This window comes from Vitis riparia, chromosome 15 (genome assembly GCF_004353265.1).
Source record: "Vitis riparia cultivar Riparia Gloire de Montpellier isolate 1030 chromosome 15, EGFV_Vit.rip_1.0, whole genome shotgun sequence".
In the NCBI taxonomy this organism is placed as follows: domain Eukaryota; kingdom Viridiplantae; phylum Streptophyta; class Magnoliopsida; order Vitales; family Vitaceae; genus Vitis; species Vitis riparia.
This window is the reverse complement of record NC_048445.1, coordinates 8,296,619-8,440,169: the sequence shown is the minus strand read 5'-3', so window position 1 is coordinate 8,440,169 and position 143,551 is coordinate 8,296,619. Positions and strand designations below refer to the sequence as shown.

The 143,551-nt window shown below is 32.7% G+C and overlaps 9 protein-coding genes and 1 long non-coding RNA gene across 24 annotated transcripts; 5 read left to right on the top strand and 5 right to left on the bottom strand.

Moving 5' to 3' along the window:
• The first annotated feature begins 22,029 nt into the window (after nt 1-22,029).
• LOC117931623 lies at nt 22,030-22,447 on the top strand. Its single transcript, XR_004654074.1, has 3 exons — nt 22,030-22,091; nt 22,187-22,262; nt 22,356-22,447. It is a non-coding gene; the product is annotated as an uncharacterized LOC117931623 (long non-coding RNA).
• Nucleotides 22,448-36,231: 13,784 nt separating this feature from the next.
• On the top strand, nt 36,232-42,234 carry LOC117932290 (cationic amino acid transporter 9, chloroplastic). The gene is made up of 8 exons (XM_034853473.1): nt 36,232-36,560; nt 37,282-37,694; nt 39,641-39,817; nt 39,953-40,177; nt 40,246-40,422; nt 40,713-40,949; nt 41,702-41,791; nt 41,918-42,234. Exons 1-8 carry the CDS (start codon nt 36,248-36,250, stop codon nt 42,062-42,064), a joined length of 1,779 nt encoding a protein of 592 aa, XP_034709364.1. The 5' UTR covers nt 36,232-36,247; the 3' UTR covers nt 42,065-42,234.
• A 208-nt stretch (nt 42,235-42,442) lies between these two features.
• Nucleotides 42,443-48,844, bottom strand: LOC117932291 (peptidyl-prolyl cis-trans isomerase FKBP20-2, chloroplastic). 2 transcript variants are annotated; one of them, XM_034853475.1, is made up of 7 exons: nt 48,722-48,844; nt 47,324-47,420; nt 47,004-47,218; nt 46,718-46,851; nt 44,046-44,154; nt 43,853-43,929; nt 42,443-42,749 (listed from the first exon to the last, which is right to left on the bottom strand). In XM_034853475.1, the coding sequence occupies exons 1-7, from the start codon at nt 48,768-48,770 to the stop codon at nt 42,630-42,632; spliced, it is 801 nt and encodes a 266-aa protein (XP_034709366.1). In that variant the 5' UTR covers nt 48,771-48,844; the 3' UTR covers nt 42,443-42,629. The 2 variants fall into 2 exon arrangements, with proteins under 2 accessions (XP_034709366.1, XP_034709367.1); XM_034853476.1 differs by having other exon boundaries at nt 46,742-46,851; nt 48,722-48,843.
• Nucleotides 48,845-50,072: 1,228 nt separating this feature from the next.
• LOC117932428 (putative dual specificity protein phosphatase DSP8) lies at nt 50,073-54,600 on the bottom strand. Of its 3 annotated transcripts, none has more exons than XM_034853674.1 (7): nt 53,424-54,600; nt 52,702-52,824; nt 52,426-52,519; nt 51,956-52,038; nt 51,773-51,862; nt 51,211-51,405; nt 50,073-51,078 (listed from the first exon to the last, which is right to left on the bottom strand). In XM_034853674.1, exons 1-7 carry the CDS (start codon nt 53,631-53,633, stop codon nt 50,890-50,892), a joined length of 984 nt encoding a protein of 327 aa, XP_034709565.1. In that variant the 5' UTR covers nt 53,634-54,600; the 3' UTR covers nt 50,073-50,889. The 3 variants fall into 3 exon arrangements, with proteins under 3 accessions (XP_034709565.1, XP_034709566.1, XP_034709567.1); XM_034853675.1 differs by having other exon boundaries at nt 50,931-51,078; nt 51,165-51,405; XM_034853676.1 differs by having other exon boundaries at nt 50,931-51,078; nt 51,174-51,405.
• A 1,924-nt stretch (nt 54,601-56,524) lies between these two features.
• On the bottom strand, nt 56,525-58,288 carry LOC117931931. Its single transcript, XM_034853002.1, has one exon. The coding sequence runs from the start codon at nt 58,286-58,288 to the stop codon at nt 56,525-56,527; it is 1,764 nt and encodes a 587-aa protein (XP_034708893.1).
• Nucleotides 58,289-64,489: 6,201 nt separating this feature from the next.
• LOC117931652 (actin-related protein 2/3 complex subunit 5A) lies at nt 64,490-76,625 on the top strand. 5 transcript variants are annotated; one of them, XR_004654077.1, is made up of 7 exons: nt 64,490-64,666; nt 64,738-64,810; nt 65,134-65,234; nt 74,881-75,063; nt 75,243-75,348; nt 75,542-75,623; nt 76,355-76,625. XR_004654077.1 is itself a non-coding variant. In XM_034852649.1 (5 exons), the coding sequence occupies exons 1-4, from the start codon at nt 64,569-64,571 to the stop codon at nt 75,014-75,016; spliced, it is 408 nt and encodes a 135-aa protein (XP_034708540.1). In that variant the 5' UTR covers nt 64,490-64,568; the 3' UTR covers nt 75,017-75,063; nt 76,355-76,625. The 5 variants fall into 5 exon arrangements, 3 of the variants coding, with proteins under 3 accessions (XP_034708540.1, XP_034708541.1, XP_034708539.1); XR_004654076.1 differs by lacking the exon at nt 75,243-75,348; XM_034852649.1 differs by lacking the exons at nt 75,243-75,348; nt 75,542-75,623.
• A 545-nt stretch (nt 76,626-77,170) lies between these two features.
• LOC117931700 (homeobox-leucine zipper protein HAT3) lies at nt 77,171-78,956 on the bottom strand. The gene is made up of 4 exons (XM_034852715.1): nt 78,687-78,956; nt 78,297-78,580; nt 77,845-77,924; nt 77,171-77,725 (listed from the first exon to the last, which is right to left on the bottom strand). Exons 1-4 carry the CDS (start codon nt 78,811-78,813, stop codon nt 77,359-77,361), a joined length of 858 nt encoding a protein of 285 aa, XP_034708606.1. The 5' UTR covers nt 78,814-78,956; the 3' UTR covers nt 77,171-77,358.
• Nucleotides 78,957-104,237: 25,281 nt separating this feature from the next.
• On the top strand, nt 104,238-112,148 carry LOC117932791 (putative uncharacterized protein DDB_G0270496). Of its 3 annotated transcripts, none has more exons than XM_034854121.1 (14): nt 104,238-104,300; nt 104,640-104,732; nt 104,827-104,957; nt 106,342-106,414; nt 107,402-107,476; nt 107,571-107,681; nt 107,846-107,888; nt 108,672-108,768; nt 109,307-109,409; nt 109,491-109,586; nt 109,708-109,740; nt 111,157-111,256; nt 111,592-111,676; nt 111,778-112,148. In XM_034854121.1, the coding sequence occupies exons 2-14, from the start codon at nt 104,649-104,651 to the stop codon at nt 111,905-111,907; spliced, it is 1,161 nt and encodes a 386-aa protein (XP_034710012.1). In that variant the 5' UTR covers nt 104,238-104,300; nt 104,640-104,648; the 3' UTR covers nt 111,908-112,148. The 3 variants fall into 3 exon arrangements, with proteins under 3 accessions (XP_034710012.1, XP_034710010.1, XP_034710011.1); XM_034854119.1 differs by having other exon boundaries at nt 109,705-109,740; XM_034854120.1 differs by lacking the exon at nt 104,238-104,300 and adding an exon at nt 104,450-104,467 and having other exon boundaries at nt 109,705-109,740.
• A 613-nt stretch (nt 112,149-112,761) lies between these two features.
• LOC117931670 (transcription termination factor MTEF18, mitochondrial) lies at nt 112,762-116,194 on the top strand. The gene is made up of 2 exons (XM_034852670.1): nt 112,762-114,815; nt 115,983-116,194. The coding sequence occupies exon 1, from the start codon at nt 112,856-112,858 to the stop codon at nt 114,539-114,541; it is 1,686 nt and encodes a 561-aa protein (XP_034708561.1). The 5' UTR covers nt 112,762-112,855; the 3' UTR covers nt 114,542-114,815; nt 115,983-116,194.
• Nucleotides 116,195-126,519: 10,325 nt separating this feature from the next.
• LOC117932475 (poly(rC)-binding protein 4-like) lies at nt 126,520-142,899 on the bottom strand. 6 transcript variants are annotated; one of them, XM_034853734.1, is made up of 18 exons: nt 142,555-142,899; nt 141,642-141,743; nt 139,152-139,373; nt 138,897-138,955; nt 138,705-138,796; nt 138,473-138,585; nt 137,149-137,211; nt 136,448-136,524; nt 130,246-130,314; nt 128,951-129,097; nt 128,732-128,857; nt 128,224-128,641; nt 127,995-128,132; nt 127,622-127,671; nt 127,280-127,372; nt 127,018-127,157; nt 126,836-126,936; nt 126,520-126,732 (listed from the first exon to the last, which is right to left on the bottom strand). In XM_034853734.1, the coding sequence occupies exons 1-10, from the start codon at nt 142,852-142,854 to the stop codon at nt 128,992-128,994; spliced, it is 1,203 nt and encodes a 400-aa protein (XP_034709625.1). In that variant the 5' UTR covers nt 142,855-142,899; the 3' UTR covers nt 126,520-126,732; nt 126,836-126,936; nt 127,018-127,157; nt 127,280-127,372; nt 127,622-127,671; nt 127,995-128,132; nt 128,224-128,641; nt 128,732-128,857; nt 128,951-128,991. The 6 variants fall into 6 exon arrangements, with proteins under 6 accessions (XP_034709625.1, XP_034709626.1, XP_034709627.1 ...); XM_034853735.1 differs by lacking the exons at nt 127,622-127,671; nt 130,246-130,314; XM_034853736.1 differs by lacking the exons at nt 126,520-126,732; nt 126,836-126,936; nt 127,018-127,157; ... (3 more) ...; nt 128,224-128,641; nt 128,732-128,857 and adding an exon at nt 129,196-129,248 and having other exon boundaries at nt 129,030-129,097.
• Between the last annotated feature and the right edge of the window lie 652 nt (nt 142,900-143,551).

Below are 143,551 nucleotides of genomic sequence, written 5' to 3'. Positions count from 1 at the left end.
AAATGTAAAGTAAGAAATGGAATGAAGTCAAAGGTCAATAGAGTCCTATAATATATTAAAGTCTAAGAATCAATTTCATACCAAGGGAAAGAATTATAAAAGAAATGGTATGAAAAATAATAATCATAAAAAACCATCACCAAAATAACCAAACTTACCTTTCACCAACCAAACCATAAACCCAATTATGTGAAGTATAGAGATAATAGAAAGAGGGTTTGCTTTGTGTGCAAAAGCACCAATCATATAAATCGTGATTGCTATTATAAAATACCAAGGAATACAATCTTAACAACAACAAACAAGGCCTAAGAGCTTAAATTAATATTTGATGGATGGTGAGAACTCAAGTGAACCTTCTATTAAGTATAATCTTAATCCATCTTTGATTGATTTTGTCTATCATAATAAAGACTAGTAGTTAATTTTGGAGCTAATATCTATGTATGTATTGATCATGCATATTTTAAAGCATACCATATCACCGGTGGAGGAAGTATGACTCTAGGAAATGACTTTATTGCACATGTGCTACAAATTGGACAAGTAAACTTGAAGATAACATGTAGGAAGATCTTGACTTTTATGGAATTGCAACATACTCTTAAAGTGAGAAGGACTTTAATGTATCATTTCTAGTCCAACAAGGCTACAAAGTAGTTATGGAGTTGAATAAGGTTGCAGTAACTAAGAACATTGTTTTTGTTAAAAAGTTTATGTTTGTGAGGGTTTATTCAAATTAAATGTATAATTTGTGGATAAAGTTAATGAAGCTTCTTCCTATGTTGTCAATGTCGAATCTAACAATTAATGGCATAATGGACTAGGAAGTGTAAGCTTTGAAATATTGAAAAGATTGATGAATGCTAATTTAATTTCTAAAATAAAAATAGACTTTAAATTTAAATGTCAAACATGTGTGTAACCAAAACAACCAAGAAAACCTTTCATACTTCTAGTAAGAAATACTAAGTTGCTAGACTAATATATAGTGATGTGTGTGACTCAAACCGACCTTCTACTAGAGTTAGAAATAAATACTTTTAACATTCATAGATGATTATTCTAAGTATCATCATACATATCTCATTAAAATTGAGGATGAAGTATAGGAAAATTTCAAGATATACAAATCGAAAACCAACTATAGAAAAGAAGATTAAAATATTTAGGTATGATAGAGGAGGTGAATTTACTTTAACAAAACTAAACTTATTTTGTGAATAAAATGGAATTATACATGAAAGTACACCCCCTTACTCACCTTAATCAAATGGTGTACTTGAAAGAAAGAACCACACCTTCATATATATAATATAGAGGAAAGTGGGGGAGAAGTGTTGAAATAGAGCCTTTAAAAGCATGACATGATGTAACATTTATTTGGATTTATTATTTTATAATAAGATTTCAATTTCCCTTTTTTTATCCATCTTATTCCATGCATTATATATCTAATGAGTATTTTGGTCTGACATCTTTTGCATTGTTTATAACTTAGGTTCATTAAGAGATGCATAGAAAATCCAAGTTATGGTTTTTTCGCAAGTAGATGATTTCTTTATAGTCGGTTTATAGATTTAGGCAATCCATTTGAGGTAGCTAGTATTTATAAGGTATATATAAGGGAGCTATATATATAATGAGATATTGAGTCAACTTTAAAATTGAATTATAAGGGAACTAGTATTTACTTATAGGTTCATATGGTCCTTGCTTGAGCTTAGTTTCCATTGTGATATTGTATATGACACTTATATATATATATATATATATATATATATATATATATATATATATATATATATATATATATATATATATATATATATATATATATATAAGATACGAAAGTGTAGTTGACTCTTTATAATGGGATATTGAGTCAACTTTCAAATTGAATTATAAGGGAACTAGTATTTACTTATAGGTTCTAGTGATCCTTGATTGAGCTTATTTTCCATGGTGAGATTGTATATGATAGTTAGTTGTGTTCTTAGTTCATTTATGTGCATAAAACATTTTGGTAGATACGTAATGTTACATAAGAGTTAGTGAACGATCTTAGTAGATTGGGTCAATTAATTGATTGGAATCTAATTTGATTAATTAATCAATTAGGACCCATGTAGGCTAGTTTAAGTAATAACACAAACCTAAGATGGGCTTAAGTCACTTAAGCCTCTTAGAAGCCTATAAATATCCCTTTAGGGGGTAGGGTTTTAGTCTTTTTTTCTTGTTCACTTAGAGAAAAAGAGAAGCATAGCCACCAACTCTCCCAAAGGTTTCCACCCCTCTATCTTAAGATTAAAAAAAAAAAAATCATCAGGTAGAAGATTCTGAGTTTATGAGATCTTTTATGAATTTGACACTTTCTACTCCAACAGAAATTGATATAGGATTCTTTGTTGTCCATTTGGGAAGTTAGTTTTCTCAAGTCAATAATAGGTGATTCAAAATTTTAAGAAATTTGAATCGATTTTGAGCTTGTTAGTTCCAATTCGAATTCAATAGTTATTTTACCCAATTAACTTCAATCGGTTATAACTTTCTTATTTCAACTTTGATTCACAAATTGTTTAAAGCATTATACTCGTAGCTTTTGGAGCTTTGAAACGATATTTAGCTTGCTTCAAAATGATCTAAAAAATACTACAAAATTCACTTCAAAGTCAAGGTATGTATTGTTGTCAAATTTTGAATTCCAATTCTCATGTGTAAACTTTAAGTTATGGCTTCCAACCTTCTTTCTTATGTTTTTTTTCTTATCCTTTAACTCTTTCCATAACCTTAATTTCCTACCTTTCATGATATCTATTTCTCTATTTATATTTTCTGAAGATCTTATCATGTTGCACAAGTCTTACAACTCCCTGTAAGCATGTTTATCCTCTTACTCTACCATGGCTAAAAATGACCCTGCCAACTTGCATCTTTTCATCATTTAAACCTGAGATTTAGCTCAAGATATATGTTAGATCATGTTTGAGATTTTAGTAAAAAATTGAGTTGAATGTGGTGAGTTAAACCTTTATATTGTATAATTCATTCCATATATATACCTTTCGAACACATATTTGAGCTCCAATCACTTTCTTAAACTTAGAATTGGGACTGAATATTGAACCTAAAAAAAGTAAAAGAAAAAGACTAGAAAGGAACTTTGGAGAAGACTTTCATACTTCTTAGTAGAAAGGGACCCAATGATTTATCAATATGTTATGACTTCTATAGACGCACCTTTTTGAAAAAAACCAACAATAGTGAATTTGAATCAATAATTTAAAATAACATTTGTTTATTATCTAATTTATTTCCTAGAAGTAAAGTTGTTTTATGGGAGTGAGTATTTAAAAAGAAACTAAAACCTTATAGAAGTATAGATAAATATAAAGTTAGACAAGTAACTAAAGAGCTATTAGAATTTTAACACTCATAGCATTGATTCATAATTTAATAATATATCATATGAATATGAAGACCACTTTTTTGAATGGTGACTTGGTGAAATAAATATACATGGAATAACTTGAAGGTTTTAAGATTAAAAAAAAAATAGAGCATAAAATATGTAAACTAGTAACGTGATTACATAGTCTTAAGCAAGCTTCTAAATAGTAGCATAAAAAGTTTGATAAGGTCATCTTAGATTATGGGTTTAAGATCAATTATCACGATAAATGTGTGTATTACAAAATAGACTTGGAGAAATATATCATACTTTGATTGTATGTGGATGACATTCTAATTTTGAAAGTAACATGGAAATGGCAAAAGACATGAAAGCTTAATTATCTAAGAACTTTGAGACAAAGGATTTAAGGGAGGCACATTTAATATTAAGAATAAGAGTTTCAAGAAAAAATAAGGAGATAATTTTGGATTAATAAAGTATCATTGAAAAGATGTTAAGAAAGTTTAACTATTTTGATGGTAAACAAGTATCCACACCTTATGATTCCAATATGCATCGAAGGAAAAACTTTGAAGAACCAATATCACAAATGAAATACTCTCAAATAATAAGGTTGTCTCTATTGTATATTGCCAATAATGCTAGACCTAATATAGCATATACAGTTAGAAGACTAATTGGACATACTTATAATCATAATAAAGAGCATTGGAATCTTGAGAAATTATCTAAGGGGGTAACAACCTTGTGTCTTCAAGTTCTAGTGCCCAACACTAACTAGTTAAGACTCACTGATATCTTGCTTGTCACATAAGTGGAACTCAGTCTTGAAAAAATTTAAACAATCATGTGTGGAAATTCTACCTTATTCTAACTTAAGTTAGGATGACACTTGAGGGGTTAGTGGCCTGTGAAAGTTCTCAATACCTAGCACATTAGGTGAAAACCCACAAGTTGCCCTATTGAGCGATATAGAAAGAGATTTCCAAAACACATAAAAAAAAATAGTAAGTTTTCTTCTTATTTTGAGTTAAAGATTGATGAAATTTTGGGTTGGAGGAAAAAGTCTCAAGAAGAATACTATGAGGGGACACCAAATTTAAACATATGAGATTTAAGTGGAAATACCCAATAAAGGAGAGTTAAGAGACATTAAGGAATGAATTTAAATTATCTAAGGGGGATGATATGAGCCAAAATTTGTGTTCTAAGGACACATAAAATGAAATGAATTATGCATTATAAAGGCTCAACTTCCTTAACTTAACTTGAATTATTATTAAGACCCTAACCATGGATCTAACATTTTTATTTAGCTAAATCTCATGTTTAAAGGATAAAAAGAATACAATTTGCAAGGGCATTTTTAAGTCATGACAATGAGAGAGTCAAATATACTTGAAAAGGGACTCGAGACTTGAGAAAGATGAGAAGAGCTAAGAAAAGCCAAAAAGGATCAGTCATGAGTTTGATACATAGTGATGGATCCTATGAAGCTATTTAGAGAATATGAAGTTATGCAGAAACTCTAAGCAAGATTTGAGAAAAGTTGTAAGATGGTTGAAGATTTTATAAAGCTCATCCTAATTTTAAAGTGAATTTTGGAGTACTTCTTGAAATCATTTTAGAGCAAATCCACATATCAATTCCAAGCTTAGGAAGTAAAAAATCCAATGCTTTAAAAGATTCATGAATTGTTTGGATAGAGCCCTTAAAAATAAGACATGATGTGATAAAGTTACACTTGAGCTTCCACTTATCCATCCTTTGTATACATTGATATTGGTTTGAGTATTTAGGTTTATATCACTTGCATTCTACATGATTTGGTTGCATTAGGAGTTACACAAAATATATAAGTCATGGGTTCCTTATAAGATGATAAGTAGTTCATAGTTGATTCATGCATTTGGGCAATCTAGTAGAGATGTAGTACACTATCTCCTAATTAAAGGGATGACTTATCTTGGATGTTGGGATCAGTTTCTCATAGTAAGTTCAACATTGTGTATGGTTACACATTGGATAGGACTTATGATAAATCATGACATAAGGTTATTGGGTTGTCATGATTCACCAAGCTACTATATTGCATGTACTCTCAATCTTGAGAGGATATCAAATTTGTATTGAAATCAACTAAAGGCTTTGACTTATGAGTGAGATCTTAATGTAGTCATATATATCTATAGATTAGGTCATTGTTGATGAAAGCTTATGACAATAAGTATTTTCAATAGAAACACCATGATATCTCACGGGATTGAAACAACGTGTCTCTTTAGGTGATCCAAAAGACATGTGATCATGAAATCTATTATTGCAATAATTCCTTTAGTGGAATTTGACATATGCTCCTTAGAGTTACAATATGTCAATTGATCATATGATAAGAGGATCACCCAAAGATTGAAGATATAATCTTAATGAATTGATAGCACTACAAATATAAGATTTTTCAAATTCATGACATATTGTTGATAATACTACATATCTTGATGAATTCTCATTTATTCCTTATATTATTTTATATAAGATTATATATATATATATATAGTTTTGAACTATAAGAATATACAAAAAAAAAAAAAAATCTATTTAGCTTTGGGCTATAAGAATAAGTAAAGTAATTGTTTTATATAACTTTAGACTATAATAGTATACAAATTATTATTATTATGTAGCTCCATGCTACCAAAATTATTATTATTTAGCTTCTAATTATAAAAATATATAGAAATATATACTTTCCTTCTCTGCATAGGTTGATCCAGATAAAAATTATTTTTATATTATCATAAAGTAAAATAATTATTATAAACTCAAGAAATTAACATAACAATTGGACAACATTAAATAAATAATAAAAATAAAAGAATAAATTTGTCATACCTTTTAGCTATGAATATTGTTATTACAATAAAATGAAAATTTTACATACCAGACTATGAAATATTCTCTATATAGCTTTTGGCTATAACATTCTACAAAATTATTAATTAACAATTTAGTTTTGTATAACTTCCAATTATACCACAGATAGAAATTCTCTATATAGTTTCTAGCTATAAAATTGTTGATTAACAATTTTGGTTTGTATAAATTTAGTTAAACAACAAAATTTTAGAAATTGTCTACATAGGTTCTACTATGAAATAATCATCAATAGAAAATTTTCATATCTTTTGCTTATGAGAAATTTTCCATAAAAATTTTGGCTGTATAAAATTAAAATATCAATGTTTTCAAGTTTCTAGTTTGAGCATAGAAAATATAACTCATATAGCTTTTGGCTATGAAAATTTTTTTGATATAATTTCTAGTTATACATTCTATTTTATATATTTTATCATAACAAAAATATGCAAATTTGTATATAGTTTTAGGCTATAAAATATTTATTATATAGTTTTTTGTTATACAAATTTTATAACTTCCAATCATACAATATAATTAAAAGGAATTAAGAATTATATACATAATTTCGGGTTTTTTTTGTAATTTTCTAATTTCCCATTTAACTTCCGAAAATGGAGATTTGACATATTTGACATACTTTTTATAACTTTTGATTATGATATTTTTTTTTTCATAATTTCTTGTTAAAAATATTTTCTACATAATATTTGCACATGTTTTTGTATTTAAATAAGATAAATAAAATAAAAATAAAAATGAAATTTTATCATACACCTTTTAATTGGAGTTTTGGGCCAAAATAGGCTTTTTCACAAACTTAATATTAAAACTGGGCTTTTTCCAAAACTATTGTTCAAAGTAGCCCACATCTGTCCACATAAGTATAAAAACCATTTTTTTATGCTATTTTAGTTTACTTTCCCATTTTCTTCCCATCTTGTTCTCTGTTCAATTTTTCTCTTCAAACACTAGCCCCACCAGTGGGCCACTGTGAGAAAGACATTGTTGGAGCTATAAAGCATCAAGGTCGAGGTTGGTCCCAATCTTCTTTTTGGCTTGTTTTATGTAAAGTTTTTGGCACTTTCCCATTTTTTTTCCTATCTCGTAATCTCGGTTTTCAGAATTTTTTTTTCCCATTGTTTTTGTTTTTCTCTTTTATTTACGTCATTCACTGCTATTTTAGCAAAAATGGTTTGTTATCATCCAAAGATTCAAGCCCTTAAAATGTAGACAAGACCCATAAATCAAGAGTTTGGGTTATAAATAGTTTTCTAAAATGTTTTACTAGCATCCAAGCAAGAGTATTATTTTTTCAGCAATAAGAGATAAGGTTCCTGATGTTTGTTGAAGTTTCATGGAAAATGAAATTTTATGGGGAAAATTAAAATAAGAAAGAATAAGAAAATAGGTTTTTTTCATTTCATTTCTCCATGAAGGTTGGTTGGTCTTCAGGAGGAGGGCGACCATTCTCTTTCACTCCCATCATTCCATCAGTCTCTTTGGTCAATGGTCTTCTCCGTTTTCGTCAGTGCTCCATCACCACTTTTATGAATATCCTCTCAGTAAAAGCAAAAATCCATGCCATTCACTAGGTATCAATATCATACCTAATTGAAGTTTAAATGCTCTTTGAAATCCCAACAATAAAATAATATTTAATTCATCTATCATTTTCATGTGAAATGCAATAAAAAATAGAGACATAAAATTTGGAAATTGGTTTAACACCTAAAAAAGAAAGGTTTGGAAAATGTTGGAAAATAAATAAAAAATAAAATTTGAAAATCCAATTAAAAATTAAGTGAAATCTGGAAGCTTAATCTTGTACTTTGAATTGGGAAAAGAAATAAAGAAGTAATGTAATAAGTCATTAAGTTGTCATAATCTCATGCTTCATTCTATTAATTATGAATTTTGTTTTTAGTTGTAAAAAAATTAACATATTTAACATATATTTATTTTAAATAGAAAAATATTAATTTAATTTTATCAATAAAATATTAAAAATTAATCTCATCCTAATTATCAAATTAGAAAAATAAACTAAATGTGTTTGTAACCCAAACACAAGTAAAATATTTTATTGGACTAAAAAATAAAATAAAATGCGTCAAATTACGCAATAATAAACATGGTAGTAAGCTCAACAGTTTGTCAACATCCAAACAAGAGTATTACCATTAGATAGTTTTCTAAAAATATTTGATAAATTTTTGTATTGTATATAAGTATGTAGTAATTTTACGAAAAATAAGTTGAGCAAATTGTATTTCATATTTCAATTCTCGAACATAAATTTGTTCTTAAAAACAATTGAAAACAATTTTTAAGAACTATAGAATAAAGTTAGTTGACTTGTCTTTTTAAATGTGATATATGTTATTGGAACTCAGGAAACTTCCTTAGTAGCCTTTTATTTTTTATTTTTCATGTGGTTGTACAAATCATCAATGGAGAAACCGTTAGGTAGAAGCTAGTATTTAGGGAATGATGAAATAATTCTTATTCATTTCGAATATGCTACCATTCTAGACAAGGGTCATAATGCCCATATTGATGTTTAGTATTATGACCAATGCTACAATTTATTGCCATTATTTAGGTCATTTAAGACATACTCATGATTTTATTTAAAAATCAATAAAAGAAATTGAACCTAAACCCTATGCTATTTTATTTTATTTTTTGACTATAAAATGAGATGTGAATTTGTTGCCATGAGTTCTTCATCTCTATGAGTTCTTCATTTTGAAATATTTATTAATATTATTATATTAATTCATAATATCATCCTACTCTTTACTTATACACTTATTTGCTTATAAATTGCTTTCATTTGAGTTGAACTTGGTATTTAGACATGAAGCTTTGTTACATTTCAATATTTATTTGGTTTATTCTTGTCTTTTATGAATCATTGACTGTAAAGTATTATTTTTTACTTGAATAAATATTATTTTTTTATATAATAACCATTTGTTATTATCTATATGAAAGCAATTATGATCGATTCCACGGTAGAAGTGTTATGTTATTGGAATGGACCAATTTTGAGGATAGAAACGGATTTGAGATATATTGGAAATAATGTAGAGGTTGAACCTATAGATGTGCCCATTCATACGACCTTTGTGGTGTTGTTGAACATGATATATGATATCATTGGTGTTGACATACACTATTAGTTGGTCTTGAAATGTCGACATCCAACTGAAATGAACAAATTTCAACCATTAGTGGTTAGAAATGATCAGACAGTTGCACGTATGCTAGCAATGTCATCGAAGTATGGAATGTCTTTAGTTCAATTATTCATCGAGCAAACTCCCAATCACTATCATTTGAGTAATGAAATGGGCCATTTGACACGGTTGTCGACAAGTGATACTGATGTTGATAACGAAAATGAAAGAGATAAGGAAGATGACAGAGATGATGCAATCAATATAGATGAGATTCGTTTATCTAATGATGATGAAAATTGTTGTCAAAGAGAAAATATTGATTTGGTGATAGTCCAACAAGTTGTGGAATGTGAAAGCACAAGATATGTGAACCTAGAAATTGGTGATAGGTCTAATAATCCTAAGGTTGAAACAACATCACCAGTTGCCTCTCCACATGACTCCCAAGTTAATATCTCTAATGACAACCTAGAGACAACATTTGCACCCATTTCATACCATATGCCACCTACACAACAATTTTTAAATATGGATGAGGCAATTAATTGTGTTGTAAGTGATTGGACTCCATGGAAAAATCCAACTTTAGGAAATGTTGATGAGGACTTATCAATTGGCCAAATATTTCCCTCAAAATCATATTTGCAACATGTTGTGAAGATGTTTTCCATAAAGTTGTACCAAAATTTTACTGTTTATAAATCAAATGCAAGTGTGTTAGTTCTTAAATGTAAAAAAACACTAGAGTGTCAATGACGACTAAGGGCAATGACGATGAAAGATACGGGTATGTTTAAAATCACAAAGTACAAAGGTCCTCTTAGATGTGTCAATCCATGTATAAATCAGGATCATTCTCAGTTGGATTCTAGCTTTGTATTTGAATATATTGAAACATTGGTGGATGTAGAAATTACCATTACAGTTGCAGCAAGTCAAACTGTTGTTGTCGAAAAATTTGGCTACCAAATTTCTTATAAAAAAAACAATGAAGGCAAAAAGAAAAGCAATGACTCGATTATTTGGTGATTGGTACAAGCCTTATGCAAAGTTGTCTCACTTCTTCCTTGCTTTGGAGCAGTCAAATCCTGGATGTATTGTGTATTCCAAAATGGTTCTTGGAAATAACCCGAATGAAGAAAAATTTTCAATGTGTTTTTTGGGCATTTGCTCCATCTATTAAAGGGTTTACTCACTGTCGACCAATTCTTAGTATTGATAGGACACATTTGTATGGAAAATATAAATGGACTTTATTGATTGCTATGGGTTATGATGGTAATAACCAATTGTTCCCACTTGCATTTGCCATTACAGAAGGAGATAATACAAATAGTTGGAATTGGTTTTTGACATGTATCAGAGTTGGAGTAACATAAAGGAAAGGCTTATGTTTGATCTCTGATCATCATCCCAGTTTTATAGCTACTGTAAATGAAACATATTCGAGATGGGCTAAGCCAAATGCTTATTATAGATTTTGCATACGTTATTTAATGAGTAACTTCAACTCAAAGTTCAAATATAAGACTTTAAAGGATTTCATGTGTAGGGTTCCTATGGAGAGTAAAGTTCAAAAAATTATTTCTCATATGGATACAATTGGTCGGATAAATGTCGAGGCTAGAAATTGGTTGGAGCATATTCCTCTTGAAAAATGGGCACTCTCACATGATGGTGGGTGGAGATATGAAATTATGACAACTAACATGTCTGAAGTTTTTAATGATGTCCTTGAGGATGCTCGTAACTTACCAATAACAACTTTAGTCCAATTAACTTTCTATCAAGTTAACAGTTACTTCACAGTCAGGCAAGAGCATGGTGCCAGTCTGCTCGTTTTAGGTGAAGAATTCACTCTAAATATTAAAGCTAAGATAAAGGCTAAAGTTGTTAAGGTGGGTTCACATGAGGTTGTTTTGTATGATCATGTGGATGGACGTTTTCATGTTAAAACTAGACACTCTGTTGGAACTAGTAATAGGAAACCTCGCACATATCATGTTATCCTTCAAAAGGGGTCTTGCACATGTAACAAAACACTTTTGTTAGGATTCCCATGTTCGCACATTCTTGTTGATTGTCATTGTCGAGCAATTGATTTTCAACAATTTGTACAAGGTTGTTACACCACACGTGCTTACCTATCAACATGGGCTCCCTTGTTTTATCCCATATTTGATGAGTTAGAGTGGCCTCAATATAATGGACCCATAATTGTACCTTCGAACTCAATGGCTAACTTTTGGTCAACCAAAATCAAGTCGTTTGCATAATGAGATGGATGCAAGGAAAACTAGAACTCCACAAACATGTGGACTTTGCAAGAAATCGAGTCACAATCGACATTCTTGTCCTAATAGAGAAACCAATGATAGGAGGAGTTGATATACTTCATGAACATCTTATTGTACTGTTATTTTTTATTTACTAGTATTGACCTTAATCGTTTTAAATATATGTAGAAACTATCTTATTGAACATCTTATTGACTTTTGTTTGTTAGAAATTGTTATTTTTTTTTATCAATTCATTCATATTTTACTTATATCATGTTATATGAAAAAAATCTGAATCTCTATTGTTTAAGAGAGATGCTGCTCAAATTTTTAAAATTTTAATCATGAAATTCATGTTGTTAGAAATTGTTGTCAATTCATTTATATTTTTCCTATATCAGGTTACATGGAAAAAAAATTTGAATTTCTAATGTTTAAGGGAGATGTTGCTCAAATTTTTAAAATTTTAATCATGAAATTCATGTTGTTAGAAATTGTTGTTTTTTGTCAATTCATTCATATTTTGCTTATATCAGGTTACATGGAAAATTTTTGAATCTCTACTGTTTAGGGGAGATGCTGCTTAAATTTTTACAATTTTAATCATGAAATTCATGTTGTTAGAAATTGTTGTTTTTTGTCAATTCATTCATATTTTGCTTATATCAGGTTACATGGAAAATTTTTGAATCTCTACTGTTTAGGGGAGATGCTGCTTAAATTTTTACAATTTTAATCATGAAATTCATGTTGTTAGAAATTGTTGTTTTTTGTCAATTCATTCATATTTTGCTTATATCAGGTTACATGAAAAAAAATCTAAATCTCTACTGTTTAGGGAAGATGTTGCTCAAATTTTTAAAATTTTAATCATGAAATTCATGTTGTTAGAAATTGTTGTTTCTTGTCAAATCACTCATATTTGGTTTATATCATGCATTGATGTACATGCAGACATGAATATTCGATTATTTCCTGCTCGTCCTGACCCTGAGGATTCATTTGTGCTTACTTTTTAGCATCGACATCGATCATCCACCATTTGTGTTGATCCAAATATAGGTCATGTTTTGACTTGTCGACACAAGTTTCATCGAGAGTGGGTTTTGGATGATCGTGTTCGAGCATACATCATACAGTCAGGATTTTATGTCTTTTATCGAGTGGGGCATGTTAAGATTGATTGGCCTTTGATTACTGCACTAGTAGAGAGATGACGCCCAAAGACGCACACATTCCACATGTCAGTTGGTGAGATGACCATCACATTACAGGATATAGCCATCTTATTTGGATTACGTGTACATGGTCATCTTGTCACTGGTTCTACAAATATTGATTGGCATGCACTTTGTGAGGAGTTATTGGGTGTTCGACCGATAAAGATTGATCGTGAAGCATCTCTTAGAGTTCGTTTTATTACTACCCATTTCTTCCACTTACCACCAAGGGTTTTAGATGAGGTCATGTTACAACTCCATGCTAGAGCATATCTTTTGTTGTTAGTTGGTGGTTCATTATTTCCAAATAATAAGGAAACCTACCTCCAATTAGCAATTCTACCCATCTTAAGAGATTTTGGTGAGACTGCACCATATGGTTGGGGGAGTGCAACACTAGCACATCTTTATCGAGTTTTATGTCGAGCTAGCTTAGATAGTGCAAAAACTATTGCAGGACCATTACAATTGTTGCAGGTATAACTACAAGTCTTATTAATTATGTAATTTTGTCATAATTATGTGCATTTAAATATAATTTTGTTTCATTTTTAGTTATGGTCATGGGAGAGATTACATGTGGGTTGTCCTAATAGATTACTTCCCCATGCACCAGTGCCTATAGATGAGAGATTCCCGCCAAATGCATTAGGGAGTAGGTGGAGAGTTCCCTTATCTCATACAGACACTCCTCATCATGTATTGGTCACATACAGAGATAAGTTTGATAGACAGTGATCTGATCAGGTTTGGGCTAAATATTGGTATTTTTTAACAAGATTATTAATATTAATATTATAATTTAAACTTTATTAAATACATATTAAGATTTGAATATATCAGGTATTATGGCAGCCTTACACAGATGATATACTAGCATTGCTTCCAAACATATGTTTAGCTGATCAGGATATTTGGCTGACGATGTCACCACTTATTTATTTATTTTTATTTATTGTTGAGTGGCATCATCCTAAGCGTGTGTTGCAACAGTTTGGACTCATATAGGGTATTCATTTAACATCCTATATACATTCTGACCTTCACTCCATAAATCAACGTGGTCGACTTCAGTTTGATTGGAGGTTGTATCATGAGCGCTACGTGGCATTATGGGAGGCTAGGAGGGACCACATTGTCATTACGGAGCCTATAAAGCCTCATATGGACTACCATGCTCGGTACATGACATGGTATCGTCGTATTACACGTCGTTTTATTACACCTATGGATGATTTTGGACCTATGTGATACCAAGCTACTGTCTTATCTGCCCACTTATTGGTTTGTATCACTTTAATATTATGTACATATTGTGTATAATATTGATTCCAATAAATAATTATATATCATTTTATGTGACATATTGAGACTATGACATCGATCATATATCGAGGAGGTCATGCACTGGAAGACTCTGATAGTGATGCTTGCCGGATTGGTATTGTTAATATTATTCGTATGGCCAATGAAGTTATGTGCATTATTCAGGATGATTATTGTATCCCACATGTAGAGCATGGATGAGGTAGGTCACCAACTTAGTTGATAGTTGCTTGACTACCACTTGTTTGAGGTTGGTCAACATCTCGAAAGATGTAGATATATTAGTTGTCAGCCCATCATTTCATCGATATCGGCATCATTACATCCTCCTACATTTTTATCGTCACGATTAGTACAATCACCCATCTCTTTAGACCTACCATCAGTGCAGCCCCCTACATCTTCAGACCTACCATCAGTGCAACCCCCTACCTCTTCAAACCCACCATCAGTACAACCCCCTACCTCTTCATACCCATTATCAGTGCAAATTGACACATCTATTCAACTAGATTTACCGTCAACCATTCCAAAGGGTAGGTAAGGCCTACGTCGACCTAGATTACTACCTCCACCACCACCTTTATTTCCAGCTCCAACTCCATCACAGACATATGTTCTTCATGTGTCACATGCAGTACCTATTACAGTTAGAGAGGAGCGACCAAAAAAGAAAAGAGTATCAGTTACACATAGGTTCTCTCATTGTGGAGGCATGTGAGATTATATATATATTTTTTTCCACTATATTAATGTTTACTGGGTATTTTTTGTGACTTTGATCAATTAAAAATTACATTTTGTAGTAGACTTTTTCTAATTAATTTCATTAACTAATTTTGTCAAAAAATCTATATATGGCGATTGTGGCTTAAGAGTATACTATTATTTCGATAACAATAAATTTGTCATAATACAAATAATTAAATATCTTAAAAAACAAAAAATTAAATATCTTAAATTAATAAATTATACAATTTTATATATTATTTATATATTATATAAGTTTATTATTTTAAGATTATTAATTTATCAATAAATAAAATATTCATTTATAATATCTTCTATTTATAAATTTATGTTTGTTGAAGTAATACTAAATTCTTAAGTTTAAATATGAATAATTTATTGTTAAAGTATATATTTTTAATTTCAATAATAAATTGTAATTTAATAGTTTTTAATTAAATTTGAAAGTAAAAAAAATACTTGAAATCTTAGTTGGCAACTACGGCTTAAAAGTATACTATTATTTCGAAAAAGATAAATTTGTTATAATACAAATAAATTAATATCTTAAAAAACAAAAAATTAAATATCTTAAATTAATAAATTATACAATTTTATATATTATTTATATGTCATATAAATTTATTATTTTAATATTATTAATTTATTAATAAATAAAATATTTATTTATAATATCTTCTATTTATCAATTTATGTTTGTTGAAGTAATACTAGATTCTTAAGTTTAAATAAAAATAATTTATTATTTAAGTATATTTTTTTTTAATTTTAATAATAAATTATAATTTAATTTAAATTTTAAAAAATTAACTGAAACTTTAATTGGCAATTGCGACTTTAGTTTAAAATGAAACCTCAATTACCAATTGAGGTTTCAGTTTAAAAATGAAGTCTCAGTTGACAATTGCGGTTTCAGTTCAAAAATGAAGTCTCAGTTGCCAATTGAGGTTTCAGTTCAAAAATGAAGTCTCAATTGACAACTGCGGTTTTAGTTCAAAAACTGAAGCCTTAGTTGACAACTACGACTTCAGCTTAAAAATGAAGTCTCAGTTGCCAATTGAGGCTTTAACTAAAATGATGAAAAAAAATATTTTTTTTATGACATGACTCATATGTGGCACGAAAGAGGCTATTTGAATATAAATTTCATAAAGTGGTTAGATATTTTTATTTATTTATTTATTTTAATAAATGGACCATTTTGGCATCTCCGGTTTCAGTTCAAAAATGAAGTCTCAATTACCAATTGAGGCTTTGACTAAAATGATGAAAAAAAATATTTTTTTTATGACATGACTCCTATGTGGCGCCAAATAGGCAAATTTGAATATAAGTTTGGTAAAGTGGTTGGATGTATATATTTTTTTTTAATAAATGGACCATTTTGACTCAAAACTCCTTTAATTGAGAAAGAAGAGAATTTTTAATAACAGGAATATATCCTTTCATTGTTTCAATCTTCTAAGAATATTCTTGGAAGGTTTTCTTTTGTAGATCCTCATCGTGCTAATTACACGTTAGAAAATAAAAGAAATAACGATAAAAAAAAAAGTTTGTACCATATATATATTAGGGGAATTTATGTAACCATACACCAAAGGACAAAATTTTGTAGGGGAATTTATGTAACCATACACCAAGGGGCAAAATTTTGCCTTTTGGAAACTTTACTTTTTACTTTTCAAATTCAATGGATTTTGTGGAAAATAAACCACCTTTCATACACTATAATAGTGATATCGAGGGCCCTTCCAAAAATACCCTCATGCACTTTGACATAATCAATTGCTCAGAAAAGCCATGTTCCACTTAAGCCAATGACATGGCTCATATGACATGTAGACACTGCACGTGGCAATATTTTTTAAAAAATATTTACTAAAATATAATAGTGAGATTTACCCGAAATCTTTTCTTCTGTGTTGATCAAAACCCTAAATCTCTTCTTCTCTCTTTGAACCAAACCCCCCAAATCCCTTCTTCTCTCTTGAACCAAACCTTAAATCCCTTCTTCTCTCTTTGAACCAAACCCCCCAAATCCCTTTTTCTCTCTTGAACCAAACCCTAACTCCAAAAACCCATATTTTTTAATTTCTTTCACAACCACAATTCGCGAGGGGAGCTTGCAGTGAAAACAAAGAGAGGTGGTCCGAGCTGAGATGAGCTTTCCCAGGTACGAATGTAATGGATTTATGAGTTAATGTGGGTTGTTATTGTTGCTTGTTGAGATCTTTGACAGAAAATTAGGAAATTTTTTAAAAATATCGTCGAGATTTTGGTATTAATGGGTATTTTTACCCATTTTTCAGAAAAAAATAAATAAATACGGGAAATCTCACTGAAACTAGTGAGGTTGTAAGTTTGTAACTGTCAAAAAATAAAAATAAAATTCTAGGCTTTAAGTTGTAGGTCTTAAAAAGAGGCTTTGATGGAAATAAAAGGAAAAATTGATTAATTAAAGAAATAGTGTATTTGAAGTTTAGGCGTGGTTCAGTGGTTGGCAAAGGTATCCTCATTACCCGTACTCTACCTACCAGTCCAGCCCGCACACAGATCCAGAATTTGTGGGCAAAGGTTGTGGTTTTCAGCCTGGCTCAAAAATCGTGGATTTAGGATTTGTAAAATTTAAATCCAATGGCACAAAAGCAAATAGAACCCTAGAACAGATTCAGAAAACACAGGGAGCAACAAAAATAAAAGCATTTTTTTTTTTTGGTTTTCCTTGGGAGTTTTGATGGATTTCTCTCGGAAATCAAACGAAAATGAATTTTCCCGGAAATCGAATGGGAAATGGATTTTCTTGGGAAGCAAACGGGGGCTGAAAAGAAATATTAATAACATCATTAGGTTAGTACATACGAGGATTGAGAGTGACAGAGGAAAATATGGCATGATGCTCGCTTGGAGAGGAAATTCAACAAAAGGGTTTCTTGATGCCTCACTCGAGTGGCCATTTTGTTTTTTAGATCTAGTAGAGAAATAAAAAGGAAACAAATCATAAGAACAATATTATAAATCAAAACTATTAATTATTAATTATAAATAATTATTAATTATCCATCTTTATTTTGGTTAAATCAAAATTTCAGTTTTTATCAGTAATATTTTATAAATTAAAATTAATTCGATAAGATAAATTATTGATAATATTAATTATTTAAATAAATTAATGTTAATAGAAAATTTTGTTACCACATATTTTTAATACAAATGTAGAAATTTTTTACACATTTAAAACAATATGGCTTTTATTTATCAATATAAAAAAATATTATATTTTAATTTACAAAAAAATCAAAATTTACATGAACTGTTATATATATACATTATATATATATATATACAAAAACTAACCTCCTCAATTCTAGAGCTTATCCGTTACAAGAATTTATTTTCTCAAAACTGATTGGTTGACAAAGAAAATTCCAATATTATCTTCATTTATTTAAAAATAATTTAAAATGCATGCACTTTTTAATTTATGATTTAATTATTCCCAAAAATAGCCCTTTACTTGTCATGTCATCCTAATCCATTGACAATTAAAATCCTTCGTATAAATATTTCCATTCTTTTTAGATATTTTATTATTATTATTATTATTATTATTATTATTATTATTTTATTATTTGGGAATTTTTTTTCTCTAGAAACATTATAAAGTAAGAATTTGAAAAAAAAACAGAATTTATTATTGTATTAATAAGTTAAAAATAGATTCATATTCTTGATAATAAATAAACCAATAATAAATTTCCTTTTATTATATAATATTAATAATTGTTTAATATAATAATGAATAAAATTTGTTATTAGAGTTTTTTAATAATAAATTTGTTATAATATTAAAATAATTATATATTACGAAGTTTATTATTTATTATTTAATAAAAAATCTTATTACTTTTTGAATTGGTAATTATGATTAAATATGATTTGTGTGACAATATTTCCTAAACTTTTAGAAAACTAAAATAAGAATCCTATAAGGTGTTTGTTTCTAGAGGAAAAAAAATCTTAATAATAAAATAATAAAAAAACAAAAAAAAAACTAAAATAATAAGGAAACATTTATATGGAGGAGTGTAGTTGTCAATTGATTTGATTAACATGACAAATAAAATGACATTTTTTGGAATAATTGGATAACTCAGTGCATGTATTTCAAATTATTTTTAAATAGATGAAGATAATACTAATTTAAAATATTTGAGATTCTTTTTACCATATATTTTCTTATTAGTGAATCAAATCCCACTTTTCCCTAAACTATATTGATTTGGTTAGATGAGTATGTAACTTTGAGGCATACCATTTGTTTAATTGGCTGACCCACTAAAATGCACATTGTCTGTTTTTTTCTTTTTTTTTTTTTTTGCAGTGGGTATCATAGTGGGTGACCCTATATATAACAATTTCACCCTTATTGATAACCATATTATTGAAAGGCTAGGGGAAATCAATCTCAATGATTTTCATTTACATGATGTAACAAAATGTTTCCCATTTCTTTGTTAATATATGTTATATTTGTGTAATAATTATGATGAATGTATATAGGAACACTATATTCACGTTCACATGTCTTTAACATTTGATTAATTTATTAATGAATTATGGTTGTTTAATGTAGTGATAATATGAACATACGGTGTCGTTGTTCTGACTGTAGATTCCTCTCTGGAATCCATTTGCTCTCAGAAGTGAAGAATGATGTAATAAGAGAACTTGGTTTTGGTGGGCTATTACAATTAGGTTGTAAGGAGGTTAATTAGATTTATGTTTTTGGTTGATAAAAAACACAAACATAGCTTATTCCCAACTCGAGTTATTTGGAAGGTAGTCACTCGTTATAGTATACACCCCGAGAGTAGTTACTTGGGAACATAAATTAGGGAGAACATGTCTTAGAATTTTTTATTCAAGCTATACATGAACATAGAAGGAAGGAAAGTGTTTGGATTAAAGGGTGTTTGATGTTTCTACAGGTAACTTTTTATCTTATTTATAAGTATATGTTCATGTATTAGATATTTAATAATGATTATACACTATGTTGGCCATGATGTTACCACTAATTATGTCTTATATAATGCAACAGATATTCTATTTTTCAATATCTAATTTTTCAGCCATGTATGTGGAACTTACCACTCCTCGCATTACTGCATGGAACGATTTTTTGGTCAAGCAACACATCAAGTTGGAGTTGGAAATGCTTGGAGGATTTGGCAAAGTTGAGGTATAATTAGCTTTTAGTTATATGATTAACATTGTAATTAGATTATTGGGATGATAATTTACATGTTTTGCAATGATAGTTGGTTAGCACATCGGCGGAGTAAGATGAAACAGAAAAAAATAAGGCTCTTGCAGTTGATGACCCAGTTGACCCAGATGAGAATGAAGACTTTGATGTAATCTTTCATACCTAATGGCTATGAATAGTAACTTATATTAAGGCTTAGTTTAAATATATGTCATTTAATGTTCCTTCATTATGTTTGACTTAGGTTATTTGTGCTCGCATGGAGGCAACACAACGTCAAATCATCGATGCACAAAGTCATCTTAATAGTCTTATTGCATCATACAACCGTGATGTGAAAGTGTTGAGGACTCGTTTCACCTCTTCACACTATCGCACAGATGAAGGCCAACCGTCAAATTGTCATGAACATGTTAATGAAAGTGGTGCACCATTTTATACAAATAATCCACAACATTCACTTGTTCATTCTAGTGGTCAAAGAAGATCTTCTGAAGATGACCTTGGATGTACAAATGAAGGGGTGTCAAAAAGACCCAACGTAGAAGATGGTGTGTTCTTTGCAAACGAGGATCCCCTTCACCTTGGGCCACACAATATGTTGGTGTTAGTGCAATCATGCATGGACAAGAATGTGAATGTAGCACCACAAGCCTCAGAAAAAATACAACCACGAAGAGTAAAAATTAAAGTACGTCGTCATAGGCAACGAGCAACTGCGTGCAAGTCACATTTTGTACAATTATGTGTATCAAAATACAAAAGGTTGACGGAGGAAGAGACACATGTTGTCGACTATGTGTTTGACGAGTCAAAAGATCCTAGGTTAGTCCCAAATCACACGTTTAACAAGTATTGTTCTTAAAAGACTATGATTATGGATTTGTCTAGAAAAACAAAAAAAATTACTCACGTCTTGTGTTTCATGTGATTAATAGTGAGATGTTTTGTGCATATGGTGGCTATAGCATGACACGAGAACAACTTCAATGCTTAGTAGAAGAGAGCTTCATTGATATTCCGGTAAGGTTTATGATAAAGAAGAAAAAATCCCTTCATTTTTCCATTGATCATTTTAACTAATGAAGAGGCATTATGTAGGTGATTTCCATGTTCTGCCGATACATGAATGCAAAAGAAGATAATCCTTCTCACATACACTTTTTTAATCCATACTTTGGGGTGAGGTTTTTCCTCGAGTACACCAAATCTTGTCCCTAATATAAGATGCATGTATAGTTTTAGTCTACATTGTTACTATGATCTCAACAATTTTTTACAGGAAATATGTGGTTCAATGAGTAAGTCTACCTCAAAATCAACACTCAAGAAAATATTAGGTAGCTATTGTGTTAATCTTGAATGTTGCAACCAGGTAATGCTTGACTATTGTATTGATTACATAGATTGATGACAATTTTTTAGTAATTTCGAATTTATATTTTAAATATTTAAGCCTTCATTGTTGTTATGATGATTGTCTGTTTTGTAGTTTTGTATCCTCTTATTCCAATTTAATGAATGGGTCATCATGGTAATCAATTTGGAGGCTAAAAGGGTGGATCTACTTTCATCATATCATAGCATTCAACGGATTCACTTTGTTAATGAAGCTTTCAAAGTAGTTGGATTTATGTCATAGTTATTAAAAAATTCCTTCAAACGAAATGATGTGAATATAAATAATTTACATCCACAGTATGCAGATATCGTTGGCGATCCAAAATTGTTAGTTACATATATTTTTTTTTTCATGTATTCATTTTCAATCCTAATTGGGTCCTATGTTAATAACATGTCACAAATCATACTTGTTATTGTAGATGTCATACTGGGATGTATGCTATTCTCTATATGCAACATTGGGATGGAAGTGGTCTTAATAGAACCATTAATTCTGTAAGTTGTTAAATATGATGTTATGTTTTTATTTTCAAATGTACATGTTAAATGTTACCGGGATGTAGAGTCTAACATAAGTTTAATGTGTAGGAACGCATGAGCCTTGAAAGATTGAAATTTGCAACTCATATGGTTCTTGATAGCGAAAACGAAATTGGTGAAATGGTTACAACTAATATTTGGTCAACCAACGATGCAGAATAGTATTGGGTAACCTTCACAATTAATTTCTTTTGTTTTATTTCATTCAATTTTTTAACTATACATTCTAATTTAAACTCTAACTTGGTCATCAATAGTGAATAATAGATTTTGAGGCTATGTCATGTCTTCTTTATGGTACAATAGAAGGGATAAGTTATCAATACTGCTTCCAATGCATGCATGGTTCATTTGACTACCAGGTTAGGTGTTATCTCCTCTCTCTATATATAAAACTATAGTAAATGACATTTTTATTTTTTAAGGTTATATTATTGAAAATTTCTTTATGCTTCCATAAATCGTTTGTGTTCTTCCATATAACCTGTTTAAATCAGTTGATAATATTATAATGACATGGTCTGGTTGCTTAAACTTATCCCCAATTTTCTATGTTAATGTATAATCATGAGCCAATTATTAGATAATTCAACAACCCTGTAAACCAATTTGGTTAAATGGTTGTATTTTTTGTTTAGTTGAAAGAATCCTTGTTACCATCTGATTGTGGGTTTGACTGTCTCGCATCTATAAAGCAATTGACACTAAACTTAGTTTAGAGTGATTTTTGATGGTTGGACATTTAATAAGACAAAAGATGACTTGTTCCTACATTAATATTTCCTAGGGGAGTGTTGTGGAAGGAACCCTCTAAAGGAATAAGTTCCTTCATTACTCATAAGCTTTATAGGTTTTTATTATGTTTTATTTACATCTTGTGGTTAACTGTACTTCTCTTATCTTTAGGAGTTCACTGATAAGCTGATTGAGGAGGATGAATTTGATGCAGATCAAAAGGATGCATTTAAGGTGGTCTGTAATTGATGATATGCATGTAACTGATTGCTCTTTCATGTAATTAACCATACCATGAACTTAAATTGTTTTGGCTGCTCAGAATTTTGTCAAAGACAATGTCCGAGAGGCAAAAAAAGCCAATAGACAGGTATTTTATAGTAGATACCAATCGTTGCAATAGTTTTGGTCTTGCACATAAATTTCAAATATGATGAGTACTTGTCAATTCCTTTTCTTGTAGGCTAGAGAAGCCTGAAAAAAGGCCTTGCAGAAATGAGTTAGTAGACTAAAGCAACATTTGAAAACATGAAGTTTAACAAGTTCTACTCAGTCCAGACCGATGATACTCCTGACATATCAAATGTTCAGGTACAATTTTTTTTTTACAAAAGCTAATATTAGTAACACCGCCTAATTAAAAGAAGGTGCACAAATGTACACAAGAAGTTTAGAAATGAGACATAAAGGCAATTAGATTGAGAGATTAACAAAAGCACCTCTCTATAATCATCAAGAGCCCAACCAATCAACACAATCTAATATGGACAGTCATGTTAAAAGCCAGAGAAAGCATAAGAAAGAATTTGTTAGAGTTTGTTCTGATTATTCTTCATTGAAAAAAACTTTAAAATGTTAAGGCACAATTTTGAACATCTCTTCTATTGAAAGAACAGAATATCTTCGACACCACTATTTTTGTTTCTCCATATGAGACTATTGATAGCCTATGAATCTTGTGCATTTTGAAGTTGGCCTTGATGCGATATTCAAGATCATGGTGTATTGCTATAAGTCGTTCCCTATATAAATAGTTAAAAATTAATCTCTTGATGGAATATATGTTTAATTTATTTATCTGTTCCATGCTAACATAACCTGTCTGCTATTTTTAATATCAACTAACTGATCGCCCAAAAGCTTTTTCATTATGTGGCCATTTTTTCCTTGGTATCCAAATGGATCAATATGACACTATTTCTAAATGGTTTGACTTTTACTTAGCTAATTAAGTTGAGTTTTTTCTGTTGAGTCACCTTGTTTTCACTTGGCCATGGTTTATTGAGGGTATGTTTTGTCATCCATTCTGTGAATAAGTACAAAAAATAGTTGATTGGTTGTAGCATATCAATGAATTTGGCCTCTTCTATTAGAGCAGACACTTGCTAATGAATGCTAATTGCATTATCTTATTTGTGCCCTCTCTACATATTTTTCAGGAAATAACTATGACTCATTAATATTTAAATAGTAATTATTGTTGTTTGTAATGCCTTTCAAGCACCGTTTATAAACAGGTATTATGGGAAAGCTCATGAAGTTCTGTGATTGGGCTCATCAACCACCAGTATTTCTACTGCAAAATATGCCAATTGGTTTGCATTGGAGACAATAGCTAGCTATTGATTCTAGGATATGTTTCATGATGAAAGTTCATAATGGAACCCTAAATGTGTGCTAAATCTGGTGGTTCTTTCTTGGTTTCTCAAGTTTGTCTTAGCTTTCCAATTTATGTACTTTGTTAGAAGTTCTAATTTTGTCCCATCAACATTATTTCTTGTATTCCCAAAAGGTTCAATTCTGCCAATGCCATGAAATACAAATAGTTATTGATCATTTATGGCGGTTTAAATGATTGTGGATGATATAAGCATTTACAAAATGAAATTGCATACTTGTGCAGCGTTTGGCATGATGGAAAATATCATAGTGGTAATAAAACTTTGTTTAGCAAGGTGATTAGCTTCTATGTGTAGCTATCAGAATAATAAAGCCATGGAATTTTATATTTACGAATGATTTTTAAAAATAATTATTTTTAATGATATGGGTCATTTTTTTCCAAATTGAATTAAATAAACTTCTACTACTGTTTTTGTGGAAAAAAATTGGAGTCCATGCACATTTTTTGTCAATTGTGAAAGTTTTTTTTAGCATTTTTAATAATTTAATGATACATTTTTTAAAGTATTTAAAATGTCATAAAATATGTTTTAATATACGCATTTTTTAATTTTAAAATAAATCTCTTAAATATATTAAATCAATTAATGCTACTTTTCTTATAAAAATTTAATAAATATTATATTTATTCATACTTATATCAACTATATTACACTTATTTGATAAATATTTGGTCATTTTATGTCGAAGATAACAAAAACTTGGAAAACTGTTGTTGCATTTGATTTGATTGTACCACAGTGGACAATTAATAACTAGAGGTCAACATATTACCAATATTTATGATGCACCTACCACATAATAACTTCACATTCACTCCACATAATGATAGTCTCCAATTGTAGGCTTGTAGAAGACTTCATTCACGTTGTTTCATCCCATCCAGCTTTAGTGACTTGTAACTATGCACTCATTATGGAACATTAAATGCATGTATGTACTAGCTACATCTCTTGCACAGGCGGACCTCCATTCCAAATTCAACCATTTACTTAGTTTGGTTGACATCACATCCTCAACAACTCATATTCATTCCCATTTACACCTCATATTCTACCACCTATTGCACATCACAACCTCCCTCTTCCACCCACCCATTCCTCCATTGTAGTTAACCTACCCTTTCATTCTAAGATTTTCACTGGCATAATCGTCAACAATTTGCTACAATAACAACAACAATAAGGTTTGTTTTTCATTGTTTTCTGCACATATTTTCTCTTGGTTGTGGCAACCACTCTTTTGGGAGTTGCTTGAATTCCTTTTTAAGCTATTTGTGGTTGGCTTGGATGCAATGAATTGAAACTTTTCATCCCTAACTTCCATCACTGAATTTTTAACTATATGTAGTGCCATTACAAGGACCAAACATCATGTCACCTAAAAAGAAGGTTAGACATAGCTCAACGTCAACTATACCTGAGGAAGTCCAACATGACCCTTTCATGCATCGCCACCCACCTGATGAGCATGAATGTGATAAGCTCATAGCAAAACGACCAATTGTCGTTGAGCCTGTCATACTAATTGCTGGGTTTGAAGAACATGGTGTTGCTGAGTTACTAGATTTTTACAAATTGAGACCATTTATACAACTAACGTAAGAATGTTATCCAACTCCTGTGCGAGCATTCTACAACAATATTAGAAATGTTGACGAGGAGAAATATTCGTTTCACACTTCATTCAAGGGAGTTATTGTGCGAGTTTCACCATCCCTTATTGGACGCACCTTCTTTCTGGAAACACCCAAGAAAGCTATTAACTTTTTTATTCCAGAGATTGATATAAAGGCAATGTCAGACACAATAACAAAGGAATTATGCGGCCATTCTTTTCAGTTTGGTACAAGCGTTGAACGTAGATCTCTTCTTCTAAAATACAGGATTCTAAGTCTGATATTGTTTCATACCATCTTGAATAAGAAGGGTCATCTTAATGAGTTTACACTATATGTTCTGCATATTCTATTCCACATGGCACATCGTCGTAAAATTAATTTGCCCGCACTTATTTCCCATAACATGATAGAGGCACGACGTAGTAATGTGAGCACACGTGCATTACCATATGGTTCAACTGTTTGCTTGCTTTTACAAAATGCAGGGTTGGATTTCTAGACACTGCCTTATGAGTCAATCCCGCACATGCAACCTATGCGCATGAAAATGTCAAAAGATAAACAAACATCATCCTCTTCTTCACGTAGGTCAACAAAAAGTTCTCAGCTTGGGGATATTTACGCAATGTGCAAATCAATGAACAATCAATTGAAGATTGTGCGTCAACAATGCGATCGTTCCATTGCAGCATGGAAAGCATTGCACCCTGATGCTCTACCTCATACGCCATCACAAACAAATGACGAGGAAGATGGTGATGATGATGGTGGAGATGAAGAAGACGAAGATGCACCGACTGATGGAGAGGAGTAACCTTGGTTTCTGGCCGTCTTACAACCGAATGCGTATGTGTGCGCACAACATTTTCATGAATTCTGTAATAAGTTCATAAAATCTTGTTCTCAAACAACTTCTTAACTCCTTTTACTTTAACGCTTTCCAATGCTTATCGATATGCATGTTTTCATTAATCATTAGTAAACTTTATACTCTCTTGCACCAATTGTCAACACTCTCTGCAATATTTGTGTAAATGTGATGCTAGTTATGAGGTTGGTTTAAGTTATTTTGAATGTCTTAATGACATTCTGCCCATTTTCCAATCTTAGTATGTATTGACTCTATATTTTAGGCTTCAACACATATGAAGCAATTGTCCATACACTTTATTTCAATGTGAACGTGTAGGGCCAACCCTTCATGCGTTGGGTCTGCCTCCCATGACCATACTGTCCAATCAACAAGTAAGATAAAGTCACTATGAAGGCATGCCGCTTGCACAAGGGGCATGCCTATCTTTTTTATACTGCACAAATAATAACTACGATTAGGTTTTCAACCACTTGCATGCATGTCATATGAAAGGTGTGCCCCTAATTTGGCTATTGCACATGGCATCTTCGACACATAGGCATGCCTGTGAAATAAAGAGTGGACCCTTATTTTGTGTATTGCATATAACATAAGATTCCAAAGTTTATCATACCATTGGGGATGTGTATGACATAAAGGCGGTGGCCGTAATTTTCCTTCATGTTGATTCCTACAAAAAAACGTTGTCATTACCTAATACTTTATTTCAAATTTATATTATCATTTTATTTTATATTACCTTTATTTTTTTAACTATTTTTTTTATTTACTCATTTACTTTTATTTAATTTCAAAATTTTGTATTTTTAAATATTACAAAAATAGTTGTACTCAGAATTTGCTACGATAAAAAAAATGATGAAGTCCTAATATTTTATAACTTAAAATTAATTTGATTAGATAAACGATTAATAATTTTAACTATTTGAATAAATCAATGTTAATAGAAAAATTGTCACCACATATTTGTAATAAATTTTAAAAAATCATATCTCAAATCAAATATTTGATATAAATCAATTTAGTTTTTATTTAAAATGTAATAAAAAATGTTTTAATAAAAGTATTTTTTTAATTTTAAAATAAATCACTTAAATATATTAAATGAATTTATGTTAATTTTTTGATAAAAATTTAATAAATATTATCTTTAATTATACTTATATCAATTACACTTACAAAACATCTTTAATATATATACACAGATATATATATATATATATATATATATATATTACAAATTTTGTGAATGATGGACAAATGTTTCCAAAGCGTGTTTCGAGGTGGGGATCAACCATGAATCCCTTCCTTATGGGTTGCCAAATTAAAATATGGTCCATCCATGGTAAGAAGGGGGTCCCGGAATTACTAGGCTCAAATGTACCAAATTTAATTAAGGATGTACCAAATTTTGTGAATGATATACCAAGGGTCCGAAAATGAGTTCCGAAGTGGGGATCGACCCCCAATCACTTTGTTATGGGTTTCTAAATGAAATTATGGCCCATCCATGGTCAGATGCGGGTCTCAAGACCACTGGGCTCGGATGTACCAAATTTAATGAAGGATGTACCAAGGGTCCGAAAATGTGTCACGAAGTGGGGATCGACCCCCAATCACTTTGTTATGGGTTTATAAAAGAAATTATGGACCATCCATGTTGAAATGGGGGTTTCGGAATCTGTCAGATCGGATGTACCAAATTTAATGAAGGATGTACCAAATTTAAAGAATGATGTACCAAATTTTGTTAAGAATGTACCAAGGGTTCCAAAGTGTGATCTGAAGTGGGGATCGGCCCCAAATCACTTTGTTATGGGTTTCTAAATGAAATAGTAGTTCATCCATGGTCAGAAGGGGGCCCCAGAATCACTAGGTTCGGATGTACCAAGGGTCAAAAAATGCGTTTCAAAGTGGGAATCGACCCCCAATCACTTCGTTATGAGTTTTTAAATGAAATTATGGTTCATCCATGCTCAGATGAGGGTCCCGGAATCATTAGGCTCGGATGTACCAAGGGTCCGAAAATGCGTTCTGAAGTAGGAATTGACCCCCAATCACTTTGTTATGGGTTTCTAAATGAAATTATGGCTCATCCATGGTCAAATGGGGGTCCCGAAATCACTAGGCTCAGATGTACCAAATTTAATGAAGGATGTACCAAGGGTCCGAAAATGCGTCATGAAGTGGGGATCGACCCCCAATCACTTTGTTATAGGTTTCTAAAAGAAATTATGGACCATCCATGTTGAAATGGGGTCTCAAAATCTGTCAGATCGGATGTACCAAATTTAATGAAGGATGTACCAAATTTTGTGAAGGATGTACCAAGGGTCCAAAAATGCATTCCGAAGTGGGGATCGGCCCCAAATCACTTGTTATGGGTTTCTAAATAAAATTATGACTCATCCATGCTTAGATGGGGGTCCCGAAAGCACTAGGCTCGAATGTACCAAATTTTGTTAAGGATGTACCAAGGGTTCCAAAGTGCGATCCGAAGTGGGGATCAGCCCCAAATCACTTTGTTATGGGTTTCTAAATGAAATAGTGGCTCATCCATTGTCCGATGGGGGTCTCAGAATCACTAGGGTCAGATGTACCAAATTTGGTACATCAGATCCGACCGATTCCCGGACCTCCATTTCAATATGGATGGTCCATAATTTCTTTTAAAAACCCATAACAAAGTGATTGGGGGTTGATTCCCACTTCGGAACGCATTTTCGAACCCTTGGTACATCTTTCAAAAATTTTGGTACATCCTTCATTAAATTTGGCACATCTAAGTCTAGTGATTCTGGGACCCCTATCTAAGCATGGATGGGCCATAAGTTCATTTAAAAACTCATAACAAAGTGATTTGGGGCCGATCCCCACTTCGAAACGCATTTTTGGACCCTTGGTACATTCTTCACAAAATTTGGTACATCCTTCATTAAATTTGGTACATCCGATCCGACAGATTCCGAGACCCCCATTTCAATATGGATGGTCCATAATTTCTTTTAGAAACCCATAACAAAGTGATTGGGGGTCGATCCCCACTTCGTGACGCATTTTCGGACCCTTGGTACATCCTTCATTAAATTTTGTACATCCGAGCCTAGTGATTCCGAGACCCCCATCTGACCATGGATGGACCATAATTTCATTTAGAAACCCATAACAAAGTGATTGGGGGTCGATCCCCACTTCGGAACGCATTTTTGGACCTTTGGTACATCCTTCACAAAATTTGGTACATCCTTCATTAAATTTGGTACATCCGAGTCTAGTGATTCTGGGACCCCCATCTAAGCATGGATGGGCCATAATTTCATTTAAAAACCCATAACAAAGTGATTTGGGGCCGATCCCCACTTCGGAACACATTTTTTTACTCTTGGTACATCCTTCACAAAATTTGGTACATCAAACTCGACAGATTCCAAGACCCCCATTTCAACATGGATGGTCCATAATTTCTTTTAGAAACCCATAACAAAGTGATTGGGGGTCGATCCCCACTTCGGAACACATTTTCGGACCCTTGGTACATCTTTCACAAAATTTGGTACATCCGAGCCTAGTGATTCCGGGACCCCCTTCTGACCATGGATGAGTCACTATTTCATTTAGAAACCCATAACAAAGTGATTTGGGGTCAATCCCCACTTCGGATCACACTTTGGAACCCTTGGTACATCCTTAACAAAATTTGGTACATCCTTAATTAAATTTGGTACATCCGATCCAACAAATTCCGAGACCCCCATTTCAACATAGATGACCCATAATTTCATTTAGAAACCCATAACAAAGTGATTGGGGTTTGATCCCCACTTCAGAATGCATTTTCGGACTCTTGGTACATCTTTCATTAAATTTGGTACATCCGATCCGACATATTTCGAGACCCCCATTTCAACATGGATGGTCCATAATTTCTTTTAAAAATCCATAACAAAGTGATTGGGGGTCGATCCCCACTTCGAAACGCATTTTCAGACCCTTGATACATCCTTCACAAAATTTAGTACATCCTTCATTAAATTTGGTACATCCGAGTCTAGTGATTTCGAGACCCCCATCTGAGCATGGATGAGCCATAATTTTATTTAAAAACCCATAACAAAGTGATTTGAGGCCGATCCCCACTTCGTAACTCATTTTTGGACCCTTGGTACACCCTTCACAAAATTTGGTACATTCTTCATTAAATTTGGTACATCCGATCCGACAGATTTCGAGACCCCCATTTCAACATGGATGGTCCATAATTTCTTTTAGAAATACATAACAAAGTGATTGGGGGTCGATCCCTACTTTGGAACGCATTTTCAGACCCTTGGTACATCCTTCACAAAATTTGGTACATCCTTCATTAAATTTGGTACATCCGAGTCTAGTGATTTCGGGACCCCCATCTGAGCATGGATGGGCCATAATTTCATTTAAAAACCCATAACAAAGTGATTTGGGGTCGATCCCCACTTCAGAACGCATTTTTGGACCGTTGGTACATCCTTAACAAAATTTGGAACATCCTTCATTAAATTTGGTACATCCGAGCCTAGTGCTTTCGGGACCCCCATTTAAGCATGGATGGGTCATAATTTCATTTAGAAACCCATAAAAAAGTGATTTGGGGTCGATCCCCACTTCGGATCACACTTTGGAACCCTTGGTACATTCTTCACAAAATTTGATACATCTTTCATTAAATTTGGTACATCCGAGCCGACAAATTTCAGGACCCCCATTTAAACATGGATTGTCCACGATTTCATTTAAAAACTCATAAGTGAATGGAGGTCAATCCCCACTTCAGAACGAACTTTCGGACCCTTGGTACATTCTTCACAAAATTTGATACATTTTGCATTAAATTTGGTACATTCAATCCAACTACTTCCAGGACCCCCATCTGAACATAATTTGTACATTCGCTTTGGAACACGCTTTGGAAACATTTGTACATTCGTCGCAAAATTTGTAATATATATATATATATATATATATATATATATATATATATATATATATTATATATATATATATATATATATAATATATATATATATATATATATATATATATATATATATATATATATATATTAAACATGTTTTTAAGTGTAATTGATATAAGTACGATTAAAGATAATATTTATTAAATTTTTATCAAAAAATTAACATGAATTCATTTAATATATTTAAGTGATTTATTTTAAAATTAAAAAAATACTTTTATTAAAACATATTTTATTACATTTTAAATAAAAACTAAATTGATTTATATCAAATATTTGATTTGAGATATGATTTCTAAAAATTTATTACAAATATGTGGTGACAATTTTTCTATTAACATTAATTTATTTAAATAATTAAAATTATTAATCATTTATTTAATCAAATTAATTTTAAGTTATAAAATATTAGGACTTCATCATTTTTTTTTTATATTGTAGCAAATTCTGAGTACAACTATTTTTGTAATATTTAAAAATACAAAATTTTGAAATTAAATAAAAGTAAACGGATAAATAAATAAAAAATTATTAATGAGCTAAATAAAAAAAGTAGTTAAAAAAATAAAGATAATATAAAATAAAATGATAATATAAATTTGAAATAAAAAATAAATTAAAATTTGAACAATTAAATTTTTTTTTAAAATGATAAATATTTAGAAACAATCTATGATTTTGAATCAACAAGGAATCATTTCCAGCGTTTATTTCATATGAACATCAAGGGCCAACCTTTCAAGCTATCAGTATGCCTCCATTTGCCTTACTGCCCAACGCACACCTCAACTCTAGTCAGCCTAAAGGCATGCCTCTGATAGAGAGTCACATCTTTCTTTTTCCTACTACAAGTAGCTTATCAAAAAGAAGTTTTTCACCCACATTTATGTGTCTTCCATCAAGGTTTTGCTCTTAGGTTGACTACTGCACATAGCCTACCAATATAATGGTTTTAGCAATAGGCATGCCCCTAAAATCAAGGGTGTGCCCCTACTTTGCATACTGCATATAGAATTTCCCAATAAAGTTATCATACCCATGGGCATACCTATGCAACCAAGGGTGCACCCCTGTTTTGCCTTCTGCATGTAGCATAGTTATATAATATCATTAACACATAAGCATGCCTTTCAAATGGAAAGTGCGCCCCTAGATTGCCTTCTGCACATAACATACTAAACTAATGTTCGAATGCCTTCCCATGGTGTTAATGGTTCAACCTCCCTTTTACAGACACCTCACATAACACGAAACCAATTTTAAAGAAGAAAAACGATAGGGTTGCCTATGATCTAACAAGCACAACCTTTTTTTGGCTATTGCCCATTTCACACAAAACTAAACAATATGCTTAAGGGTCATCAACCAAAAAGCGGTAACCCCTACATGTAAAGGTTGGCCACGATTATGCCACTAGTTAACAATCTCTTTTTTTTGCCAAGGACACCATGTGAATCTATGTCACTTCAATGCCATCTTTGAAAAACCATGACCAAGGTACATATTTTGCTATTACAATTACATTATCATGTAACATATCCCATAATATTGAAGAACAACATACAATCACAATATATGTACACCAAACACTTCAAATCCAATAAATTACTCATTGCTTATAATCAAGGAAACAACAACGAAGATTACCAAACTATTTCATACTAATATAAAGTCGATCTTACATTATGAAGTTTAATAAAAAAAACTTACAGCAATGGGTTGTTACATGTCGCACGATTATGCCCAGGCTGATTACAACGAGAATAATGAACCGTTTTTTTTTACATGAATTAAGACTCGATTCAACATTTCCTAGGTCTTCCAGGAGGTCGCTTTGTGGTTGGAGGATTAAGAAAGGGATAAGTATGACCCAAGGCATCACGAACGGTTCCATCTTCATCAATAATTTGCATGTCATGCACTACAAAAGTACGCATGCTTCTAGAGTATATCTTCTCTTGCAAATTGTACTTATACCAGTCATCAACATAATCAGATACATCAAACCCCATTCGCCGTATAGCTGCACAAGCATGATCACATGGGATTCCAGACATTTGCCATGCTTTACATGTTTACAACCAAGGGCTGACCTCCAAAAAAATAGGTCAACCTCTATTTTGCCCACTGTCCATATTAAACCACAACAATGTTTACAATCAAGGGCCGACCTCCAAACAAATGAGTTAGCCTGTATTTTGCCCACTGTCCAGATTAAACCACAACAATGTTTACAACTAAGGGCCTACCTCCAAACAAATGGGTCAGCCTTTAATTCACTTACTACAACCTCTTACGAAAACAATAATTTCATCCAAATGTCATTAACTGAATTACGATCAACCCCTTCATCCAAGTGTAGACCCTTACTATGACCACTACACACATAAACAAAACAAATTTCATATTTGTGGTTGTGACCATCAATTTTGAACCTAAGGTTCCACTACTATTTTCCCTAATTCCCACATAAATTCATGCCCGCTTTACTAAATCTGTTTTATTTTCTTCTTCAATTCAACCCTTATTCATTACAAATTCAAAACTTTTATTAAGAAATTTATTCAAACTTTAATCCCAATCATTTTTAAAATTTATACTCATCTACTCATGACTAAACATGAATTCTTTTCCCATGCATTAGAGTCACCAATTAACAACTATAAAAAATCACTCAAATTACTCATTTTGGAATCCCATATAAACAACATTAAACAACAAAACATCTCAAATCTCATATAAACAACATTAAACAACAAATTGTTTGAACATTCCTAAAAATTGTATTCCCTTCACATGCAATAGTCATATTTTTATTCTCTTTTCCATATTCTTCCCAACAACCACATACAACACAAACACAACAATTCAGAAAATAAAACAAAATCAATAAAGCTTACCACCATCTCATTTTCCCATCATTTATCAAATTTTAAGCCATATTTCATTTCAAATAAACCCTAAATAAATTAAAATATAAATTTAGATACAATATTAATGGACATTGAACATGTAGAAATAAGCAATGTAATCAAGTTTAAATCACAAAATTGCACAAATCACATAACTATGACATTATTCAAATCTCAAAGAATCAAAATGACAAATCAAAATATAAAGTTATTACAAAATTTAATAACATATATAATATCACCTGGAAAAACCCTTGCTTTAAAAGTTAAATGCAACTGCAATATTTTTATTCTTCGTTATCTCGTTCTCTCAATTGCTTTCTTTCTCCTTTTTCGATGTAAAAGCAAAATAGGAAGTACAACCAGGAAAAAAATGACCATCACTCCTGAAATAAGAAGGAAATGGGTTTTTTTTGTCTACCTGGCCTTTGTTAAGGGGTTCGCACTTGGACTTTTGTTTTCAGATTGATGTTTGGTGGGAAAATGAAGATGTCATCTTCCTTATGGTGATGAAGGAGAAACAAAATAAGAGATCAAGTTTGAAGGTTCGTTTGGGGTTGATGGGTTATCGCGATTTAAGAACCTACCAGATTTTTTATGGATCCTTTCGCCTTGTGATGAGTTGTGCCTGTGAACGAACAAGAAAGAACATGGGTTTTTGGTGTTAGGGTTTGGTTGAAGAAAGAAGAAGACATTTGGGGGTAAATATTTTTTAAAACATCAATCCATGTGGAGTGTCTAACTGGTCGATGACATGTAACTGAGCCATGTCATTGACTTAAGTGGACAACAAACAACTTATCCAACTAGGAGAGATGTCAAACTATAGGAAAGTATTTTTGGAAGGGTCTTAACATCATTATTACAGTGTATGAAAGGTTGTTTATTTTCCACAAAATCCATTGAATTTGAAAAGTAAAAAGTAAAGTTTCGAAAAGGCAAAATTTTGCCCCTTGGTATGGTTACATAAATTCCCCTATATATTAATGTTGACTATATCTAATTTTTGTTGGTTTTTTTATTGTAAGATAAATTATATAAGTTTTTTTCTCCAAAAAAAAATAAATCAATGGTGGAAAAATGAGTCCAAGGGGGAATAGTAACATGTTACCCGTATATAAACGGAGACGCACGGAGAATATCCAGGCGGGCAGCGTGATGGGAGAAGGGAAGCCAACTGCCTACTCACCTTCGTCTTCTTCCTCTTCCTCTTATATCTCTCGTTTCTGCTCTTCGGCTCTCAGGACCAAAACCCTAGCCTCCTCTTCGCCCTCTGACAGCTCCATCCGCACGCTTTCCGGCGACGCTCTTGTCCGCCGCCTCGGCCTCTTCGACCTCATTCTTATCGGCGTTGGCGCCTCCATCGGTGCTGGAATCTTCGTCGTCACCGGAACCGTCGCCCGAGATGCCGGACCTGGTGAGTTGGTTTGTTCCGAGCTTTGATTTTGTGGATTTGAATCTCTATTTCCTTCTTGAATTGGATGAAAATTTTTGGATGTTTTGATGAAGATTTTGGTTGTGATCATAAGTACTCGAAGTTTTTATTGTTACTATTATTATTACGTGGTTGTTCAATGAATTTAATTTGATCGAGGCTGTGTTAATTCAAAGGTTTGGACTTCTGTTTTAATTTGGTTTCCTATTTTGTGTCCTTTTTTTCTTTTAGTAATCTCTGTTTGGTTAGTGAGAAAATGGACGAAAGGAAATGAAAAACAAAAAAAAAAAAAAAAGAAGAAGAAGAAAAAAATCAGCTGAGCATAAGAGTCGTATTAGAATCTTTGGTAAAGGTTCAAATTCTTAAATAATGAAAAACATAATAAATATTTTTTGTGTTTAATTTCCTATCTTTTTCCTGCATTTTCTCACGTATTTTGTGCTATTTTACTTACTTTTCTGGTCAAGTGACCCTGGGCACCGAACTTTTGGTCTTGTTCAACAGATAACACATGTGATGAGAAAAATACAAAACCCATAACCTTTGGAGAGTTGATAATTATTATAAAATCTTATGAGAGGAATTCATGAATTGTTAAATCTGTATTTTGGCTATTGTCAAAAGCTGTTAGTGCATTAGGACAGTGCAGGAGTTATTTGATTGTGATCATGTTACTTAACCAATATTTGCTACATCCATGCAGGAGTTACGATTAGCTTTATCCTTGCTGGAGCATCATGTGTACTGAATGCACTATGTTATGCTGAGCTAGCGTCCCGATTTCCTGCTGTTGTTGGGGGAGCGTACCTGTATACTTACACAGCTTTCAATGAGCTGACTGCTTTCCTTGTTTTTGCACAATTGATGCTTGACTATCATATTGGGGCAGCTAGCATAGCTCGAAGTTTAGCCAGCTATGTGGTTGCGGTACTAGAGCTTTTTCCCTTTTTCAAGGAAAACATTCCAAGCTGGATTGGACATGGTGGTGAAGAGTTCCTTGGTGGAGCTCTGTCTATCAACATATTAGCACCAATTCTGCTTGTACTTCTAACAATAATTCTATGCCGAGGTGTTGGAGAATCTTCTGCTGTGAACTGTTTCATGACTGTGACAAAGGTGCCCTTTCTATGCTGCATTTCTTGGATGTGGCTGCTGGCCAAGGGTTTAAGCATCCTTCTCTTTGATTTATTGCATATTCTGGAATGATTAAGGTTTTGAAAGGTGTTTCTTTAGGTTTGTCTTATGCTTTTCCTCTATGCAAGGCTGTCCTAAACAATCATAGGATGAAGAACAACTTTTGCTCCCTTAAGTGTATTGAGACATTATGATGGAGAAAGAGCAATCAGTGCAGTGTAAAATGTATGCTTAATGGGTTTGGAGAGGTTATGATGGAGAAAGAGCAATCAGTGCAGTGTAAAATGCATGCTTAATGGTTTGAGCATGTTCAACCCACATCTAGGCATACATGTTTGACACCTTAACTTCTGATGTGCATACTCGGGTGGGAAGATACCTTCTTTTATAGAAATTTCTTTCTTTTTGCTTTTCAAAGAAATTACTGTGTTAACAAAGATTAATATACTAAATCTACAAAAATTGAAATAGGAAGTCTATTTAAGTTGAGAAGTACTAAATGTGTTAACAAAGATTAAGACAGCAAATCTCACCATTTACTGTTAATAAACCAAATTCTGGCTGTTGTTCCATGTCATAACATCAAGTTCAATGTAGTAAAGGACAATGTGTGGTTTCCTCCTTTCTGTTTGTTGAAAGGGTGTTTGATTTTTATTCAATCTCTTTTCCTGTTATATCTGCTGTTTTCATTGGTTCACTTGTCATATGTACTATACAGTCCTGGATTTGTTTTCATATATGCATGTTATGCTCCATGCGTTTGTAGAAAATTTTCACTCTGTAAACAATCATTAATTATAAAATCTAATAAGTTAAAAATCTTGTATGTCTCGAGGCCTCATACTTAATAGGTGAGAACAGTTCCTTGCACTTCCATTTTTAACAATATATGGCTGACTTTTCATTGGGAATCCCTAGAGCTTAATCATGAATCTTTCCTTCACCTAACTTGTCAACAGCAACTTATCATCTATTTGGTTTGGCTGCATGAATCCTGGTTCCCCAATTTGGCCTGCCAGAAGTTCTATATTCAATTATGGAATGAGACTTAAAAACAATGAAGCTCAGATAAAAGAAAAAAATTTTAAAAATTGAAAATAAAATTTCTATTTTACTAAATTTTTAGACATTGAATGATGTGGGAATAAGGTGGATAGGCAGTTTTTTTCCAAGTACCTCACATTATTTACTCCAGGCTTCAACATCATTATCCTGCTGGATCTGGATCACTGTTCTATGTTGATAAATGCTTCTTTGCTGATGCAAACAGATTTTTTCCACAGGTCCAGTGTGAGTTTTCTCACTAGTTTGTAGAATGGCCCTTAGCTAGTGAAGGATTCTCCATTAGCCAAACAAACTGTTCAAATTTTAATGAATTTTTTCTATGAGAATGCTCTGCTTTTTGCTCATCTATGACATATGTCAGCATCCATCTGTGGTTCTACAAATTTTATGAATGTGCTTCTTTTATTGTCTCATGTTATGTTCCATGAAGCATGATAGCTAATGTATTATAATTCTTTTTTGTTTGTTTGCAATTAATTGCTTTATTACTATTTGACATGCAGATGCATTGATCTCTTTGGAACTATATATGAATAAGTGCACGCATGGTACATTTCAATATGTCAAATCTTCTTTCGGTTTACAAGAGAATTAAAACTAGTTTTTCTACAAGACCAGTATCTTTTTATTGATTGGTTGGCTCAGATGAATGGTTTTTATTTGTGTCACCTGCATCTATAAGGCATCAGGCTAAAGGATTCCCTGTGCTTTTCATATTATGGATTTTCTAATGCTCTTAATATACACCAGTGATCTTTATTTGTATCTAGCATTTATGTCCATGTCAAGGACACAAAATCTATACAAAATACAAATGTTAACTTGCTTTCATTTTAGTTTGACTGACACCCACTTTCCTGCAGGTAGTTATCGTTCTCTTTGTGATCATTGTTGGTGCTTTTAAGGTTGATGTTTCTAACTGGTCTCCTTTTGCTCCAAATGGTTTTGAAGCAATATTGACTGGTGCAACTGTAGTATTCTTCGCATATGTTGGATTTGATGCAGTTGCTAATTCAGCTGAAGAATCTAAAAGACCACAGGTATTTCTTGCTGATATTGGAGGGATTCCTTGTATTACGCGTCACCAGAGTTGATTAGAAGGTTTCCTTTGTGAAATCCTTTTGAATTATTATGTTTTTTAATCCTTCATTTATTTTCTCAACATGACTTTGCAGAGGGATTTGCCAATAGCCATCATGGGGAGCCTTCTTGTCTGTGTCGTGTTATATATTGGTGTTTGCTTAGTAATCACTGGAATGGTACCTTACAAGCTCCTTGGGGAGGATGCTCCTTTGGCTGAAGCTTTTACATCCAAAGGCCTGAAGTATGTTTCCATTTTGATCAGCATAGGTGCTGTTGCTGGACTTACTACAACCCTTCTAGTTGGTCTATATGTTCAGGTAAATATTGAAACGCCCATGTACTTTACATGTGCCAATGTACTAATGACAGTGTTTCTTATGAACAGTCTCGGTTGTATCTTGGGCTTGGAAGGGATGGTTTATTACCTTCATTATTTGCTAGAGTACACCCAAAAGCCCATACCCCTGTTCATTCTCAGATCTGGGTTGGTATTGTCGCTAGCATCTTGGCAGGATTATTTAACATCCATGCCCTCTCACACATTCTTTCAGTTGGCTCATTGGTATGCTGGTGCTTAACTTCTGTCTATAACATTTTGAAATTTTTAATAATCAGTTATCTATCTTTTGCAATAACATCCTTGGGTTCATGCAATTATCAATCACATCATGTGTACTCTTCCCTCGGGTTTAGAGGAAAGAAGGAATTGGCATGTTGACATGCTGTGATGGGCAATTGTAAAATTTTAGAATATTAATTGCAGAGAATTGCCTGCAACAGAACCATTCAAATTCTTGATTATTTTGGTTAGGAATGAGTGTGCACCTTACATGACCATTTGGTTGGTTTCAGACAGGCTATTCTGTTGTTGCAGCATGTGTTGTAACCCTTCGCTGGAATGACAAGACAGCAAGTCAAGTTTCTACAAGGTGGACTTCAACCTGGCAAGAAGGTGTCATTTACCTTCTCATTATTGCTGGTTGTGGTTTCAGTGCTGGACTCTTTTACCGTGTCGGTGCTTCATTCTTTTGTCTGCTTGTAGCTGCAGTCATAGCAGTACTTGCCTCTATTGCTCTTTATAGCAGACAAGTAAGTACTACGCCAGACAATATATTAGAATATCTTTTTGTCTATCTATTATATAAACACTAGGCTATCATAGTGCTCCAAGCTGGAGGAAAATTTTTCATTTTAAAAGGAGCATGCTGAAAGATTTGGAGGTATTTCAAAAACTCAAGTTGGTGGTGATCAACAAATGACTTGTCTCTTGATAGTAAGGGTCTTAGTGAAATTTAAAAAAAATAAAAATAAAATCCCTTACATAATCTCACACATTGACACATAAGTAGAAAGGTTCTAAGGAACCTTTTTTGAATGCAAGACCTCCACTTTGAAGATGAATAGGGGAGGTCTTGCTTTTTTTTTTTTTTTTTCTTTTGTATCTTTTATTTATCTCTTACTCACCTGTAGCAGTAGAATATGAAATCTGCTCAAGAGTTACTTATGCACCTGAACCCGTTGTATGTTCTTGCTTTTTTTTTTTCCTTTGTCTCTTTTATTTGCCTCTAACTCACCTGAAGCAATAGAAATATGAAATCTGTTCATGAGGTACTTTTGCACCCAAACCCATTGTATGTCTATCGCTATCTCTTCTCCTAACACTTTGGGTATCACATTTATTGATGGGGTTTGCAGTACCCAAGCAACATCCATGTTCAGGAAACATGCAGGCAGTGGTTTCCAGCATGTTCCTCTGTTGCTCATATGATCCAAAAAAGACCCGATGCATAAGTTTTGCTCGTATTACACTTTTTTATTCATTAATCCATTCTTTTTTGCAGGTGTACATGAATCCACCAGGGTTTTCTTGTCCAGGAGTTCCAATTGTGCCAGCAGTATGCATCTTCTTCAACATCTTCTTGTTTGCTCAGGTTTGTTCAAGCAGAATCCCCTCAACTATACTCCTAACAGTGGCCATCCCTCAATTCCATATAGAAACTTATCAAAGGAATGAAATTAATATATCAAAGCTGATAACCAACTCTTTTTCTTTGCAGTTACACTATGAAGCATGGGTGAGATTTGTCATCCTCAGCCTTATTTCAATAGGTATTTATGCATTTTATGGGCAGTACCATGCCGACCCTCTGAGTTCAAATGAGACAATTATCTATCATAGAGCACCAATTGAAGAAGGGCAATAATAACTATTTGCTGTGTCCATGCGTATCATTGCTATATGTTGTAATTAAATGTTTAGTATCGGAATAAGAGTAGGTTGCTGTCAACTGTATTACAAAGACATATTTGTCATATATGACCCTAATTGGACTGTATTCCAAAGTTCCTGAAACGATTTGTTATTGTGTGTAGATATCGTTTACTCTAGACCCAATGGATTTTTACAACTTTATAATGCACTTACATGATTAAGAAAAACTCACTAGTTATATAGTATCGAAAACTTCTTTTCTTACCCGATATGGGTTATCATAATTTCCTATCATGAACAGGCAGTCAAATGTCACCCGAGTCACCCGTGCTCGCAATGTTTCTTCTTCCATGGGTTTAGAGATTAGATATACAGTAAGAAGTGAACTTTTTTCATAATAATTGAGGTCATGACTAGGTATGCTAAACACATTCATCATCTCATAAACTAACATTTAGAATGAGAACATAAATATGGTTCATTGTCATTGAGGCTTTGCAGATATGATTTCTTCATTCAACCTGTGTTCAGATGAGCACAAAGTAGAGCCTCACTGATCACTCGCACACAACGTCCGAATAGAAACCTATCGTCCTCCTTTGACAGTCTTTGACGTTGAGCAGTTCCACATCAAACACTTCAAACTGTTTTGAGCTGAAAAATGTGGAAGGCCCCACCTATACAACATGACAATTTCACCGATAAAACAAAATTGAACAAAAAAAAAAAGAAAAAAAGAAAAATATGCATACAAAGAAAAATCATGCAGAATCTCTCTCTTTTGGATGACCAAGGAAGCTTCCATGACTCAGCCCTTGGACTTTCCATGGAGACCTAATCTTGGGGTGCACACCATTCCTGCTGTCACAACCATTGGATAGTATAGGGCATTCAACCAGCCGGGATTGTGCGCCTCTACCACCATCCAGTCACTTTCTTGGAATTTCAATTCCTATCACCATCTTTGCAAGTTTCCTAGCAAGGATGGTGTTTGGTGTTAGGCATTTCAATCCCTAGGAAAGAGCAGTTTGACTTGAGCTACATGGAGAAGCATAGGCAAAGTTTGCTTCAACTGAATTGGGAGCTGATTTGGATGGTGACCATAATTGAAATAAAATATAAAAACTACCACAATTCTTTAAAACTCAATAAAAATGTGTTCTTCTAAACCAAAGAGGCAGTTGGAAAATATTCTCAATTTAGAAAATATCATTCAGGTTAAAAAGAAAAACCGATGACACGAAGTTTGTGAAAGCAACTGCTATTACCATGGGATTAATTTTATCACCATGGGAGGAGCAACACAAGGGTGGATGCAGAAAAGTTTAGGAAGAGATGGAGCTACTATTTCAATTTAGTACCCCAGCTCTCATGCACGACACTGAGACCAAAGGCTCCGGCACTGTTAGAAAAATATCCTGACATCCATGTAGCAATTATGGGCTTTCCTCTGGAGGTTATGAAATTTGTTTGAGAACAAAGAATGATTTTGAGTAAATTTCCAAAACATTTCTGTCAGATTTGTACTGAAGAGGCATGTCCCAGGAAGAAGAAAATGGACATATTCCAAATTCAGTATGTTCTCAATGGTGCATGCTGATGAATTTCCGTATCAGGCACATTATGCTTTACTAGATTTGTGTCTTTTACTTTCTGTATAGGTTTTAGACTAGAACAATTCAAAGACCAAAAATGCAGTCTTCTTTCCTAATAGAGGATTAGATAGATCTGCACAAGAAAAGGGAAGGGAAAAATGAAAACAAAGATTTGATAAACTCACTGGAGGTCCAAGTTCTGGAGGGATAATTATTCTTCTCTTTCCACCAGGTTTCATATCTCGAATTCCTTCCTCAAATCCTGCACAAATTCACCGTTTCAGCTACTAACCCCTTTTACTTTATGTTGGGTTATGGAAAATACTCCTACTACTATTAACAAAGAAAGCACAGACGAATATTGTAATTCATATTTACCAGGAACTAGTGCATTGGTGCCCATCCGGATTTTGGCAGGAGAACCCTGCATATAGCTGCTGTCAATACGGCGACCTGACTCATTATAGCCAACATAGTGAAATGTCACCTGCAGAGGATTCATGGGAACAACTTGAGGTTAAGGAGAAATTTTCACATACCATTATTTTTAAGATAAGATCAGTGCAATATGGGAAAAAAAAAAAAAAAAGAATAATAATAAAAAGTGGCAACATCTTCAATTGTTTTATTGTTTCATTAATTACCTTGTCAATTTTATCAATTTGTGGAAAATTCTTAGCTTCTCCTAATTAAAACAATTATTTGTTGTTTCCTTCAGATGTTTAAACCTTAGATGTAATTTATAACTTAGTTATTATATCTTTTTGAAAGGTTGCTAGACCTTATTGAACACGACTAAAAGAACCTCAATCCCTAATACATGCACATGTTTGAATGCTGAAAATATGTTCTGCACTTTCTTCATTAATCAATAGAAAAAACAAATTAGAAGCAAGACACTCAAAGCTGCTGACCAGGGTAGCTTCTGTTCTTAAGGAAAAACATGGTGCACGAAATGTCAAATCCGCCAATGTTTCAAAAAGCATGCCATGATTTAGTTCTTGCTTTCTTGATTCAATAGAACATGCTAAAGAGTTTCAGATCAATCTGATTGATGGAAACAATGTTGTTAAAATTCTCCGATGAAGGATATATGAAATTCTAGAATTTCATTTCAAACTCCAAAAAGAAGCAGATTCCACCTGCTTCCTTGGAGGAGTTGAAAGGTTATGGAGACAGTAAAATATGCAGTCATTCACCTTCTAATTTCCCCCTGTATGAATGACATCAGCAGTGAGACACTGCAAATCATTTTAAGGATGGTTGCATGAGCCTTCATAAGTTATGGCAGGCCCCTATTTTGGCATATGGTAGAGATCAAGGGAAAGCTGGTTCATAACATTTTTCAATCGATAAAGAGTACATCAAATAGTGAGGGCAAGGATCGTTGGTCCCTGTCATTCCTAGCATCCTAATCAAGTATCTCCAAAAACACCCTTAGTGAAGAGAAAGGCCAAAGGCTAGGGCTAGTAACCTTCACATCTGACATTTATACATGTGTACCAATTTCTTCCTGGAAATATGTTGGAATGACTAGTGGTCATGTGATAAGAGTCATAGAGACAAGCTCGGTTTGTGGTAGCATATCAAAACAGCTCATGGTCAATGGAAAAATTATCCATTTAAAAAAAATCCACTAAATATGACAGGTGATTGGACATAGAAAAATTTCAGTCAAAAAATGGCTGTTCTGTTGTAAGTTGAACCCAAACTGCAGAACTTCACTAATAGGCCAAAAGCCATAGGATTGATGGAACATGTCAAATGAAACCCTGTTACTGTTACGGTCATAGTATATCATTGCTTTTCCACAACCTAAAAATCCTTAGCAACTCTTTTTGTAACGGCCCACTCCCTCTTGAATCGGTATTATCTACCTTGATCTCTTCTCATGTAAATATTGTTTGCTTGACTTCAAAATGCATCTATACCATTTCCACATAAACACAACGTCTTTGTCGTGTCCCATGGGATTGTATTGACAATTAAAATATTCACACAAACTCCCACATTGAGTCAAACATTGACTCTGATACCATTTATAACAATTCACTCCTTCCCGTGTAAATATCATTTACTCTAGCGTCGGGCCACATGACTTGAAAACGAGCCTACATGGTTAAGAGGATTCATCTACATATATAGTGCTAAAAACTTTTCTGCTGAGCTGATGACTGATATGGGATCTCACACTGTCATCAGGTAGCTTTTCAGTCAGACCGTGGATAGCATTTTTTCTCCTTTGGGACAACTCACTCTATAAGCTCTCTCTTCTGGTGGCAAGATACCTTTTTTCTCTATTTTTGTGATGGCCCCGACCTTGCTCCAAGTGATACCATTCATGCCGCAAACCAGAGACATTAAACTTGCTTTTTACCAAATATTAAGAACCTTCACCAAATATCCTATCTTCAATGGGAAGCATCAAATCAAAGCCCTATAAAATGGATTGCAAAAAACTGCTACAAGCAAAACATTGCTCAGGAAATTATTTCCATGTCTATGAACAAGAAGCAATGCCACAGTGGTTATTTTCTCTTTTATTTGTCAGTGTTTTGGCCAGCCAGTTAAAATATTTTACATCTAAAATGTGGACTCACAGATAAATAAGGTGATTGGAACAAGCCATCATAAGACATAAGATCTTCGTAAAGAGATGCACCTCCCTTCTCTCTATCTATCAAGGGTTGAGGCCTTTAGCATGCCCTCCAGTCAAGATTGGGGCCAGTTTGCACAATTTAGATGATGATGTAAAGAAAAATTTTCATTGTCTTTTGCAGCAAATCTAAGTGGTTTTAAGATTTATCAACATCCAATAATAATAATAATAATAATAAAGAGGAACAAAAGACCAAAGTTAAACACCTAAAACATGAATATTACTATTTTTTGTATGTTTTCAAAGAAAAAATAATTTCAATTTTACTACTGCAGGTGCAATGCATAAAGCAACAATTCTAATTCTAACATTCATTTTCCTGGTGTTCCAAGTTTACTTTTGCCAAATCATTAAGATCCCCATGATAAATTTCAAGAAAGGAAACTATTGCCTTCAAAGATATTGAAAGAAAAACCTGTTGACCAGCCTTTGGGCAATCACCTTTACCAACTTCAAAATCTCGATATATAAGCCCTGAGTCACTTGTTATGTAGTTCTCTGGTGTCACCACCTTAACCTCAAAACCTGAATCATTATCCCTACACATTATCATTGGTTTCATGGAGTTGTGATGAAAGTTCATCAAATAGTTTCTAGACCTGCAACTAAGGTCCCCCAGAGAGAGAGGTACTGTGAAGAGTGAACTTTTAGTAAAGTTGCAAAGAGGCAAGACAAACCTTCTCGAACAAAATTTGGGAAGTCTTCAGGTGCATTATTTTCCTTTTGTATTCGCTTGTTTTGCTGTAGTAACCGTTTTTCGTCATATGGGTTCTTACTCTTTGTCTTTGCAGAAGAAGATAAAGTTGGAAAACAGCCTGATGAGACCAAAAAGAAGATGAGAAGCCTCCGCCTCAAATTCTCCTCATAAGGCAATACACATCCTTTCTGTTCTCTACCCATACATGAGAAGATGGTCATAAGCAACAGTATGCAATCTAAAAAATTTGCAGGACATTAAACCGATAAAGACATGTTAATGAATTCATCAAAGTTTTACCTGTAATCTTTCAGGTTGTAGCTTGAGCGGCAATGCAATATAGGCTTCTTCAGAGAAAAAAAGCTTCCAACTGTGGGACAAGCTGAAAGATATCTGTCTGCAAGTAAAAGCATAAATGCATATGTAAAAAAAAAGGGAGTAAAGATCTGAACTAAAAATCATCCCCATTTTGTTTCCTGACTTTTTTTTTCCAATTTTGGGTTAGAAGAAGGGAGAACAATCACCAAGAAGATGAAGGAGACAAGATTCCCATATGGTTTTCTCTTACTCCATCTTCTCAGACACCAAATAGAGCACTGGCGAATGCGTGCAAATAATGCAGGCACATAATAACTCCTAAGGTGTGTTTGGCATGTCAGAATAGGGATAGAATATGATGGGATGGGAGGGGAATCATAAAACAATGTACAAAGAGAGGAATCAAGGAACTAGTGAGAGTAGGATTTGATTTTTACAACAATGAATTTGTTATTCCTATTCCCATTATCAAAAACAATACAAACACGTGAATGAATAACATATGGAATTGATTTTCCACTCTCATTCTCCATTCCAGCATTCCAAACATGACCTTAAGGTAAGTTATCTCCACACAGGATAAACATCACACAGCTCAGAGTACATGATATACATTGTGAATCCAAATCCTATAAGTTTAAGCTTTTAAGGAAATTGATAGTTCAATATGGTATCAGAGCCTTGTTCAGTGTTTGAACCTCACCACCGTATGTTTATTTCCCCAATATATTAAGTCCGCGTGTAAGCCCAAAAATAGAGGGTACACATTAGAGAGACGGTGATAGAATGCATGATATATATTGTAAACCCAAATCAAGAAAATTGGTAGTTCAATAGTTTAATAAAATGAAATCTGGGAAAAGGGCCCTTTGATGAATAATCCATATTGGATTGTATACCTAGTATGCTATATTCCTGAAGTACTTCCACATCAACGATGCACAATAACTGGGATAGATATAAATGAAAAGGTTTTCAATTTTGTATTGTTGCAAACAAGACAGTAGCAGTTCTCTAGAACAATTTCCCAGATTCAATTCTTCCCAATGCTTTGTTTGGATGCCGAGAAAATGGGAGAAAAGAGAAGAAATTGAAAACGTCGAATCATATTCTTCCCTTGGAGCAGTAGAGGACAAAACCCTTCACTCAACTGAGCCCCCAATACAACTGTTTGGCTTAGTAGAGATGAGCTTCACTTCTTTTCGTGTTTTAAAACTGGAACGACTTAAACATAAGATTTCATAATTCTGTTTTCTTCTACATTTTCCTTAGTTTCCAGGCACCCAAACAATACCCAGAACATATTACTGAAAAAAAGAATCCAAAATATATGATAGCATTCTAAAGAGAAAAGAGAGGGAGAGAGAGAGAGAGTTTTACATGGAATATAAGGCTGGGGTAGAAGAGGATGCGTTGACAACCAAAGCATGGTTTCTTCAAACTTTCAGCAAAAAGAAAAAATCCTTCTGTTTTCCTGACAACCAAACTGCTCCTCGCTGCGCTTTTCACTCTCTGTTATCCGCATCGCTGAAGACAGGGGTATTTCTGTCTTTTACTTGGAGATAAAATTTTGAGGGAAAAACAAAATGGAAATACCTATTTTTTAAAACAATTCTAAAAAAATGGTTTTTGAGAATAATTTTTAAAAATTATTCTCTAATATTTTGTAGAATAAAAATTTGTTTGAAAACACAAAACATTTTTAACATATTTTTAATATTTTTAAATATATATATATATTTTTAAAAAAATTATGAATACTATTTTATTTTTAATCATTCTACAAAACAATTAAAAAATATTTTCTAAAAATGTCCGGTCTTTTGTTTAAAAAGAAATAGTCTTCTTATTACCAAATATGGTTTTTGGTTTTTTTATTTTGAAAAATAGAAAATAATTCTTAAAAACAATAGACAAAGAAGACTTATATTTTATACATGCATTCAATTATTTGAGTAGACATGTAATAGAGAAAATATTACTTTTAAATGAAAAATATTTTATAAAAATAACTACATAAACGACATATTTCACAAATTAATTATTGGTTTGGACTAATTAAAAAAATTAAAAGTAATAGGAAAGTACTCACTTAGATAATTTTTTTGATACGTCAATTTTTTTAAATATATTTTAAAATTATTATTTTATTTTAATGATAACCTCTAAGATTTCTTATATCTTATATAATTACTAATAATTTTTATTTTAATAACAGGAAATAAAATATGTATCCAAACAAACACAAAGTTATTAAAAATTGAATACTATTACATCTAATTTTAATTTAGGCATGGATATTGATAAAATACACATCATTCCCTTTGCTATCAAGTTCTTTATGTGATTAATTATGCTATTTTTATTGACATTCTTATAAATTGCCCTCTCCTTTAACACGATGACTCATTAGTCATCATCCCCTTTCTAATTAGTCATGTTGTTTCTTATAGAGGAAGATACACATGCCATCCTACGATGGTTTCCACTTGTCCATAGTGACCAAGGAGATGTAACAAATTGGTAAGAGTCGGTAACCAATTTCAATCGAAGGATTTTTTTTTTCTTTTTTTAATTTATCATTTAGATGACTGAGATGAAATCTTTTCCATCCAACGACTCAAATAAAATGGAGGCATGATACCTCCGGAGGCACCATAAAATTTTCCAAGCCTAAAACATTATTCACATTGCAATATTTGCACAAATTGAAGGCGCCCATAAGATGATGTCATTCAACAACCCATATTGCAACCATCAAGGAGGAGTGTACAATAAAATGAACAATGGGATAAGGAGCAAGACTTAAATAGACACTCTACAGAATAAAAAAGAAAGAGGTACATGGCTAACGCCCATTTCCTACCATGAAGGGAGACTTTTGCGGGAGATAGGGCCTCAATGAAGGAGGTACCACCTTGGCTTTGGGAGGAACCATTGAGCCAACAGCCTTACATGTCATCCACAAGATTATCACGACACCATTTACAGAGAAGATCATTCAAGGAGGAGTAATTAGTGAAAATTTTCTCATTATTATCATATTTAAATCATTCAAGCTCATGACATTGCACGCATGAGACAATCCATTTGTCATGTTTTATTAATGACATGTTTTGATCAGTTTGTGCAAGTTTTGGAACGAAACAAAATAAAAGATGACTTAAACATAACACTTTGGAAGGGTCAAAAACCTTAGAAGGAAAATGACTTGATACTCCTTTGATTCCCCTTCAAAAACTATGAAAAAACAAAAACATGAGAAAAGCTAACTCACTAGGCTGCCCACTAGGCTAGTCAAGCAAACACTAAGTTTGCTAGGCTAAGAGCCTAGCAGTCGAACGACCCAGTTTGCAATTTTTAGCCTTTTGTGCTTTTTCTCACTCTTTCAAGCCTACATAGTCTTTATGCCCTCTCTAAACCTTACTCTCCCCCTCTTCCCATAATAATTGGAGATTTGAACTCCAACTACCAAATCTCACTCACTTCTTTCCATTCTCATCCTTAATATCTCATTCCCCTTCAACAAAGGTCTGCTAGGACCATTATTAGACTCTTGAAATGCCATAACTACTTATTAGACTCTTCTCATGAAACATCATTATTTGCTCTGAAGGCACTTTCAACATCCATTGATGTGAATTCAAATGAAGAACACTCTCAATAGGCATCCAGCTCTCAAAAAACCTCGATTTCAGCCACTGCACTTCCGAGCTTCTTCCTTGCCGTCTCCTGCCCTGCATTGTACCAAAGCCAAGGGTGTTAGTTCCTGGAAGCAACAGCTTCACTCAGAAACATGGAAGTAAGATTTGGGTCACTGTACTGGAGTTACAGCTTGAGTCGTATCCATCAAGCTCTGATTGTGTTACCATGATTATAGAGTCACAGCCTGTGCCATATGACTCATATCCATCAAGATCTGACTCTGTTACTATGTCAATGGAGTCATCATCAAAGGCTGCAGCATATTGTTTTGATGGGAAGAATGGAGACTTTCTGACTCTGTTAATGCAGCCAGAACTTTTAGTTTTCTTCACTTTCTGCAGATAGTAGTCATGAACAGCCTGCATTTTGTAATCAACCAGAAGTGAGCTCGGAAAGAAAAAGTTACCCACTTGGGATTGTATCAGATCGAATTGCAATTCAAGGTAGCACAAGAATGAGAGTGATCCCAGTTAGAAAACATCAAAGGAATCTGGCAATAAACCATCAGTTGCCAAGAAGAAGAAGAAGAAGAAGAAGAAGAAGAAGAAAAAGAAGAAGAAACTGTTCCAGGCATAGATTGTAAATGGATGATATTATTTGCAGGATTGTGTATACCATACTTAGCATCGATAGGTTCTCAAAATCACAAAGGAAAAAGATATATGAATGAGAAAAAAACATGATTAGAAGCAAAAGAACTTCTTGAGGTTGAAAACCAGAAGGCACCTTCCACTGAGCCGAGGCTAAGACCACCCTTGGCCTGATGGATTTCACATAGTTGTATGCAGCATCAGGTGTCATCTGTTTGTGTTCCACCTGTTAAGAATGTGGGGAAAATCTCAGATGAAGGCGGTATCTGTATAAGGTAATAATCAACTTTCAAATAGGGATCACAGCTAGGATGCATACCAGGTAACAGAGAACAATGGTTGTGCTGCGGCCCCGACCAGCCTTGCAATGAACATATGTCGTTCTCCCAAGAGATGCATTACCTTCACAAAGCCCAGTAACAAAAGAAGATAAATTAAAATATTTTTCAAAAATAAACATACTGGAAGACTGAAGATTTAATCCACCACAATGTAGTTGTATGCCCAAGGACTTCATTAACTTCTGATAGAATTCATTGGGCATTTAAAAACGCTGCTCTTTGGACTTTCTGGTGAAATAGAGGCAGAATCTATCTGTAGGTTGATATAGTGAAGATGCAGAGATTGTAGAGGAACTAAAGCGCATGACATATATAATCATGGTCGATGTATACAAGGTCCTAGAGGCTGAAACTCATTTAGGAGGCTATCCTCTATAACCCGAGTCATGCATAGTACTCTAAGAGCAAATATTGACAAGTGAGTAGAAAATTTTCTTAGAATACTCACTATAGATGAAGTCTACAGCTCGGCGAGTATCATTGAGTGATGGAGCAAAGAGATAATCTCTTGTGGGAATCACCAAATGGTCAATGCTGTGAGCCTATACAGATAATAAACAATGGCATTAAAAAATGTAGTACAATTAAATTTTTGTCCTTATTAACTATTCATTTAAACATTTTTGTTGTGACATTGGAAGAAGATAAGGTAACAACAACTATGAATTAATTAATCATATCAGAAAAGATAAAGACTGATGAATGAACAACCAAGCATACTCACATGATAGAGCAATGTCGGGACCAAAGTTTCATAAGACTCGTTTAAAGTTACTACTCCACCAACCCCAAGTTTCTTTAGGCGAGGAACATCAGCAGCAAAAGGCACGGCACCTAACAATATAAACTGTTGACTCACAAGTTAGCATGGTACTGAAGAAATGCTTGACTCAGCATAAGGAAATTTCTTACTTTCACATTATTCCTGAAAAAGATCAAAATACTATAAGAATGAAATGCCTAAGCAACCATGAAGGGCAGATTTGAGTGTGCTTACAATGATTGCCAGAAAATCCAAAAAACTAATAGTTTGAAAGGAAAACTAAAGGTAGGAACATTCAGATGAAGAATAAAACCTACTTGTTATTGTGCTTTTGAATTGGATGGCAGCTTCTAAAACCAAACCTCAAGACAAAATTGGGATTGATTATTGAGGGAAAGAAAAGATAGAGGCTCTTTAATAGTGAAAATGAGAAACATTTTTATTTGAAAACCATTTTCAGAAACGTTAAAGCATTGTTTCTGGTGACCATTAAGAAGGTCCAAACACAAGAAGTTTTCGGTTGTTTTTCTTTCTCAAAAAGAAAGCATTTTTGAAACAGTCAGTTTCGTTTTTCTCTGAAAATCAGCCTCAAACCATTCTCAAATGAATACAGAAACTGGAAAAACAAGAGGAAGAAAGCCAGACAATTCAAGTATAGAAAAAAGGGATTTGTAAGAGTTCACCTCATCAACCCTATCCCACCAATGAAACTCAGGCTGAATCTTGTTCCTAACAACATTATACAGCAATGTCGGGTAAAAAAGAGCGCGAGCTCCTGCTCCTACCAAAGCCCTTTTGGCATTTGAACCGACACCGCTGCTCTGAGAAGGGTCACAACACAATTCCTCATCCCACATTTCCAACTCCCAGTCCTCCAATTTCTCAGCATTCATCTCCCTCCTGTAAATCCACACAAAAGTTTTTCCCTTCCCTCTCCAGTTCCGATACAATACCCCTAAAATAGTGAAAAGGAAACTCACAAAAACCCAAGCAACTTTCAGTGCTATCCAATCCTACCTAACCCTTCAACACAACCCCACCAAACTCCTCAATCCTCTACTCCTCTACACAATCCCACCAATACTGAACCTATCAAACCCTTCAATCGTACACTTCAATGCAATCCCGCCAACCCCTTAATCCAAAATCAAAATTGCAAACCCATTAATGAAATGACTGAAAAATGAAGTTCTGATCTTGAACAAGAGAGTATATATGGAAACAAGGCTGAAGGTGTATCTCAGCTCACTTCCCTCTCTGCTGCTCTCTCTCTCTGTGGCTTTTGTTTTGGCAAATAAGTTTTGTGCCAGATAAGTTTGAATCAATACAAGTGTTGGGCCCCTGTCTCACCTAAAAGTTATGTATTTAGTGGGTTTGAGGGCTTGAAAAAAACTTAGGCTAAATCACACCACCTTACACCACCATTTTGATGATAATTGGTAAGTGTAAACAACATATTTCTCTACGTTTTGTGCTTAGAAATTTCCAAGACTCCTCCCAAATTGTAGTTGGCTTATTGGGTTTGATGTGCTTAGAAGTGGACAAGACAGCTCACAACACACCTCTGATGGGATTGTGTGAAAACTTTAAAAATGGAAGATTTAAACACGTTGCATATCTGCCTCTGGTAATGTATATGATACAGAGCGACTGATATGGAAGGAAGGGAGAAAGAAGCTTCATCTTTCAGATTATCTCCACACACAGGTACTCTCACTCATGACCAAAACTGCATTTTTGTCATCATTTCTTTAATGGGTTTTAAGTTTTATGGTATAGGATTGAAGGGTTTGGAGAGATTGTGTTGAATTGAATTGAAAATTCTCGGGTTTTTGTTTGCCTTTCTATGGTTGGCCATTGTGTTTGAGAATAAGATAGTGGAATTTGTTGTTGCAGTAGTGGAATAAGATGGTGGGTCATTGTCAGAGCAGTGGTGTTGGCTCTGATGCTAAAACAGCAGGGGGTTCAGCTCCTTTTTGGCAACAAGATCAGCCCAAGCTCCATTTTGGGGCTCTTTTCATTTCTACGTTTATTCTCTGTTACCTTGGATCCACCAGATCTTAGAGCCTTGATTCATTTACCAAGCTATTACATTATAAAAAGATTTCTTAGCCTCTGCCCAGAAGCTGGTATGCTTTAATTTTCAACCTGAACAGGTTCTTTTGTGCTTTTCCCCATAGCATGATAGTCTGTCAGTGTAGTTCAATGCAGAATCTGGCTACTCATCTGAATGCCTTCAGGGGTTTTGCTTATACATGTACAGCCACTAGGTTTAACATTTGGGGAAGACAGCCCCTTTATATGTTGCTAATTGATTGATCAACAGATAGAATTAGAGCATCTCCTGCTCGGGTAGATGGGATTATGCTAATTCTCTTTGACAGGTGATGGAGAAGGGCACCCTTGGTTTCTAGATTCAGTTTGATGAGATTTCCAGCTTCAATTATCGTTTCCTGAGTGAGTGTCACTCTTATTCTTGTGCTGCCATGAGTTTGAATGGTACCAATTCAATGAATAGGAATCCAATATAATTCCAGTTCATGAAACTTTCTTTCCTAGCTCACCTCTGGTTGATCACAAAATGCAGGCTATTCATGAAGGCTGACACCACCTTGAGAAAGAGAAGAAAGCTGGGAACAAGAAGCAGTAGCTTTTGATGATGACTCCATAGAGGTGTCAACCGAATGGGATCTTAAAGGATATGCTGAAAGCTCTGACTCAGGTGTCAAGGTTAATTAACTCTGCAGACCTGAATCTGGCTTTCCTGGCGACTCTTGCCAATAACTCCCACGGCTTCAGTACCATGCAGGGACTGTATGGTTGGTAACAGAACATCAGCAGGCTTGAATCAGTAGCGGGTTTTGTTTGTTTTTCAGGCAGCTGTTGCCTGCAATTTGCACCTGTTTCTCTGTTCATGCAAGGGAAGGAGTCGAGGAAAAAGCTTGGAAGCTGTGTGGAATGTGAGGAATTGGGAAGTCTTGGAGCAGACATCAGGATTTATTGAGATGTTGATGCCCATATGTTCATTTTTTCACACAGAAAATATACATAACAATAAAAGAAAAGTATGACCCCTCTTTGGACCATTTTGCCTCTTTCTATTTCCTTTCAAAACCCGTTATTTTCCTTCTTATATGTGTCATTCTAACTATTTCAGAGGCATATGGGACTGATGGACACCACCTGAAAATGAAACCATCCCTTTTCTTCTTTACAACACTTGAAGGCACACATGTATACCATGGAATGTGAGCATAAAAAGGAGGGCATCATCAAATATAACTTTTGAAAAACAACGGTCCATCATGAAATAATTTTGAACACTAATACAGCAGATGCTATTTGACAAAAACAAAAGCTTAAGTCTTCAATGTAATGAGATATTTATGTACTCTCATAAATATCGTGTTTAGCTTATTCGCAAAGAGGAAATCCTTGTATGTTCTGCCAAGTATAAATATGCAAATATAGATCATGCCATGATGAGGGTCACCATGAATTATCTGAAACATAATTCAAATGAATATGCAAGGCAAAATAAATAGAAGCTGTGACAATGCCATCACTAAGAAAATGAAGAGATGGCCACAATGCTTCTCCAATAGTCTTGTTGGATGCACAAACAACAAACCCGCAACACAACTATGGATTCAAAGTTACAAGGAAAAGTAGAAGATAACGCAGAGCGAAAAAAATTTGGTGGAAACATATCTCAACTTCATATCGGTCCTCCTAGGATTCACCAATGGGGCAGCAAAGGGTTGTAATTTACCTAGACGAGTTCCTATAGACGTTTTTCCCATGTGTGCCCTCTAATCGATGCCATTTTCTGAAGCCTAATCTGCTCCTTGAACTTGGCTATAAACTCACCAGCCTTCTTGTCAACCTCATGAGGGACTGGTTCTTCCTCACCAACAATGTTGGATGCAACTTCTTCATCTGAGCTTGTTCGAAAGTTGTGAGCCTCACCCTCCAAATCTTCTGACTCTTGCATTTCTCCCTTTGGATATTTGGAGAATGGCGGCTTTGTTACATAAGATGTATTACCGAGTACTTTTGGTTTCATGTCAGATTTTTCCATGGGTACTTCTTCAGCTTTGATATAAGTCTTCCCAACACTGTCATCTATTCGGTTTCCACCCTTCTCTGCCACTTTCCTTGCTTCTGAGGTAAGTTCACTTGCTCTAAATGTTCTAACTGATCTTCCCCTTGACAAATGTTTATTGGGAGGTCCAGGTTTCATGGCAGACTTCATAGAACCCAGCTGCCACTCTTTACTGTTCACTTGATCCTCTCTTCTGCTCCTACTCAGCTCCTTCCTCTCGTCTTCAAAGCTTCTCTGTGCATTCATCTCAGAAGCAGAGCCATTAAAAAATTGGTGAGATCTTGACATATCCAATGGAGCTTTACCATTCATCTGTCCTGGTGGTGATGGAGAAGTTGCAGTAGATGACCCATAAGGACTCTTCCTTCCCCCCAGTTCTTCCATTTTCGAGTTCCCCAATTCTGAAGAAGCAGAGGAGGAAGGAGAGAGCTTCCTAGGTGAAGAAGAGACAGAACTAGCTTGAGATGAGTACGGAGTTGAGGACCGAAAAGACCGTGATTGCAGCTGTTCAAACTCAGGTTCCTCAAATGAGGGAGGCATAGAATGTGAATGACTATGAAATGAATCTGCTTCTTCTCTCATTTCCATCCTTCCAGATCTTGAACGCCATGGTATAGGTGAAGGTAAGGCGACAGTGTCCTTCAACTGCTCCTCCAATTTCAGAGGGCCCAACTTACCAAATTTCCCATTTCTAACTTTGCCTGAACTCTTAGAAGAACCAGTCTTGGAGCTTGATTTAGACCTACTCCCGCTCACAGATTCAGTAGAATCAGTGTCTTTAATTCTCGATTTCAGGTTCCGAACGGGCAATCCCAGTGGTTTATCATCAACGCTTGATTCAGGTTTGCCCCATTGATCAAGGGCATAGCTTCCTTTAGCAACTACAACCATGGTTTCACCCCTGAAGTACTGAGAATCCCATGTTTGAATCACCTTCTTCCTATCAGACTCAAATAGGTTTTCACACCCATTTTCAAAATTTGAAGATCTGGGTTTGCCCCTTTTATCAAGAACAGAGCTTCCACTGGTAACCACAACCATGGATTCACCTTGAAAGTGCTGAGAATTCCATGTCTGGATCACACTCTTCTCACCAGACCCACATGAATTCTCAAACCCATCTTCAAAAATCGATGAAACATGAAAAAATCTAGACGCATAAGACTCTGAATTATCAACAGTGGAATGACTCTCAATGCCCCTATCCACATTTCTTCTACTGAACACCCCATAAGACACGGCAATGCCAATGAAGAGAAGGTGGAGAAGTTCCCAGAACTTGGTGATGAGAGTGTGGTTAATGTACTCAGGAGCTTGTGAAGGAAACAGTGGAATAACAACTAGAAACAGAGCAAAGATGAGAGATTTACAGAGGAAGTGAGTACAGGACTTACTTGGGGTTCTGTTTGGCCGAACTGGTAGTGAAAGCTCTGAAACAGCCATTGATGAAGATGAGAAGTGCTTCCAAGAATGGGTTTTGGGTGTAGAGAGAATGAGTGGCGAAATAGTCTTATGGAGACGAAGAAAGGAAGACTTTGAAGCCAAGGAAGAGAGGAGAGAGAGAGAGAGGGGGGGACAAAGATGGAGCAGATTTCAAAGGCTGATTTAGTACCGTTTAATAACATGACCAACTTGTCTGCTCTTCAATTTTTTTTCAGGAGTAAATAATTTTTGTTAACATGATAAAATAAATAAATAAATAAATAAATAAAATAAACCTTGAAATGTGAACAAAAGAAATTATTAATTCTCTATTTTTTTTCCAAAAAAGAAAAAAAAATCTCTCTTAAGCCTATACAATTTGTTATAATAATATTAATTATTTTTATCCTAAAATTTAATTCTTTGTCAAATAAAATGAAATATTATTTTTGAATGAAATTCTTAAATTTTCAAATTTTAAACTTAATAAGTATGTGTTTGCGTATTTTTTTAATTTTTAAATAAAAAATCATAAAATATCTTCTACAAAAAGTATAGATATAGTGCAAAAATTTTAAAATTTAAGGTATTAAATTTTTTTAATACCTCAATTTTTTAAACAATTTTTAAAATCATTAAATTTTCAATATAAACCTGTAAAAATTCTTATATGTTATTGTTAGTTTTTTAATTTTGAAAGCAGAAAATAAGAAGTGTATCCAAATGGATATTAAGACTATATTTGGTTCCAAAAAGTAATAGAAAAAATATGTTAAAGAAAATAATTTTATTATATTTGATTTTATCATCAAAAAATACAAAAGAAAATTACAATTATTAATAAATTTTTATATTTTTAAATAAAAGAATTAAATAAGTGAAAAGAGTTTGAAGTAATATAAAAAAATAATTTATTAAATTTAAACCTATTTTTTATTTTCTTTCATTTTTTTTTACTTTTCTTTTTTATTTTCTTTCCCTCGCATTTCCAAAAACCAAACATAGCCTAAATAATTATATTATAATTAAACATGTATAATTTAAGAAAAAAAAACTAAAATTTTATTTCTATATCCTTGATAAAAATAAAAATGGATGGTAATTATTTATAATAATTTACATAATTAAGAAAAATAATTTAAGCCACACTTTTCTTCGTTTCTTACATTTTCTTCTTCTTCCTTTTTCTTTTCTTTTTTTTTTTTTTTTTTTTTTTTTTTTTTTTTTTTTTTTGCATCTTTTACTCTATTCAAATTGAAAAACAATAGGCATATAATCTTCGATCTTATCCCATGACAAAGTTGTTAAACAACTTTAATTGTATCTTCAATCTCACCCCATGACAAAGTTGTTAAACAAACCACTTACCTCCATTCTTTTCTCTTATTTAATGATGTCAAAAGCACTATCACTTGTAAGTTAAGCTTAATTCTTTCTTTCTTCAATCTTAAACTTGCCAAATGCTAAGCACTAAACATTTCATCATTTGGAGAGTTAGCTTTAATAGAAATTGAAACTTAAGTTGAAGCTATGATTAATGTGAAACAATTTTTAAAAATTAAAAAATAATTAATTTTCATAGTAGGTGATGTTATTATTACTCTTTTAAGTACTTGAGGGGTTTTCTTTAATTAAAAGCATTTTTATTAAAATAAAAATTATTGAGCTTTAAAAGAAATTGACTTCTAAAATTGTAATGAAAAGCCTTGTTTGGGTGGGCTTTTCTAGAACTAATTTTTTTTTAAAGATCAATAGTTGTTTCTTATCATGTTTAAGTGATTTTGTTGAAAGAATTTTCATAATATAAAGAGTGCTCCTTTGAAATTGTGACATTTGTTTTTAGTTTCAATTTTACCTTTTAGGTTAAGTCAAGAGTAAAAAGCAATCCTAAACCAAACTTAGGTATAAGTGATTATGACATTTTCTAAGGGAGTGTTTGATTACAAAAAAAAAAAAAAAAAGCAAAGCTAAGGTTGTTTGACAACATTTTTTAAAATAGTTCTAAAAGGATGATTTTTTATAATAATTTCAAGGAATAGTTTTCAATTTTTTTCATAATCAAAATTTTGTTTGGGAACCTAATTATGCAAATATATATATATATATATTTGGCTTATTATCCATGAAAGCATTGTGCACTTAGGTATATGCAAAGTTCCCAAAGCATTCTCTCTCTCTCTCTATATATATATATACCATGACCAAGCCCTTAGGACTCTCTATAAGGATCCTCAAGGTACTCCTGCAATAACCAACATCAAGGTAAATTCAAGATATCATCAATGACAGAATTTAAATTTAGGATCATGTGCCGCTTATTGGGACCACACTTGCTAGTGTTCACCCTGATCAATCGGGCTACCCATAAAGTATTCTCTATATTTTGAATTGTTTCTCAAAATACTCCACAAGAAAAACATAAAAACACCTCAAAATTCTTTTTTAAAAAAAAAAAAAAACAACTTATTTTCAAAACAAATTCTTAAAAAATTATTTTTAGTTAAAAAAAATTGTCAAATATATTTTTTAATTTATAAAACTATATTATGTTATAAAAAGCATAAAATTATTTTTGAGAATAGTTCCAAACATATTTAACAAATTGATGGAGAGCCCCTTTTTAAAATTTATAATTTGGTTTTGAATCTCAATTCAAATAAAAAAAAATGCATATGTATCAATGTGCCTTCAATGATCCATATCTCAGGTCAGCCACTGACAAGTACATTAAACTATTTGTGTGACTAAAAGCCTGCATATCCTAAATAGAACAATAATCCATATCTCAAGAAATGTGCTTAGCCACAAAGCTAGTAGTTGTCATATTGGCCTCTTATTAGGGCCCTTTATGCCAAAAGCAAAAGAAACTCATCCCTCTATTTCCCTTTCCTAGGAGGCATGTGGATGTAACAAGACGATCCTATCAACTTGTTCTAACCTAATGCAAAAATCACAAAAAGTCATTTTAAATAGAAAGTTGGCTACAAGGAAGTCAAATTAACTATATATAATTATGATATTTCCTTAGACTAATTGCATGATTTTTTTTAGAGGTCATCAAGACTGGTAATTAGACAATAAGTTGATATCTTAGAATTAAATCAATGATTTTTTATGATATAGATTCTATATTCTTTTTTAGCTTGAAGATTAGGCATTTAACTACTATGCAATTAGCTTGATGCTCTGTATAATTCATAAAATACTTTATCTTAAGTTGAGAGCTTTGTAGTTTGAGTCTATGTGGTTTAATTTTTATACTTTAATGCAAAAATTGAAAATTTATTTTATTGATTAATTAATTCAATTTAGATGTGTTTTCAAGATTAAAATCAAGTTCAAAAGGTGATTTATGTATATTAGGTTTTAATGCCCTACAAACTCTCAAACATTGCTCATCGAGTGAAGAATTAGAAAGGAGAATGTTGGATAGGATGTCGGAGCACCACATAAGTGGCATCCAGTATCCTATCTAGCTCTTTAGATACTACAATTGTTTGGATAGAGTTCTTAAGAGCATGGCATGATGTAATAGATTTGAAATTCATTATTTATTTAATGATATTCAAGTTTCACTTTTATTTATCCTTATTCTATGTATTACACTTTATGAACATTCTCGCCTTACATCTCTTGGATTGTACACGACTTGGGTTCGTTATAAGTTGCACAAAAATCCAAGTCATAGGTTCTTTACAAGTAAATGACTTGTTCACAGTCAATTCATGAACTTAGGCAATCCATTAGAAGTTGTAGTGCACTATCTCCTAATTTGAGGGATAGTTAGTTTTGGCCAATGAATTTCTCATGGTGAGTGCACTAATGTATATGATTACACATTAAACAAGACTTACAATGAGTCATAACTTAAGGTTATCAAATAGTCATAACCTCACCAAGCTTCTCCATTGTATTGTTTATTAACCATTAGAGAATATTGAGTTTATGTTAAAGTTAGTAGTGATTTTGACTTACAAATGAGATTGTAAGCTAATCATATTTTATCTATGGATTATGTCACTATTGATGAAAATCAATAGCAATAGATATTTTCAATAGAGACACCATGATATCTTATAAGATTAAAACAAAGTGTCTTATTTGGTGATCCTAAAGAGGTGTGTTCATGGTTACTATAGTCATAGTAGTTCCTTAAATAGAACTTGACTTAAGTTTTTTGAGAGATAGGACATATTAGTTAAACACACAATAAGATGATCTATGACTTAAGAATAGTAAAGATAGTTTGGAAAGGTTGATAGTTTTCATATTGTTAAACTACAAACACCAATTCATAGAAAGACTAAACACAATGTATAGTAGGTCATAGACCCAAACACATAGCATTTCATTATTATTTACATAGAATATTAGAATTCAGTCGATTCTCCATAGTGGAATATTGAATCAACTTTAAAATTGGGCTATAAGGAAACCAATACTCTTATGGGTTTCAACGATCCTCATAATTAAAATATTCATTTTTGGAATCAACTTACTTCCTCTAATGGGGAAAAAATTGGCTCGTTAAAATAATAATTTCTAAAACATGTCATACTATCTTAAGGGGTATAAATAAAATATTCATTAGGTACAAACTTATAGTTTTATAATATATATCTACATGATTTGTAATGAGTTCACCATATCGGATTGTTTTGAATCTGATATAATATAAGGTGTCATTTACATGAAATTGTACATCATTAGTGACATAATTTTATCTTTTCTAGAGTTTACAATCAAGTTTACTTGTTATATGTTAACATTAATTATTATGTGTTGTACAATTAACGAGATAAATGTCTTCAAATCAATTTATCAATTATATTTACGCATTTAAAAAATATAACACATGCATGTAATAAATATGTAATTTAATTTTTTCCATAACATGGAATGTACAATTTTATAGATTTCAACCTTCATAACTAGCAAAAAGAATAATGAGGATAAAAGCAAATTGAATTTGAATCGTAGTATATTAAGAATTTCAATAATTCGATTCAAAAATGAAAAACTTCATATAATTCCTTTATAACTTCCGATAATGAAAATATATAAAATTTAAATAGCTTCAAACTATGAGTTCTACGGAAAAAAAAAAAAAAAAAACAAAAGATAAAAAACACACTATAAGTAATTTTTCATATTTTTAGATGTGTTTTCTAAATATTATCATATACCTATATATATATATATATATTTTTTTATCAAAAACACTTTTTAAATTAAAAGCGTTTCATAAAATCATTATCAAATAAACTCTAAACAATCCATTTGATAATAATTTTAGGAAACGTTTTAACCTTTCTAGCACTTGAAATAACTCTTTTAACAAAAAATTTTAAGTATTAAAAATGTTAAAAACATATTTTAAAATAACGTCAAATAAGTTCTAAGTCTTTTATATCCTACTTCAATTATGAAATAATCCATGGAAGTATTTTTCTTCTTCCTTAAAGAATAGCACAAGAGGAAATTAAAAGGGAAGCTTTTTTAACCTTAGGATTATGCTAAATAAAATAGCATATCATGTTGATAATGCATTGTCAAATAAATTAATTTAAAAAATAAACAAAAAAAAAATGAAAACCTTAGAAAAATAGGATATTATTTTATTATCAAGTTTATATATATATATATATATATAAGAGAAAAATATTTACATCAATATTGATTATTATCCATAAGTTTTCACGATAAAACAAATTTTTATATTTATAACATTTTTAAGATTATAAAATAAATTTTCACTTTTTATGTTATTATGTTTTTTTCAAAGAAGTTGGATGTATTTGAGAATTGTTTTTTAAAATAGTTTTCTATTTTTCGGAACAAAAAACATCGTTTCGTAACTAAAAATTATTTTCTATTTTTTGTTTTTAAAAACAAAAAAAATAATGTTTTTAAATAAAATCTTTTAATTGTTTTTTATTATTTTCACTTGTTTTTTAAAAACTATTTTAAAAAATAATTATATAAAATGTAGAATAATTAAAAATAAAAAATTAAATATAAAAATTATTTTTAAAACATATTTTTTTAAAAAAAAAAGATTTTTAAATAGATTTTTATTTTATAAAAATTGGGAATAATTTTCAAAAACTGATTTTTTTTTTTTTTTTTTTTTTTTTTTTAAAAAAAACAGCAGCAAGCAGCCCCTCTATTTCTCAAAATAAAAAATATGATGCGGAATTAAAATTAAAACCACCTCGTTTGAGAAGTTTTGACCTCCACTTGCTAAATAATATTTTCTCAGCATTCTCGCGCGAGAAAATTGTAGTACTTGCCTGAGAAAATGGCAGGAACGAAGGAATTCGTGGAAGCGGACAATGCAGAAGCCATCATAACCAGAATCGAACACAAATCTAGGAAAATCGAGAGCTTACTCAAACAGTAATTAACCCTAATCTCTCTCATTTTTTCGTTTTCTCCCACACTAATTTGATTCACCCCTACTTTTGCAGGCATAAACCTATCGAAGCTCTCAAAACTGCTCTCGAAGGTTCGCCTCCCAATACAAGAGACGAGCGATGCAAGGTATCCGTCTTTTTTTCTTTTTGTGCATTCTGTTTGGTTGCTGAGAAAAGTAGGGAAGAGAAAAAGAAAGTACAATGTGAAATGTTTTTTTTTTTTTTTTTTGTGGTGTTTTGGCTTAATTAACGGGAATAGTTGTATTAAGACTCGGTTGGAGTATTGAGGATTAGTTTTCTCGCGTCCTGAACAATGACAAATCTTGGATTCGGAACTGTGGTTTCTTTGTGCTTCCTGTATTTTCTTTGCGGCCAAACAGAACTATAAATCTCTTTCTCAGATTTGTTTTATTATAGAAATGAAGAGAAATTGATTGAAGGTTATTGTAGTCTGCTAATTGGATAGTGGTGCATAGAGCTATGATGGCTATAAAAGATGTGGATTCATTGTTCTCTTCTTTGGATCCTGAGTACTATGATATCCTCATGAAGTAAGTTAAACCTTTGTATTCGTCACTTCTTTACAATTCTGATTTTTAGGAGAATTATCTTTTTCCTTATCTTGTTCAATCAAGCATGAATATTAATTGATTTTGCTATTAAATTTTCCTTTCTGACCACAAATATATTGAAGTTTTACTACTGTTTGAAAAATTATGATATCTATTGATGTTGTGCTCATCTGTTCATTGCAGTGATTATAGATATATTTCTTTTCTTTTTATTATTTTTTCCCAACATACTTTGAAGTTGCTTCTAAACTTTCCTTTTGAGTAGAAATGATGGTCAATGTTAAATTAATAAATTGTAATGCCATTTGATTTTTTTTTTCCCTGAGGGCATATGCGTGACACCCCTAAAATTAAAAATTTTCAGAGGGTGTGAAGAGTGATAAATAACTAATCAATCTAATTTTTATGTATCCCAGAATTACAAATAATTAGGTGACACATTTGATGCACATAAGTTGTTGACCCCGATAATTATGACATGCTGATAATAATAATTCATAACACGCAACTTAAATCATGTGGATGAAAATTTTGGTAGAGTAGATTAATACAGCACTTGTGGAAAGTTTATAACTTCTTGTCCTTTTTTTTTCTCTTGATATTTTAAAGCACAACATAGATAGTTAAAGTACTGTGCATTTTCTATACTAGATTTAACAAATATAGCTTCCAAAAATTATTAGAATTTCAAAATTCAACATGTGACCTTCCCACACCATTTTAGATACTCAACTCTGAATGCTGTCTACAGATAAAAATCCCAAAATTTAAAGTAAAGTTGTTTTCGGTAATATAATTTGATTCAGGAGAATTGGTGGATGTTTACTTTACTAGAAGCTTGCTGATAAACTTCTTTTGTCTTAGATTAGCGTCAAAATGGAAAAAAATTTATGCTGTCTCTCTCTTTTGTCTAGCTGATCAACTTGTCCATCTAATTTTGTATGTAGCTGGATTTTGAACTTCGTCCAGTTGCCATAGTATGGCTAGAATACTCACAAGCACTTTCAGAGTCCCCATGATCAACCAACCCACAGAAATAGTAGTTTTGACAGCCCATTACAGATTTGCTTCTCCTTTGACGCTTTAACTATGATGTTCTTCAAAAAAGGCTTTTATTTTTGGACCATTCCATGGTGCTCTCCTTAGTCATCTTTTGCTGGAGTTGTCCTGGAGCTAGCTAATTTTACTTCCCTAGATCTCTTCCAAATCTTGAGTTGTAGTAAATAATGTTTTGGTCTAGTCAAAATAAGTTTAATCATAATTTTCAATATTATTTTATGACTTTGGTTTGTTTCTAATGATGATGTAATCTTTCACAAATTTGAATGCCTCCCAATATTCTAGATTGATTAGAAATTTGGATGAAGACATTCTTTGGGATTATCGTTGTGTTAAAGGAATTCTCCAATCTGTTGAGTGTTGATTTTTCCTAAAGGTTGACTATGTGGAGTGATGAGGATGAATCTTCAAGATATATATCAAGAAAGGGAATTAATATTAGTTGTAATTAAAGTAGGATTAATATTAATTAAAATTAAATTAGGATTAATATTTGTTGGAGTCTAATTAGAATTAGCTAGTTGAGTTATAATATAATTAGAATTTGAGCCATGATAGGTTATTAGAGTCCTAGTAGACTTTGTATGTTATAATTATAATTAGAATTATAATAGGTTATTAGAGTCCTAGTAGACTTTGAATTTTTTAGAGAAACCTATAAATAGGCTAATCAATGTAAATCAAAGGGATGAATTGATATGAATAATATTATATTTTCTTTCATTGTAAGGTTGCAACCCTCAATGGTGAGATTCCATTGATTTTCTTCTAGGTGAGACTCCTAGAAGGTCTTAGTGAGACTCTAAGGTTTTCCATCTTTTCTTCATTGTTTTTTCTTTTTCTCTATTTCTTATCTTATAATTTTATCTGCCATAAAATTTATTCTTTGTTCCTCTCCTTACACCCTAAAAAATAAATCCTAGTCCACCCACCCCTGAGTGTAGGCAACCATCTTAGGGTTGTCCTACATCAATTTTGGTATTATAGCGAAAATTCTTGGCATGAAGGCATATGTAATTGAGGAGTGGAGCAACGTATGCAAACATGGTTGAAGGCTACAACTTTTTTATGCAGCCATTGGTGAACATACCAAGGCTAAATGAAGAGGAGGATTGGTGACGTACTAGCATCTTCCAAACTTGTGTTGCTTGTCAAGGGAGACTATGTACTTTGATTATTGATGGAGGTAGTTGTTCCAATCTAGCTTCAGAGGAGCTTGTTGAGAAGCTTAATCTAAAGACAGAAGATCATCCAAATCCCTATCAAATAGCATGGGTAAATGACACATCTATTTTGGTGAGTTCTCGTTGTCTAGTGATGTTTAATTTCAGTAATAATTTTGAGTTATCAGCATGGTGTGATATTTTGCAGATGAAAGTTGCCCATATTATGCTTGGAAGACCATGGTTTTTATGAAAGGGTCCAACATGATGGATATGAGAACACTTACACACTTGTGCGCAATGGGCGTAAGAAGATCCTTTGTCCAATGAAGGAAATTCCACCACATAAGCAACTAGAGGAAAAATTAGCACCCTTGAAACTAGAAGAGCCATCAAATATTCTTACTAAAAAGCAAGTCGAAGTTACTAAAAAGGAGAAAGAAATCATCAATCATGAATCTAGAAAGCAAGAGGTGATGAAACTAATCCTAGATCAACCAATAGAAAAGCTCAAAGAAGTTGAAGAAGTTGAAGAAGAATCGATGTTTGACTTCCCAAGGCTAAACATTATCACGAGTGGTGGCAAACATGAAGAATCTGCTGAAATTTCTTTTGAATATAGGGAATTCAAGAATCTTATTCTTCTACAAAACAATTTACAAGAAGAGTGTGGAAACAACTTTCCACAAGCTTGTTGAAGACATATAATTATTTCAAGAATTATCAACTTGTTGTACAACATCAAAAAGTTTTTTGAAGTCTAGTATTTGTCTGACATGAAATTGAACAAGTTCAAGAGATCTTGAGATCCTGAGATCCTGTCTTACCATGGGAAAGAGACGACGAAGAAAGAAGGGGTGGAAGGCATTGATTAGAATTTCAATTGATCGTGGGAAATCACTAAAACTCAAGATTGAGTTTTTTTCAAGTCAAGGGGAATTGATGAGGATGAATCTTCAAGATATATATCAAGAAAGGGAATTTGTATTAGTTGTAATTAAAGTAGGATTAATATTACTTAGAATTAAATTATGATTAATATTTGTTGGAGTCTAATTAGGAGTAGCTAGTTGAGTTATAATATAATTAGAATTTGAGTCATGATAGGTTATTAGAGTCCTAGTAGACTTTGAATGTTATAATTAAAATTAGAATTATAATAGGTTATTAGAGTCCTAGTAGACTTTGGATTTTTTAGAGAAGCTTATAAATAGGTTAATCAATGTAAATCAAAAGGATGGATTGATATGAATAATATTATATTTTCTTTCATTGCAAGGTTGCAACCCTCAAAGGTGATATTTCATTGATTTTCTTCTAGGTGAGACTCCTAGAAGACCTTAGTGAGACTCTAAGGTTTTCCATCTTTTCTTCATTGTTTCTTCTTTCTCTCTATTTCTTATCTTATAAATTTATCTACTATAAAATTTATTCTTTGTTCCTCTCCTTACACCCTAAAAAATAAACCCTAGTCCACCTACCCTTGAGTGTAAGCAACCATCCTAGGGTTGTCCTACATCATGGAGTTTGTTTTCTAAAAGAGGATATCCAAGGGCATGTGTGACTATTTAATTTTATTACCTTTCTTTTGCCTTTTCATGCCTTGTATACCTCTTGGGCTAGGGTTTTTATTTTTAGGGTATAAGGAAAGGAACAATGAATAAATTTTATAGTAGAGAAAAATAAAATAAAATAAAATAAAAAATAAAGAGAAAGAAGATATGATGAAGAAAAGATGGAAATCTTCAAGTCTCATTAAGGTCTTCTAGGAGTCTCACCTAGAAGAAAATCAATGGAGTCTCACTATTGAGGATTGCAATACTTGCAATAAAAAAAGAAAAAAAACATAATATTATTAACATCAATCAATTCATTCATTTGATTTACATCAATTAGCCTTATTCATAGACTTCTCTAAGAAATCCAAAGTCTATTAGGATTCTAATAACCTATTATGACTCTAATTCTAATTGTCTTATAACCTAATTGGCTATAATTTAACTACAACAAATACTAATCCTACTTTAATTCCAACTAATATTAATCTTACTTAAAATTTATTTATGTCTTTACTTTTCTTTCTTGAATAGACTTTAAAAGGTTTTCCCCTATCAATCTCCCCTGGCTTGAAGGAACTCAACTCCGACGAGTTAAAAGCTTGATACAATTCATAGTGATCGGGGTTAAGCTTTTGAAAATCTGTGGTTATATAATCCATGTATTTTTAGAGTGTGGTTTGCCTCGCCATTTCACCAAAAAAATTTGGTATCCACCTTGTCGAGTAGACATAGTTTGATCTTCAAGAGCATACTCGATCTCAAGACGTGGGCTAAGATTAGGTGGCAACTAAAGATCCAATTCTTCACTTACCTCGCTTTGATGACCATGGTAGACAAACAAATCTTACACATTAAATATTCGACTAAAATGCGATTATGAAGAAAGCTCTGACAAATGCGCATTCTCACCCAATCACTTTAGCACCCAAAATAAACCCATTTTCTTAGTTTGAAGCTTGTGATATGTGCTCGAATGTAATCTTTTTGGACATAGACGAACCATTACTAAATCACCTTCTTGAAATTGGATATATCTTTGATGTGCTTCTATTGCCTCCTAATGGTTCTCATTGCTGATTTTGATTTTTTTTTTTTTGTACCTTTTCAAATTGACACATAGTAAGCACCTTTTTTTGGTTGTCTCCCCTGGCTTCTTCATTGACTAGATTTCTTTCATTAGACAAATGATCTTCTTACACCCCTTATGTATGAGAGTATATGCATTTTCGTAGCCGTCATATTGAACTCTTCTATCAAAAAGCTAAGATCTTCCAAGTAAAATATGATTTACTTTTATTGGTAAGACCTCACACCATATAAGTTCTTGAAAGTCCCTACCAAAAAGGAAAGTGACCAAACAATAGGAACTTACTGAAATAGAGGTGTCATTAACCCATGCTACTCAAAATGGATTTGGATGTTTCTCTATTTTAAGGTTTAGCTTCTCAACAAGCTCTTGCAAAGCTATGTTCATATTGCTACCTCCATTAATAATCATGGTGCATAACTTCCCTTGGCAAGAAATACGTGTCTGGAAAATGCTAGTACATTGCCAATCTTCTTCTCCTTTTACCTTTGGGATAGTTAATAAAGGTTGCACCACAAGACTATAACTTTGCGTCATACTATCATAGTAATTACATTCTTCGCTAAGTTCATCTTCATTGTAGGTCTCTTCTTCCTTTGGATAACTTTCCAATTTAGATTCAGATTTTTCAACACAAATGTGTAAACCTTTTCTTAGGCATACAACAACATAATGACCATGCCCACCACACTTAAAAGCATAAAGGAGTCACGTCTACTTTTCTATCACCAATACTTATTGAAGTTTTACCCTTACATATTTCATAAAAAGCTTACAGCGGCTTGCCAAACAAAGGCTAAAAGAAAAAAGAGCACAAGTATGACCGACATAACATCTACAATTGGATTCAAAAAGGCATAGGCTTCGGGCAATTTGGCGAAGAAAAAATTAATCGAATAAAGGGTAGAATTAAGATAGATACAAATCAAACTAAAGATATTAAGCATAACAAACATTTTTACCATCTTTATTAGCTACATTTGAAGTTTGTTGATTGTTGCCCCCACCATTCACATGATTAGAAGTTTTGAAGCTTGATGTGCTTAAAGGTTTACTTGATGTCCGATTGGAGAAAGTGCTCCTAATTTGTGAACTTTTGGAAACCTGAAACTTGAGGCCTTCTTCTATTTGGAGGGCTAGTTGATAAATATCATTTACGGTATAAGAGTGTGTAGCTATCATCTCAAGTTGAAGTCTAGCTTTATAACGGGCTGCAAGTTGAGCATTACTTTCCCGCACTTGATTTTGAATGCTCAATTCATGGAATTATTTTGTATATTCTTCGATGGACTTAGTGCCTTGTTTATGGGAAAACAATTTTGTGTACATGAGTTGTTCATATTCAATTGGGAGAAAGTGTTTTTTCATCTTCAACTTCATCTCATCTTATATGTCTATAGGTGGTTGACCAATTCTAGGAAGTTGATTCTCAATATTATGTCACCACAAACGTGCTGCTCCTTTCAACTTTGCCTTCACAAAACAAACTTTTTTATTTTCGGGCATTGCATACCAATCAAAGTAATCTTCCACAACATGATCCAATCAAGAAAAGATGTTGGATTTAATTTTCCATAAAATTCAGCAACTTCAATGTGTACCTTTTTTGTCACATCGTCATCTTGTTCAAAGAGTTTGCTCCTTCTATGATTCCCCATCATAAAATTGCCTTCTCTACTTGTCTAAATTGATGCTTATAGTCTCATCTTCATTCTAATAACTTTGTGATCTCATCAAGTTTGCTATTTAGTTGTATTATAGAATCGTGATGAGATTGTTGTGATTGAAATTTCCTCCAAGCATTTGTAGTGGCATCTTGATTGTGAGAAGTATTTTTAGAACTCATGCCTGCATAAGTTACTCCGTTCCTCAATCACATATGCCTTCAATCCAAGAACTTTTGCTCTGATACCAAAACTGATGTAAGACAACCTTAGGATGGTTGTCTACACTCAAATAGGTGGACTAGGGTTTTTATTTTTAGGGTGTAAGGAGAGGAACAAGGAATAAAGTTATGGTAGAGAAAAATAAAATAGAGAGAGAAGATATGATGAAGAAAAGATGGAAACCTTAAAGTCTCATTAAAGCCTTCTAGAAGTCTCACCTAGAAGAAAATCAATGGAATCTCACCATTGAGGATTGCAATACTTGCAATAAAAAATGAAAAAGAAAAAAACATAATATCATTAACATCAATCAATTCATTCCTTTGATTTACCTTGATTAACTTTATTTATAGGTTTCTCTATGAAATCCATAGTCTACTAGGATTCTAATACCCTATTATGGCTCTAATTCTAATTGTCTTATAACCTGATTAGTTAATCCTATTCCAACTAATTCTAATTTAATTCCAAAATTATATTAATCCTACTTAAAGTTTATTTATACCTTTCCTTTTTTTTTCTTGAATAGACTTTAAAAGACTTTCCCCCATCATCTTAATTGCCTCTCATTTCTGTTATACTGTTACAACTTAATGTCATATAATTACTATCCAAACACTAAGAAATGTTGCCCAATAATGCCTTTGAGTTTTTTCTACAAATCCTCTTAGCCTTGAGTGATACGAGCTATTCATCATTGTTAGCTGCCAAGACAAGCTATACTAATTTAAGTGTTTTTTTTTTTTTTGGTAGTCTAGACAAGACACTGTAATTGATGACATGCATTTCAGGCCCCTAATTTCCATTTTCTAGGCCACCATGCACCTACCACTGTAGAGCACCACCTCGTTTCCTTACTTGAAAGTGAAATTCTTTTTTTCTCAATTATCTCAGGTGGAACTAATTTGGGTTCTTATGGCATAACACTATTTCTAATTGGCCTTAACCAGCATTGTTGTGATGATCCTTCCCTTCCTATCACAAACTATACCCTTGATGATCCAGTTAATATATTTGTTGTTGAACCTGGGGACCTCATGGACACATTTGGATCCAATGAAGCTGAATTGCCACCCCACCTTGGTTGGCATGGGATTAACCCAATCATATATGGAGTACTAGCTAACGATTTCTTGAATGGTGAACTGTTGTGCCTGATTGATTGAATTACTAACTGCTTATGAAGTATTTCCCTTCTTCTTACCTATTTGTCTATCAATGCAAGTGGATGTACATTACCATCCCACATTTGGTTAGTGGTAGTTATCATAGCTATCCCCTCCTTGGCTTTATTATCATCTAGGTGGGCATCCATACCCAAGCAATGATAATGATTACTAAAATGAGGGGAGTTTCATTGGCCAACCTTCATATGAGATGGAACATATGGGAAGTTTGATTAATCAACCTTTGTCTAGCAGCTTGCTTCATCAGTCTGACATACACTTTCCTTGTCATACCTTGATCAGCCTTCTAGTTAAGATCAAGTGTTACGTATATTTTAATTTACTTTTCTTGTTGTTCCATGGAAAAGGATTCTTAGTTAAGGTATAACATTGACTAGATAATTGGTTTCATAGGGATTAGTTATATTTGTTTCACATTCTACTTTTTCACACCTAGAATGGATGTGGTTGTTTAACCCTCCTAATATGCCTTTGTGCTTGCACCTTTTGAGCTTTGAGAGGTTGATTCCCAAGTATATAGCCACTGACTCTAAGATTCTTGAAGAATACCGTAGAAATCTGACTCAGCTAATTTGCAAAGTTACCTCAGAAATCATGTGTAATTTGCAATTTTAAGTTGTCAAGTTGTGGCCTTCCTATGACAGCATTGATGCCTTGAAAAAGATCTCTGTATGCTCTTCTTGACATGTTATTTGGAGCATTCACCTTTAGTAGCCAAGGTAAATAAGAATGGGGATAGAAGATCCTTGCCTGAATTCTCAAGAATTTTTTGAAAAGTCCTGAATGATTGTCATTAGTAAACATATGCAGAATGTCGAATTTGTATTTATCACTTCAACCCAAATCGCATCCTGAGAAGTACCAATCATAAGAGTGGTTATAATGCATCCATGGATATCTTTACTTGCCTGTGATTTATCCTCAAATGGTATTGGAATTGTTTTCATCTGAAGCACATCATGTACTAGTGTAATTGTATATTGCAAAATTTGATTGTGTTGAATTCAAAACTTCAATAATCGAACAATCATTTGTGTGATTTTTTGGAGTGGGTTAAATTGTACATAAAAATACATAAATTTTTGTGTATCTTCCATTTTGTGTTGCCTTTAGTGTCTTTATATATCTCATGCATGCTCTTTGTGCACCCTTTTGTTAGGCAATGTTAATATATTGAATCTTTGCCTATCATAAATAAATAAATAAGGCATAATCTTGAAGATTACAATGGAAATCATATATTCATAAATTGCTTTTATATTTCACAATTAATGTTCTTGTTAGTAGGAGGATGCTTGTTTTTGTTTTCCCTTTTGCCTTTGGGCATACTTAGGTTGCACCCCCCCTTTTGTTAGTGCATGGATGCACTTGATTCTGTCTTTTCCTATTTCTGAATTTATAGTTTATCTATTAATTACAACTTAAGCCCATAATTTGACTATTAATAAAGAACAAAAGGCTTGGTGGCCTATAAAAGAATATTATTTCTTTTTACTACAGGACTAAAAACATATTCTGTTTTGTTTTTTTTTGCCTGCCAAAATTTGTAATATATTTTTTGTAATTTTAATATTAGCTATGTCATTTTTTCTTCTTCCTCAAAAATGGAGGTTCTTCTCTTTACTTTGTGTATAGATGGATGGGCAAGCAATTGACAACTTGAGATTGTTATTACAATTTGCAGGTACTTGTATAGAGGATTGTCTACTGGAGATCGTCCCACATGCGACCAATGCCTGAGGATTCATGAAAAGCTGACAGAGAGAGCTGGTTTAGGCTGCATACTGCGTTCCCTTGCAGATACTGTGAATACAGTTTGATTTCTTCTATCCTTGCATCCTAAGAGAAGATCTCTAGATAAGAAATTGTATGTTTGTCATTTTCTGTTATTCTATTACAGATGTATGTCAAAGAAATAATGCACCTTAAAACATTAATCTTTTAAATGAATCTGCAGTAGATATCATATTATTGTTTTAAAAGCTCAATTTTCTTGAAGGATTTCACAGTACAATATGCTTTCCCATGTTTCATATTTTCTTAAAGAATCAATGAAAGCAATAGGAAATTGAAGACAAGTAGATGGGCATCCCCATGGTGTATTTTGATGCATTTGGAAAGAAAGGAAGAGACCTTTTGATTAAAGTCCATGGTAAACAAAGTATTTTTTTTTTCCCTTTAGAATCATGTTGGTAGTGTTGGGGGTGGATTGTTTTTCTTGGATTTTCTGTGCTCTCTTCATCTGTAATTTGAATCTTGTTTATTTTGTCATTTTATACTTTCCGTCTACATTTGGCTCTTACCTTTTTTTTTTCTTTCTTTTTTCTAACAAAATCTTACTTTAGAACCAAAATTCTTTTCCTGAGCACTGTGATATACTCGTCGGGGTCCCCATCAAGAGCAACCACTTGCAGTTCTAATTTTTAGGTTAGTCACCCTCTCATCCACACAGAAGCCTGGACCAGCGTTTAACTTGTTCTTTTCTAAAGAATTGCATGGTGTTATCCATCTGACTGCCTTTATCTTGATTTCGACTCGGATATCAAAAAGTTTATGTGACACTGGGAGGGGGGACCATGAATGGAATTGCTACAGGGTGATATCATTATATTGACAGTTTTGTATGACTTCCTTTTGTTTTGTTTTATTTTGTGTGTGTTTTCATTTTTCTTTCTGGACAACTGGAGAGGGGCCAATTAATTTCTGTTTTATCATGGTAACCCTTTTTTCCTTATATTTTACATCATTCTCTGACCTGAATGTATTTGTTTCAGATTAGTGTTAGTTTAGACAGGATTTTTTCTACACTAATAAATTATAATGTTTGTTTATCTTACATTTAATGCACAAAAACTGGGAGAATTATGGAAAGTTCTAGTTTCTGCTAGTGATTATTCAGCTTTCATACTTGTGCCTTGTTCTTTCTGGAGGAATATACACATATATATATATATGCTTCTTATTAGGGTTTTATTGGTTTAACTTGGATATCAAGTGAGTGGTTCCTTTCTGCATCCTAAACTAAGCTTACATTTGTTTTGTTAAAAAGATATTAGGTGCCATTTGGTTCATAATTTTGTGTAGTGGTGCATGGTCTCGGATTCAAATTCCTACTACCTGTTGAATGGCTTGGATTTACCCAATGTTTGTTGTGGCAGTACGATCAACACTGGAGGTTTGAGTCGCCATGAAAGCTTCAAATGGCTGGACGTTATAAATAAAGAAATTGTGAGATGGAAATGTAGAGAAATTATCTCACCTCCATGTCTTGGGCAAATCATCTGTTGTGTGGTTATGAATGTGGATAATGTATCTATCTTTATGTTATTGCATTGAAGTGACATCAAAGGGGTAGGATGCTTCATTTTCTATGTCGGCAGACTTCCACCTAAGACTCAAATATTCTAGCAATCATGCATTGGTCTATGATGTATAATTGTAGTGGTACCAGGTATCAACAAATTTCATGGACCCTTTAAACACATCCTCATCTTTCCCACCTTAGGAACCACAGACAATGAATAAATGAATGATGTAGAAACCTTTATTCTTAAAGATTTTTCTTTTCGTTTGACAATGATTCTAGGAAGCGTTTTTAACATTGTTAACACTTAAATGATAAAAAATTTTAAGTATTAAAAATATTAAGAACGCTTTCTAGAATTACTCCTAAACGTACTCTAAAACTATATACCCAAGATTTATTTACTTAAAAAATTTACATGTTCCTTTCCTATATGAATATATATTTATTCAAAATCACATTTCTATATTTGATTGAATATGATAAAAAATAAAATAAAACTAAACTTAAAAAGAGGAAAAAGTTAGAACATGTTAACTCTCCTTTTTCTTCACTTGCCAAAAGAAAGTGTTGTAAGGCCTTCAAAATAATTATTGAGTCACCAAATTTCCCCACCTTTTTATCTTTTTTGCTTCGTCCACAAAATTAATCATGGCAACAACAATGGTAGTATAGTATCAAGTAAAATCAGAAAGAGATTCAGATTCCTTTTGTAATCATTTATAAAGACAACTTTCTCTTACAACCTCCCAAAGACAGGGGCGGCCCCACCCCACCCTATATCCTAATGCCCCTCCCCCTCTCCACAAAATCCATTTCTCCCTAATGACCAAAATGACCTTGCTGCGCTCCAACAATTCACGACCTGGTGCCATGGGCATCGAACGGTCTGTGGCGCATTGATGCTGCTCCGGCCCATGGCCCGGCTATGGGCATGGGCCGATGTTGATGCGGGCCCAATGGGAAATGAGGGGCTGCAGCAAGTGGGTTGGAGGCGGGTGATGGAGAGGGTGCTGAGGATGAGGCGGACGCGACGGCCACGCGCTCACACGATGGGCACATGGTGAGAGTGGTGGGAGGGTTCATGTGCATGTAGAGCTGTGGTGAAAGCTTCAGTGTTCTCAGCTCCTGCACCTCCTTCTGCAGCCGTCTGTTCTCCTCGGTTAGATTCTCACAGCACCTCTTCAGATACTCGCAGTCCACCTCCGTCTGCTTCAACTTAGTTCTGCATCGGTACAAAATCCCAATTCAATCCTATTTCCATATTTATAAATTAAAAAAAAAAAAAAAAACCAATTCTACCCCGAAAACACCCATGGGACAGTCGGAAAATATCGGTTATACCTTGCCCTTCTGTTTTGAAACCAAACTTCCACCTGCCTCGGCCTCAGATTCAATTGCTTCGCTAGCGCCAACTTTTGCTTCTGCAAACGCACGCATATAACATCACTCTCATTAGCCCTCAAATCTACCCAAATTAACCAAAATGCCACTCTGCCAAATACAAGTACGTATGTGTATGGAATGTCTTCGATTTGGTAGGACACACTCTAAAATATAATTTTTCCTTGGAAAGTAAAGATTTGAAAGTGTTTTAGAAAGAATGTATTAAATTAATATAAATTTTAATTTTTTAAAATAAGTTAGCGATTATTTAGAAATATTTTGATAATTCCTTTTTGGACATACTTTTAATTTTTATTAATTTCCCTTGTAGAGCTTTTGATAGACTTTCACCGCTTCGGCTTAAAACAGTAGTCCAAGATTCAAGTGAAAATAACGAAAATGCCACTCACCGGGTTGAGAGTGTTGTGTTCTTTGAATGTCTCTTCGAGAATCGCCGACTGTTCTTTCGACAACCGGAGCTTCTTCCTGACGGTGTCCCCGGTGCCTCCGGCGTCTTCCTCCGAACTCTCAATCTCATTCTCGTTCTCATTCTCTTCTTCGTTGGTTTCCCTGTCATTCCTCTTCCCGCTTATGCTGGATATCGTGCTGTTTGGCGACGACACCCCGACATCCTCGCAATCCGCCATCGTCGGTGCCCGATTCACGTCGATGCCTCTCAGGTACGCTCTCGTCTCTGCAAAGCAAACATTCAGATCTCAACTCCTGAACACCAAAAAACCTCATTTCCAGAAGAAAAAAACACACAAACACGCACAGAGAAAGAGAGAGCAAAATCGTACCAGATGCATGAAACGCGTCGCTGCAGAGGGCCTTCTTTTGCATGAAGAGATTGAGAGGCCTCTGAGGCCGCGCTTCTGGGCATTTTAGGGCTAGACTCAAGCCTAAGTCGTCGTCCTTGTCGACCATCTTAGGGTTTGGGTTTTCCAGTGTTTGGCTTCAGAGAAAGTAAAAGGGAAAGAGAGAGAAAAACTCGTGATTTAGGAGTAGAATGAGGAGATTGTGAGTAATCTATTTATATATATATATATATAGATTATATAGAAGTACAGATATAGAGAGAGAGTGTGAAGGAGGGGAGGAGTGGGGGAATTGGAAGGAGGGTATATATTCAATGATGACTTGTGTCAGAGTCCCTATTGGCTCAATGATGATGATGGGATGACTTTCGTTCTGGTTGGAAGACGACTTAACCCCGGTTTGGGCTTCACTTAACCATGGTTAAGTGGGGACCCTCGCCCTTCCTAAGTTCTCAAGTGTAACCGCGTACTTGTTTTAACCTTGGTTCAACTTGAACCCCATATCCTAGTTTTTTCAACTTCTCTTTAAATGCGGCTTTCACTCCCGTTGACCGTTGACTCAATGTTGTTCTCCTGAGAGACATCAACTCCACTCCCACGCGCTCTTCACATCTTTTTCCCTTGCATGAAATTAAAAACAAAATAAATATAATCATATTTAAAATTTATATATTTTTAACCAAAATTTAATTATTTTATCCTTTAAGTAAATATCTAGTTTATTTAAATAATTTTTAAAATTTTAGTAAAATATTTTAATAGGGAGAAAGTAGTGGGCGCGTGGAGCGACATATGTGAAGAGGGCGTGGGAGTTGGGAATTGAAGCAATGAAGGAGGGTCAAAACCATGTTGTTTGAAGTTTGAAGAATAGGTTACAGCAATTTAAGGTATAGGAAACTGCAAAGCTTTACCTCTTTTAAAAACCCTCTTTAAATCTACTTGCTTTCTATGTTTCAAAAATAAATATCTCAAATTAAAATTAATTACCAATTAATTACCAATTAAATTATTTTATTTTATTTTCTTACCATCTTGCTATCATAATCATAAGTCAGTTTCACTTTGACCAACAAATCTATATATATTTATACTGAATTTTACACATTTTGTGGGCCTTAAACTCATTATTGGTCTTATATGTCCCTAAAATATAAATGAAAATTAAAAAAAAAATGATATGACCCATTTAACATTAAGGTGGTGTTTATATATATATATATATATATATATATATATATATTGAATAGAAAACTTAAATATTTAATTTTTTTTTATTTAACTAAAAATAATTTGTTGATATCAATCACCATAATTAAAATAAACTTATTATCGATAGGTTCATTTTAATTATATTAATTGATTACTTTTAGTTAAATAAAAAAAATTAATTTGATTTTTTTTTATTTAGTTAAAAATTAAACACCATCTTAATAAAAAAATTTTTTTTTATTAAATTTAGATACTCAATAATAAAATATGACCAAAGATGAATAATTCAAATAAATTCGTTATCCATCCAATCCTCAAATGATTGACGGACATTGTTACTACTATTACTACGACTACTACAAAAAATTTCAATAATATTTAAAAAATTAAAAATAAAAAGCCAAAAATAATAATTCAAATAAATTTGTTCTCCATTGAATCTCCAAATGATTGAAAAACTCTACTACAACCAAAAGTAAAAAATGATTATTTATTAATTTCAAGAGGTAATATGGGTTGTATAAATGCAAAACAAGTTTGGTATGAGTCAAAAGAATTCCGCAAAAAAATCAACATTCTTATTACTCTTTCCCACCATGAGTAGGAAAGTTAGAAAATCATTATGAAAAGCAAAGACGAAGAAATTTACTCCCAATGCTAATTTATAAATTTTTCTTTAACACGTATGCAATTATTACAATTGAGAATAACAATATGTGGGATATTTAACATGTGCGAAATTCTATTTGTTTGAACTTTAGAAAGATGTGGTCATAAGATATCATTCTCTTAAAAATATTTTTATAATTATCCTAATTTGTGTCAAGTGGAGTCCACGTGAAATCTATCTTTTGAAAAAGATAAATTTGATATTAAAATAATGCATATATCATAACTTTATATTTGAAAAAAAACAATCGGGATTAATTTTTTATTTTCAATTCATTTATTAATTTTTTTTTATTGGTATCACATATTTAAAAATAATATTTAATTTTCAGATATATGAAATATAATCTTGTGACATATGTATATTCTAAAATATTATAAATCATTGAATATGAAATACATATTCTAAGATATGATTTCTAATGAATATGATGTATATGAAATGAAATATGTTATGTTTATATTTAGTTATTGAAATGAATAAAAAATAATATACAATATATATTATTTTTAAATGTTTAAAATAAAAATTATAGTATATATCATTTTTTTATTTAAAAATAAATATTTTTTTTTTATATTTAACCATATTCATGATTAAAATATTTAAATTTTATAAATAAATTTTTTTATATTATGATATTCAATATATAAAAATAATGTACATATATACAATAATATTTAATATTATTTTATAATTTTTTTAGTTCTTCTATTTTTAACCACAAATTTAATTTTATAATAAAAATTTATTTTACAAAATAAGTAATGTAAAAAATTAAAAATTTGATGAAAGAATTATAATGCATAAAATATGCATGTACTATATCTTAACTTAAAATTAACATATCAGACATAACAAAAATGGTGAATAACATATTTCATCAGTTATCCTATCAAATATTTGATTGAAAATAAGATATAATAAATTATAGAATAACTCATTTTATTATTGTATCGATCATATTATAAACTGTCAAGTGAATTGACTCGATTCAATAAATAAGATAAATAAAGGAAGTAGTTTCTAGGTAGTTTTAACTGCTCCTCTTATTTCTCGAGTTTGGTCGGTGAGTCCACTTGGACGTCCAAACCCGATTCCAATGGGTTATATTTATGATATTTAATTATATTTTCAATTATGGGAATTACCATTGGCAAAAATATTTTACATTAAATTTATTAATTTTAATAAATAAAATTATTAAAAGCTGGGAAGAAGAAGGAGGGACAATGTATAAAAAAGGGAAAGGTGAATATTGCAAATAATTGGAGAGGCAGACTTGTGATGTAAGGTCACATCAACACTATTCTCATCGCATAGGAGATGATGATGATGAATCACATCAACTTGATTGTGATGTATATGATTGAAACCCTGTTCCTGTCTTTAATGTTCTCCCCCACTCACTCAATCTTTCAATATCCCCTCCTCATCCCCTTCTCACGTGCCTCTCTTTGTTCCTCTCCCCTTTTTACCCCTTGCCGTCCCTTTCAATTACTCCCCTCTTTATTTATTAATTTTCAATTTTCCCTACTTTTCTCTGGATAAAATTTTAATAAATTCATTTTTTTAATATTTTAATTATTTTTTATTGTTCTAGCTGTTTTAGAATTTTTTTTTTTTTAAAAGGATTGGTAAATTATGATAATTTGGAAAAGAAATTTAGAAATGGGGGAAATGCTGTAGGCGGCTCGGCTCGGCTTACTTAGCGGGGAGGGAGCGGAGCCGGAGAAGGGTAGTAGAGAGTGGGGACAAGAGTGGGGTGACGGTCACGTGGGGAACCTGCAGGGGATCACGTGGACAAACATGTCGTGCTTGCCCACGTGGCAGCACATGGTCCCCCACTCTCCCTGGGTTCTAACTCGTGCGTGTCACGTTGTCTCGTCCTCAACCGGCACGCACTTCTGTACAATCATTGGATACTCTCCCTTCATTTGCCACCACCCCACGCGCCACTGGAACCGCGTGGATCCCACGCCCCTTAAGGTTTAAATTTGAGATATTTAATTAAAAAAAATTGTGATTCCATCCTATATTACAAAAATACCCTCCATGTTCTCAAAAGAAGAAAGTTATTATTATTTTTAATATCAATTATCAACATTTTTACACACATTTCACATCAAAAGCACTTTTTATCAAATAATATAATAATTATTTTAATATTTGTGGGCTATATTTATAATTTTAAAGAGAAATGTTCTATGCATTCACATTTTTTTCCTTCACTTCCAACTTTCTTTGGTTTTTTTTTAAAGGTAGTCAAAATAAGAAATATTTTTTAAAATTTCTTGGACTAATGGGCCCTCTTTTCGAAATTATTAAAATAATTATCTTTTATCATTTCCAAGAAATATCAAATTGTTAAAATAATAATTTTTTTTATCATTTTCATAAAAACCTAAAAATAAATAAAATAATAAATATGCAACAATGGACTCACAATCATTCTTTTTTTTAACTTTTCGATTTCATTCTCAATTTTGGCTTTTTATCTAACATTTTCCTCATTGTATATTCAAATTTAACTTTATTGCCTATCAAATTCAATTATTTTTTCTTTTTGTATTTCCATGCATTATTATGGTCATGTTTAAATTTATATTACCCTTCTACCCATGCTAAATAATATTATAAGATATGACGAGGACATTGTATTTATCCTAAATTAAGGGATGAAGTTTTTTATATTATATATGCGGTAAATGTATATGGTGAACATTTTTTAAACATATGTTGAGAATTATAAAATCGTGAAGACATGGAGGGCAATGGTCATTACAAATATTTGATTAAAAAAAACATGTAATAAGTTTCTCTTAATTGTTTAAATATGTTTTAAAATTGTGTGAACCTTAATCTTGTAACAAACAATATTTACTGAAGAAGGACAAAAATAAAAACAATAGCAAAATAAAATGGATTTTACTAAAATTACATATAACATAATCTTCTTTATTATTAATCTAATGAGTATGATAAATAAAACAAAAGAATAAAAAATAAAAAGGAAAATTGAATATCTTTCGTCAAAGTTACATTGACCCATGGTTGGAATGATAGAAAGTGTACGTTTTATTTTAGAAAATGTAAATAAATGTATAATATAATTTTATTTTATGTTATAAAGACATTTTTTCTATTTGTTTCCTTTTACTTTTTCTTTGAAAGAGATAAACTTGTGTGAATTGAGACAAAAGACAATGGTATATAATTTAAAATATAATTATCTATAATTTAGATTTTAAACCATAGATAATGACATCATAAATTATTAATATTTACTATACAATTATATTTATTTAAAATATTAATATTTTGTCATATATTACCAAAAAGATCGTACATCGATGCATAAAAATTAACCACGTGCAAAAATTCAAACATTAAAAAAGAAAATCCTAAAGCTTAATTATTTTTTATGTTTGGTTATTGAAAAGTATCAAAGAAAGATAATTATTAAAAAATGACTTTTTTTTTTCTTAAATATTGGATGTGAAAAAGTACAAAGGAAAAGAAAGAGGGAAATATTAAAATAATTTTCTTTCTATTTTTCTTTAAAACATGTGATGAAAGTTTGACAAAAATGCATGCTTTGGAAAAAAATAATTATGTCTTTATCTTTTAGCAATAGAAACCTAATTAGTAATTAACAACCTTTTCATTAAAAACATTTCTTTCAAATTGAATTATTAATTTATTGATGACATAAAATCAAAATTATAAAAAATATCTATTTTTACTGATTTATAAGAATCACTTCTAATGAATTCCTTAAAAATTCTATAAATTTTTATTTTATATTAATTATTTTTATTAAATAATTTTATGGTAAAATTTGCCTTCTTTTACATTAATTTTTTTTTTTATCAATAGTTCCTTTAAGTAGTAAAATTAAAATTCTAAATAAAAACTATTTTAATTGATTTATGGAAATTATATTTTTAAAAAAAATATGTTTTTAATTGATTTATGTTGAAATTAAATTTCTTTTAGAATAGATCTTTATTTTTAGTTATTTAATACAATAAAACTAGAATTCTGAATAATCTCTATTTTATTCATTTAGTAAAACTAATTTTTCGTTAAATGGTTACTTAAAAACTAAAAATTATGATTATATTTATTTAAGTGATTCTTATAAAATAAAAATAAAAATTATGGCAAAATTAGGCAATACATTATTATTTTTTTATTATGAACTATTTTTAGATAAAAGATTTATTTCCATTAAAGCAAATAAATTAAAAAATAGAAGAAAAAAGTGAAGTAAAAGTTGATTATTGATAAAAACAATTGAGAGAAATGAAATAAAATTATTAATAAATACACTTTCTTAAACTTTCCTCATTTAGAAAAAGTTAAATTATTTTAAAAAAATTATAATAATTATTTTCTTATTTTTTTCTTCCATCCCATATCATGCAAATAGAGGACAATAATTTTCTTTACTATTTTTTCCCTTTCCCATTCAAAGGGCTCAACATATTCTAAACAGTCTTCATTTGGATAAAAAAAAATATTACAATCAAGAAAATTAAATAATTTATTATTTTGTTTAGTAGATATTTTTAGCATAAAGTTAAATTATTTTTCATCATAAATTTATAGATAATTCATTTATTATTGATAATTAAATTACATTAATTTAGATGAAAAATATAATAATGGAAGTGGTGGATTTATAATAGGAATATTGAATCATTTTTCAAATAAAAAATTGAACTTCTTTATAAAATGAAGTCTTTATTACATAAAATAAAATTAAAATTAGAAAGCAAAACTTTATTTAATTAGTTTTATTTTTATAATTAAAAATTTGAAGTTATGATAGATTATTAGATTAAAATTTGATATCAATTTTTTCTTAGTGGAATACAACAATCTACAAAATTTTTAAACACTCATATTTCAAAATAAATGTTGATTAAAAAATCATTATATTTTTGTAGAACAAAAACTAACATTTTTGTTTGTATAATTATAACATGGAAAATTATATTATTAAATAAAAATTAAATTATTTCACTTAAATAACATACTTTTATCTATAGAATGATTAAATTTTTGACCTTTTTATTTCCATATTACATCTTTATCATATTTGGTCCACTTTTTTTATTCCAACTTTTTATTCAACTTCTTCTTCAACATTATATATTCAAATTTAACTTCCTTGATCACTTATCAAGCTCAACTTTTTTTGCCCTTTTCAAAGTAGAATAATAATAATTAGAATTTTATAGAAGTACAAGTGCAAAATTTAAAAAGTATATAGAATTTTATATGATTAAGCTATAAAGTAAAGTATAAGATAAATTCGATTTTGATATGAATATAAGCATCTATATTACCTACAAAAATATGAAATGTTTTCCACCTTTTTCTATATAAAAAATATCCTCAATTAATATACTAAAAACATCTTTATATATATATATATATATATATATATATTTCCTCTTTTCATAAGGGAAATATACGATTGTGATATTATTGTATAGAAATAGGTATTTTTAATAATTAAATAATTAGTTTCTTATATGAAATATTCTTATGTAACCAGATAACTAACAAAATTTTGAAATATTTTTATATAATAAAATTATTGGTTGAGATTCTTCTCCTTGGCTATTATGGTCTTAAAAGCATATTTTGATCCTAGATTTTAAAATTTTAACATGTTGTGATTCTTTTTTCCAAGAATGTCTCATATATGGTCATTAATAATAATTGGAAATGGTGAACTAATATGTATGCAAACAATGACACATATTAGTGATTTTGAGTTTAAAATTTTAAACATATATAATTTTTTTATATAATTTAAGTTGCAACATAAAATTAATTTTAATATAAATATGTGCAAATTGTGCATGTTCTTTTAATTTGTATAAACACAATTTAAATTCACATTGGTCTTAAATCCGTAGAAAATAATATTATAAGATATGGTGATGATATCGTGCTTACATAAAAGATGACGGTAAGATTGTGATGACTTATATTGGTTAATATAAGAAGTCTTTGATATTGTATTTGCAGTAGACTTATCTAATAAACTTCTTTTAAATATATAAATATATTTTAAAACCATAAAACCTAGAGAAATGAGTTATTACATATATTTGATTAAGAAAAAACAAGTAATGAGTTTTTCTTAATTATATAAATATATTTTAAAATTGTGTGAGCCTTCATCCCAAAGCTAATAATATTTACCTAGGAAGGGTTAGGTTGTTAGGACAAACATTGAATAATGGCAAGATAAAATGGATTTTACTAAAATTTCATATATAAATATATAAAAATGTAATCTTATTTATGATAAATCTAATGAGTATGATAAATAAAACAAAAGAAAAAATAAAAAGGAAAATTGAATATCCTTATTTAAATTTACATTTATCCATAGTTGGAATTAGAGAAATTGTATATAAAAGTATAATATAATTTTATTTTCTATTCTAAAGACATTTTCCCTTTTTGTTTTCTTTCGCTTTTTTTTTTTAAAGAGATAAAATTGTATGGGTCGAGACAAAAGACAATTTTATATAATTTAAAATATAATCATATTAGAATTTAAATTTTAAACCACAAATAATAAAATTGTAAATTATTAATATGTACTATACAATTATATGGATTTGAAATACTAATATTTTGTCATATTCTACCAAAAGGAGTGTATATCTATGCATAAAAATTAACCATATGCAAATACAAAAAAATTCCAAAAATTCAAACATTAAAAGGGATATAATATTCTAAAACTTATTATTATTATTATTTTAATGTTTTGTTCTTAAAAAGTACCAAATAAAGGAAATCATTAAAAAAAAATAGTTTTTTTCAAAATATCTAGATGTCACTGGAAAAAGTATTAAAGAAAAGAAATAAGAAAAATATTAAAATAATTATTTTTTTATTTTTATTAAAAAAAAAATGTGATGAAAGTTTGACAAAAATTCATTTTTTAGTAATTTAATTTTATGTATTTTTTTTTATAATCTAATTTTTCAAGTGGTTTTCCATAAATCAAGTCTTAGATATCATGTTAAACTATTAATTTTTAGTTAAAGGTTATTGACTAAGGGGGTGTTTGATTGAGCATAGATAATCCAAATTGACAATGAATTCCCTAAATCTTTCCTCAGCCAACTATTGGAAAAAAAAAATTGTATCTTAATGTTTTGGTGATAGAGAATTGACTAACAACCTTTTAATAAAAACCTTTCTTTAAATTTAAATATTTTATTATTAATATATTAATAAAATAAAATCAAGATTATAAAAAGTTTTTATGTTTACCTTCTATATAGGATTTATAAACTTAAAGATCTTATAAAACTAAATAGTGCAATGTTCTAGACTTAACCATTTTTTAGATCATATTTAGATTTATATGACCTAGACGTAAATGCTATTAGTATGTTTGATTAGTGCTAGGTACTTTCATCTTTAATGAGATATGATAATTTTCAACACAAGGTAAGAGTGATAACGAAGTTATACTTAAAAAAGACAAACCTCCCACTATTTTGCACAATTAACCTTGCAACTGAAGTTAAGGTAGATACATCCCCACTATGTAACCTTATCTCTTGTTGAATAAGTGTAATTAGGTTATAAAACATGATTCCTATAACAAATAATAAAAGTCCATACATTAATAAAAGAAGCCGAACATTCAAGGCAGGATGGTAAAATTTAGCAAATATTTAATTGATAAAACAAAGGCTATGAATAATTAAGGAAAATACCCAAAAGGGGGAGGGTGAATTGGGTTTTTCAAAATCTTTTTCCACACAATAATATATGCACAAAATAAATAAAGGAAAGAGATAAAGTTAGAGAATTCAAACTCGGGTTTATAGTGGTTCGACACTCCCTTGCCTACGTCCACTCTCCTCAATCTCCTAACCGAGTGAGGGTTCCACTAACTTGAAGCTTCAATCAAGCTTTCAATCTTCTTACACTTGGATTCCGGCTCCAATGGGTTTTTACACAATCTCTTCAAGATTTGAACCACTTGAAGGCTTTCACACTCAGTTTACACAAAGATGAAACTCTCAACCTAGCTTAAGGATGGCTCAAGTACAAGAGAAAGCTAGGATGATTTACAAGAGTGCACTAAGAGTATGCAAGTGATGGTTTGATGCACTAAGAAAGAAATGAGAGCTTTTTGATCAAGAACAGGTAGGTAGGCTTTGAATGCAATTGTTCTCTTAGTCATAAATGAAGTGGAGCTCTCAATTTATAGGTTTCTAAGCTCGGGGGTCAAAAATAGCAAAAGACAACCTCGTCCGGTCGAGCTAGGGGTCGACCGGTTCACTAACTGTTGGAGCATTTAATGCATGACAGGTTACCGTTGCCTCAACCGGACCTCGATCGGTCCTCGACCGGACCTCGACCGGACCTTGACCGATAAAGGAATCACCTCAACCGGGAAGAGAAGGCTACTGGGAGAGAGAGAAGGTTTTTAACCTTCCTCGACCGGTCCTCGACCGAACTACCTCAGCCGGTCGACCGGTTCCTCAACCGGTTGACCGGTTGGCCTTAGCCTCAATCGGTTGAACCTTTTTGGCCCCGAAAAACTTATTTTTTAATTCTTTTCTTTTCTAACACTTAGGCAAGGTCTATAGGTGAGTTAATATGCCAATTTTGAATCAATTTGCTTAAGGTATATTTGATAAAACTCGGGTTTTAAAGAAAATCAAGTTTTAAAGAATAAACCGAGTTTTCTAAGATGCATGAAAAGGTATGAACATCCTAAGTGCACTCATGCTATCATCTTACATTCATTTCCTATGATCTCAAGTCTTCCAAACATCTCGATCTTGTATCCATTTGGTCTTTTGATGAATTTTCGAGTTTATACCTGTGATTCTTAAATATTAAACCAATTAATTACTTAACCATGGTTTGTTATCATCAAAATCCGATTAGGAGAACCCTTGGGCTAACAATCTCCCCCTTTTTGATGATGACAAACCTTGGTTATCTAGGAGAGAAAGAAATCTCCCCCTCAAACCAATCATGGATCAATCAAACGATAAGCAATGTAAAACACGAAAAATCAATGGATAAAAGTATCATATCATATATATGGAAATCTCACATGTACAATAAGATAGATATGACAATGATAACAATGACATGCATGAGAGACTCCTAGATCCTAGATCCTATAAATATCTCCCTCTTTGGCAACATAAAAAAGAAACGAAGGGGGATCCCAAATAAACTCAAGGCTGAGGAGGTGGTGATGGAAACACAGAATGGAGGTAAGCCATCATTTCCTCGTGCTGACTCTCCTGGCGGCTCTCAAGACGCTCAATCCTTTGTACGAGATGCTCAAACTGAGAGGTGAAGTCGGCCTGATACTGATCGAGATGCTCCTCTATAGAGTAGAAGCGAGAGTCATGGACTAGGGCAAGCTCCTCTATACGAGTCCCAAGAGAGCTGATCTGCACGGAGAGATCCATCTAAGGCGTATATCAGGAACATGAGGTGCCTAAGATGGTAGCTCGGTGAATGATGGTTGAGATGAAGGGCTTATTGTGAAGGACGGCTCAGTCATCATAGGCTCGGAGAAGGTAGCCTCAACATGAATGCCCTCTGATTGATGTGGAGGTGGAATGTCAATCTCGGGCTCTCTCTGCTCAAAGTCTCTTTGAGGGTCCAACCCATCCTCCATCTCTCTGATCTCGGCCTTCTTCTCTACTCCGGGGTGTATCTAATCATGTTCCCGAGCTGTCGCTCGGCTTTCCTAAACCAGGAGCCATCGGGTGCTTTCTCGAACTTTATGCGCCCCAGAGACTGCTCATCATACGTGTCATAAGTGGTGGGAGCCTCAAAATCTGTCTCTCTACTCAAGTCGACCCCGACATCCTTGAAAGCACGGGTAAAGAAGCGGTCGTAAGGGAGTACACGTGTCGAGCTCTCAACACAGGAGATCATGTGCAGCATCATAAGGTAGCCAACATGAATCCGTCTCCTGGTGAGGATAGAGTCAACAATGAAAGCCTCAAGGTAGGAGACCTCGTCTCGATGTCCTCCACGTGGCAAGAGAATCGAACAAATCATATGGTGAAGGACTCGGCTAGTCATTGTCAAGCTGTGAGCCGATGGTTTGCCCATCCCCTGAGGATCAGCAAGTCCGCACAACCTCTGAACAACCTCTTTAGGCTCAAATCCCGGCATAGTGGGCCACGCATTGGCCTCATAAACACGGAGTCCAACCGAAGGGATGTCGAGAATGTGGCAGTTGCTCTCGGGACTCAAACGGATCTCAACGCCTCTCACAGTGGATAATACGGGTCCTCCAAGCCCGTAGGTCGCCCGAGAATAAAAAGCCCGTACCAGAGTCGGGAAGACCGACTCAGAGATCGTCACTACGGGCAGCCATCCCATCCGTCCGAACAACCCCTCAAAGCTAAAGTGCTGAAATTGGGAGAAATTGACACTTCTCCCTAGGACGACTTTCCTCTGAGCAAATTTTTGCTTGTAGCGCTGATAGTCCTCATTCGAACTGAAGAGTGCAGTGTCGTACCTCGCCTTTCGACGAGCCTCAGTCTGCTTGGGCTGAGATGGCTCAACAGAGCGCTTGCCCTAAGCCCTGGAAGTACCCGTCTCCTTTCGAGGAGCCATCCAAAATCCCAAAAAAATGGAGATAAACTCGGAGAACTGAAGCGAGCAGGCAAAGAGAGAAGACCAACCCGAATAAGCCCTAGGCGCGCAGGAAAGGAACAAAACCAGAAGATGGCGCGCACTCAGAGAGGAACCTGTCCAGATCCGAAGTCCAAATCCGTCAAGAGATGAAACCCTAACCTCAAAATCGTGTAAAAAATCACTCCAAAGCCTGAAATCGGTCCAAGGAATAGCCCAAACTGGTCTCTGAAGACGGCAAGATGAAGAGTCTTCAAGGAACGATGGAGAACAGTGGAAGAAACTGACACGTGGGGGCCTTTTAAATTCCCAGCCCCGACGAACCGGTCGACCGCTTGGTCAATGGTCAACGGTCAATGGCATGGTCAACGGTCAAATTTTCCAATTTTTCTTGCATTTTCTTGTCTCGTGATCCTTCCTCTACCCTTTTCAGTTGAAATCCCCAATTTTTGATGTCCAATGCCACGGGAATTTTGATTTTTGGTCAAAAATTGACCTATTTCCTAAGGGATTGCTATATGATGCGTATGAGATGAAATTTATGCAATCATAATGCATTTCCAACAAGAATTCATTATACAAACATCAGATCAAAGAGAAATAGCCCCTAGTTGTCTTCTAATATCGGAAAATTGTTCTTCACTTAGAGGTTTTGTAAAAATATCGGCAAGTTGATCTTTTGTGCTACAAATTCAAGTGTAATGTCACCCTTTTGTGCATGATCTCTAAGAAAATGATGTCTGATTTCTATATGCTTGGTCCTAGAGTGTTGCACGAGATTTTTTGAAATATTTATGGCATTAGTATTATCACATTTGATAGGAACATGCTCAAAAGACAAGTTAAAATCACTAAGTGTTTGTTTCATCTAAAGGATTTGTGCACAACACAAATCGGCTGCTATGTATTCGGTTTCCGCCGTTGACAAAGCTACCGAATTTTGCTTCTTACTATGCCATGAGACAAGTGAGTGTCCTAGGAAATGACAAGTGCCACTAGTGCTATTTCTTTCAACTCTACAACCGGCAAAATCGGCATCCGAGAAACCAATCAATTCAAAGTTATCACCCTTAGGATACCACAAACCAATATTCATTGTCCCTTTCAAATATCTAAGAATTATTTTAACGGCACTTAAGTGAGATTCTTTAGGACAAGATTGAAATCTAGCACATAAGCATACACTATACATGATATCGGGTCTACTAGCGGTCAAATAAAGCAAGGATCCTATCATGCCTCTATACATAGTTGAGTCAATAGATTTACCTTTTTCATCCATGTCAAGCTTGATGGATGAGCTCATTGGAGTTTTCATCACCTTGGCTTCTTCCATGTTGAACCTCTTGAGAAGATCCTTTATATACTTTGTTTGATTGATGAAGGTTCCTTCCTTTAGTTGCTTGATTTGAAGTCCAAGGAAGAAATTGAGTTCTCCCATCATGCTCATTTCAAACTCACTATGCATACACTTAGAGAAATCTTCACAAAGAGAGTCATTAGTAGCTCCAAAAATAATATCATCAACATATATTTGAACTAGGAGCATATCATTTTCTTTGGTTTTTATGAAAAGAATTGTATCAATTTTTCCCATTTTAAAACCCTTTTTCAAAAGAAATTTACTTAGTCTTTCATACCAAGCTCTAGGTGCTTGTTTTAAACCATAAAGTGCCTTTTTAAGTTTAAAAACATGGTTTGGAAAGTTAAAGCTTTGAAAATTGGGTGGTTGTTCAACATATACTTCCTCATTTATGAAGCCATTTAGAAAAGCATTTTTCACATCCATTTGATATAGAATAAAATCTTTGAAGCATGCAAAAGCAAGCAACATTCTAATTGCTTCCAATCTAGCTACGGGGGCAAAAGTCTCTTCATAGTCTATTCCTTCTTCTTGATTATATCCTTGGGCTACCAATCTTGCCTTATTTCTTACTATGATGCCATTTTCATCCATTTTGTTTCTAAAAACCCATTTGGTTCCAATAACACTTTGATTTGAAGGTTTTGGTACTAGTTCCCATACTTAACTTCTTTCAAATTGATTTAATTCTTCTTGCATAGCAATCATCCAATTTTCATCAACTATAACATCTTTTATGTTTTTAGGTTCAATTTGAGAGATGAATGCAAGATTATTATAAATATTTCTAAGGGATGATCTAGTTCTTACCCCACTTGATGGATTACCAATGATTTGATCTTGTGGATGGTTGATAACAAACTTCCAATCTTTTGGAAGGTCTTGGCTTGATTCACCTTGCACTTGTTGAGGAGAAGGTAGTGCCAAAGGTGATTCTTCTTTCTTGGGATCCTCTCCACTTTCTTCTTGTTGTCTTTTGTCTTCAATTTGCAATTTTCCCATGGAGGTCTCCAATCCTAAATCATCATCAAAACTTTCTCTTTCTTGAAGAGAATTGTTAGATTCATAAAAAATGACATGGATGGACTCTTCTACAACCATGGTTCTTTTGTTGAAAACTCTAAAAGCTTTACTTGAAGTTGAGTAGCCAAGAAAAATTCCAACATCGGATTTTGCATCAAATTTTCCAAGATTATCTTTGGTGTTTAATATAAAACATTGGCACCCAAAGACTTTGAAATAGCTAATGTTGGGTTTCTTGTTTTTCCAAAGCTCATAGGGAGTTTCTTAAGAATGGGCCTCAACAATATTCTATTTAAAACATAGCAAGAAGTGTTTACCGCTTCGGCCCAAAAATACTTTGGCAAATTGTTTTCATTTAGCATGGTTCTAGCCATTTCTTGAAGAGTTCTATTTTTCCTTTCAACTACCCCATTTTGTTGAGGAGTTCTAGGAGCCGAAAAATTGTGATTGATACCATGCTTATTGCAATATTCCTCAAAGTCAAAATTCTCAAATTCTCTCCCATGATCACTTCTAATGCAAGTGATTGTAAAGCCTTTTTCATTTTGAACCTTGTTACAAAATTTTGAAAACTCATAAAAGGCTTCATTCTTTTGACTTAAAAACAAGACCCATGTGTATCTAGAGAAATCATCCACAATGACATAAGCATAAGATTTTCCTCCTAGACTAAGTGTCCTAGAAGGACCAAATAAATCCATGTGTAGCAATTCAAGAGGTCTAGATGTTGAAATGAAATTTTTGTTTTTAAAAGAGTTTTTGATTTGCTTTCCCATTTGACAAGCTTCACAAACTCTGTCTTTTTGAAAATTAATTTTAGGAAGGCCTCTAACGAGTTCATCTTTGTTGAGTTGGGAAATGAGGTCCATGTTAGCATGTCCCAACCTCCTATGCCACAACCAACTTTGATCATGCATGCTTGAAAAACATCTATCATGACCATCATATTTTGAAATATTTATAGCATATACATTTTCACATCTATGACCCATGAAGATGATTTTGTCATTTTGAATATCCTTGATAATACAATGAGATGCTTCAAAAATTACTTTAAAACCTTTGTCACAAAGTTGACTAATGCTCAAAAGATCGTGTTTTAAACCATCTACTAATAAAACACTTTCAATAAGGGAGGATGTACCATTACCTATGTTACCTTGACCAATGATTCTTCCTTTTGCATTGTTTCCAAAGGTGACATATCCTCCTTTTCTCTTTGTAAGGAAGGCAAACTTGGATTCATCCCCGGTCATGTGTCTTGAGCACCCACTATCCAAGAACCACTTATCCTCCTTTGAGCCCTACAAAATAGAATTCAAGTTGGTTTAGGTACCCATGTCTTTTTGGGTCCTTGAGGGTTAGTGACTTTGGATTTTTCCATCCAAACCTTTTTAACCTTAGCATTTGAATTCTTTTGAGCACCATTTCTTAAGGGACATGTACTACTAATGTGCCCTCCTCTTCCACAAAAGTTACAAATAGTGGAAGGACATTCACTTGAGGATTCTTTTACAAAATAGTTTTTAAAATACTTTTGGTTCTTTGAATATTTGAATCCTAGTCCTTGTTTGTCAAAAACACATTTTTGGCTTGTTAAGATCATTTCAAAGGACTTTTGTCCACAAGAGAAAATTGAAAGAGAGGAGGTCAACCACTCATTTTTCTTTTTCAAAATTTCATTTTCATTTCTTAAAATCTCATTCTCTTTTTCAAGATGAGTTTTAGAGATTTCATCAATTGAAAACTTTTCTCTCACTTTCTCAAGTTCTTTTTCAAGTTCTTGAATTCTTTTTTTAAGAGAATTATTTTTCAAACTAAGTTTTTCAAAATCCTCATATAGTTCTTCAAAAATAACATGCATATCTTCATCACTAGAGTTAGAGTTTACCTCATCAAGATCATCTATTGCCATGAAGCACATGTTTGCCACTTCTTTCTTCTTTTCTTCCTCGGAAGAGTCTTCACTCTCACTCCAAGTGGCCATCATTGCCTTCTTCATTCTTCTCTTGGCTTCAATTTTGTAGAGAGGACAATCATATTTAATGTGCCCCGACTTTTTGCATTTGAATCATATCAAATCTCCTTTTTCTTCCTATTTTTCCTTGTCACCATGTGATGAGGATTCCCTTCTTGAGGGATTTCTTCTAGAGGTAAACTTTTTCCCTCTAAACCTTTCACCTCTCATGTACTTGTTGAGCTTTCTTGTGATGAGAGCTAAATCATCATCTTATTCACTTGGTTTTTCTTCTTCAACATCTTCTTTTTCCTTGGTTGTAGCTTTGAGAGCTATGTTTTTCTTCTTTTTGTCTTCACTCTCTTGTAGTTGCTTTGTCAAACTGATTTCATAAGTCATTAATGACCCTAAGAGTTCTTCCATAGGTAGCTTGGTCAAATCTTTAGCTTCTTGAATAGCGGTGACCTTTGTATGCCACTTTGAGGGGAGAGACCTCAATATCTTCATCACCTTTTCGGATTCATTTATGACCCTTCCAAATCCTTCAAGGCCATTGACAATTTCAGTGAACCTAGTGATCATCTCAACAATAGATTCAGATTCTTTCATTGAAAACAATTCATAGTTATGGACAAGTATATTAATTTTTTACTCTTTCACTTGATTAGTTCCTTCATGAGTTATTTCAAGCAATCTCCAAATTTCCTTAGCAGATTTACATTGGCATATTCTATTATATTCATTCCTATCCATAGCACATTGCAAAGTATAAACGGCTTTAGCATTTAATTGAAAATTTCTTCTATCAAGCTCATTCCATTCTTTCTTGGGTTTTGGAACCAAAACTCCATCAACTATTTTAGTGGGAAAAGTTGGGCCATCTTCAATGACATCCCATACATCTAAATCATTTGATTGTAAGAACCAAGTCATTCTAGCTTTCCAATAGGGATAGTCGATTCCCGTAAAGAATGGAGCTTTATGTTTTGAACAATTTTCAGTTTGAGATGAGCTTGATGGAATAGCCATTTTCCTCTTAGACGATTAAGTCTTAAGCAAGAGGTTTAGCTCTGATATCAATTGATAAAACAAAGGCTATGAATAATTAAGGAAAATACCCAAAGGGGGGGAGGAGGTGAATTGGGTTTTTCAAAATTTTTTTCCACACAATAATATATGCACAAAATAAATAAAGGAAAGAGATAAAGTTAGAGAATTCAAACTCGGGTTTATAGTGGTTTGGCACTCCCTTGCCTACGTCCACTCTCTTCAATCTCCTAACCGAGTGAGGATTCCACTAACTTGAAGTTTCAATCAAGCTTTCAATCTTCTTACACTTGGATTCCGGCTCCAATGGGCTCTTACACAATCTCTTCAAGATTTGAACCACTTGAAGGCTTTCACACTCAATTTACACAAAGATGAAACTCTCAACTTAGCTTAAGGATGGCTCAAGTACAAGAGAAAGCTAGGATGATTTACAAGAGTGCACTAAGAGTATGCAAGTGATGGTTTGATGCACTAAGAAAGAAATGAGAGCTTTTTGATCAAGAACAGGTAGGTAGGCTTTGAATGCAATTGTTCTCTTAGTCATAAATGAAGTGGAACTCTCAATTTATAGGTTTCTAAGTTCGGGAGTTAAAAACAGAAAAAGGCAACCTCGTCCGGTCGAGCTAGGGGTCGACCGGTTCACTAGCCGTTGGAGCATTTAATGCATGACAGGTTACAGTTGCCTCAATCGGACCTCGACCGGACCTCAACCGGGAAGAGAAGGCTACTGGGAGAGAGAGAAGGTTTTTAACCTTCCTCGACCGGTCCTCGACCGGACTACCTCAGCCGGTCGACCGGTTCCTCAACCGGTTGACCGGTTGGCCTTAGCCTCGACCGGTTGAACCTTTTTGGCCCTGAAAAACCTATTTTTTAATTCCTTTCTTTTCTAACACTTAGGCAAGGTCTATAGGTGAGTTAATATGCCAATTTTGAATCAATTTGCCTAAGGTATATTTGATAAAACTCGGGTTTTAAAGAAAATCAAGTTTTAAATAATAAACTGAGTTTTCTAAGATGCATGAAAAGGTATGAACATCCTAAGTGCACTCATGCTATCATCTTACATTCATTTCCTATGATCTCAAGTCTTCCAAGCATCTCGATCTTGTATCCATTTGGTCATTTGATGAATTTTTGAGTTTATACCTGAGATTCTTAAACATTAAACCAATTAGTTACTTAACCATGGTTTGTTATCATCAAAATCCGATTAGGAGAACCCTTGGGCTAACATTTAATGTTATCAAAATACATGTATCTATGCAAGGTATTGTAGTATCATAAGAATCAAGTTTACTTTAGGTAGTTATGATTCTTATTACTAGGTAGAGATGCTTTCTAATTAATCAACCTACTTTAAACCTTAAAGGTTATCCTAAGGTAATGATTATCATATCTTTTAATTTACCTCTCAGACTGTGCAAGTAGGATCACTTCAAGTGATCCTACTTCGTCACATATAAGTTAAGTGTGTAACTAAGATGCTTAACATTAATGTTACCAAGTAAAGAATTTCATCTTCAAGATTGATTAATCCTATTATAAACATATACAGTCTTATCCATTTAGCAAAGTCCATACCCTTGATTTTTTGGGCCACACCATCTTCAAGATGGTGATATGCCTAAAATCAAGATGGGTTTGATCTTGGAACTATGGGTTTGGCTATGAACCTTACTCACTTAATCTTTTAGAATAAAAAGCTTAATGTAATTTTGGTAACATTTCTTAAAATAAATTCTCTATCATGAGACTTTTCAAATTCTTTATTTATTTCCTAAATTGGAACGCTTGTGCTAAAAAAAGAATTGCTTCATCATTCCTTATCCAATATAGTTTTTCTTCTTTTAGGAAAAAGAGTTTGAAGAACATTTGGTGTAATCCTCATTTCTTTAGGGAGAAAAGCCTAGAAGACCACCATAAGTGTTATTCTCCTTCTCTAAAGGAGGAACTTGGAGAACCACCTATCCAAACCATAAGTATTGTTCAAAAGGAATGTCTAGACAGTTAAATTAGTAACTTCCAATTTTAAATAAATAATTTTGGAAAGTAACTTCTCGTGAAAATTTATTTTTCTTAAAAAAAAAAATTCCAAAATTACCTTCTTTTTTTTTTATCCAAAAACATATCTTTCCAAAGTATATGCAAAATATCATATATGCATAAAAAGGAAATATGAAATAAGGAAAAAATAATAAAAAGATTCCCACAACCTTAGGAATCCTGTTCTCATATTTGGTAAGCCTAAATATTTAGATTTTCATAAGCCTCAAAGTCATAGAAGATTGTTGGGATAAAACCCTTAAGAGTAATATATGATGTAACAAAGTTAGACTTGAGCTTCAACTTTATCTATCTTTTATATGCATTAATATTATCTTAAGCATTCGAACACATATCACTTGCATTGTATATGACTTAGGTGCATTAGGACTTGTATAAAGGATACAAGTTATGAGTTCCTTGTAAGATGATAAGTTGTTTACAATTAGTTCATGAATTTGGGCAATCTAGTAGAGACTATAGTGTACTACCTCCTAATTGGAGAGATGACTTGTCTTGACTATTGGGATGAGGTTCGTATGGTGAGTGCACTAGTGTGTATGGTTACACATTGGATAGATCATACAGTGAATCATGACGTAAGGCTACCAAATTGTCATGATTCACCAAGTTACCATATTGTATGGACTCTTAACCTTAAGCGGATATTGAGCTTTTACTGAAATTAATAGGAGATTTTGACCAATGAATGAGATCCCTAAGGTGGTCATATATTCTTTACGGATTGGGTCATTATTGGTAGAGGTAATTAGAAAAATCTTGGATTTCTCTACTTCCTAAGCTCAGATCAGGTTAAGAACATACTTGACTATCCTAGGCTTTTTTAAATTCTATGCACAATGGAAAATTTTCATTTTAAAACTTATTATGGATTTAAAATATGCTATTGAAATACATACCTTTGATTTAGATGTTCTCGAATCGAATCCACATGACGAAAATGAAGAGTGAAGTCATAAGAAGTCTCGTAAACTCAGAGTCTTCCACTAATGACTCGAACCTTAATCTTGATACACTTTCGGTGGAAATAGAAGAGAGAATGGAGGCTATGACTTTATAAAAAAAAATTGTAGAAACCTTAATCCCTAAGGAAGTATTTATAGGGTTCCCCATTGGGTTTAAGTGACTTGAGTTTACTAAGGGGTTTGAGCCTCTTAATCTAACCTAAAATGGGTCTCAATTGATTAATTAACTTAACATGACCTACTGATTAATTAATTAGTCCAATAAAAAAACCTTGTTCGCATATGCTTATGTAACCTTGCGTAATTACCAAAATACTTTTAAGCATAAAAGTGAGCTTAGAGTCATCTGATCCTCACAACCCCATGCCAACAAGGCATATGAGTTCATAGTGGGGACTAGTGAGACCCATAATATTATTGGTTTCCTCAGAATCCAATTTTGAAGTTGATTTAACATCCCATTATCGAAAATCAACTAAATTCCATTATCTTATGTAAAATCTCTTATTTTTTCATTATAGTGATTATTATATTTTGAGATTATCTTGGATTTTGGAAATAAAATTTAATTTTTATTTTATTTTATTTTTACATTGTTACACTTCTAGTTTCTTTTAAAATAATTTATTTTTATGTTAAGTTTTTAGTTGAAAATGGTTATCTCTATTTACACCAATACGTTAATAGTATATATTTATTGTTTATCTAATAAATATGAAAAATAAATATAAGTAAATAAATAAATAATAATAGAAAAGAAAAATAAATTTAAATATGTTTTGTCAAAGTTTTATTGACCAAAACTTAAGAGGATGGAAATCATTTATAGAAATATAATGTAAAATTGTAATTCTATTCTTTTGAAGGCTTTTTCTCTACTTCTTTCTTCCTTTATTTTATTGTCCATTTGCAATATTTACTAAAATATACATTTAATACTATTCCTTTTAAATGAAAACTAAAAAAATTATTATTATAAATATATTTACTTAAATTTAATTAAAATAAACAATTCCTTTTAAAATAGTACCATCGATGTTTGTTTGAAAATAAAATAAATATAGGTCTATTTGGTTGGTGTTTTAGAAAACTATTATGGAAAATAGTTTTTAAAAACAAAATTTAAGAACAGTTTTTGATGTTTTCAAAAACAAAATTGTGTTTTGTAATTGAATTCTAAAAAAATGTTTTTGTTCTAAAAAAAAAAAAGAAAATGTTTGGTTGAGTTACTAAAAAAGATACAATTGAAACTTGAGATCATTGGATCATAACAATGGAAAAAAAAAATACAAACCACAACACAAAGACATTAGGACCCTCATCAAATAACAAAGTTATAACCAAAATTCACCCAAATAAACCGATAATCTCTCTTCCATTTCATGTGTATATTTAGATTATTTAGCATATAAGACCTCATTCTAAATAATGCATACTTTCGCAAACTAAATTAGGGCTTATCACATGTCAAATTAGAAAATATGTAAACCAAAAGCAGGAATTTTTAAGCCAATCTCGAGTATTTGACAGAGTTAAACATATTGATGGGTTTGCGATGGATGGATCTTATAATCCATCCCCTTCGAGTTGTAACCTTACCATCTAAATTATTCTAATTTATTATATAACTCAAAGTTCACCTAATTATATAATACAACAGTATTCAAAATTGATCGACTCCATGAATTCAATTCAAAACCAAACTCTTAATTGATTCCAACAAATTAAATTGAGACTTAAAAATAAAAATAAAAACCATAAAATGGAGGTGTCATGGTGGGGTTGAACCCAATATGGTGTCTCTTTCTTCCGTTCTTCTCGTAACACCATTTTTTAAGTAGAGATGCTCTTTTTGTTTTCTAAATAGTAAACAAAGTAAGCAAAACATGTTTTTCCTTTTTATGTATATATATTATTTGAAAATAGGTATTTTGAGAACACATGGAATACTAAAAACAAAAATCACTCCCTTTGACAAATGTATTTTTAGTATTTTTCTTTCTCAATAATAGAAAACAATTCTTAAAAACACCGATCAAATAGGTCATAAGACTTTTCCATAATCACTGCAACCACAAAAATCAACGTCATGTGTACAATGAAGAGAACACCTACACTCCCAAGTAGTGTATGCTTATGAGTTATGACATGAACGTTTGAACTTCAATTCCACTATTCATCGTACATGTTTTTTTAGTTTTTATTATAAATATCCTCCATTGTGACACATGTGTCTTGTTTTTTTTCAACTTTTTATTATATATATATATATATATATATATATATATATATTAATTTATTAATATAAAATAAAATAATTTTAATTTATTTTATTTATTCTGTTCTTTGTCACAAAATTTTAATATTAAATTAAATATAAAATAAAATTTACATTCACATGCATAATAATATTTTATTATTAAAATTTACATATTTAATCCTAATTTTATAATATTATTTAGATTTATAGCTATTTTTAAATTTTCTTAAAGTTATAATTTAAAATCAAATAAAGTCAACTACTTAGTTTCACAATATTTTATATCTTTGTCATAAAAAAAATCACAACATACTTTTAAATATTATATTTATAATTATTATTGAATATCTCTCTCATATTATTGTAACAAAAAGCGTAATAACCTGAATAATTTAACTCCATTTTATTATTCTATTAAAATAATTTAAGTTACATTCAATGTTATATTTTATTATTCAAATTTAATATTAGCTATGATCCATCAATCTTGTGAGATACCACGGAGGGAGTTGAGCCGAGCCGAGCCATGAGAGGAGACGGTGGGGAAGATAGAAAGGAAGAGGTGGACATCACGTGGGAAAGATGAGAATTTTGTCAGATGTCAGGTGGGCAGACACGTGAAGATCCACGTGTCGATATTTTTTAAGAGAGATTTGACACGTGGTCCCGCCGTTGTCCCTTGTTGACCAGACACCCACTCTTTCTCAATCATTGGATACCCTTCACTCTCATTTGCATTTATTTACAGCATTACCCTCCAAATTTACTAAGTTAACCCTGGCAATCATTGGCCCCTTCCTCAATATTACTTGAAAAGCAAGCCCCCACCCCCACCCCCACCCCCAAGGTTTCCTTTCCACAAAATTTCATAATTTTCATCATTTTTATTTCATATTCTTGTGTCCTCCTTAAATTATTTATTTTAAAATTATATGATATTAAATTTATAAAATCATGTAAGAAAAGAACAAATGACATTTATTATTATTGGTATTTTTTATTATAGCAATTTTAAAAATTCAAAAAAGCTATTCTTATCGGTCGACATCAAAGATGAAATTATCGAAAATTATATTTATAAGAATTTTTAATAGAAATTATGAAAAAAATATCAATAAAATAAAAATTAATTTATAATACCTTATTATTTTTTAAGACTATAATTTATAATAAAAAGAAAAATACTTTCGAAAATAGGTTTTAAGAAAAAAAATTGGATAAAATTATGGTTTTTAAAAAATTACTAATTATACCATCAATTTTTGGATAAAATATTATCAACCACCCAAATGTATTGAAATAGTGAAGTGGGTTCGTACACTTGTGTGTGTGTGTGTGAGAGACACGCGCCTCTATAGAATGTGAAGGTGAGAATATTAATTGGGATGGAGACGGAAGGCATGAACGGTGACGGTTGGAAATGTCGGCTGGTGGCGCGTGTGGATCACGTGTCCGATCCAAACATGGTCCCTCTCCAACCGTACAAATCCGCTAACGTGACCATCACGTGGTGTTGGTCCCTAGATTTCTCAACTTGCTTTTCGCCCTAATGTAACTCTTTTCTTCCATCTTCTGATTCTTAATGATAAGTAATGACTATGGACCTTATTTATTTATTATTTATTATTTATTTAGAGAAAAAAAACCCTTTCATCTAAGCCTCACAATCCCAACCCTACATTTTTTTATTTATTATTTATTATTTATTTATTTATTTATTTATTTTATAATTTTTTATTTGAAATGGAGGCTGAAAAAGCTTAACGGCAAAGTGATAAGAACAAAATTTAAAAGAAAAAAGAAACTGTAATAATTGATAAAGCCCAAAAGGCTTAGATCAAGTGTTAAAAGGGCCTAAGAGCCTAATGGTAGTTGGGCTTGGTTTAGTCAGACCAAGCCCAATATGAAGGAGCCCAATTCCTTAAGGTGATGTGGGCCTGTCTAGAAATCACATTTTTTTTTTCTCATTGTATTTTCAAAAATAAAAAATAGGAATAGTTTTTAAAAAAAATTTAAGTCAATTTTTGCTACCAAAAAAGATCATAATATATTTATTTATTTTTTAATCCAAAATATAAAAATCTTATTATTATTTAGTGAATAAATTAATTTATAAATAATATTTAATTTTTGGATTGTTAGTATTTTTTACCTTTTTTTTTAAATATAAATCTAAATTTTTGAAAACAAAATTAAAATTTTCTATACTGTCGGGTCAACCCGACTATAAACCGGTCAAACCCGACTAGGATCGGGCCAAGGTTTTTATACCCTAGTACGATTACAAGGTTAGGGTTTTTCCGAAAAACCCTAAACTCAACCAACATCAACATAGTTTGCAATTCCTAAAAATCTCCCTCTGTAAGTTAATTGAATTTTCTCAAAATTTCGTTTGGGTAAAAGAGAAGGAATTTATTATTTTTAATTTACTTACCACCTTCTTCAACCTCTCCAAAACCCTAATCCTATTTCTTCTCAAATTTAGGAAGAAGATGAAGGATAGGTGGTGTTGAGAGTTGAAGATTAGGGTATTTTGGATACTTAAATTTTATTTTTCTAAAAAAAGTGTTGGATGCATAGAGAGTTTTGAGTGGATCCATTTAACATTTCTCTTTGTTTATATATTTGTTGTAAGAATGGCTTGATCAGAGCCCTAGAGAATATCAAACATGAAAACATTTATTTGATTGGGTTTTTTAGGGTTTCAAAATGAGGTTGCCTTCGAAACGATTGCAAGACGAAGACTCCTCTTCTGAGGATGACAGGGAGATGGAGCATGAGGAGTTAACTCCTGTGAGTGCAAATTAGGAACGTTTTTTTCGATTTTGGAGTTTGCTTGATGTGTCATAACCGTGTTTACAATGATTTTCAATGAAATGGTGTACAGGAGGTGGAGGAGGAGGAAGAAGAGGAGGAGGAGGAGGAGGAAGAGGAGAATGACTATGAAGATGTTCATGGAAAAGATGCAGAGATGGAGGAGCTTGAAAAGGAGTATATGGAGCTTCAGAATAAGGAGCAGTAAGAATTTTATTTACAACATCAAAGCCATACATGCATGTGCTTGTTTGTAATTGATGATTGATGATGATTTTTTCTTTTGAATTTATTACATTGAGAATTTGCTTGAAAAAGAGAATTACCATAAGCTAAGGAATTTGTACTGGGCAGTGGGTTCAATTTTAATAGTTTAATGAATTATAGTATTAGACTATTTGTTGCATAGGCAGAGGTGAGTTAGAGTGTGAACTGATATCAGCCAACTGATGAGGTTGCAGGCTGGGTATGTTGAAGGGTGGGGTTGAGGACTATAGATGTAGCAAAGAGATGCAATTTTTAGAGCAGGGTATGGGTGGGCAGTGGGGTTACCGTTCTCAGTCTGAGTTAAATTTGACTTCGATGGGTTTTGCAGAGAAGCCTTCTACATGAAGGCTTTGGAGAATGGTGGGATTGCCCATTGGTTGAAGGGAGAGTGATATGGATGGCTTCAGGAGTGAACTTTGTAATGAGGTGTGGCCGTTGACAATGATGGTGATACTGTTTGGTGTTTAATGATTTTGAGAGTTGGGATTTTAGGGTAACATTAAAAATACATCCTATAAAAAAGTTAGCATTCCAAATATAAGAACAAAGTTGGAAGAAAGAAAAAATAGAATGATTTGGGAAACATTTGTAGAAATTCAAAAGTTGATTTTGTGGGTGAAGAAAGTGATCAATGGTGATGAAAAGGATATGCTGTCAAAATATATATTTCTGGAACAGTTTAGGAGTTTTATTGTAATTTAGTACATGGATGTAATGTTCTGGATACTTGAGAATAATTTAGGGGATTATTTTGGGATGGGCTGATGAAAATTTTGGGATATTCGGGAATAGTTTTGCAATTTTTGGCATTATGAATTTTGAGATGTCCATCTTAGTTGGTTCTGATGTATTTGATGTGTGAGCAATATCTGAGATAACCAACTATTTGAGGTCCAATCAGAGTAGATATATATTTTGCTTATAGTGAAGCTATTCTGTGTTTTCCTGGTTCAAAATTTTTTGTACAGATGAATGACATGATACATGAAAAAAGGCACTTTGATCTAGTCTAGCCCCTTGGGATTATAAATCATTCTTTGGTCCATTGGTAGTTTGTTAAGTGTTATAAGCAAACAAGGATGGTCATCACAAGCATGCCTGGTAATTAAACTCATAATGTCCTCATAGTTATACTGTGTTTGGCTAAACTATTCACATACTGCCATACACTTATTATGTATTAGATCATGATAGAAAATGTATACAATAGTTTAAGGTATTGTCTTTGCAATGTTTAATCTTGTAATCTTTCCAACCTTTCTATTTTTTTACCCTTTTCTATATATGAAAATCATTTTTCCCTTCTTTGTTTTTCATTCAGAGATCTTTTGAAGAATTTAAGGTCTCATAAGGATGAAGATCTTCTAAAAGGTCAAGCAGTGAAAAACCAGAAGGTATTGTGCCTTCATTCTTGATACTTGGCATGCAGTCATTCAAATTTTATTTTTAAGGTTCGCTTGGTGCTGTTTTTTTATCACCTAAAAGCTCTTTGACTATCAAAGAGATTTATGGTGCATTTTGGTTACATCCTAGAGTCTCATTTTGTGCAGCTCAACATGTTTAAAGGTTTTTGTTTAGATGTTGAGGAAGTTCACATTGTGTTTGTTTACATAATAAAGCACTTTAAAATAGAGTAGTTTGAAACTTTTTTGGTAAAATCTAAGAGTGAGATGGTTTTTGTAAAAGAGTATTTAGGTTGAACTTTAAAAATATTTTATTTATTTATTTATTTACACATGGGTAGATTTGTTTTTAAAGAATTTCTCATTAGAAGAAACTGCAACAGCGCTGAAAAAACCTGAATCATTTGTAAGGTAAAAGATGCCAGAGGTCAAAAAATTCCTTTTTTAGGAATGTAGATGAGCTTATGGGAATTGGTCACCTATTAACTTGAAGATTCTTCTTTACAAAGATATTTTCAAAGAAAAAACTTCTTCTTTGCCTAGATCTTTTTAAATAAACTCTTCACTACCACAGATGCATCAAACAGGCCAATCTTTATATGATTGAAAACTCTTCCATAATGAACTACTTCTGTTGCACCTTAGTTCCTGACAATAGCTTCACTTTTCAATTGAAAATACTTTGTAGTTTCTGATTGCCTATTTCTTTTCTTCATAATTTTTTGTTATTAACTATAAAACAGGTTTTTGTATATTCAGTGTACACTGGTGGTTCCTTAGTTGTGTCATTTCCTTTTGAAGAATACCTGATGACATTTATATTTTTCTTATTTTCATATTAATATTGATCATTAGATATTGTAATAATTTGATGTATTTTATTGTTGTTTTCCTTCGTTGTGTGATTTGTGTGATTTAGTGAAAATTATATTTCTTTTTCCTTAAAATATTGATACTCCTCCCCACTTTTTCCTGAAGGCTCTCTGGGACAAAACTCTTGAGTTTAGATTCTTACTTCAGAAAGCATTCTCAAGTTCAAATAGACTACCTCAGGTTTGCTCTGGTTACATTTTATTTGCATCTATAGCTAATTGTAGCCCTATTTTACTTTGGAACATTATGGTCAGACATTATGAATTGTCTGCAGGAGCCAGATAGGTCTTCATTCTGTGACTCTGATGAGGGAGTCAATGTAGCATATTCAGATTTGATTACCTCATCTAAGAAGACTTTAGATTCTTTATTGGAGTTACAGGAGGTATGGTTGTTCAAACAATTTATTGTCTATGTCATCTTGCTCAATGTTAGGTTAACTTTCTAATAATTTAACATGAAGATAAAGCATGCTTATTTTTACTGAAATTACATGACTTCCAGTCTCATCTCTTTGCCTTGTGTAATATATATATTTTTTTTTGGCAGGCTTTGCTGGATAAAAATCCATCAATTACTCAAGCCACAAATGGTATGGCTCAGACTTTGCCATAGTTTGTTATTCTGTGATCTGTTTATCAGGCAGTGTTCTCTTTAGCTTTTAGCATATCTCAGTGAATAAAATTATGTTGGGATATCTTTTTCCCTTTTCCTTTTTTCTTCTTTTGTTCTTTTGCCTCCCAATGAAAATTTCAATGTTCTATGGCTATCTGGACTAATTTATTCATGGAAGTTCTTTAGAATATATTCTTTCAAGTAAGCTGATAATAGCTTGGACATATATTTCTACTTTTGTTGGAGACTCTTTTCCTCTCTGATTGGATAGAGCTTTTGTAGTGTGTGTGCATTTTGCTTCTTCTGCCTCTAGTCTGGTGTAGACAGTTTTAATTTTTATAGAGCAATATACATTTCTACTTTTTGATCAGCAATTGTACATCTTGGAGGGATTGCTGGTTCTTCTTTGTATTTATTATTCAATGAAATGAATATGTTTATTTCTGATAAAAAAATAATAGCGTGGAAATGCCTAAAGAAGTAAAAACCTGTGGGTGCACTCTTTTCTTTCTTCTGGAATTCTGCTGCCTTAGTTTCCTTAATCTTGCCTACACAGCTTGTCATTCTTCTTATTCCTAGTGACATTTCAGAATTTTTAACTTCTATTCCAGTGTGATGTTTATCAGTCTTCCAAGTCTAATCCATGATGTACAGTTGGCATGAAGAAGAGAATGAATGGAATTTTAAATTCAGATTTGAACTAGTCAGTGAAATCAGTTTTGATGTGTTTTTTTGTCCTAACATGTTTCCTGCTCTTCAGGTAATCCTGGGCAATCTTCCAAGGGTTTAGAAACTTCTAAGAACTTGGATGTGAAAGGTGATGAGGAATGGCAACAGATTTATCAAATGCATTCCAGGTGAAGTTATCATCCCCGGGAAAATTATATATTCATAAGTTTTTCGCATATTTGTAATCACTTCATTAGAAAAATTACATATGCACTTTGGCATCTCCAAAGAAAATTTCTGGGTCTGAATCTATTAGCTAAAAAGCATTTTCTTGCATATGCAACACATTGGCATTAGAAGTAGGTATTTTCTTGAATCTCCTTACATATTGCCTTCAAGTTTACACTTTGGCACTCTCAATTGGATGCTTTGGTGCATTTTGTTCTGTTTGTTGTCTGAAAATGTTTGACAAACAAAAAAGGGCTTTTACATAGAAACCATACAGAGTGGGCAAGATGAGCTTCTTTGAGATTAATGAATAATAAGTCCACTTGGTCTTGAAATGAATGGTTGGAAAATGCTGCCACCTGAGTTTGTAAAACAATTTCATCTGTATAGCATTTTCTATATTAGAGTTTATGCCTGCATGCATTTTTAGGCTTATGCAATTAACGTTTCTTAATTTTGGCAGTTTGAATTAACTGAGTTGAATGCTGGTATTTGTAGAATAGCTCCTTTCAGGGACAAATCGATAGACAAATGGCAGAGAAAGACAGAGGTGTCAACTGGTGCTGCTGCTATTAAGGGCAAATTGCGTGCTTTTAATCAGGTTTGCCCCTATTACTGAATAGGTGTCCATGCCCTTTGAGCTGTACAACAGGACTCACCTGATTCTCCTTTCCAATCACAGAATATCAGTGAACAAGTTGCTGCTTATATGAGGGATCCCAGTAGAATGATCAAGCAAATGCAACTGAGAAGGTCAACAGTTGGCATATTTGGGGCTGTAAGTTCATATATATCCCAATTTTCTTAATTTGATCAGTAATACAGATGTTCTAACGATTTGAATATGAATGATTTAAAATTTGTGCGTGTGCTTATTGCCATGATTTGTTAATCAGCAGGTCCCTGATGATGTGGGCAGTTCTAGAGAAGAGGTAATTATTCTGTGCCTATGGTTGACTTTATTTGAACTCTGGTTTGTTTTTAAATCCAATACCCCACCTACATCAACCAGAAGAATGGAGAAAAGAAAAATGAGAATGCAACAGTTCACATTACAATGGTCCAGACATGGATTCTCCCTCCTTTGGCAATTTGCATAGCATTTGAAGGCACAAATTCATTATTAATGATCCATCACCATGACTACTCTATTTAAATTGTTAGTATCATTTGCATTGTCAGATCTGTTTTTCTGCAACAATGTTATTTTGGTCAATGGTTTTCTACCTTCTGATGCAATGTGAAACTAGAGTTGCCATGGTGGCAATTCTTGGTGGGCTTGAAGGCCAACCTGAACCCAAGAACTTAAAGGTTTGAACAGGTTTTGCAATTCTACCTCAGGGTGGAGGTGTTGAACCCAAGCTCAGATCGGGTCAGGCTAGGTCATGTTGCCTGAGTTGGGTCCCAGCCTTGGGATGGTGGTGTTCTCAACCAGAGCTCAAGCTAGGTCAGGCTGTGTTAGATTTGTTCAAGTTGGTGATTACCTTTTACATCTTACAATTGTCTGTTGATCAAATATAACCTTAACCTATCGCCATGGTGTCAGTAGATGGAAGGTTGAAATAACCTCTAAAAACAATAAAAAAAACTTGCAACAAGTTATCATGAAGTAGTATAGTTTTATGTAGTAAGTGATCTGAAACCAATTAGAATTAGGAAATACTTTGTTTATAATTTTATATCAGATTTTTTTCCATAATTTTTAAAAATGCCAGATGGTATGGCCAGCAATTTCTCTTGGCTTTACTTAAATAGCTTTTTAACCTTAAAATCTCGTCTACTTTGAAGCATTTTAGTGTATAACGAAACACAATGCAAAGCAGAGCTTTTAAGCAGTCCAGAAGCTGTATCAAACGAGGCCTTAGTAAAGTGTGTTTGGAAGTCCGAAGTCCTATGGAAATTGGATATATGTTAATAAATTTTCTGTACCATTATATTCCTGTGAAAGTCACTTAAGAACCATGATCACATGATGGTAAAAAATTTGAAATTGCAGGATTCCATCAAATCCCAAAAACTGATTGTAGTTCTGGTGATGGCTTCAGTTTTTTTGGATAACCCAATTTTTAATGATGTTTCTTTGCCTTAAAATGCTGTATAAAAGAAAATGAAGCCATTAAATTCCACTGGACTTGGAGATGAGGCTCATAGCTTGGTGCTAAAATGTGATGGCCATTATTAAATATCATGCCATCCCTTAGATCTTTCCTGCTTTTTCAATGAAGTGTGAAAAATGAAAATATGTTATTTACAGAATATGATGTCCATCATCAATTACCAGACAAAATATTGAATTGTTTTTCATCAAGAATACTAGATATTTATTTGATCCTCTTAATCCTGATCAGGAAGTGCATGCTGATGGCGACCCTGAACTGCTGGATGATTCTGAATTTTATCAGCAATTACTGAAGGAATTCTTTGAGACATTTGACCCAAATTCATCTGGTAACATCCTCTGGCATCTTGTATATACACATGATTTGTGCTTTGTGACTTGAATGTGAGAGTACCATAGCTTTCAGAAAGAATCAATTTGGATATCTCTGGATTACATAAGTTTAGCTAGGTATCCTGGTTATCGGGCTTTTATATGGCTAACTGGTTGGATAATGAGAAGGCCATTTTTCACCTTTATTGTCTACATCTATCTGAAGAACAGTGAAGGGTGTTCCTCCACTATACTTTTCTATGGGCTCTCTCAATTTTGGGTTGTTGAGATGTTTTTAACCCTTTACAATGGGTTGTGATTGTTGAATGTTTTCTCATTGCTTCATCTGCAGAGACAGCCTTTTACGCTTTGCAGAGGCTAAAAACCAAGAAAAGGAAGATCGTTGACCGGCGTGCCTCAAAGAGCCGCAAAATAAGGTAATGTTATCTGATAAAGCCCCTCGTCTCTACTTTCCTCATGTTCTAAAACCTAGCATTTTATGATGCAAATGAATGATACATATATATATATTTTGCAGGTACCATGTTCATGAAAAGATAGTAAATTTCATGGCTCCTCAGCCCATGAACCTTCCTCCAATGGCTCCTAAATTATTTGACAACTTGTTTGGCTTGAAGACCACCCATCAGCCTGCTTCTGTGGTCTAGCAGTTGTCCTGCATCAAAAACACATTTGTTTGAAATTTTGTAAGATGTTAGAAGCTGATGTAAACAAACATATATATTTCAATGGTGATTCAACCAAAGATGTACGAGTACAAGACACATCATTCAACATGTTATAGGGATTTTATTCACTCTCCCCTTGGTGTAAGATGGGGGTAATGAATTCCCATTCCCATTCCCATTCCCATTGGCAATGAATTACATGTCTTGACTTTCAATTGAATTCCCATTATTATTTTTATTATTACATGATGGAAGAAATAATTCAAGCAATTTAATTGAAAAACATATATTCATATGAATTAAATTTGGGTACTCACAGCCAAACCGCCATGTTTTTTTATTTTTTTATTTTTTTTTATTTATGGAAAGAAACTATAAAGTACGAGTATTTACACATTTGATCCAAAGAAATACTGTAATAGTGTTTAGAACTTCAAATAAGTAATTTTTTTCTTAAATTATTTTATATTTTACTTTAATCGCATCCCAGTAGTTCATAAAAATGATTCTAAAATTTTTTGATGAGAGTGAGTTAATTTAAAAAAAATGTAAAACATTTTATATTTTCATACTTAAACTTTATTCATATTTTCATTTCTAAAAGTGACGTATTTCATTTTCACTATTAATTGTTACACTCTCATAAAAATAATTGGGAAGGAAAATATGAAAATAAATCGAAAATTTATATTTTTTAATATTCTTTATTATGAAAAATATTCAAAAATAAAAAATAAAAAATTATTATCATATAATGAATGAAATAATTATAGTAATTTAATTGGAAAATAATCTAGAGCTGTGTTCGGGCAATTGATCATGGAGGAACAAGCCTTTTTCACAGAGCCAAACAATCTCCGCCTGGGCTCTGAAATGTCAGTAAAGCCCTGCTAAAACCCTAAACCCCTCCCAGAGCCCTAAGCCGCCATGCCCTTCCTCTCCACCATCACCATCACCTCTCTCTGCACCTACCTCTCCCGCCAACTCAGCTCTCTCCCAAAGAACTCAAACCTCTCTCACATCCCCTCCAAGCACAGATCTCAAGCCGTTCTGCTTGCCCAAAAGGCCCTCACGGACTACTTCCACTCCACCAGGTCCTTACCCTTCCTCTATGCCGAGCACATTGGCAGGAATTCATTCTATTCTTTATACGATCCCATTTCGAAGGTCGAGTTTTCCCTCTCCTCCTTCGCCAAGAGCTTCGAGAGGTTCCTCAGGTACCATCCCATCAACGAATTTGAGTTTTTCTTTGAAAGCATTGGGATAAACCAGAAAGAAATTTCTGGGTTTTTGCCTTCAAACAAATTCTTCTTTGCGGAGGATGGAAGGATCTTGAATGCGGCTGGTGCGCTTTCGGGTTTCGGGTTTCCATGGAACAAGCTCGGGATACTGTACAAGGCGGAGGCGTCGATTTTCGATAAGGATTCGGCTGATTTATCTCGTAGGTTGTGTCGGTTTAAGGATTATGGGCTTAGTAATGTATCTGTTATTGGAATTTGTTTGGCTTTTCCGTTTGTTTTGGGTGGGAAGGGTGATTTAGGTGTTGAAGCTGGTGCATTGTTTGATGATTTGAAAAGGGTTTTTGTGGATTTTGATTTGGGGAGTTTTGTGGAGGAAAATGTGGATGCTTGGTATGAGATTTGCAGGAAAATTAGGCTATTTTATGATCTTGGTTGTGAGAAGGGTAAGATTGGAGAACTAATGGGGAGGAGTAGAAACATTTTTCTCGAGTACTCAGAAGAGGGTTTAGTTAGAAAGACGGATTTCTTTTGTAGGTTGAATGTTAGGAAGGCAGGTATTGGCTTGTTGCTTCTAGAGTGCCCAGAGATTCTGAGTTTTGATTTGGAGGCACCAGTAATTTCAGTGATGGGTTTTTTGAAACATTTTGGATTGGGGTTGCAGAAGTCGAAGTCTGTTGCCCGAATGTATCCATATGTTTTGGGAAGAAATAAAATGGCTAATTTGCCTCATGTGATGAGAGCATTGGATCTTCATGAATGGTTTTTTGGTATGATGAAGAATGGGAATCATCGGCTGCTGGGTAATTATGTTTTGAGTCATCCTGATGAAGACTTGGATGAAGATTATAGAGTTGGCTTAGAGAAAATTCAATCGTCAAGAACCCCAGCTCACACAATTAATAAGCTGAACTTCTTGCATGGAATTGGGTATGGGGAGAATCTTTTGACCATGAAGGTCTTGGAACATGTGCATGGTACTAGCAGTGAGTTACAGGAGCGGTTCAATTGCCTTCTCCATGCAGGACTTGAATTCTCAAAGCTCTGCACAATGATAAGCTTTTCGGCAAAGATCCTAAACCAAAAGCCAGAAATTCTTGAAAGAAAAGTGAATTTTCTCATCCAGGAAATGGGGTTATCTTTGCAGTACCTTGATGTTTTCCCAGCATATTTGTGTTTTAACTTAGATAACAGGATTAAGCCTAGATATAGATGCCATGTGTGGCTTGCAGAAAATGGTTTGTGTACAAAAAATTACTCACTTGCAAGTATGATTGCAACTAGTGAGAAAAGCTTCATAGCTCGCCTTTATGGCATTCATCCAGCTGTTCCCAAACTTTGGTTAGAGTGTTTCTCGCCCCAAAAAGACCAATGATAGTTGGCAAAGGACATTGGCCTTATAATCCTTTTACCAGTTTATTGTGAATGATGAACTTATTATTGGTCCGTATGGTCTAGGAATCTCACTATGACAATTCAGGACCATCATTGTGAAACGATACTGGGAGATAACTTGTTTCAAAATCATTTCATATTTGAGATTATCACAAGATTAAGTGACCTGTCATCGAATATGGTGGATCTATTTCGGATCTCCACCAAGAGTAGCAGCTTTTATTTCCTCTGCTCCTGCTTCTCAGCCAATACGGGTATTGAATTTTAGCATTGTCCTATCTGTTTCATTGAAAACCCCATAAAATAGCTCATTCTTAGTGTAGCATTTGAATGATATAATGACATGTGTTATCAGGACTAGGTTTTGTATATCATCTGTAAGCATTTGTACTTATGACCCCAGCCATCAAATGTAAAAGATGCTTGTTGAACACAGGAGTATGAATTTGTAAATGAATTTTTTTTGTGCATTTATGAGTATCTGCTTGTCAAACTCAGGTAGCAGTAGGTCCTTCACGATGAATTTGTAGAAATTTTAGCGCCATCACAAACATATCCATTTTAGTGTAATGTCCTATTATGTTATTTATTTATTTTGGATTCCTTTTCCAGTAAGTGAAGAGTCAGGGGGTGTTTGAACATAGCATACTAAATAGGATTTGTCCTCTTTCTTTTTTATATGATTTTGAAGGCTGTTCTTGAAGGAGATCCTGAAAAGGATCTAGCTTTCAGGGGCTATATAAGCAGAATGAGATGCTTATTGATTTCATTTCCATGTCAATTCTGATCCTATGATTCCAGAATTCTGAACGGCTTCATAGAAAATTCAAATTTGGTTTATTCACTACCCTGTGTAGCAGTGGATTAGATCAGTGGGCTCTTAAAACTATATATCTGAATACTGGATTATGGACTAGGAAATAATAATGAGAGGAATGTGAAATTGGGTTTTTGTTGCATTTTAACTTTGCTACTGTTGCCTCTATGGTCTGCCATTTCATTATTTGATAGCAAATGGATTGTCAAACTAGGAAAAAAATGTAATTGAAGCAGAAACTACTTCGAAGATTTTCATGCATCTTAGACAACGATAACCCGAGTCTTGATTGTGAGGACTATCTTGAAGATTTATAGGTAGTCTCTCACCATGGAAAACAATGCCTCATTTTCTTCACTCATCACATCCACCTGGCCAGGTCCTCTTGCCAGCAAGGTGAGCCAAGGCCACAAGCTCTCCTCCTTTCTTCATTTCTTCTTTTCCATTTTTTCTTTTTCTTTTAAAGAAACCCAGCCTTGAAAGTCATTACCAGGTATAGTTCAGAAAATGGTAGGTGTTGGCTGATTATTTGTTGTTTAGTTGCCAAAATCTCAATCCTTTTTGTTTTTTGTATGTTTGGTGTGACTTCTTGAGGCATTACCAGGTAGCTTTTGGCAAAGCAGGTGGATGGATACATATATTCTTCAGATGATACAACAAGCTAGTGCTCAACATTCAGTGTAAATTTCCTGCCTTCAAAATGTTTATTTTCCCACATTATGGTTGTTGTGAAGTGTTGCAGCATATAACAGGATTCTGGGGAAGACAGCTCTTTGTTCTAATTATTTTCTAGTTGGAAACATTCTAAGGTTTTTGCAGAAGTGCATATCTTGAATCTTAGCTTTAGTCTGAAGCCATGCATATGGTAGAAAAAGTACACAACCGTGAAAGTGTAGGCACCAGTTTTTTTTATTTTTAAAAAAAATTCATGGTACTGTTTGGCCGTTGTTTCTTGTTTTTCGGCTTTAAAAAATAAAGTAAAATAGAAAATAATTTTTAGAGAACAAATAAAAGTTATTTTCATCGGTTTTTTAAAACTAAAGAACATAAAGATGAAAAAAATTAAATAAAATTCAACATATATCATTCTTTTTCTCCTACGATCCAATGCCGATATTGAAAATCTGTGTTTTTTAAATTTTCTTTTAATTTCTCTAAATTTTTTCATTAAATAAATAAATTCAAAATTAAACTATACTGGATACATCAAGTTTATTAATTGTTAAAAATAAATTGAAACTCAAAAATTGATTTAATTAATAGTAAAAAGTTGTGGAACTAAATTATAAAAGTTAGGGTTATGCTAGGTACCGACAACCACTTTTTGGTACCATGGCCACTTTTTTTGGCTAATAGGATTAAGACACATAGCATGCAAAATAAAAATAAAAAAAATTAAAGAAAACCAATTCTTCAGGTTACCCCATGGTTGCCATGGGAATTAATCCCATGCAACACACATTTTTATACTTATTTCAATGACCAATTATAAAATCATGTTTAATGTAATTATTTTGTTTGGGGAATTTCTTTTATGAAACAGAAAAATAAAGAAAATTTTGGAAAAAGAAATTGCAGTTTATTTATTTTTGTAATATAAAGTGATTAAACCCAAGAGGTAAAGATAAAAATTAAATTTAAAATAAACAAAAAAAATTTCAAAATAATTTGGTGATATAATTTATAAATTAAGGAAAAGTAAATTTAATTTTTTTTAACATCAAATAATTTGTTGACAAAATTTGATGAATAAGTGTGAAAAACAATGTAATTGGTTTATGAAGTGAAAAAAATGGGAAGAAATAGAAAGAAATTTTATAAAATATATATTAATTTAAAATTAAATTAGTTGTGTACTAATTATTAATTGAGAATATATGACTAAATTATTTCTTAGCATTTAAATTGAATTACACATTCCAATTTAAAAAAAAAAAAATCAAAGAAGTGGATAGTAGGGAGGGCACGAAGAATGTGAGATTCCCTCACTAATTTGTTAGTATTTATATATTTTGATTTTTTCGGCCATCATTTAAACACCCACTAAGTGTAATGAATGAATTTAAACAATGTTTAAGCCATACGAAGTCCCTAAACATTTTTAACACATTATATAAGCGGAGAATGGAGAGGGTTTCTCACATTCTTCGTACCCTTACTAATTTTTTAGTATTTTTGGATTTTTATTCTTCTAAAAATCATTTGACCACTTCCTAAGTGTAATGAACCTATTCAAACAGTATTCAAGCCATATGAAGTTCCCAAAATTTTAAAAAAGTTCAAAGAAGTGGAGAATGGAAAGGGTACGAAGAATGTGAGGATAATCCTCACATTCTTCGTACCCTTGCTAATTTTTGAGTATTTTTGGATTTTGATTTTTTCGGGCAACATTTCAACACATCCTTAGTATAATGAACCTATTTAAATAGTATCTAAGCCATATGAAGTCCCCAAAATTTTAAAAAAGTTCAAAGAAGTGGAGAATGGGAAGAGTACGAAGAATGTGAGGATAATCCTCACATTCTTCGTACCCTTGCTAATTTTTGAGTATTTTTGGATTTTGATTTTTTCGGGCAACATTTCAACACCTCCTTAGTGTAATGAACCTATTCAAACAATATCTAAGACATATGAAGTCCAAAAATTTTTGAAAAGTTTAAAGAAGTGGAGAATGAGGAGGGTACAAAGAATGTGAAGATTCCTCACAATCTTCGCACCCTTCCTAATTTTTAAGTATTTTTGAAGTATGATTTTTCTAGGCATCATTTGAACACCCCTTCAGTGTAATGAACTCATTAAAAGAATATCCATGGCATATAGTGTCCGATTTTTTTTTTTTTTAGTATTTTTGGATTTTGATTTTTTCGAAAATCATTTGAGCACCTCCTAAGTGTAATGAACCTATTTAAACAATATCCAAGCCATATGAAGTCCCCAAAATTTTTAAAAAGTTCAAAGAAGTGGAGAATAAGAGAAGTACGAAGAATGTGAGGATTCCTCACATTCTACATACCTTGTCTAAATTTTTAGTATTTTTGAGTTTTGATTTTTTCGGAGATCATTTGACCACCTCCTACATGTAATGAACCTATTTAAACAATATGAAAGCCATATGAAGTCCCCAAAATTTTTAAAAAGTTCAAATAAGTGAAGAAATGAGAGGGTACGAAGAATATGAGGATTCCTCACATTCTTCGTACCTTGTCTAATTTTTTAGTATTTTTGGATTTGGATTTTTTTGGAGATCATTTGACCACCTCCTAAGTGTAATGAACCTATTTAAATAATATGCAAGCCATATGAAGTCACCAAAATTTTTAAAAAGTCCACATAAGAGAAGAAATGAGATGGTACGAAGAAATTGAGGATTCTTCACATTTTTCGTACCTTGTCTAATTTTTTAGTATTTTTTGCGGAAATGATTTGACCACCTCCTAAGTATAATGAACCTATTTAAACAATATCCAAGCCATATGAAGTCCTCAAAATTTTTAAAAAGTTCAAAGAAGTGGAGAATGGGAGTGTACGAAGAATGTGAGGATTCCTCACATTCTTCATGCTTTGTCTAATTTTTTAGTATTTTTGGATTTAGATTTTTTCGAAGATCATTTGGCCACCTCCTAAGTGTAATGAACCTATTTAAACAATATGTGAGCCATATGAAGTCGCCCAAAATTTGTAAAAAGTTCAAAGAAGTGGAGAATGAGGAGGGTATGAAGAATGTGAGTATTTCTCACATTCTTCGTACTTTGTCTAATGTTGAAGTATTTTTGAAGTATGCTTTTTCTGGCAACCATTTGAAGACCCCTTACGTGTAATGGACTCGTTTAAAGAGGTTCCAATCCATATGTAGTGTTACCTAATCACATGCCCAAAAAAAACTACTTTTTAATTAGTCAAGAACAATCTATGCATGAATCCAACACTTTAACATCTTACTTCATTATCTGTTAAGCGATTGACCGGATAAATGCTATTGGTTTACCCATATTCTCAGCCGATAGACACTGCCATTTCTTATGCTGAAGCACCAAAATGGCCAGTTTCTACCAGTTCCAAAACAAATATCAACCGCTTCATATGGTGGTTGACCGGTACACAAATATCCTTTACATGTCATTTTGGTTTTTGATCCGGTGATTCATACTCTCAAATGGTATTACCCAATTAAGACATAGATTTGTCAATTAATGGTAGTGATCCAAACCCCGAGTTTTTTTATATAAGAGCAAAAAAATTATACAAATACATTTTTCTTACCACCATTGCTTTGGCTTTTCATATGTTGTAACATAACCTTATTCATCATTCATGAGATGATATCAGCCCACCTCAGAATGTATAAAAAAACATTACTTTAGCCTATGTACAGTATTTAGTCTAGTGGAGAGAGGGTGATGGGAAAAAATAATGAGACATAGGTGTGACGATGAGCCCAAATATGATATCAGCCCACCTCAGAATGTATAAAAGAACATTACTTTATTTTCTTCATTATATCAACAATTTATGCTACATAAGTAATCCTGTCAGGCCTACATAGTCCTTTCACCTATTTCTCAAAATCATTAGGCTCAAGAGTTAAATTTTTATCATTTAGATCATGAATCAATTATAAGCCTTCTCTTATGCTCCCTGCAATACTCAAGCTCTTCAGAATGCATGAAAAAACATCTTATTCAGCCATTTGAGAACGCCTAATCATGTCATCTATAATACAAAAGCCTTCCCATAATGTAATTGATCATATGAACATATGAACATAACAGGTTGTACCTAATCACATGGCAAAATAAACAACTTTTTAATAACAATAGAACAATCTATGTATGAATCCAAAAATTGAACACCTTCGTACAGTATATATGAATTAGTCGACAAGTTAAATGCTACCAGTTGACTCATTTTCGCTACCGGCAGACACTGCCATTTCCTCTAATGAAGCACCAACAGGGCCAGTGTCTACCAGTAGGAAAAAAATTGCAATCGCTTCATATTTAATAAATTAATGGTTGTAGGATGCGACTCAACACAATCAATGAATGAGAAGTTGGTATACCAGATTTCGGATAACCATATAGCCTCTGTATAGCTTCTGCAGCTTTGAAACCTTCCACCATTGGCCATTTTTTTGCTTCATATAAACAAACCCCTTCATTTGGAATGTCTTAAATTTGACAAAGTTCAACGACATCAAAGTTGATCTGTACACCATTAATGGTTGTACTAATTGGTCCTTCATCTTCAAATTTCATATTGTAGTATAAACATTTCACAACCCTAGGATAAAAAACTCTTTGACGGAGACAATAGGAGTCCAACCCATTCTCGCGAAAAGCATATCAAAATGGAAATAATTGAGCTTTAAAAAATCAATGTTCCTACTTGGGATTACGGTCCGATTGGAAAAATGAAGATGAAATCTTTGTGCTAGCTTTGGGGTTGTGAACGTAGATCGATCAAATGTGGTCTTCTTACGAACCTCAATAGTTTCTTCAACGATCAATTGTTTCCCTTTGTTGTCGGTGCGTGGTGCTCCCTCCGAGGTCTTCTGTTTGCTACCATTGGTCCGTTGTGGGTCGGATCTCTTCCCTTTGGTCTTAGGCATCTTTGCTACCTCTATTATCTTCCCTTTGCTGCCGGTGGAGGTTGGTTTGGCCGATGCTCGTTTTGGAGTAATGGATATTTGGTTTGGGCTTGAGGTATTTCGTGAAGATGAAGAAGAAGGAAGTAGAAGATGGAAGGGTTCAGGGTTAGAAGTTAGTCTCGCACATCGGTCAACCTTTCTATTATATGGAAAAACATATAGTTTATCAACTCATATATTTTAATTAAATTATTGTCTTACATAGATGAAACATTATATTTGCTACAATATTAATTTAATATTTATGGTTGTTTGACAAACATTTTGAATAAGTAGGATATAACATGACAAGTCAAATAAATTAATGAAACTGAATTTATTAAAAATTGTCATAAGTAGGATATCGTAATATAGCTTATTTAAGTAATTAAGTTTAATTAACTAACCTTTCTCATATGTAGGATATATTATGATGCCTTAATTACAAATAAAACACGTTAATTGATGAAAATTTATACTAAGTAGGAAATGGTATGAAAACATAATTATAATAAATAGGGTAAACAACATTAAGAAATGTAAATATTATCAATCAAGTCCATATCTCCACTTTATATTTTGTAAAGTTATACATATATCCATTTGAAATGGGTGTAATAATCCACATTAGGCTGACTTTCCCTCCTGCCTATAAATGTTATATTTAATGTCACCTAAAAAAATGATGCAAAAAAGGTAACTTTCAACCACCATGTGTACCATTGTGGTGGTTGGTTTTCTACATGTGGCAACCTATTAAAATATGTAATAACTTCATGAACCAACCACATAGATATTTTAGTATATATTTGGAAGGGAACATATTCTAAGGAGGCTGGAGAGTGAACGAGGTCTTCTATATGTTGGAGCATAGCTTACAAAAAACATCCAAAAGACAAATCTTCAGGTGAAGCTACATCACACTTGCACTTTCCATTTTCAAGGTATGATCCTTAACTCAATAAAGATTTGCTAAACAAATCCATAATACATTTTTGAAATTGAATGCCCTCAACTTTCAAATAGATGGGGAAAATATTCCCAAAACATAATGCTGATTTTTAAATGATATATAATGATTTTAAAAAGTTTAGATTTTGTTTGTCTATAGCACATTGTTAGTAATATGCATCAATTGAATTTTTAATTTTGAAATCATGGAGAAATACACAGGTGTGTAGTGTATACTGGTTGAATAATTTCTCAACCGCTTGAATTTTTTCTCAATTGGTTTAATTGTTTTTTCAGCCGGTAGACACTGCAAAGTGGAAACATTTTGAAAATAAAGACCAATAGGTTGACTAGATTGAAACCGATCGAATTGCTGATGGCAACTTGTACCAAAAAACTCGAGAATGGATGACTTATACGTTATAGGTTTCTCTTCAAGTATGCAATCAATTGATACGAAAGTGATACGATAATTTGTTAAGGTATTATTGCGACGATTTTTTTTACGTGATTTATAAAATGTAGGTAATGCAATCGGTGATGGAGTAAACAATCAAGCAGGAGTTGGAAGTGAAAGATGAGGATGTCGTCAATAACGATGCATATATTGGTGGCACTTACTAGCTGGGTGGAAACGATTTGAAAGAGAAGGTGTTGAAGGGTATTTTAGTTGAAGAAGTCTACAAATTGCAATTCAATTGCATAGATGAGGCTGAAACATTTTACAACATGTTAGCTAAAGTAATCGGATTTAATATTCGAAAAGATGATTTGAAGCGAGACAAGAATGAAGATATAATATCTCGAAAGTGGGTGTGTTCTAGAGAAGAACATCGAGCAACAAAGTTTATTGAAAATGACGAGCAACAGTGTGAGCCATGATTATTGACTAGAGTTGGATGTGAAACTGCATTTCGTATAGGCTTGAATAGAAAAGATGGAAAATGGATTGTAAAGGAATTTATAGGAGAACATAATCATAATTTGGTCGATGCTATCAGCACACAATTTCTTCGGTCTCATTGAACAGTAAGTAATCCAGATAAGGCACAAGTTGATGTTTTGCGTAAAGTAGGTGTTAAAACCACACAAATTATGGATTATATGGTCAAACAAGCAGGGGGACACCAGCGTGTTGTTTTCACACAAAAATATATATATAATCACGTTGATGCAATGCATAGAATTGAAATTAAAAATGGTGATGCGGAAGTCGCGTTGGCTTACTTGTATGGAAATACAGAAATGGATTCTTCATTTTTTATAAATTCAATGTTGATGAAGAAAGTCGACTAGCAAACTTGTTTTGGGTTGATTCAATAGCTCGAATGGATTATGGGTGTTTTGGAGATGTCCTAATATTTGATACAACCTATATGACAAATGCCTATAAAAAACCCATAGTAGTGTTGGTTGGTGTTAATCATTACCACCAAATTGTGGTATTTGGTTGTGTGTTATTAATGGATGAAAGTATTGGTACATATGAATGGGTGTTGGAGACATTTCTTATTGCAATGACGAATAAGAAACCCATATCTGTAGTAACTGATGGGAATAAAGCTATGCGTAAGAAAATTTAAAAAGTCCTACCCGATGCATGTCATCGCATGTGTTCATGGCATTTGCAATGAAATGCATTCATGAATGTGCATATTAAGGACTTCACAAGCATCTTTGCAAGATGCATGTTCATGCGTGGGAATGCGGAAGAATTCGAAAAGGTTTGACATGAAATGGTTGAAAAGTTGAGTCTTAATGAGAATCGTTAGGTCATCGAGATTTATGGGAAATGTAAAAGATGGGCTACGACGTATTTACGTGGAAATTTCTTTAGAGGGATAAGAAGCACACAAAGGTGTGAGAGTATGAATGCATATCTAAATAGATTCTTAAAAATTTGTTTGCGACTGTATGAGTTTGTACAACAATTTGATAAGGCGATAATGAGAATACGACAAAACGAAGCAAAGGTAGAGTTCGAGTCGAACAATTCTTCACCCGTGCTTTCAACCAAACTATCCATACTTGAAAATCATGTTGCGACGGTATACATGAAAGAATCCTTCTTTAAACTTTGTGAGGAGATGAAAAATGCAGAGTTATTATTTGTGGTAGCCCTTGTAAGTGGTGATTCAACGCGGGCATACACATTCTCTAAGTTTAGACACCCGAACTTAAAATGGGAAGTCCAATTTTGCCCGAATATTGTAACATTAAAATGCTCATGCATGATGTTTGAGTCAATTGACATCCCTTGTTGCCACATGGTTGTTGTTATGAAGGTGAAGCATTTGGAAGAGATTCATTTTTCATGTATTTTGAAGAGGTGGATAAAGTTAGCAAAGGTGCATATAAGATCAGCACTGGTGAATGAGATGGATAACGACATGGATCGCTTTGTACGATATGGTTCATTGAGTTCGATGTGCAACAAGCTCTCCTACTATGCGTCAGATACGCCATCTTCATTTCTAGAAGCAAAAAATGAAATATAAAATTTAACGATGAGAATTGAGGAACTTTATGATAGTAATTTGAAAGGGAAGAAAGTAGCAGCAAATGGAGCCATAAGTCCTAAACAAGTTTGTGATCCAAATATTGTGAAGACTGAAGGAAATCCAGACAAAGTTGCAATAAATTTTCAAAAGGGAAGATGGTGTAGTCATTGTAAAAGAGTGGGTCACACAATTTGAAAGTGTTTAGAAGCTAGAATCCCTCATATTGGTAATCAGCGTGATAAGGTATGTCAGATTGAATAAGAAATTGCCGCTAAGACGAAGTTTTTTAGCTGTACTTACATAAGTAACTAACATAATTATTTTCATTGCATTATGAGTATGTAGCATGAAAGTAATTTGTCTTCTGAATGTGACATTCAAATGGAAATAATGTCTTCAACAAATTCATTAGTTGACATTCAAATGGAAATGATGCATTCAAATGTATGTACAATAGGCTTGTTATATAACAACACAAACTTTGATAACATCTAATTCAACAATAATTGACAACACTTAATCATTGAAAAATGCAGGGAATGCGAGGGGAGCATTTGTCGAATGACCGATCTGACATGTATATAGATTTTGGTGTACTTGGCAATGTAAGCTTGGGAATAAAAAACATTTTTGACATGAATTTGAACTATGTTTTACTTAATGATTTGGCTGAAGTAATTGGAATGGAATTGGATGGCTCAATTTTAACAATGGAATGTGCATGTGCAAATAACAGGATTTCAGCAATATGAACAAACTATGACAACACCATGTCAAGGTGGGGATCTAAACAAATATCCAAATGAAAAGGATATGCAACTTTTTTTTTTTCCTTAATGGAGTAAGGAATGGTAGGTATTAAATCAGTATTTATATTAGTTTATGTTATCACTTTGTCTAATATGTACTTTTAAACTAAGTATTTAATGAAAAGTCTGAATTCCGATCCAGAGTCAAGTTGATTGATAGAATGCAATATCCCCTACATTTATAATTTAATTGATAACAAGTGATAAAATGATTGGTAAAACGGGAAACCGATTCATTTATATCATGTCCAAAAAATAGTTGCGCATACGAATATAATTAAATTCAAATGTGGTTAAAGTTTGACAATTAGGTGGTTATGAGTTAACTATATGAAAGTAATCGATATTATGTAATTCATATGAAATTAGTAAGTGTTGTGATACAACTCAAAATGGGTAAATGTATTTCGGTAATTTGGAATTGCAAACCTTTTAATTGAACTTAATGGCTCAATCACCAGTGTTTACTGAGTGAAAAGCTTTCGGTACCACTTATAGGTATTTATCGGATGGTAGTCGTACTCAGAAATTGCACGATAGCATTCAACAAGTCAATCGGTTGAGAATTTTTCTCTACTGGTAGTCTCCATTCTTCAGCCGGTTGACACTGGAGAAAAAATTTCTCAACCAATCACTTGAACTCCTCGATCGGTAGATACTGCATCCAACTTTTGTTGAACCGATTGTTAAAATTTCTCAGCTGGTCAGGACAAATCCTCAGTCGGTAGACATTGCATCCATAGGGTCATTATTCGATTGAGGAATGTTCTTTATTGGTTGCCATAATTCCATGGCCGGTAGACATTGGACTAATTTGAATTGGTCAACCGGTTCTTACCGGCTTTACGTCATCCCTTAACCAATCTCCACTGCCTTTACAAGTCGTAGCTATAATTCACACCTACTGAAAATATTAGTCGTCTAACCTATACTCTTATCGGTACTCACTATATAATTTTGAGCATAGATAAATGAATATATATATATATATATATATTTGAAAAGCAACCCAAACTATATAGGGACAAAAAAAATCTAAATGCCTAAAAGATCGTACAAAATCAAACATGTCAAAAATGAATGATGCCTATATATTATAATTTCATTTTGCCTACCATATTGAAAGAAGAGTATAGCATATTCAAATAAAACGGACTTGATCATGAACCATGTATGACCATCCAATGTCACAACTTCCCAATAAACATGACGATATGTGAAGATGGAAATGATAAATATTAGAAAAACAATAAATATCACAATAATAATTTTTTCATTGCTCGTGTGGACGTCTTTGTACAAACAATAGCCACGATGGTTTGTTTTTCTCTATTTCCCTCATGTAAATCTAAATCACTTGCTATTTCCCGACGTATTTTAACAGAATTACATAAGTCGGAGGCTGTCATCGAATCACCATTTTTGAATGTCTACATATGTTTAATGACATGCACTCCACAGTCCCACCTAAGAAAAAGATAAGAAAAGAAAAGAAAAATAACTTATTGAATGGTTGTATAATTATAGCTCATATAAACAATATTAATGTTAGTTATGTATTCATACTAACCCATTATCTTGGGTCGGAATCGAAGGAGCCCAATCAATGGAGAATTGGAAGACATCTTTCCCTATGTCATATAGTTTGAAGAACGTTTGACAAAAGTCAACCTAATTTATTTTGAAAGTGTTAATAAATGTGGAAGAGGAAAAAAAACAAATTAAAAGGAAAACAAATAGCTGAAAGCATACCATTGTTTTAACACTCTTAAACCGAAACTTGTCCTGACTCTTCATCGCAATGAATCCAAAATTTGGATATGAGAGTTTTTAAAGTCAATGACGCACAAATACCAATGACCAGAGCAATTGTCATGCATTGGAATAAATAGCTGTAAAGTTAGAAAAACAATATATATGAGTTAGGGCACAAAATATCTACTATATTATAGGTGAAAACAATATCTATTCTAAATTTGATATTTGCAATTAAACATTACAAAGAATTACTAACCTTCTCACAATCATCCAACTCACTAATGTACTTACTCACGATGAATGTTTTTCTATCAAAAAAATGATGAAGACTCCCGCACAAAATCATTTGCTAATAATAAAACATAATATGAACATTAGTATATTGTACTTAATATGTAAGTAAACAACAAGAGAAATATGAGCTTACTGAAAATGTCGTGGGAAAATAACATTTTATACTTCGTATGCCTATGAATTGCCTCTCAAAATAATTTAGCTTTGATGCTTCTAGATTTATTACTTGTTATTAAATAATAACTTCAATAAATTTATTTAATTAATAAAGCACGCATTTGATATAAATGAAGTAGGTACTTACAACATCCATCAAGTTTTGTCTAGGACGTAAACACTCAAAATCTCCACGAACTCCATGTTCATGATCAAAGTTAACAAGAAGCTCATTAAAATAATAATATGTTAAAACATTCTTGACTAAATTGGAACCATATGAATGCTAAAATTGTAACAACACATCTATGAATGTTCTAGACACTACAAACCTTTTTGACAATGCTTTATTGAAAACATAATCAGTAACAAGAGATTGAAGTACATTGAATGATTGAGCATCCACCACGTCTTCATGAATGGACATGGGGATTGACTAAATAAAAAACAAAACATAATTATTAGCTATATATATTGAGTATAAAAAATAAGAACATGATATTAAACTATTTGTATTATACCTCTGATGCTTGACGTTTTCTCATCTTCCTTAAATTGTGTACAAATGGGGAGACCTTGAATTTACTTGGTTTCCTCTCATTTGATGTGCGTGTTTTCATGACATGCTCGGGATAACCACATAGTGCTCGTAATGATTCCTAATATGGAAAATGTCATTAATATACATTTATTTACTATGTAATGGTTAAGTAGTTGTAAAGAAAATAATTTTTTTTATATGATACATACCTTTCCATAATCTCTTCTACTCCTTTTGATTGGAAGTGGTAAAATATCTACATTTTTTCGGAATGATATGCACTTCAATTGATGTAGCACATGCATCTTCATTCTTTCCATTCAAGTCCTCAGTGCATAACTTCTCAATTGACAAAGTGTGAACATAATGTTCATTTCTTTTCTTATTGTCCTTATCTTCCAAACTTCTCTCGCATGAGAGAATGTCGTTCTTCGTTCCCTCCTCGTGCATTATCAAAGGTTTTTCGCTTGACCCAAGGAAGAGACCTTTCAATGTAGTATATTTCTCCTCAAATTCAGTCAAAACTTTTTCACAACTACTACTACTTGCACCATCACACAAATCAATTAGATGTGTCTTTAATTGTTGAAAGGTTTTAACCATCTCCGTTAAGCTCCCACCGTCAACCTAGTGATATATAGGAACTTGATTAATAACATCATAATACAAGGGTTCACTACTAATATTGATACTCACGATGAATATTGTAAAACTTACTCGTTTAATAACATCTTTGTTTGGATTGATTTCAAATTTCTCATCCTCCTCATTCTCTCCCTCCATTGTCATCGCATTTCCATCAACACAATCTCTTATCTCATTTTGTATCACCCATATTTTGACCTACAATATATTCATCAAAATATAACACATATCAGATTAAAAATCACTAAAAACTTAAACCAATATTAAACGACTGTCGAAACTATAACTTACATTGTCATTTGCATATCCACCGAGTTTTTTCAATTTTCATTTCATGTCCAGTACTTCATCATCTCCCCAAACGGTAATCTAAGGAGAAGGTCGAGTATATAGTGGTAGAAATTTCTCTTTGAACGATATATGCTCGTGGTAGAATAACTACGATTATATTTGACATAAATATATAGTTAGTTCACAAATTTTATCATAACAAAATCGAAATTCACTATGATGTAAATAAATTACAAGGACATTACCATTAAAAACAATAAGCAACCGCAAACCCCACTATGTTGTTTCCTCTTAAACTCTTCAATCCCGTGCACAAGATAAGACAACACAAATTCAGTCCAATTCATCTTCTTTATTGAATCGATGTCTTCCACAAGATGTAAGAAAGAACGTTTCAAAAAAAGCTTCATTGTTGGGCACAATAATGCACCCAACACAAATAATACAAAACTAACTTTGAAATCGTTTCCACCTTCTTTATCCTCTCTAATTTGATTTTCTAACATCACTAATGACAATTGCCTCTTTTTATCACAATATTTTTTTACATAAATCATTCTTATGGCTAACATCTTTGTTCATGCCAATCTTCAACCCTCTTGCCCTCAATCCCATAATAAATTCAACATCAATGGAGGATAATTTGATACAAGTATTATACAACTCTAACATATAAGTGTTTGGATTGAAACTATTTATCAACCAAAGACATAACCCATGATCATTTTTCCTACATCGAAGTTGCAAGAGGTTACCAAATCCTATTTCTTCTATGACTGCTCTTTGCTTTGGTTCTAATTATTTAATAACTCTAATCACTTACTCGGGTGAGCATCGAGTCTGAAGATATAACTTAAAAGATACAAAAACATCAAACATGTTTACATTAATCTAATTTGCAACAAATACATAAGTAATGAAATTAAATATTCATTACAAAAAATTTACCTTTGGAACCACACACTTTTGAAGTGAATATTGTTTTGAACTTTCTTTGGACTTTGCCATGAAATCTTCTTTTTCTACTTTTGAAAGTGCATTTCACTTCTTGCCTAATTTTTTCCTCAACTACATTAATTGGTAACATACTTTAAATTTTGATTTTAAAATGTAATTATATTAGACACAACAATATTACTTCTTACATCATCATTTATTTTCATTCCTTTATCATTCTCTTTGATCATGGCCAATTGATCGTTACTACAAAACAATTTCAAACAAATTTAACTATAACAACTACAAAAAACTATATTAAAAAACATATTATTTTACATATTTCTATTTTCCCTTACTAGTAATGTATCCAAGCTCCGATAGACTTCTTTGGATTTCTAACAACTTCAACACCATCGCGTTCACTCCTAAAAATTAAATAAAATCATTTAAGTCAATTTTTATAATATAATTTCAAATATAATAAATCAAACATATTTTCACCACTACTACAAAATCCTCCCTAAATCTCTGTACATTTTAAATGGTCACAAAATTAGCATATAAATTTTTTTCAATCTCCAATTATGGATCTAACCACATTATTTTTCATTAATGTGATCAATCCATAAATCTAACAAAAAACATGAAATATAATGAATACAATATTGTAAAACACATTATCAATACTCACATTTTTTCCTTAATATAGAACTCGACAAATAATTATGACATAACCGCCTTTTGATTAATAAAAAATTGTGTCCTTTTTAGCTTTCTTTCTCTTAATACTACACGTCTTCTTCTTCTTCTTCTTCTCCTAGCTATGTCTTCAATTCGGGTCTTCAAACCACAAAATTTAGAACCCGAAAACACCCCTTACACCTCTTAAACAAAATATAAAATATGAAGAAAATACAAGGGTTATGGAAAGGAGAGGGGGGAGCGGGAATATCGAACTCTTTACTTCAAAACCCGAAAAAATCCCAAATATGAAAATTAAATATGGACATAAACAGAGGGGGATACAGAGAAAATACAGAACTCGAAAAGATGCCACCCGAAACGACTACAATATCTCACCCGAAAACACCCAACAACATGAAAACATCCAACAATACACGAAGACAACTAAAAGCACCTGAAAATAACAACCGATGGAGATGAGTGGAAAACACAAGTACCCGGAGAAGAGTCGAGTATGGAGAAGAGAGGAAAATATGGGGAAACTCGGTAAAAGAGGGAGAAAAAAAAACTACTTGACCCGACTATGGAGGATGAGTGGAGAAGATACCAAATTAGGGGGAAAAAAACGGGAAAAGGGGGAGAAAACAAGAGGAAGAACAACTACCCGAACCGGCTATGGAGGATGACTGGAGAAGAGAGCAAATTAAGCGAGGGGGAAACGGGAAATGGGTGAGAGAATACGATAGGGAACAACAGCTACATGGCCGGTTATGGTGGATGATGAGTGGAGATGAGAGCATGGGATAGGTCGGCTATGGAGGAGAAGAGGGGAAAAACGGGAAAAAAGGCTGAGACGGGGAGAGAACAGGAGGGGAAGGTACCTAGTTTTTTTTTTTTTTCCTTTTTCATTTGGATGACTGAGATTTAATCTTTTTCATCCAACGGCTAAAAAAAAACGAGGCATGCTACTTCCCCCGGCATCATAGAATTTTTCCAAAAATTATAGACTAAAATTCATTTTAAATGACGACGATAGTGTCTTCTTTGTATACGATAATATGTTTGTAAATTTTTTCATTAGATAAACAATCTTCAAATCAAGTAAGATTTAAAGCATTGGATTCATTAGCAAGTATTGTTATTTTTAGAAATGATTTAAAACTCAAATATCAATCCAATTAATATTAGAAATTTATGGGTAAAAATTGGTTTAAAATAATTAATATTTCTCTTTTACAATCTTACTTTTCTGATTATTTTTCATTAGACAAATAAACTTCAAATTAAAATACTTAATATGTTAGATTTAGTAATAAGTTTAGTAATTTTTTTTTTAAAAAAAAAATTGGAACCCAAATAATGACTCAATCAATATAAAAAATTTATGGATCAAAATTAATTTAAAATCACTTTATTATTTATTTATAAATTTTCTCGGAGGAGAAATTAGCTTCAAATCAAATGATATTTGTATAGAATTTATTAATATGTTTAATAATTTTTAAAAATAATTTAAAACTAAAAAAGTAGATCTAATCACTATAAAAAATAATAGATTAAAATCGATATATATTATGAGTTGTGATTTTATTATTTTCTTGTACAAATAACTATTTTTTTTGGAATTTCTTACTAGGTAATTAGTTTTTATATCAAGTGACTAATAATTTATTTATTTATTTTTACATATCTTATAATTTTAAGAATAATTTGAAATTTAAAAAATTGATCAAATTAATTACAAAATAAATCAAAGCATTCCAAAATAATAAAGTACTAAATGTTTGCATGTAATGAAAAACTATAATTTATAATTTTCTTATTATATTACTATTCATATTTTACTAAAAGCTATATATATATATATAATTTTTCTTTAATTCCTTTGCCCATTCCAAGCTAATGGGGGATGGAGAGTGAGTGAAATGAAATGCATATCACATGTTGGGTGATGTTTGGCTTTTTGATTGTTGAAAGTAATTGAAGGAGAATAAAAGAAAAAACACTATTAAGTTAAATTTAGTTCTATTTAAATCTAAATAAAAGAAAAAACAAACACCACCTTATCAAGAGTGATTTCTTTTATCAACTATTATTTTATTTTATCTTTATATAAAAGCATTTACCAAAGAAACACAACTACCAAAAATGGTACACACTAAAACCACCACAGATGAAAAGCACTTTCATCTGTATACTGTTTAGATGATAAGTCCTCTGTTGCCATAGCTAACACTATCTGCAGGACCATGACCATGGAGTCTGGCACTAATACCAAACATCAGCGCCCAGCATTTCTAATTATAAACCAAATGCATCCAAAATTTCAAACCCCTCACCACGTACATTTCCAGTCACCCAAACAAACATGAAGAATTTAGTTAACATAATAACTCTGGTTTTTAAAGGCAAAGACTATGATTCTCTCCCAAAGTATCATTTAGTACCAACCCCTAAATACAAGGTTGCCCTATAAATTTAAAAACCGATATCCCAAATCTGATAGTGATTGTGCAGCCAAGAGCACAGGCTGTTGAACAGGTAACACATTCACTACTATAGAGCAGGGGAAGAGACCTTGGTGATCCTGGAGGATTGATTTTGTTGTGATGGAAATGAAGCTTGGCAAAAAAATGCTCCTAATGTTCATGCATCATCATATCTGCAAACTAGGATATAAGCCATCTGCGTCAGTTTTGAATATATCTCTGAAACATTGCATTTATTATTGACACATCAAGCAAAGCAGTGTGCAAGATTTATAGATCCGAAACATGAGGCACCTGTGAGCAATATTTCTATCTTCCCAAGGTTTATTATGGCTTTCCATGAGAGTCAGGTAGGTAGGTTTAGTTTCCTTTCACAATAACAATGTTGTCCATCATATTTTAGCTTTCGGAAGGTTACCACAAAAAAGCGGGTATCGACATCAACACCAACTACTCCGGTTTGTGTTTTGTTATGTAGTATCTGCGATTTTTTTTGTTGTTTTTGAAACTGGATTGTTAACCGGATGTATCTCCAGTCCAGTTCACTTGTTCTGCCTTTTTCGGCTTTGAACTGGCATTGGACTGGACCGGTGAGTCAGACTGGAGAATCGGCTAACCAGACTGAGGAGGGCTTGAACCTAGGCCTTGTCTAAAAAAGTGGCACTGGGTTACCATCAGCCAAACTTTTCTTCTATCGTGTTGGTGGCTTATAATAAATATAATCAATATTTAGAATAAAGTTATCTTCCACATGCATTTGTAACAAAAACATACTAATATTAAAAAATTATTCTTTTAGGCAAAAGAATAATATTACTATCAATCTTTTTTTTTTTTTTTTTTTTTGATAACTAAGGAACCTTCTATGGTCAAGCCCTTAGGACTCTCCATGAGGACCCAAACCTCGGGGTGCTGACGGCCTCCTACAACAAACATTGGGTAAATTCAAGATGTCATCAATGATAGAATTCGAACCCAAATCATGTGCCACTTACTGGGATCATACTTCCCACTGTTTGCCCTGACCAACTGGGCCACCCTAATGGGTAATAATATTACTACCAATGTCTAAAAATAGGTACACTAAAGTACATTGAGAGTATACAAAGGTGCCAAAAAGGCAAACAAATAAAGAAAAACAAAAATCACCTCTTTAGAAAAAAAAAAAAAAATAGAAGGAAAAAAAAAAATACCACCTTACTCGTATTAATAAGAACCCAACCAATCAACAAAATCTAGAATGAACATAAAGACACCATCTAAAGAATTTCTAACCCAAATCCAGAGAGAGCATATGAAAGAGTTCTTGAGAGCTTGATCTAATTGGTCTTCATTGACAAAAGCTCTATGATTTATCTTCTTTCAAATGGCTCAGAATAAGTGTAAAAGAGTTACTCTCCACACCTTCACATTCACATGCTTCTTCCCTCCCAAAAGTCCCTGCCAACTTAATAACATTCATCTAACCATAGTAGACATCACCAGCTCAACTTTAAACAATGAGAATAAGTGTCATAATATTCTCATTTCAGCATAATGAAGAAGGATCTGATAGACTGACTCCTCATCTACCATACAAAGATTGCATCTATTCGCTAAAGTCTATCCCCTTCTTTTTAATTGATTTATCATTAGAATTCTCCATTATGCTGCTTCCCAAACAAAGAATTCTACTTTCGTTGACACACATGGGTTCCACACTACTTTTACTGGAAAAGTTGCTTCTCTTTCTAGCTGCAGGAAAAGAGTAAAAGTTTTAATTTTCTTCCATATCAATTTGTGTTCCATACTCCTCTTTACCAAATACTTCTGCAGTTTTGCTAAAAAAGCCTCAACAATTTCTAACTCCCAAATCGTTGAACTGTCTTGGGAAGCATAGATTCCATTGCCCTCCCTCACTTATCTCTGCCCAAATATCTCCAATCCACGCATCTTTTAGTTGGCTATGGCAAACAATAACAGGAATGTGATGCTCAATGCTTTGTTGCTACACCAATTATCCATCCAAAACTTCACCATTCGTTCATTTCCCACCTCAAAATAAGTTCTACTTTTAAGATCCTCCCACTCTCTCCTTAATGCTTTTCATATCCCACCAACTCCATATCCATCCCTTACTTACGGGAGCACCCCCCCTTCTGCTTCCCCATACTTTCCCCCAATAACTCATTTCTCTATGGGCTCCATCTCTGAAGTGTCTCCAACTCCCCATCTCAAGCAGCACCTCATTTAGAATAGCTAAATCTCTTATGCCCAAGCCACCTTTCTTATTATTCATACACACAATCGATCATTTCACTAGATTAGGTTTTTTCTCATGGGTTCCCCCTTCCCAAAGGAAATCTATTTGAAGCTTCTAAAGTACCAAACACATCCTCTTTGGAATGACAAACAAGGACATGCAGTGTATTGGCAAACTAAATTGAGTAATTTTAATCAAAGTTAGCCTTTCCTTCTTTGAAAGATATTTCCTCTTCCACACAAGCCTTTTGATGAATCTCTTTTCCACTACTTCCCATACTGCTCACAACTTAACGGAAGCATCTAGAGTAAGACCCAGATATGAAGTAAGGAGTTTCCCCATTCTGCATCCCAATAAAGAAGGGGGTCTCTTCATTAGGGACCCTCCTGATTGGAATAAGCTCACTTTTTGTCATACTAACTTTTAACCCTGAGACCACCTCAAACCGCATAAGGGTCCGACTTAAATATATCATTTGCTCTTCACAAACATCACAAACAATGAGGGTATAAACAAAAGGTGGATCACCTCTACCCTTCACTATCCTTCCTATCTTGCCTTAAAAATTGAAATGAAGCCTCCCTTCCTCCTCATCTTCAAATAACTACTGTGTGTTTCTATCACCAAAAATGGATGCAAAAGCTCTCTTATTTAAAATGGATGCAAAAGCCTCCCTTGCTCTCTTATTTTATATTAATAAAATAAAAAATAACAATACATTTACATTGCATGCTTATCATGATTCGATATGATAATATTAAAGATAAAAGGATGAAATATTTTAAGTTTTTTAATTATTATTTATATATAATTTTAACTTCTTATAATTATTTCTAATTTTAATAATATATAAATTACATATTTATATAGTCATATTACTATCACAATATTATTACCATTCAACCACTGATCCGATAGCTTTTTTGATTCCATGACCAATCTAGTTATGAAAATGTTTACCATATGCATACTTAAGACTAATTTTAAGATTCAAGAAATGCAGTTCTGCAAAAAATTTTGAAAGTCTCGAAGTGGAAAATCAACAAGGAAAAAAACAGTTTTTTCCAAAAACTTGTTATATGCTAGAACACTAATACAACAACCAAAAGGGGGAAAAAGACATTTTGAAGGCAGGAAATTTACACTGAATGCTGAGCACCAGCTTGTTGCATCAGCTGAGTATATATGTATTCATCCACCCTCTGCTTTGCCAAAGCTACCTGGTATGTCTCAAGAGATCAACCACAAAAAAGCGAAAAAAAAAAAAAAAAACCAAAAAAACAAGAATGGGAAAGCAAAAAAAAAAAAGAGATTTTGGCAACTAAATAACAAATAATCAGTCAACATCTAGAATTTTCTGAACTTTAAAATTTATCGCCAACTTTCAGCACAGGATTACTTCTTCCTTTTGAAATCTATTCCAATCCAACTTCTCTGAGTTCTACTAAATTTCAAGAATATTTTTATTTTTAAATGTTTTCTTTTTAGTACATAAGATGCAGACGAACATCATGCTATAGACTTCAGTTTTGACCATGAGCTCTCAACCTTACAACACTAAAACCATGAGAGCAAGTAAATAGTTTCTTAATAAATTAAAATTTTTGAAAGAAATGACCAATTACATTCACCCAAATTTCCCTTCAATTAGATCTCCTCCATGCCATTTTTACCCATTCTTTTTTGGTGAAGTAACAGGCAAAACTTAATCCTCCCCCAAAGGAAAAGGCTGCCCTCACATGAAACCTAATATTCCATCCTATACCTCTGAAAGGCATGCATACCAAGAGTTTAGCTATGTAACAAGGAACTAGTATCACCAATATTTATGAAAATGGATTTACCTGCTGGGCACTGCCACCAAATTGAATTTGCCTATGGTTTTGTTCACCTTTCCCACCGTAAACCTGAAAAAACACAAAATCAAGGAACTTGAAAAGTACTAGCCAGGAAGAGAATTCTACAGAAAAAAAAAAAGGAATTTAATTAAGGAATATAGCTCAATCTCTATCACTAAAATATTTCAGAGCATTTTTTCTGAAACCTGTCATGATTCACTATCCATTAACAAAAAAACAAAAAAGAGCATATTTTTATTGTGCAAAATTGTGGGACATGAGTTTCTTAGAATTGAACAGGCCTGAGGCCAAACAGCCTCGTTTCAATACATTGGTTCCTCCCAAACAAATTCATTATTAGAGAGTGACATTAGTGTGAGCATGTCTCTATCATCCAAGAAATACATGAACTACTATGATGCAAGGAAATACTTCAGGAAGAAACAATAAGTACCACAACATACAAACTAAGTAAGAAACACTTTTGAATGGAAGGCAGAAGCAACGACAACAAGAATTTGCATGTATTTGTGCTGCAGGTTATCTGTTGTTCATTGTACTGAATTCTTCATGCAGTATGGTAATAACAAACATTTATATATAAAAAAAAAATCCTTCCAAAGAACATTTATTAGTAATAATACCAAAAAATCAATGTGATTCCAATGAAGAAGCCAGGATAATTTAAACATTGTTGTGTAGGGATGTACAGAATTAAGACATGGATTCTGATAACAGATCAGAATTATCTATTGATGAGGTACAAATAATTGGATTAGCAACATTTATTTTCTTAATTTCTAGAAGCAATCTGTTGACTTAGAAAGTAATTGTAAATATTTTCAAACAGGTTAATAATTCTAGATCTAAGAAGTTCCTGTACAAGCCAAAGAAAAAAAAGGAAAAATCACTCGTCTGATAAGCTTAAATGTTTCAACATATTTCAATGAGCAAGGATCAAGTGCAACTCCCCATACATTTCAGTTAGTAAAGAAGCTTCCCTTCAGTCCATCATACAATTGGACATGAAAGATCATTGAGATGATCAATTCAAATAGTTCAGATTATTCAACGACTGCAAACTACCGAGCCTTCAAAAGAGACTTGGACCACAGAAAGAAACACAGATACCCTAAGGATTCCAACTTCTTATCAGCCAAGTGTTCTTTCATAGTGGCCTAATGACGATTCTAAAATTAAATCAGAACAGCGAAAGCAAGCAGAAACTTCTTCCCTCATTCAATCCAATTAAACCACTATTCATTAGGAAAGTGCTAAACCTAAAAATCTTAGTTAAATATCCTTGCATAAGAATTATAAATTCACATACCTTGATCATCGCTCCGGACTCATTTCTGATCCTTGATATGTTGGAGCCACATCTGCCGATCAACCCACCAACCAATGTTTCCGGAATCATCATGTTCAAAGTTACATAATCAGCTGCAAGATTGGTTGTCCTAAAGATGATGTGGTTATAAGACAAAATATTAAGATTCATACAGTTGCAAACTGTGGAAGTTGGAAAATACAGTTATTTTGAACAGAAAACACTGAATAACCTGAAGCTGGGTCCAAGTATTGTTGACTCGTTCGATTTGTGTTAGGATTGTATATCGGGCTGATGGAAATCACTTGTCTGGGTGGGTTTTCCCTAAAAAAATATTGAATTGACGTATTTATTAGGATTTTGAAAACCATGCTGAAGAAAACAATGGAAAACCAAGTGCAGTGAATGAAAATTGAAGGAAAACCTTAGCTGACAACCAATCTCCTCCAGAGCCTTCAGTACAACAGGCACATCACCAGATATCTAGTATAACATGAATGTTGAACATAACTCAGCAAAAGAAAGAAGAAAACAGGAATCCTAAGCATAACCTGATTTAGGCAAAAGAACAATTTATTGAAAACCCAAAAATAAAAAAGGTTGAACATAAAAAACTATGGCATAACAGCAAGCTCAAAAACTCAGTTCAATTTAACAATTACAAAGAAAATGAGCTCACCTGTACCATGCGATCAGAGTCATGAGCAGATGCACACAAAGGCAACTGATTTTGAGGTAGAATTGTGATTGTGGCACCAGAGGAATTCCTCAGTTTTTCAATGTTTTGTCCAGACATCCCTATCAAACAACCTGCTTGAGACCCAGCAATCAGAAGTCTTATTGCATTGGCTACCACATGTCCAGCACCAACTTTTAAAGCATCTGTATTGCTATCGTCTTCCTGTATGGTTACAAACAAAACCATTCATTTAATCACTATAACATATAAAGCAATCATTCAACCTTAATAGTTCATTTTTGTCTTGTTTTCTAACAAGTTAAAAGATCCAAACCCCTGGGTCAGTTATGAGATACATCAACATTTAGAAATTTGTATCATGTACATTGTACAAGAAAATAAGAGATGCAGCTGTGATTATAGAAAACAATATAACTTCCAACTACTGTAATTCATCCTCCAACATATAATATAAAGAAATAAGAGATCTTACGTATTAAAAAAAAAAATTTCCAGCTATTTGTCAATATTTCTGTAATCATGGATTTGTAAACCATTCTAAAGAGACAATTGGACTAATTATGAATACATCCTTCTTTTTTTTTTCCCTTTTTTCTTGTCTTTTTCTTTTTGATAGCTAACTTCTTTTTGGGCATGCACAATTAAACATGGCTGCCCATTTATTTCTGTATCATATATTTTATTAAGATTTAAGAAGTTAAAACATGTCCATTCTTAGGGGATTTCAGCTATTTATTTCAGTACATGGAATTTAACCTTTAAACTCAAGATATGACAAGTTCTTGAGCTCACAGATGTGTAGTGCCGACAAAATAAATTTTAATCATTTTTCCTTAAATCTAAGAAAACTTCTCCCCATTATGGATCCATGGAGGAGAATAATAAATTTGACAGCTGCTGACCATGAGTGGATCTATTGGAGCTGGCAAGAATATCTTCAAACAAGGCTATTATGTGTTTGTGTGTGTGTGTGTGTTCTGACAGGTAAATTCTTTATTTTATTCCACAAGGACTTGAACCCCAAACCCTCCACAACCCTATCCCAATCCCTTACCACTTGTGCCAAATATCAAGAGCATCTTTAAATAGGCTGGTTTGTTTGGTCACCTAACAAGTATCATCATATCTTATGATGTTTGTGAAATTCTGAATTGGTTAGGAGATGGCCATGTATCATAAAAATCAAAATTTTTAAACGCAAAAGTATAAAGCGAGACGTAAGCCTTTTGAGACCCTAATTTTTATAATTAATAAGTTTTTTTTTTATTGGTAAAATTATTATTATTATTAATTTTTATAATTAATAAGTATGCAAAAATATAATAAATAAAATGTATAAAAAATAAAAATAAAACATAAAAACTAAAACTTCAATATATAAAGAATTGTAAATAAATTACATAATTATTTTATAACATAAAAGAATTCCAATTATAAAGTTTTCAAAATTAAATATTAGAATAGCTAATTATTAATAATTTAATATAAATATAAAAACCTAATTATTTATATAATTTTTACAATTTTCCATTGGACAAAAAAAAAAAAAAAAAAAAAGAACATGGAAGGTGGGAAAGTGGAAACTGGACATTAAGTGAAAGTTAGTGTAGGAAGTGGTCACAGGTCAAACTAAAAACAATAAAAAACCCAATAAAACAAAAATGAAAGATGAAAACAAAAAATATCCTAGCTCTAAACAACCACCCCCCCCCAAAAAAAAAAAAAAAGATGGGAAAAGAAAAACAAAAAACCGGAAGGTGTGGACTGAGAAGAAAGGAGAAAGGAAAGAAGTGTACAAGGGGCAGAGAGGCACTGATTCTTGAGATGAGACGGATGGGATGCTACCAGAGGGCGGGGGTGCCATTGGAGTAAAAAACAATGATTGTGGGGGTTTCACAGAGCTAGGGTTAGGGTTTTTCTTCAAATTTCTTCTCTATGCTCAGTTTGCACTCTCTCTACGGGATTGTCAAGTTAAAATGTTCGGTTTTTTTTAAATGTGGTCATCTCATCTGCAAAGACCTACAGAAGTGTACACCTCAATCCAGAGGCATAGAAGGCACAATAGCCAAAGTGCACCTCTGCTACACCTCGCTGTGAACTTCTTCTTTTTCTTCAATGCCTCAAGGTGTTTTTGCCATGCATTGCCTTGAGGTGCACTTGAGAAAACGCCTTTGAAAACCCTGGTAAAAATTTTGAACCGTATTGACAACAATATTCCTGGTTCAGAGATGCCCACATTTTGTAACACTCCATGCCAACAAACAACATAGTCAAGATCGACTCTAGTTTAAATATGCATAGCAAGATTTAAAATTGAGAAGAAAAAAAAGGACATGAAAGAGGTACTTCTGGGGTTTCATTAAATAAAAAAGGCTGCTGATAAAAAGAATCAATAATGATTCCAAAATTCACTATGCAATGATGAGGCTTTGTCAAGTCAAACAGTAAACTCGCAAAGAATCACATCACCTTCAGGATTAAACTGGCTATTTGCAGGAGTGCGTTCTCTGCATCAGAAATAACATTTTCACTGTCTTTAGAACTTATTATGATCACACGCTCTTCATGACGCTGCAAAACATAAGAAAGAGGATGTAAATACCATTATAATTAAACAAAAAAAAAAGGATTCGGGTATGCCACCAAATTGTTTTAAACAACAGTTTCAATTTAAGATTTCTAAGATTATTAATAGTCTTTTTGCTCACCGGAAAAGGGAATAATTACTTTCTCGAAATTAAAAAAAAACCGACAACAGAGAAATAATGTTAGGAGAAAAACTGATACTTCTTGAAGAATGAACTAGCTCGAACACAATTGGATGAAAAGTGACCAAATAAAGGGCCATGCATACACTTTACATTAGCATATTAGCAAAGAAAATCTGAATATGGTCGAACCAAATATAGAAATATCCAAAACTGAAAGTGCGAAACTTTTTCCTTTAAAAATATCCCAGCAACCAATCGGATATGAAACCGTATGCACCCCAATACCATGAGTTTCATTTTTGTTTCTGAGAGGCCAAAAGCTCTCCTCTACTAATCAAATGGTTTTAGTATTTAAAAATCTAAAAACGCAAACCTTCGGAAAATTTTTCCTTTCCCGCATTTTCTCTCAACCAAATAGTGTCAACCCGCATGGATTAAAAAAAAAGGGGTCTAAGAATCAAAGTTTTAACCTCTTTCGTTGCCTCAATTTTCGAGTAATCTACTAATAGAAATACCATCATATATCCACACTATACAGTGATGCTAAGCAGTAAAATGGTAAAACATGAGAAATATGTAAGGCCAAAATTTCCATCTTTTTCTCTTTTGTCGCATTTTCTCAGCAACCAAACAGAGCCGAACTCAAATCAAAGAAACCACAAATAACTCACAGCAATAGCATCGGCGATTTTGATAGTGGCCTTGGTCTCTTCTCGAATCTTCTGGATTCTCGATCCTTCTTTACCGATAACCTTCCCGATCTGTCTTGAAGGAACCACTATCCGGAACAACACATCCTGGTTCTTGGCCCGCCGCTTTGGCGACCGGTGATCGTCGGCTACTTCTCCAGTTGCCGAGTAGATGACGCCGCCATCGTCGTCGCGAGGGCGCTTCATCGAAGTAGGCTCAGATGGAGCTGGGGCTTCGGACTGTGGGATGGGGGTTTTGGGAACTTCGCCTTCTTGTGCCATTGAAGTCAGGGAACTCAGGAAGAGATGCAATGCAAAAGCGGTCCTATGTATGGCCTATGAGAAGCTGCAATTCGCAAGGGTTTTCTTTAGAGTAACTGATATTACTGTTTTACCCTTTGTCTTCTTTCGTACTCCTTTCCCCACTTGATTTTGATTTAATTTTTCTTTTATAAAGATAGATTTTATACATATATAGTAGCACCCTTGATTCCATACCCTCACCCAAATGTTAAATATACATTTGTTTGTACTTATTCAATGGGGCTAATGTGCATGTTATCTAAGCCACTATCATAGTATAAAAATGTGGGATCAATCATAATCCATCATATACATGATTAGTTCTCATTATTTTGTACCCAAACTTTGTATCATTATTTGTACCTTGATTCATTCTTTTATGTATTGATTTCATTATTTGTATCCTTATTCAATGACACAAATTTTATCACACATTTTCAATGGTCAAGATAGTAAGTTTGATGGGTAACCATTGAAAATGCTTGATTATATATATGCTAGGGTACTGATCCCCATCGAAAATGCATGATTATATATGCTAGGGTATTAGATCAGTACCCATCGAAATTTATTATTTTGACCATTGACAATGCATGATTATATATTATCCTATCTATTCATACGTTAATTTTATAATACAAATTTCATTATGTACTTCAACGACTTGATTAGAAAA

What these genes read in the sequence shown, in the direction of transcription:
- LOC117932791 (XM_034854119.1), top strand. Translation starts at nt 104,649, where the DNA reads ATGAGGTTGCCTTCGAAACGATTGCAAGACGAAGACTCCTCTTCTGAG. An exon ending in AGCATGAGGAGTTAACTCCT is followed by an intron (nt 104,733 to 104,826) that starts GTGAGTGCAAAT and finishes AATGGTGTACAG; the next exon opens with GAGGTGGAGGAGGAGGAAGA. An exon ending in TCAAAGAGCCGCAAAATAAG is followed by an intron (nt 111,677 to 111,777) that starts GTAATGTTATCT and finishes TATATTTTGCAG; the next exon opens with GTACCATGTTCATGAAAAGA.
- LOC117931931 (XM_034853002.1), bottom strand. Translation starts at nt 58,288, where the DNA reads ATGGCTGTTTCAGAGCTTTCACTACCAGTTCGGCCAAACAGAACCCCA.
- LOC117932291 (XM_034853475.1), bottom strand. Translation starts at nt 48,770, where the DNA reads ATGCTTTGGTTGTCAACGCATCCTCTTCTACCCCAGCCTTATATTCCA. An exon ending in CCCAAATTTTGTTCGAGAAG is followed by an intron (nt 46,852 to 47,003) that starts GTTTGTCTTGCC and finishes ATAATGATTCAG; the next exon opens with GTTTTGAGGTTAAGGTGGTG. An exon ending in CTCCAGAACTTGGACCTCCA is followed by an intron (nt 42,750 to 43,852) that starts GTGAGTTTATCA and finishes CATGTTGTATAG; the next exon opens with GTGGGGCCTTCCACATTTTT.
- LOC117931652 (XM_034852649.1), top strand. Translation starts at nt 64,569, where the DNA reads ATGGCAGGAACGAAGGAATTCGTGGAAGCGGACAATGCAGAAGCCATC. An exon ending in ATCGAGAGCTTACTCAAACA is followed by an intron (nt 64,667 to 64,737) that starts GTAATTAACCCT and finishes CTACTTTTGCAG; the next exon opens with GCATAAACCTATCGAAGCTC. An exon ending in TACTATGATATCCTCATGAA is followed by an intron (nt 65,235 to 74,880) that starts GTAAGTTAAACC and finishes TACAATTTGCAG; the next exon opens with GTACTTGTATAGAGGATTGT.
- LOC117931700 (XM_034852715.1), bottom strand. Translation starts at nt 78,813, where the DNA reads ATGGTCGACAAGGACGACGACTTAGGCTTGAGTCTAGCCCTAAAATGC. An exon ending in AACACAACACTCTCAACCCG is followed by an intron (nt 77,925 to 78,296) that starts GTGAGTGGCATT and finishes GTGCGTTTGCAG; the next exon opens with AAGCAAAAGTTGGCGCTAGC. An exon ending in TTTCAAAACAGAAGGGCAAG is followed by an intron (nt 77,726 to 77,844) that starts GTATAACCGATA and finishes GTACCGATGCAG; the next exon opens with AACTAAGTTGAAGCAGACGG.
- LOC117932290 (XM_034853473.1), top strand. Translation starts at nt 36,248, where the DNA reads ATGTTACCCGTATATAAACGGAGACGCACGGAGAATATCCAGGCGGGC. An exon ending in TTCTTTCAGTTGGCTCATTG is followed by an intron (nt 40,423 to 40,712) that starts GTATGCTGGTGC and finishes GGTTGGTTTCAG; the next exon opens with ACAGGCTATTCTGTTGTTGC. An exon ending in ACATCTTCTTGTTTGCTCAG is followed by an intron (nt 41,792 to 41,917) that starts GTTTGTTCAAGC and finishes TTTTCTTTGCAG; the next exon opens with TTACACTATGAAGCATGGGT.
- LOC117932428 (XM_034853674.1), bottom strand. Translation starts at nt 53,633, where the DNA reads ATGAATGCTGAGAAATTGGAGGACTGGGAGTTGGAAATGTGGGATGAG. An exon ending in CCATTGTTCTCTGTTACCTG is followed by an intron (nt 51,863 to 51,955) that starts GTATGCATCCTA and finishes CATTCTTAACAG; the next exon opens with GTGGAACACAAACAGATGAC. An exon ending in GCTGTGACTCTATAATCATG is followed by an intron (nt 51,079 to 51,210) that starts GTAACACAATCA and finishes GGTACAATGCAG; the next exon opens with GGCAGGAGACGGCAAGGAAG.
- LOC117931670 (XM_034852670.1), top strand. Translation starts at nt 112,856, where the DNA reads ATGCCCTTCCTCTCCACCATCACCATCACCTCTCTCTGCACCTACCTC.
- LOC117932475 (XM_034853734.1), bottom strand. Translation starts at nt 142,854, where the DNA reads ATGGCACAAGAAGGCGAAGTTCCCAAAACCCCCATCCCACAGTCCGAA. An exon ending in TTGGTGGCAGTGCCCAGCAG is followed by an intron (nt 136,525 to 137,148) that starts GTAAATCCATTT and finishes GAGACATACCAG; the next exon opens with GTAGCTTTGGCAAAGCAGAG. An exon ending in GGAGCTTGGATACATTACTA is followed by an intron (nt 129,098 to 130,245) that starts GTAAGGGAAAAT and finishes ATATAATCGTAG; the next exon opens with TTATTCTACCACGAGCATAT.